Source organism: Ischnura elegans, chromosome 9 (genome assembly GCF_921293095.1).
Source record: "Ischnura elegans chromosome 9, ioIscEleg1.1, whole genome shotgun sequence".
NCBI lineage: Eukaryota > Metazoa > Arthropoda > Insecta > Odonata > Coenagrionidae > Ischnura > Ischnura elegans.
Genome location: NC_060254.1, coordinates 53,568,951 through 53,690,846, shown reverse-complemented (window position 1 = coordinate 53,690,846; position 121,896 = coordinate 53,568,951). Strand labels below are relative to the sequence as shown.

Here is a 121,896-nt window from a genome sequence, read left to right as displayed (position 1 = left end):
GATCCCATCTAACAGACAAAGATCTTTATCGAAAGCACCCTCACCTTAGAGACTTAAGTGATTTGAGAAATCTAGGTCCCTGCCACGATTTGAATCATGGACCACTGGTTAGGAATCTTACTCTTTAGCCATCAAACCAACTCAATCCCCTGCAATTTTGGTTTTAAAGCATTAAATGCTAACTTCTACAATTTTGAGTTAAGTAAATCTTATGAAGTCGATAATTTGTTCACATAATTCAGTAACATGTTTAACCCGGAATATTTTTTGCATGCCTACCTGAAAAACACGCTTCATGAGGTTTTCTGCCGTAGGGACTTAGTCTCACCCCCAACTAAAATTTGTGCTTCCTCTGTGCCTTGGTGAGGTTGAGCAATGCACACTAAGAAGTACCCTTAACAGTCTCTGAAAATTCTTTGCAGCCCTCTCAAAGCCAGATCCACAGGAGAGGCCAATGCTCTCCCATCTCCCAAGAAACTTTTACCCTAAAAGCCCTGAAGAGGATCAATGGTCCCATCAAAATTCTTAACCCATTCCTTCCTCAAATCAATCAAACTCCCGCTAAAGACCTTCTGCCTTTTCACATTGCACACATCTCCAAATACCATTAACTTAACCGTTAGGCAGAACAGAACTTCATTTCTAAGATAATAATGTTCACAAACAGCAATCACATCATTTAACTAGGTTCAAGGTCTAAGACCTGCTGAGCTGCACCCTAACTTGAAAGATAAAAATACCTCAATAAAAAGGGATCCATTTCAAAATAAAACACTGATCCTTATGAATAAAATTCTCTATAAAAATCCAAAGCTAAAATGGGTTCTCTTGGATAAGGAAATTCAAAAGGAATTGTAAAAAAAATTCAGTTTAAATAAAAAGGTTTTAATGTTTGACTTTAATTAAGTGAACCTTGTACAGTTACACATTATTTTTGAAAAACAATTTTATTCAAATCATGTCAACTTGAGTACACAACTTTAATGGAGTTCTTCACTTCAGTTACTTAGACAAATCTGAATGAAGGTACATTAATTTTGAAATATCACAAGACAAATGAAAAACGAAGACAAGTTTTACAATGCATCTTAACAAAAAAAAAACATTTTAATTTAGACATTGCAATCTAAACATCAACATTAACATGATTAAAAACTTTTACACTCCAAATATGATGCATTCAAATACATAATAAAGTTCATTTGAAAATAAAGTAATACAAGTGACGTTGCTCAGCAACTAAAGTTACAACAGGCAGTTAAGAGACCGATTTACAATAACAGTAGCTGCAGAAAACATTGTGAAGTCTAAAATTGCTCCATGATAGATTTTTCAAACTTGGAAAAGTTTGTTAATTTAAATACTAATCAGGTCCTGATGACGGACTCAGGCTCACAAAAATATGATCACAGTCAAATATAGCTGACAATACTTAACTGACATGGCTCACTTTTTATGTAGAAATCAAGTCCTATTAATATGAAAACTTGCACAATGGGTCAAAATTTTGAGGACCGATGTTGTCTAACATAAAAAATGAAACTTCTAACTCATAATATCTTTGAGATATCACTGAAATTACATAATGTAAGCTACATTGATTCAATCTTGTTATCTGACTTTAATAGTTCCGAATGATTAGAAGCTATCTGTCCCTCCCCGATCAGGTTACATTGTGCATAGCAACAGTTTACATTAACTCAAGTTTACAAGAAAGGAAGTCAACATTTCATTCACTAAGATTTATATTTTATGTTCCAATCGTTTTCCTAAAGCAATGCACAAAGACATCCCATTACCTCTGCCTATTTCTTTTTTTATCAACCTTTTAAAAATCAGAATGTAATCCTGCATAGTGAAAAAAATTATTAGTTTCACATTATCAGCAGCAGGCATTCTACCGAATGGAGGAGGCAATCAGAGTCAACAGATTCACATCAATGAGCATAGGAGAGTTATCAAAGCAATGGGATAGACATTTCAATTTTTAAACCACATCCAAACCAAATTAGGAAATTCACTAATCTTTATTCATGCATTTACATGAGAAATGCATTTACATCAGAAAAGATGACAATCAACAAATACGACCATGTATATATCTTTTCCTTTGATTTTTTTTATTATTTACATATACACATGCTTTTGCTCTGGTAACAGAAATGAAAAAATAAATTAACTTCAATTTCAGAAATTGTTTTGAACATGGTATAAACAAGCATTTCAGCTAGGTTTACTTTCCTTTTCCAGTTACTGATGTTACTGCTATCAGAAATGCACAACACTGTCATGGTAACTACAACAAGGAATAAATTCTTTAGTTCAAATTACTTGAAGATTAACAAGACTTTTCTTCATTATCCAGAAAGATGGAAACAGTTGCAATATCAGTTATTATTATCCTTAGCTCTCCTTCTCTGGGATATGAGGATCCACTTATTTTTTCATTGCTAGACACAGTGCGTCCAACACATTTAACATAAAAATGTCATCGTTGCTTCAGCAGAAATTATGCACACTGCTAGAAATGTGATACAAGCCAAATGGCTAAACACAATTAAAGAAGACTAGGAATGAATTCACATATGTATGAAAGAATCCATATTCTTAATACACTTCAAGTTGTGCTGCGTAAACACACTAATTAGAAAATATTGAAGACGGGTGAGAAATCAAGGCTTTCGCAGACTTTTAACTGAAGAAGACTGTTGGCTCACTTCTATGGTTATGTATTTGTTATAATTATTTTTTTCTCTTTCTTCCACTGACCCATTACTGAATCATGTCAAACTTGGGGTGAACCTTTCATTTCTTCAAATTCAAAATCCTTCGATCATCAACAATATTACTCAATGAATTTAACTTCCAGCATTCAAAATTACACCAACAAAAGACTTTTAGATTGACAGAGACTATTTTCTTTTAAGATTAAATGCCACCAAAATGTAACCCTGCAAATAGCATCTTGAAATTTGAAATTGATACGGAATAACTTAAATACTGTAAGAGATTCTATTATTCATTCAACAAACTTGTGCTCCCATGATCCAACCCTAAGCAGAGGAGACAGCAGAACCAGAGGAGTCATCCCCTTTCTGAGGAGACACTGAAAGTTCCCTACAAACCAACTCAATCTCACAACCATTCATAAAAAAAACTTGCTAATTAAAAAGAGATTATTTCCCTCATTCTGCTCACTTGTATTCCGTCAAAAACCGTGTCTATCATTCAACTCAAGCATTCACAAAAAAAAAATTACATTCATGCACACAAGCACTCCTCAAAGCAAAAACAAATCGGGTTACATTCAGCAACGACGCCCCGTCACCAATGGACATACCACAACCTTCAGCATGCTCATCTCCCGTCATTAAAAGATATAACACCGATCTAATTTATGCCCTCCATTTTGTGGAGATTTGCTCAACCTCTCTCGATTACTATTCCGAACCAACCACACTCCTCTGCCCCTCCCTTTGCAACCCTTTGCCAACTCCATTCTCACCAATATTAGATCTTTTGTTTGGTCTACCAGAAAGTGTATCCACCTTCAGAGCCACCCGTGAGAAAGGAACCTTTCTTCTGAGAGATGGCTACATTGTGACCTGCCATGGCCGCAAGTTGGGCAGCGTTAGCTGCCACACCGGGGGGTGGTGGGGGCATTACTGGCTGTGCAATCCCATCAAAGCGAGCACCAGCATCAAATCCATTCTGTGCCAAGAGTAGGGACGAAGAAAAGGAATGTGAAAAGTACAGTACATAGAGGAGAAAATACACAATTCATCACTAACTTTTATAGCCCTTTTCAAATATGTTAAGGCTGAGAGGCAGGCCCTTTTGCTTACAGAAGATGCATCACCACAGCTCAATTGATTGCACTTTTATGTTTTTTGTGTGATATATTACTTGTTAAAACTTTTGCTATTCTGATAAAAATTTTTAAGCCCATTAAGTAGACCCTTGTCAGCACATACTGTAATCTTGAACATCAAAACTTTAACCCCAACAAAATGCTGGGGAAATTTTTCATATTTAAAGACAAAGGTAGATGCTGACATGGGTATAGAAAATAGACTCTTCAAAATTTATTTCATGACAATAGCATACATTTTGATACAATTAATATACCACAAAAAAGGACTGGTCAAGTGTTAGTGATGCATTATCTTGGCCAGTAATGGCTAACAACAAGACCTTGGCCACACCATCCCAATTGGTTCCACAATAGTCCAATTCACTATCTATGAGTGAACCATGACTTTCCCATCACCAGCAAAAATTTCAGGCCTGCATCCCAAACATATTTGATAAAAATGAAACAACTTTCATTTTTATAGAAAGCTGTTATTCCTCCCATATCTGTGCCCGAACAAATGAATGCCCAAAAAATTGAGGCAAGCACCTCATTTACTAATGAAAAAATTAATGTAAATACACCCTTAACTTAGGACACCAAGCAGAAGGGTTGAGCATGATAAACCCTCATTTTAAAAGAATGCATTCATTTAGAGGGGCACATTACCACATGTGTAGGAGTTAAGTAATGAGAGGCATGAACCTATCTTTAATTTAAGGAAAAAGAGCCAGTCACATCTTGGACTTTACCATGCATTTTAATAATTTTGTCAGTTACACATAATTATATATTTACAAACAGCCCACGAATATTTGTTTTAGAATAACAATATACTTATACAATTTAACCTTGAAATTACTTCAAGAGTGAATTATTTCATAGAAATCAACTCTCCAAAACTCAAATCATAACTTAGCAATTCACACTGAAAATAGTCTTCTAAGAACCTATTGATTTTATTAAGTACATCACGGCACTTAAAAAATTCACTCCAACTCTAATGGCCACAGTGGAGTTAACTATAAAGTTCATGTATAAATCTCACTAAACCATTGTACAATTCATATTTAATAGGAGTTTTATACTTTAAAGTGAATTAAATTCAACAACAGGATAACTACCATCTTTTTTTTTTGTAGAGGTGGAATGCTCTGAACCTAAATGCAAAGACCACCCCTAGGCTCTTATCTTTCATTCAAATTTTTATCTTTAAGATATTTGGGAACATTGTTATACGAAGTTAATTCGTAGAATAATATAGCTAAAATCAAAAGATAATAACAGCTAAAGAGAATATTTAATACAGAACCTAAAGTGGGCGGGCAACCTTTTTGCCTAAGCATGCCAAAATCAGCCAAAACTCAACAATTTCTTTTCCATGCCACATAACCTTTCCCGAAATGCTGGAGATCAAATCTATCACAGTTACACTCACTCAGCTTCAACTTACTTCGGATGGATGAGGTAGAGCTCAGTCCAGATTTAACCACGATAGGGTGATTTTTTCGCTCATACAGCAGAAACACTTCCTTTTCCCTGGGTCACCTCACACTGTAAGGCTTTTTGCATTGTGCAGAGATTAAAGGCTTTACATGGACTTTTGGACTCTAAATCAATAGCTCAAGGACCTATCCCACAATACCTTCAGTATCAAACTAAGCCCTTCATTTCAAGTGATATTTTACAGGATTGAACTGAACAACAAAGCAGGAAAGGATATGATGGATGTGCTTGGGAATAAACAACATTAAATGTTGGCTTCACACAAACGTCATTCGAGTAATCATAGTTTAACATCACACTTGGTACCCTGGGTTAACTCGTTGGGAACTACCGTAAACAGGCTGCTCTCTATTATTTAGTGTTCAGGTACAATATTGAGTATGTACTTAAATAGTCGTGAAGCATTTCTTAAGTTTGGCATATCATAGCAATGAAGACAATCTAATTCAGTACTTGGTTGTTGATCTCATAAATATCTTACTTTGATAAAAATTGTATAAATATTGGTAATTAACTACATAAGTAAAAGTCAAATATTTAATTCAAAAGTATAAGGTTGAGGAGCTTAATATATTAATAATGCCTGACATCAACATAGCCTTTGAGTATGTATGTCCATTAGTGCTGAGTTAGAAATAGTGATGATCCTAAATGCTACCAGCTTGTACCTGAGGTTATTTTCATGCTAGCTAACATACATGATTGGCTGTTCACAAGACAGTAATGGAGTTGAAATCAACTAGCTAATGTTTCGCTCCTCAAAAGATGATTGCATGAAGCCACTATTAAAAGCACCATGTGCATGGTAGTATAACGACTTGGCATATGATGTTTATTTCTCATAAAGCCATATATTCACTGACTGGCACTCACGCAAGGGTATGCCCACCCCTAATCCAGGATCATTAATAGTATCCACACTATTAATAAAATCTAATGCCATACACAAAACAGCGTTTTTCACCGCCCTGCCACAAACTGAAGAATGTTGGACTGATAAAAATTACAGTATTATTCTATTAATTCATTGAGGCCTGTTTTCATAGACCGGCTTTCTTTTAACAGCAATTTTCAAAAGAATGGGCATTACACTAATGGATAATGCACCAGAGAACTACATGAGCCTATTTTAATTTGTATTCTTCCACTGACATTTAGTTAAAAAATGGAGAGCTAACAACCCAATTCAGCATATATACTCCTCAATAGACAGCCTTAGTTGTAAACCTCAGGTAACTAACTTCTAAATTAATTACAGTCAGGAGAAAGTCAAAATATGATGTCAATTTTAAGCTTTAATGAGAAGGGAACAAAGACATTTCCTTGTAATGTGAGAAAACATGATAAATGCTTGGGGATGAAGTATCTATGATGGTAGGCAATGCTATCAGAGCCTCAATATTCCTTATAAAATCTAAATGTAATTCACTTTAAAGACAAGCTACGATCACAGAAAATAAGTTTAAGTGCAAGGAGAATCATTTATGATTATCAAGTGAAATAAAATGTAAAAATGAGGGAGTCCCAAATATAGTTAATAATTTTGAGTGGACACCACTAATGTTATGAGGTCATCCCCCTAAGAAACAATTCAAGGCAGAGGGCTTCTTGTGATAACAATTAACACATTTCCAAATGAGACTTCAGTTAGCAGGGAAATGTACGAATGACTTCCAATTTATGATTACACATTCACTTCTCAAATAAAACATTAGGCATGAAGTTGCAGCTCTAGCGAAAAAACATACACAGCATTTAGTAGATGATAACAACTTGAGAACAATTTTTCACTATGGTTAATGATATGAAGCTAAATTTTGATATATGATAACTGATAAGTAACTCTATTCCGGCCTATGAGAAAATGAGCCAAAATGAATCACATACTCACCTTCTATTAGTTACAACACATATCACACGCTTTCTGTGAACAAACTCTTTAAATTGAGATTTGTATTCCCAATATTAGCTGAAAGAATGAATTTCCCAGTACAAAGCATAGGAATAGCCTGATAAACAACACATTAAAATACACAAAAATTTTGATGTCATGACCTCTTAGATACCAATGAAGCCAATACTTTTTCCTATATTTGGCACTACTGCAAAATTGATGGCTTGAATGTTGCAACTGGCACTTTCCAAGAGCATTTTATCCACAACAGTTTATGAAAGTATTGAGAAATATCCACTCAATGATGCTAAATTAAGGATTAAGAGCTGAATAATTGAGGAGAATTAAGAGTTGGCTTGCCATTTCACGAAAAAGCAGTTTAAAAATGATAAATAGTACACAGATTCAATAGTGAGCAATCGAATTAGTTGCATTAATGAATTGAGTTTCAAAATGTTAAAAAGTTACATTTTCAAATGGTTCCTTTATGTGTATTTGAATCCCTTAAATTTTCTCACATTCCAATCATGGCTAATTCCACATTTGCACGAATTAATTTCTAAATTGAGAATATAACCTTTAAGAAGTAACTGGAGAATTTTTTAGCTTTCATACAGTAAATACGACTACATTGAGTACATTTACCCTCCTCAGTAAGTTACCATTGATAAGAAATGAAGCTAGTAGGATATGAGATAGTTCGATCTGATTATAAATACGCATAAGCTTTTCTCCAGATTCCTACTGAATTGGTACAAAAAGTGCCAACTTTTCTCGGGCCAATTCAACCATTATCTTCATGGTGATGAGTACCAATTTTTAGTCAGCCATAGAAAACTTAGCGCCTCAAGTACCAGCACAGTGCAAATCCTGGAGATAATTAACTAAGCATAAAAAATAAGATTTCCAATTCTGGAAATTGGAAAAAAATTGTTTAAAATACAATAACAGTGCCAATCATCCCACCGTTTACAGATGTTCTCTGCCTGACCAACAGCGGGCACACACTAATAATGTCTCGTATGTCCCAACCCAGGATCTGATATATTTCTTTGGAGCCAGAAACTATGGTATGGTTGACAGAAAACTGACGAAATTAAATTATTTACAGTTCTTGCATCGCTGAAGGCATAAGCTGAGCAAGAGAAAGTTCTTTCTCGGCCTTATTAATTTTGTCCATCTTTAAATTTCCTAACAGTCCTTTCCAAGATGATTAATCAAATATGAGTCTTTGGGAGATATGAAATACATGCTGTGGGACTTTTCTGAGAAATTTTATTTCATTGGTAATCATGGAGGAAGAGGGGCTTTTATCTATATTTACATAAACATTTTATTATTCGCTTAAAAAAACATCCCCCGTTATATATACAACAGCATATTTTTACTGTATAAATCCAGTTACTAAATCAAAATACAAAAATTCCTGGAGAATATTACTGAGATAATTTTGTTGGCACATTAAATGTTTTGGCATAAAAATATTGGGCAAAGGGAGAACTTAGAGGAGAGTAGTTACATCATTATCAGGAATGCTGAACAATAATGATAAAGATGTACTATAGTTTTTTAAAGACAAAGTTTTAAAATGATATTCTCTCTGACCAATAAATAAGACGCAATGATTGACAAGGAAAATAACCATGAATCGATTATATCGTGAAAGATGGGAACGACATAAGATTATGTTGTCACCTAAGCAAATTCGAGCGAAAGGATTAGTGCTTAAATGAAGCTACTGAAGAGGTTAAGACTAAATGACCCCAACCCATACTGCTAGCAGTATAAAAGATATTTTAATTATTGAAGTGATCAGTCTAAGATCCATTGTGGCTGACGACACAATAATAAGTTTGGAAAAATGGAAAGTTAAAGCAGAAAATATAGGTATTTAAAATAGTATTTATTCCATTAAAATTGTTATGAGTGACTTAAAAGTTATGGATCACTGGCACCCCATGTATTTTAAACAATGACATTTACAGCTTCAAAGGTCATTAACGTCAGTGGCAATTGATAATCCACAGTATATAGTTGGCACTAAGAAATGGGAATACCAAAACACAGAAAAATATTTTTAAGACTCATTGCAGAAATAAGATTCCCAATAACTAATGAAATTACCTCATCAACCAACACTTTTTCAGGGTAGCTTTTCTCTCAATCTCAAGCACTGTTTCAGGGGAATCACAAAGTTGCATCCTAAATGTATTAAGGAAGCAATGATGACACTATGGCAAAATTATCTTATTTTTATACTTGGCCATGAATAATGACATTCTCTGCAATCAAACGGGTTACCAACATTAGATACTAATTACCTCAATAATTGACGTGAAAATTAATTAGATATGATAAGCAAAAATACATAGATCTCTAAAACATACAGCAAAACATTCATATATGATGCATTTCTTAATAAACTTATAGTGTGACATTGCAGAAAGTAAAAGTTAACTTTTTCTACGTGTACTGATTTTTCAAATGACAAATAATGAAAATCAAGCTCATACACTTAAAAGCTTTAAAAAAGAAAGCCTTGGCAAAAAATGACAAAAAAATTCATACCAAAACAGCAAATAACAAAACATAGAATTGGCAAATAGTAAAAATTGATGAGCAAAGCACTATATTGTGATGACAATGAAAAAAATAAAGCCTACAGTGGCAACAGTTATGCAAAAGCAGTGTTCTTAGGTGGAGCTGAAAATGTCCACAAAATGTAGGTCAAGCCTAAGGTCTAACCAAAAGGCATAGAACTATCAATATTTCCCGAAAAATACCCACAGTGAAACATTTAAATTGACAGTAAATGATTGATACAAATGACAAAGAATTCGAAGAAGTTGTGAATAATAGGATCATGCACCAAATTCAAAAAGGCAGCAGCCATAAGTTAAAAAAAGCACAAGTTACAGCATGCAACAAACAGCGTAAAATAATTCATATTGCCTACCATTCAACTTAAATCACAATTACCTTTAGCACTCGTATTCATAAAAAGGTCAGCCTCTCATTCTTAAACTATAAAAACAGAAAACACTGGGAGGAGAAAACATCACCAAGCACATCAGAATAAGTATAATGCAATAAGCTCTTATCACAAATACCTTGTGATAAAAGCTAATGTTGACCATTATTTTCCTTACAAAGAAGTCTTCCACCATTAAAAAGCTACATCAAATGTACCACAAATTTTTTTTTAGTGATGCATTTTCAAATTTTCCAAAAAGCTTAACTGCTTTTCCAAAGATTAGTCGTTCACTTTACAGACAAAGTCACCCTACATGAGTGAAGTTGATTGTCTATATTCTTGTCAGTGAGAGCATACTATATTTGCACTGGTCTATGATGATGGCGGATGGTGCACAACCTCATAATTAACAGCCACTGGGCCCATATTCTATTGGATAAGCTCAATTAAGGCCACTCACAAACACTCAACATGCATCTCCCATTTTCCTTGACACCTCTGGACATCTGAATGATATAATTAAGTGAGAACATACTTGCCCAAATTTAGTGGAACTAACTTGCAACAAACACAAGCATTCTCAGGTGTGCATGGAAAATGCAATCCAAAGGGCTACTGAACTTGAGACAACCTCCACTCAGTGCTGATTAATTTGATAATTAATAAAAGACCCCTTACTTCTTTATCTCCAGGTGAAAGAACACACCATCATCTTAGAGCTGAGCAAATACAGCATTACTTATGGGGATTTCCAGACGTGGATAGGATTTCTCAACAACAACATTAGCAGCAGCGTGTTCATACCGGGATCATAACAGTGGAGCGCAGGGGAGCAGGCTGCATGCCAGGATACGAGTACGTGAGCGATGGATAATATGCCTGCATGGGTGAGTAAACTGGGTAACCAAGGGGGTACCCCTGAGCAGCTGCAGCTGCGGCCGCAGCAGCGGCCTGGTAGTTTTGGGCTGCATAAACAGATGCACCAGTAGTTGGTGGGTACACCTGCGGCAAGTAAGTTGGCAACAAAAACATTTACTCCTACTGCTTTCTTTAGAACTGTGCCAGGTGTTGTATTAGACACCCTTACAAAAAAATTGTACATAAATATTGAGAATATCCCATCAGCATGAAATCTCCACACCATACCAACAGCTCCTGTAATAAAAACTCTTTAATGCAAGTCCACAGAAACTACACATTAATAATGCACTCTTCCCAAATAATAAAAAGTTATTAATAAAAAAACATTCAGCAGCTTGTCCAAACAATACATTTAAGCAAACTTATTCCATGCACTATTCAACAAGTAAGAAATATTTTCCTTTTCTAATCTTGAACAGTTAAAACACTTTATAAACATCAGGGTCATGATGCAGTAATGCATGTTAATTTTAATATTTAAAAAAATTACATCCAATGTTAATGTTCACATGCATACATGCACTTAATCTTTAGTACAAATTCATTACTTTCTCTCTTTAAGTAATTCCCCTGTAATAATTTACATTACAAAATTGTAAAAATACAGCATCAGCAAAGCAATTAAACCAATGAATTTATTCAAAAAAGTGTATAGCAAAGCTTACACATATTGACTACTGGGTTAAGAGGTTAAGGAAAATGATATACAAAAATGAACAACAGTAAAGAGAAGGATATAGGAAAAAGCTTCTTATCGATAAATTATCTAATAAGCTAATTTATTTAAAATGTGCTCTTCAAAGTAATGTTACCAAATTAATTTAGTAGTGGCAAACATCACAAATTGGAAAAGTGAGAAGTCTAGTTGCAGATATTTACATTTTTATTAAATAGATGATGATTCAATAAATTAAACACAACATTGTTAAAGACAATTAATTTTTCTCTCTTAGAATTATAAGGTTATCCAAGGTGCCTCAAATCAATAATGAATTTAAATAAAAAGAAATCTCAATTGATGGCAAGTTTTTCAGGATATCACCCTTATTTAAAGTACTGATTTATTTTCTCTGAAATTTTTGACTTGAGCACTAGAGAGACAGTACTGCTGTGATTTCCCACCCCACCTGTTGTCCCACTACCTGGTGTGTCAGTGACTGGTCATAAGTTGGAGGGGGTCCCTGCGCAGCGGCTGCTGCGTACAACTGCGCCTGGGCGGGGAACACTCCATACGGACTTGCTCCTGGAACTGTGGAACAAACTTTCAGCCAGACACCCAAAATGTCATCACCACACAGTCCCTACGAGGCTGGACACTCATTTAAACCCTCAATTATTCTATTAAATCTTTACCCACTCATGCAAACCCATAATTACAAGGTTTTCCCTATATGTCATTATAGGAAAAAGTCAGCAGAAGTTGAAATAGCAGATTCAGCATTTCTAAACTGTAAAGCATCTGAATTCAAAAGTTGTCAAGTTTCAACATTGCAAACTTATAATGAAAATGAATTCATACTTGATATTTTGTATTTGATACAGAATTCTAGAAAAAATAGGCATCCAATAGACCTTAAAATGATGGCTTCACATCTTTGTTTTGACACTTTTATATTTCTGCAGGCCTTATCATTAGTAGGGCGTGCAATAATAATGAACAAGTGGCACTAGACAAGAAGTCCAGTCATTAACAACAACTTCTGGTCAATAAACATGTCAATCACCACCTCCGATACAATCCCCTAAATGATCAATTTAATCATTTGTTCTAGGCCAAGTATTTCATTAGCCCATAGGAATGAAGTATCCCACTGTTATCAAAAGAATCAATTTAATACTCTATGAGGAGATGAATAATGTTGAAAGTACATGTTATGTATCTCCCAGAACAAATACATTCTGTTCATTCACAGTATAATGACCCTTTAAAAAAAAAATCCATTTAAAGTGAGTAAACTTGATTTAACATGAACCCGGATGGAATAGCTGCCTTCTAGCGACTGGTTCTCTGGTTACATGTATCTAAGAAATGTAAGGACAATAATAATATATATCACCTAACTTTCACCAAAATTTCAGTTCAACCTCCTCAAGGACATAGCATACAAATTAACACCAAATGCCAAGATATATAATGCATCTGATCTGCAACTATAATCCACTAACTGAGTTTTCATGTCGCCAAGAGTTCCCAAACTTTAATAGCACTTTTTCTCTTCAGTATGATGGACTGAGACTCATTTATTTGTTTCCCTATTTCACTCTTTCCATAACAATAATATGTAAATAGGTAGTTTTTTGGCCAATAAGACCATACAAGTATTAAGATAATATACCTATTTTAAATACCAATTACTTGGAAAAATTAATTATTTTGCTTTAAATACAAATACCAAGTATTACTTAAATTGTGTCATTATATCATGATATGATTAATTAACATAGAAGCTGCAAGTGAGATTAATAATAGCTGCATTTGATCCAGCTGAGCAGTATTAAATAAAACAAGTTCATAATGTATTTGAAGGTGTTGCAGAAAAGTATCATCAACACAGAGAAAATGAAATAGCTTATACATTGGAACAATAGGAAAGCATTTGGAGGGGAAGTTTATGATTTACAGTTTTTTAATGGAGAGTAAAATGAAAATAATAATACACATTATGTCAGCATATAATATCGATATAACTTGAATCATTATTTGGGAATTTTTCCTGAAAAAACGATGGTGGCGAAATAATCAATGATTTTCCTGTCCAAGAGCAGTTCTTGTGGTTTTGGCTACAACAATTCTTAATATAAATCATAGATCTGTTAAATACAGTTAAGTTTTTCTTGAAAAATATACAATAACTTTGATCAAATTATCAGATAAAAAAGGCGTCAAAATGCTACTTAACAACGTTCCCCAGGAAAAAAGGTCCGATTATAATTCTTCAATACAAATAATGAGTTCAAATTAAAAATGAGGTAATGTATCAATGTAACTATTTTGACCGCGAAGCAAAATAATTACTCACTACGGAAATGTTTAAATACATAATCTGTATAGTTAAAAACGGTTGATTAATGACAACGATGACGTCGATATGACGCCCGAGGGTTTTATATAATCTACGGCCGTCACCGATGTGACGGTTCCGTCATTCGAACAACGGCTTGGACAGCAACATAATCGACCCGCAGCTAAGGACTCCCGTTCCCACCCCCTCCCCCCCAACCGAACCCTTCAGCTACGACGATCGCAGGGGAAGCAGTAGCAAGTGCCTGGGACAATCTAGTTTTCTTCCAACTTAATAGATGATACGGAAGCACATTTCACCAGGTTATTGCGATTCCGAATTTCATCGCCCACGGAATATTTCGCGAACGCTTCAACTGTTAAAATAAGTAACATCTGCAGTCCTGCACGGGAAACCTCGCATGAGAGAAAAAGTCTGCCCTGATGCGCTACATTCGCCCTTGACCCATTTTCGCAGTGGATAACTCGGGCGTGACGTCGATCGAAATATCCTGAGCAGAAGTATGATGTTTAACCACGATGCAGATACCCATAGACTCAAAAACAATTTTTTTTACAGCGAATAGCACAATTATCGACCGGGAACCATAACGCATGCTTCTAAACGGCGAATACGCGAACCCGGGAGGCTGGTCCAAATCAATCGTCGAGCAAAGACTTGGTATACCACAATAGTGACTTCATCGAAGATTATTTTCTCCGTGGGAGAAAAATGACCTTGAATGCGGAATTTAATTCATCCATATATGAGCTGATAGTTATAGAATGAGTCGTATACGGACGTTCCATACCTTACCCAATCAATCGCCATTACGATTTATTGATTTTACGGGAACTACATATACTTTACTTAGATGAAGCCAACTGCAAGAAATAATTTTTAAGCAAATCGAATTCCTTAAAATTGCCATAGTGGGCTTAATCTACAACGATAAATACAAAATAACTCCACATATTTGGTATCCAAATGCTTACTGGGCGATGAGTTTTACCAGTCCGCGGCTGATCCCATTGCATTACATTATTCGGGTCCCACCAATGAAAATTACGATGCAATTCCAAGAAAATTTTACCAGTGACTGACTGGCACAGCAAGATAGCGTGCCATTAAAGTGACATCATAAAAATCTTAACGCACTTAAAGTACACCAAATTCGTAGGATCACCGGACGCAATACCGTAGACGAAACGGTATTCCATTGTATCCTAATAGTTTGTAACTACTTAGTATTCGGAAATTACCCTTAGTATGTACTCACCACCATATCCAGAAGGTGGAGCGGTAGGTACAAATCCTGCCTGTGCCTGGCCTGGGTAAGCTGGAATAAAGAAATCTGCCATTGACATGTTGGGCATAACTAATCACTTCTAGGAGGTGGAAAGGTAGTGAAAGGATAGGAGTTAGGATGGAAAAGACAAGGGTGGAAATAAGGGAAATTCCTCAACACGAGAGCAAAGTTACGACTAGTGAAGAGAAGTCAACTTTCCTCTCAGGTAAGCCAAACCTATCTGTCCAAAAGACAAACTTCGGTGCGAGATCTGACTTCAGGAAGGGTTTTATTGGTTAATTGGAAGGATAAATGGATGGATCAAGAGGTTTTACATTAAATATTGTGGAAAAAGTGAGGTAGAGTGAGGGCAAACTGATTCTATGCATATTTAATGCAAACTAAAACGTAAAAGACAAGCACATGCCCGTTCACATGAAAGGAAGTAGTCTAAAGCAGGTATGTTCAGACCAAAGACTTTAACTAACAATGAATATATCTATAAATATAATAGGCCAGTGTGGCAATTCTGCAACATTGAGGAAGCCATCAAATATTTATTGTAAACAAATGATCTAAAACAGACGTTTTCAAGACTTCTCTGGTATCATGATCTAATTAAGTCATCCTCAGTGAATTATGCAAGTAATCATGATGGGACAGTAATGAATTATACTTGAAACTAATAAAACAAATCTTTCCTGGTTTCCTTCCCATATACCCCCACAAACTCTCAACATTATAACCTTTCCATTCTTTCTAAACTAAAGAATATACAAAACAAAAATAAAGCAGACTGAAGCCTTGCAAAAGCAATTTACACCCAAATGGTAAAGGCCAAATAATAAGAAAAATTATTACTACCATCTAAGATCTGCAGTCCAATTACTAACATCAGCCCAAGATAAATAAAGGAATGCAAAAAGCCCAATAAATCACATAAGTGCTACAGAAAAATCACAATTTTTGTTTATGCAAACATAGGAAGATATTTGTGAAAGAAAAACTGCAAGAAAATAGAATTTGAAAGAGAAATGTAAATGCGATTTTTCTGCTATGGCTACAGAACACACAATACAGTGAGGAGCTCAAACTACGAGTGCTTTGATAGCTACGTGCAAAACACTACAAGCGAATTCAGAGAAGATGACAATAAAATGCGATAGTTAAGTGCCAAGTACAAGACAATTGAAATCTAAAAAAAATCAGGTAAACAGGCCATGCATTAATGTGTTATTCAACAAGCCCAATAAATCATAAGAGGAAACGTGAAATAGTAGCACCAAATTGCCATAGATACAGTCAGTCATTGCTCTTTTCAGGCAGAAGAACCAGAATAGCTTTTGCAATTGTTCATCCTTCTCATACAGTCTACGTAACTAACTTTGTGCATATTTCTAAGGCACAATTACCAAAACTGTACTTGCATATACTGAATGAGTGGACAAAAAAAATGAATGCATGCACTTCAAAATAATAAATGAAAAAATAACAGCGCTTAATCGCTCAAAAAAGACAAATCAACCCTATCTCCTGAAAATATACGAACATTTCTAACCACATATAATTCTGATTTTTCTGCCAAGGTCAGTATTAGTGCCAATTAACACTGGTGACACTTCAAAAAACCCATCAAAAACTACAGCATATTAAAAACTGAAAGTTGGGAATTAATTCACCTTCACAGAGGGTTCAGGTAGTCATGTAATCAATAAGAGATTTAAGTCGTTTACCATCTCAGAGAACATTACAAAATAGAACAATAATGATACTGAGCTCTGTGAATGTATTTCAATTCCTTTCTTCCATTCATGCAATATTATCACATTATGTAACAAGAAAATAACATATATTGCACTCAATTACTACACTAGGTCTAGTGAAGGAGATTAGGCAGGCAGCCGGTACACGTAGAAGAAGAATACGTTTAATATGATGTCACTTTCTAGAACAGCCAACGATATCCTTCCAAGAAAGATCCACAACAGGAAAGCTGAAAGGAATAATTATCATGTTTACCCTGGACATAGATATTTAACGCATAATTTCTCTCAAGTTGAGCCAGCGGTCAATAAGCCTTATTTGACGTGGTGTTTGCCTACTATGATGCACTTGAGAGCTGTCCTCTGAAATAAAAAATAACAGCAGCACTGAAAGTTGTTGAGATTTGCTTTAGCTAATCTTAGATAAATTCATTCCCCAGTGACATCTCGGGTAGGCAAGGAGATAAAGTTAATCCCTTTTACTGAGAAAATCCATTATTGATCGACTTCTAATTTTACCTTTTCGACATGAAATATTATGAAATAATTCTTTAGCCCAAGCTAATTCAGTTTTCCAAAGATAAAATAATGGCGGCCATAACGTCAGCCTCCGAAAACTCAATATACACCTATCCATTAGCGCTTCGAAATGTCACACTTGAAACCAACTCGTTAACAGAAAAATCGTATGCATTGCATTTGCCTTCTTTAATTACAAAACTTATTCACTTTAATCGAGAAAGTCTATGAATGGACGAACATTGAAAATCACAAGAGGAGTACTTGGAATATACTTATTTCCACCGTTAGCGAAATCTTTTAAACGAGAAATAAAATAAAATATTTGTACATTATTCCACTTAAACCATCATACCGTACCTTTTTTGTCAGACATAACTAAGAAATATGATTCGAGCGGTGAACAAATGTTAAATTGAAGATTTCAATCACGGGACCTCCAAATGGCTGCTCTACAACACTCGTCGTCTACGTCTCGAAACCGGAAGCTGCTCGACAGTCTCGTTGGATGCGAGACTCGTCGAGAACGTGAATGCAAGGAAAACTATTGCCGTCATTACGATAGTTTTTGGATTTTCGTGTATAAGGATCACCTTACAAAATAAAATTGTTTTTTGTTCCAAATCATTGGTGATATGGTTTTCGTGCAATAGTGAACTATTGAAATAGGCTGGAATGCTTAGTGTTCAAGACCACCGCTGAAAAAATCTCATAGGAAGAACGGGACTTGCTAGGGTGAGACGTAAGTCGATTATTTGTTTCATTTATTAGTTTTGTTTACTTTTAAGGCTTGAGTTTTGTATAATGTAATATAGTGTGTCTGACAATTAAATACCTCAGTCTATTCTTTTATCCTGCTTCAATAAGTTCCAATGGAGATATCATTTCCGTGTTAATTGGACGAATGCGAACTTTCTAATTCTTGACAAATCTCTTCTATGTTGGTCATTTTTCATGATGGAAAGTTAATTTTGTAAAGCCAGTGGTCGGTACAATTTCTTAGATTGATTTTATTGGCAAAGTATTTGTTTATATTCCTTTATACGAAAATCTCATAACTTGATTATATTGCCAACCTTGAAAACTCTGAAAACTTAATATGACCATTACTAGTTTTCTTGTGAATCAGAGTTTTATGGAATTCACCTTCATTTCAGGTCTCTAGAAGAGTTCCTTGAAATGTCCGGCCAGAAAAACGCCAATCCTCCTGGCCTGAAGCAAATTGATTTGGATCAGATATGGGGAGACTTAAAGGAAGGCATAGAAAGGGTATACAACCGCCAATTTATCCAGAGATGTCGATACATGCAGCTGTACACGTATCCTTTTGTAGAAATATATTTGTGTTTTGGGTTGAAAAGTCTGTCCTTCAGACGCCCATCTGTGAGACCTTCACATCCCCTTCCGAGGTCGATAATTCGTTAAATACTTGTTGTTAGGTATAATATTGTTTTATTTTAGATACTCGACAATGTTTACCTTTTCCCATCTTTGGTCCAAAAATGGCTTAATTTGAAGTTAGAGGAACTTATTCAAAACGACATCTCCTTGGTGTGAATATCAAGGTTATGATATATTTTCTCTCATTTGTAGATTGTACATGCGTAAACTCATATAGAGGTCCTGGGTAAGTCTTATCCACGAAACCAAAAATTGAATAAAGTGTACACATATTAGGGCCTTATCTCTTTCCAAAATTCAAGAAGTGGGATATCAGTAAGTGCGTCATGACTTAACATTCCTATAGACTTAATTAAATTCGTCATTGACGATTCTAGTCTGATATGTAGCCTGCTTTTCCAAGCAAATGGGTGCAGTGTGATGTAATTATTTTTAAACTTGTGGGTCTGGTTGCTTGAGTTAGAGAATCGTATCATATGCATACACGACGAGGATTAAAAGTGTTTTGATTGTTTACTACCTCACTGAAGAAGAATTGCACTAAAATTTGAGAATTAGTACAGGTTTCAATCTCAGTACTAACATATGTCTCTTTCAAGGTTGTAATAATGTGTGACGCAACTCATTAGCAACTTTGTGGGATGATTGAGAGGAAATGGTTGATATAAAAATAGGATGGTATTTACCGTATTTATCTGAATATAGACCCCCCTTTTTCCATAAAGGACCGTGGTAAAAGTAAAGGGGAGACTATATTCAAGCATTTTTTTTATTTCCTGAGACTGAGGCCTCAAAATTAGGGGGGGGACTATATTTGGAGAAATACGGTATTTGCATGGTTCTTATGTGGTTAGTATTAGCAATGTTGTGTGTAAGGATCCTTTGCTGGGTTTATTAAATATCTCCTGTTTGCTTGTCTGTGGGGTTAATATTTGTTGGCAGACTTTGATGTAACATTCTATGTTTGATGTAATAGGATGTGTAATAGCCCATGTGTGATACAAATTTAGAAAATTCACACACTCTCAGTGATTCAACATTAAGGTTGGTTTGGATATATCAAGGTAGAGCTCACCCAAACTAAGCCAAAAGAGTTAGTTTCACACCTTATGGGTAGGGGAGGCCAGTTTCTTTTCCATCCCCCATCCCACTTCAAAGATAATTGCTATGGAACATCCAGAGGCTTTTTTCCCTAACCAGGATTTGAATGCTTGAGCATTTGAAGTGCTGTACCCACAAGCTTTCCCCATTTGAATAATCTGATGCCTTAGAACATAATGCATTGGATGATTCTGCGATGATAAACTTTCTGCGAGTACAGGCATTGTATTTATAATAGTTCAATATCCATTTTAAGACTTAATTTTTGTTTTCTGATCGTTATTCTGCTCTCTAGTCTCTAGTCCTATGATATTTTTATAGGTGATTGTGTTTGAAAAAAGAATAACCACATTTTGCATATGTATTTTGTATTACCGTCTGAACTCTTAGCAGTGTAATAGGAATGCACTGCCTATGGCTTTATTCACGGATAAGGGCATAGAATACTGTTTCTGGTCATTTTCATGGAATCACTGTGGACTCTTGTGGGATTTCTGTCCTTCAGTCTATCTCTGAGGTCACTGATGGCATAGGAAGCTTTTCATGTGGATGGCTTCTTTCCCAAAAATGTGTTTAATTTAGAAGGCAGGGGTTGATAGTAGAAGGACATAATTTTTTTATTATGTGACTTTCAGCTCATTGGTACTATCCAGTCACATTGCAAGTTTGAATTTGCATAAATGTCTTCTTTGAAAGACTCGTACATTGGTTTGTAATATATATGTGCATAATTCCTATGATTGTTGATCTTCAGTGGTGGATCAATGGGGGTCTAAGGGAGCCATTAGGTCAAAACACACACTAGGTAAAATATGAATATTTTGGAGGTTGCCATTTCATACAAAAGTATTTAGCTTTATTTTCTGATATATCTACCTACTTTAACAAATTGAAATACAAGTTAGCTCTAAACTTAGGGCCTATTTTACTCTTTTTTGATATGTTACAATCAAGTGGCAGATCCAGAGATGGGCTGGGGGGGCTATAGCTCCTCCCTTTGGTATTCAATTTACACTAGATAAAATGGTAATTTTTTTGGACTGCCACTACTACAGGAAGGTTACCCTCCTAGCCTTAGCGCCCTTATACTTATGTTGGATCTGCCACTGTAGATCTTGATGGGTGCATCTAAAATTCAAATTTCAGCCACCAGATTGGGAAAAGAAGACACATGATGGAGAGTATGTGCTAAAACTTTCAATTTTGCTGGTTTTTTACCAATAAGATAAGTACAATTATGTGAATTGATCTGGATACCTGGGAAAGAGTTAGGAAGTTGGGTCAGGGCAATTTTCAGTTGTTCGTAGGGAGTTGAGTGAGGGTCATTAGATCTCCTATGATAGTCCACAAGAGCTTCATTTGTCATTAAAATGACAAATTATAAGGTTGTCAATAATTATGGATTTTAAAACAATGCATATTATACAAGTTGCTATTGAATCTTAAATTGCTCTTAGTAATTTGTGTGTGTGTTAATGAAGTTTCTCCAGGCTTCACACCAGGTCGAAAGGTGTCTTGATGCCAACATATCTATGGCTAAGTTCATCATCATCTTCAGGAAAAAATCTGGCATTTTTTAATTCAATTAGAAAACTGATGGGTCAATTGGTCATTGCCTTTTTCCCTTCGTGCGTTGAAACATAACCCATGTGGTAGGGATTTATATTCTGGCAGAGAGGTCAGTTGACTTCTACAGGTTCAGAACTTCTACTTATTGGGTTTGGTTTGTGAGGGAAGAGGCTGAAAGATGTACATACAACCCCACAAGCTGCTTCATCAGGCGTGCATCAGGATTTGTAGATCGGACCATCGGGACCATCTGTTAACCTTAAAAATAACATCCGTAAGGTGATAGAGTTTACTGTCTGAGTTTGATTAAGCATTTATTTAAGTATTTTATTGCTATGTATTTAAATAAATAAAAGATTGTAGCACTTTTCCACAACAATTTTTACTGCGTACAATGCGTTTCAGCTCACTGAACCATCATCTGGTACAAGGCACTGCAAAACATTTTAAAATCACCTTTATACCCTTGAGAAAGAGGGTTGGGGAGGATTTGACATCTTTGAAGAATGGGTGGGAACAGGCGTACAGAGTAGAGACAGTGGGAAAAGATACAACTATGGGATGTGGGGAACCCACGTTGGAAGGACTCTAGTCATAACTGTAAAATAATGACATGTGGGAAGAACTACGAAAGAATGACCACATTTTGCATATGTATTTTGTATTACATTCTGAACAGGAGGGAGGCCTTGCTTAGAGTTTTACTTCTTCCCTCTTTCTCATTACTCTCTAGATCTCTTATCATTTTAATCATCTGCTAGTTATGTTAGTGCCTGATTCAAATTTAATGAATTAAAGACAAAAATTGATATTAATGTTCCCTCGCTTACATCCTTCTCATTGCCTTTTTCCCTTCGTGAGTTGAAACATCACATGCAGTCATAACTGTGACTAGGTGTCGATCTGATGGTGCAGAATCGGAGTTAAACTGTGGATTAGAAAAGTACCTATTTTTAAATCTTTCCATTACAAATGTTACATGAATTGCTGGTGGTATATAAAATCTATTAGTCTTTCAAAATCTCAAGGCTCTCAGTGCATGTTTTGTTTTTGCCAAGCAGTTAGTCTTTATGGTCATAGTAGATAACTGCTGCAAATTATAGCCTTTGCTAGCCCATCCTAGCTTTGTTAGAAATTAAAGCCTATGCCAATCAGTAAGTTTGCATAACTTTCTGACTAATGTCACACATCTAGGCAGCTGGGTTATGTCTATGTTTTTTTTTGCATCTAATCCCTCCAAACCCCAAGTTTTTTCCAATGTGCCTTCAAAAGCGAATGGAGATGATTAATTAGAAATCATGAGTCGCCATTCCCTATTTCAAAGTCAAGGTCAAACCAACTTAAAAGCGAGACGTAATACCATGGAAACACTCTGGCAACAGATTCAGGGAACTCACCAACTTCATATTTTTGCTGTGAGTACTACGATTCTCTAGATGGTTTTTCCCCTGTTTGGTAGTATCCAAGTGCCTTGGATTCTCAATTAGAGATAGTTGATAGAATGCTCTACCTTGTCAAATTTAATTATCATTTGTCTTGTATTTTTTGAGAAGTGTGGCAGCCTGGTAAGTACAGTGCATAGAATTGTTTGAAAGGGCCCAGTTTCAAATCCCAGGAGAAGCCTTAGGAGAACCCAAATAAAATGCAGGAAGTGCAATATGGCCCACGGAAATAAAATGTCCTCCCCCTGTGTATTTTACATTCGCATGCCTGTCACCAAGGCTGGGGTGTGGCCCACCCTCACCTATCCAAATCAACCCTCTGTTAGAATCATTGAGTGACTGTCATTCTTGTATTTTGTGGCATTAAATTTATTTAATTCTAGAAAATGTTTCCCGGTTGAGGCACAGTTGAGGAACCTAATTTTTTTACCGCTAGGGAGGAGAAAATTGATTTTCTGAAGGTCAAGTCCACTTCTTTGAATGTTGGCTTCTTTTCGATTGTCATGTGATATGAAATATGTATATCCTAATAAAGTTGGTACTTCTTAATGGATAAATACTATTTTTTTAAATAATCACTGTGGCTTACAAGCCAATGGCTAGGGGTACCTCTGTATTTCGCATTTTTAGTTACGGAATTTAATTCATGCCGATTATTGTCATGCCACTTCCTAAGTGAATTGACAAAGCTGCTCCTCCAATCCTCCACATCTTATGCAACGAATATGTTTGCATGAGAAAAAAGAGATTTCAAAATTGGCGAGAAGATAAGATGAAGCCAATTTAGGGTATTCTGAAGATTTCGGGTTGTATTAAAAAAAGCTTTATTAATTATTCCTCTGGTACAAAGTTATTTCTCCAATGCAGTGCAGCAACCAAAGGTACTTTTTAATATTATTGAACTGTAAATAATTTACCAAATGAAGAAGTAAGTTAAAGAATTAAAGACTACACATCTTCATAATTTCTGTCGCTCTGGGTTAATGTTTTTCGTGTAGTCCTGCTTGAAGTGGTTGGTATTTCAGAAAGGAAATATAAATTATAGGACATAATGATTTGTTGTGTTTCCCATGTTTTAAGTCATTTCTTTTTTTATAAACATAATGAAACTGTGAAATGCCCACTTTGTTGTGATATGCTTGCAACCAAATATAAAGAAGTGTGTGTGGTAGGTATTTAATTATTCCAACATAAATGTCATAAAAATCTATGAAAATTTATTTTCATTGTCAAAGTCTAAATTTTTTGAGAAATAAGATATGAATATTTTCATGGAAGGTGCCTCGGATACAGCCTTTTGAGTTAGATTATCATCCTCAGTTAAGTTACTTTGTTGAGTTATGTCTTTAGTTCAAATGTCTGATCTGATCAATTTCTAAGATATTGTTTTATATTCTCGATTTATTTTGTTATTCTGTATAATTTTGGAGTTCCTGATGCATTCTAATGTAATCTGTATGGTGTAAGCTTCCTTTTTTTGTATTCTTGGTTGTTATGTGCCTTAACTGATGCCTTTAGACATGTATACGACTACTGCACGAGTGTTCATCAGCAAGTATCCCGTAATCCATCATCCAAGACAAAGAAAGGAGCTGCCACTGGTGGGGCTCAGCTTGTCGGATTAGAGCTGTATAAAAGACTGAGGGAATTCTTGCGGTCTTACCTCATTGGTCTTCTCTCGGTACTGGTCCTGCTCTTAATTTGCCTTTGCTTCATTTTCATTTGTGCCTTGTAGTGATCTTAGAAATTGAATTTCGTTGAAATATTCCTTAAGATGATTCTACTTAGAAACAAAGACAATAATGTTTTCAAGGAAATTCTAGAACTGTAAAACATTCATCTTATAATGGTAATAGTCTTAATCATTTTTATTGAACATTTGTCAAATTTAATTTGCAACAGTCTTCATCATATAATTCATCAAAATACATCAGTGAAAATATGTATGCAATGATTATTTTGAGACTAACCATGTCCCCTGTCTTCAAGTACCTGGAGACTAGCTTTGTCTTGGGATCATTGTTTCTGTGACTTTATATTAATCTATTTTTTTGCCTATCAAGAGCTTGAATGTATGTTTCAGCAAATAGGCTAGATAATTATTTATGCATTGGACTTGGTTTAATATAATGGACTATCTTGCAGGATGGGAAAGATCGTATGGATGAAGAGGTTTTAAAGTTCTACACCAGAGAATGGGAGGAGTACCAATTCAGCTCAAAAGTTTTAAACGGTGTATGCGCTTATTTAAACAGGTGAGGTCATAATATCATGAGTATGAGAATTTCAGTTGTTTTTTTGTTAATTTCTCTAATGTCCACTTAGTCTTTTTACTGATGGTACTTGTTCTAAACAGATCAAAATTTACATAGGAAAGTTAGGGACTACATATAGAAAACTAACTTTAAATTTGCATCGTGAATTTTCTATCAGGCATAACTTAATTGCTGAAATTATTGGAAATGTATTTTATGTGGCCCATTCATGTAAAAGCTGATGATTTTGCTTCTTTTAGTGAAAGGCTATTTAGCTATTTTTAGTAAAAGTCACTAAGGACAAAATTTGTAAAAATCACTTACTTAACTGCAAAATTATAGATAGAAAAATGTCAACCTTTTCTGGAAAGCAACTATGAAAAGGTTACTTTTTTATGATTAGTCAGCCTCTTTATACTTAATCTACAGACTTATGGTTTTAAGCTACGATGTTGACACAATGTCTGGAGGAGTGCTGGAGCATACAGGTGTTACCGGTCAACAAATTTCAATGAAGTGCTGGTGTTGCAGTGTATCCCTCTTAGGCCCAGTTTCATCAACACGGATAATATTCTCTATTATCTCAGTTTTCAAAAACTCGGTTAAAATCATTATCTCAGAAATGTGAGGGCCGTGTTTCACCAACGACGTTTTATCCTAGTTTTCAAAAACCGAGATAATCAGAATAAATGATTTGGCTTGTACGTTTTTCATAACTCTGACGTGGGAAAAACAAATGACGGTAAGCAACCGTATGACATGGAATCAGCTTTAATAAGCCGGTAAGTGTACAATCAAGTACAGAGTGATAAAATGAACAGCAACAGTATTAATATAGACAATGAGAGTTCGAAAAGCTCAAATGTTAAGTTTTCGTGTAAGGATTTATTAATTTGCCTTACGAAATACCACGCACGGGTAGTAAAAAATAAATAAAAAACAAATAGGGGAACCGCGTTTAGCAAGAGCAAGGAATGCGAGAATATTGCGGTAAAAAAACTTGTAAGCACCTTTGTTTAATGCATCGTTATTTAAAAATGAAAATTTTTAATTTACCGAGACTCCCACATTTAAACAAACACAGTTCTTGGTTATTTTGTGCTACAATAATTAATTACATCTCACATTGGTAAAATTGCGATTTCGAAGATAACGATGCTGTTACATAGGTATTATCCAGGAAGAGGAAAGAGATAAAAGGTTTTTGTACATATATGTAAGAAAATTCAAAGAAAGGCTTATGACATTTATGAATGCGAACATATTTTGGCAAGAGTTGTCGGAAATATTGGCTCAAGAGGAGCATAGGCATGGGAAAGCTCAAGTTTAAGAGAAAGAAACGTGAAATTTCTTTGACAAGGGGAGATCACGTACCCCATTATGATGATAAAAAATTTTCCTCATGTCTATGCTTGCTACAATTAAAATTATTCATATACTTGTCGCCGTATGATCAAAACGATGACGAAAAAAAAAAGCTATGCAAAAGTTGCCACGGCGAAGGCTCGAACCCTGGTCCCCTGGGTGAGAGTCGACGACGGTACCACTACACCAACTACCCGAGATATGAGATACCGCGCTATTTTAGCATTATAAACCATTATTGAATAAGGCTTGTTAAAAGTACCGCATGAAAATTAATTAATTACAGCCAAACTAAGGCTCATTCATTAGAACCACTACCAGTTTATAGATGTATTCGCCATTCCGAATGCTATAAAATATACGGCATTGGAAACCTCCACTTCCCCTTGTTAGTAAAATTCGTCTTCTTCAATGAGAGCGAGAACTGCCTTTGCAGTTTCATATGCCATTTTGGGATGAGTAAATAAATGTACTTCACCATATATATTAAAATAATCTGCACGCTCATTTGTCCATAATGAACGTGGTCTCCGAATAGAATGTCGATATTCTTCATCGCTGTCATTCGTATTTTCCGAGAGCTGATGAAGCTGCATGCGCGCCATGCCATCTGCCCTCAGATTAACTCGGATAATAAGCTTTGAACTGCGGAATATCGTCAGTAAAAGTATAAACCGAGATAACAGCCCAAAACCGAGTTAATGCATCTGGTGAAACACGATTGTTGTAATATCTCCGTTTTTGAGAATATTATCCGAGTTAATTCAATTATCCTCGTTGGTGAAACTGGCCCTTAGAATGGGAAACACCGCTCTGCTTGGGCAGCATTGAGGAAAATGGCAGGAACTCCTTACTGAAATACTCTCTCTTGATATTTGAAATGAGTGTCTGTTTTTCAATTAGGATTCTAAATTTTGCTGTCTTCATAATACAGTGCAACCTCGATATAACGACACCCCACGGTGCACTAATAAACACTCGCTATAGCGAATTGTCGCTTTACCGGAGGTGGAGCAAATAATAGCCAATATACCTGTTGCGAACAGATATACAGGAACAGGAGTGGTGCGGCGACAGATAAACATCTATCCGATAAACGTAAGCATAAATCCAGACGAAAGGCGATGTTTTTTTGCATCACTAAATTTCCTTACTCAAATAACGACTAACTATTCAAACAATTTATAAGCGCCACACTGAATAAAAATCATGCAAAGCATTGTTTCGTCAATCATTATATTTATCGAACGACAGTTTACCACATAGATTTGAGACTGAGCACTCCATTAACTTCATTTCTAACAGATCGCTAGCAATCACAGAGGTTAAGGAGTCTTGATGAAAGTCTTCCGGTGGTGAAACCCTCGCTATGGTGAGAGCCAACGCCGAAAGGGTCTCGTAAAAACGAATTTTTTAGCACGCATATTATAGGGTCAATTGACGGTGCATCGGCTTTCTCTCGTAATAGCGGGGGTGTCGCTATAGCCCGTACTCGCTTTAACGAGGTTCCACTGTATAGCACAATTGTTAACTCAACAGTTATTTTTATGTGAATCGACCCAAATTCGGGTGGCTCCATGCCATTTTCTTGGCCTAGAAAATGGCACTGAGCTGCCAAAACCTGGAATGGTTATCATGAAACCGTGTGGAATTTGCAATTGTAATTTATTAGGACGATTAACTAATTCCACAAAGTGTAGCCTTAGGCAATTTCTCACATTAGGTATGCTAATGTGTGAGTATGAATTTTTGAAAGTGTTATAATGGCTTTCTTACTAGTATTTAGATTTTAAAATTTCCTGTTCAACTTCGTTACACCCTCGTAATCACTTTTTGTATGTATTGTGAAGCTTTAAAATTAGAGTCTTTCATAAATTATTGGCTGAAAATGTTCTGTTGTGGATTTTAAAATGTCAAGCATCAATGCTGGAGGCTATTTCTTATTGCAAATGCTAATCATGGTGTTCAAGTAGTAATTACAATAGCTCCTATTTGCTCAGTCTTGTATAATATCATGAAAGATTACTGCCAGTGCTTTTTGTCCTATGGCATTCACTCATTTCCACAGTGATTCTCAGAATAGCATCTTATGTATTTGACCCTTTGAATGCCACAGAATCTGTCAACGTTGCTAAGCCCTTAGCCTGGGCTGCTCTAATGTTCGAGGGCATTCTGGGTAACTAAAATTTTGGTCTTTTGAACATATGAACACTGGTTGGAACCCAAGCAATGCACAATCAGTTGCAGACCTCTACAGAATGCACACTAGGGTGGGGCATTTTTTTAGTTTTCTCAGATTTTTTATTTATTTATTTCCATTACCCCATTAACCCTTTCGCACCGAATTCCGCACCTGTGCGGCGAGGATTTTTTTCCCTCAACTACGAATGCCACACCTGTGCGTCGTGAATTTTCCTACCATAACCAACGAATGCCGCGCCTGTGCGGCACAGGTCGAAAAAAGTGACCGTGGCGGACACAATAGACCCACGGACGCGGTCGCCCCTTGTGATCCGCCTTAGCGCGAGCACAGCCCCTTCTTCGGCCGCTCAGGTCGACCCTTTCCTATCCTCTCCACGTGGTCAACTACTGTTATTTGCAGTGTGTTTTCCAAAAAAATATTTGTTGCTTACTTTTGAAATCCAATGCTAGAAATGAATTCATCTTTTTTTGCTGACCACATGGAAATTTCAAACGAAATTCTATCGTTAATATCAACAGAGTTATAGAACAACTAGTAAATATACTAAATCCGTCTATATAAACGTTAGAACTTCGTTTAAAACTTCTGCACGTTCAGAAAAAAACGCGAAATTCATTTTGAATTTTAAAAAATCGATACGAACAACAAGTATTTGCATATATTCTGCGTTAATATTTTAGCTAGTTGACTGCGGAATCGTGCTAGGAAGGGGCTTTTAATCCCTCTAGGGTCTGGGACAGAGGGCGAGGAAAAGGATCGGCGCCCCACCGAGTTGGGTCCAAAAATGTTTCGGGAGGGACCCACTGCCTTTAGTCGACGCGGAAAGGCTTCGTACAGAGGAGTAAAGACAACTTTCAAGAGACTCGTATTGAGGAAGAATTTCCTTCAATGAAGATCCGGCGCGAAAGGGTTAACAGCACAATTATGGGCTGGCGATGGCATCTTACGATAGCGACAAGTAGCATGTACATGGCCTAAATGTGCTCTCATTGCCAAATAGAATCGAATGCATCTAAATAAATATATTTTGTGTTCCATTTAAAGATTGCTGTTGTTTTAGTGTGCCAGAAGGAGTGAATAAAAGTATGAATATTTCATGAAATATTGTCTGTGCTAATCTGTCCTCAGGCACTGGGTGAGGCGGGAATGTGAAGAGGGTCGTAAGGGAATCTATGAAATTTACCAGTTGGCTCTGGTCACATGGAGGGACCACTTGTTCAAACATCTTAACAAACAAGTGACAAATGCTGTTTTGAACTTAATTGAAAGAGAGAGGAATGGGGAGACCATTAACACAAGACTCGTCAGTGGGGTCATCAACTGTTATGTTGAATTAGGTAAGTACTTTCCCTAAATACTGTGCGTGGTGTTTTTTGTTATATGTATCCTATACACGCTCATTTTACATTTCTTTTTTTCCGCATAATTGCTGATGTTAGTGATCAGGGTTTAGTCTGCATTTTTTACCCTGTTTGTGGGGTTCTTTGATTTTGTAATTTTAGGAATAACCTCTGTTTTTACGCAGTTTTTATGGTTTTGATGAGTATGCTAGAACTGGGTTTTATATATTTGATAGAAGGTAAATTCTGCAATCCTTGGATTTGTTATTGTTGTCTTCTGCCCGAGGCACCTGGCCAAAGCTCTTAACTTCTAAGGTGAGAAAGATTCCCAAGGCACTGGACCGTCCTCACAGATTTTGCTTCTTTCTTTACCATGTGGCTTTCTGTTATTAACGTAAGGCTTTCTCAAATATTCATGATCATTACGAGGTTGACCATTATCTTTTTAAGATTTTAGAAAATTTAAGTACAAAAAGGGAAAGATGTTAGCCAAGTGGGTTGAGTGATTACTTGCTGTCAAAATGGTGCCAATTTCAAATCTCAGGTGAAGTGGTAGGGCACCGCAAATCGATATTCAGAAAGGACAGGTGGTGGCCCAGGGAGAGAAACTGCCCCCAACCCCAAATTTGTGGTATTCATTTGCCTCTGGCCCTATCTAGCAGAGGTCTAACCTTACTAATTCATACCAGCCTTCATTGTATGAGTGATTTTTTTCCTGATCTCCATGTATTCACTGATTGTGAGTAAAATTTGGTTGGCAAACTCGAATGGCCTCAAGTAATCAGGGGACTCGGAATTGAGTTTTTTTTTTTTTTTGACTGAAAAATTACCATTTCTATGGGAAACATGGAATAAATGACCTTGGGGACAGAATTTTCTGTTTTTCTGATCTATGTCTTTATTTTGGTGACATATCGTCAACCACAATCAGATATACTCCAAGATATGTCACACTTGTGTTACTCCACTTTTACAGATTTCTCTTCTGCCATTTGAAGTGTACTTGGGTATTTTGCACATGAAAAAGGTTTTATTTTATGATTTTATTTGCCTTTATTTTAATTGCATCTGATTTTATGCCTTGTTTTACCGCTTTGAGAAGATTTTATTATTACCACAATCTAGGTGCCCTATGTGCATGTAATGTTTTTTTATTGATTGGTATGGTCAAAGGGAGTTCCAATTAGCAATTATTGGGGGAAAACCATGACTAGTCATGAGGATAAAGGTTGTTTTTGAATTAAATTTTGATTAAGTCAGGAAATTGCTGGAAAATATTCTTATTTTGGGAAAAACTTATTGGTGGTTATTTCACAATCTGCATTAGAATTTTTTGAGCATTTTTGAGTCATGCTGTCAAATCTTTTTCTATAACTGTTTAATAACCTTGTTGGAATTAGATTATGCTAATCATCTCATCTCCTTTCTAAACAGAAGTATTAAAGTTGATTCTGATGAAATGGAAATCAAATCACTGACCGACTATGAAGTTCTCAGAGTGTTTATATCTGTATTCCACTCTTCAAGACATCCGTGTAACGATAAACCTTATGAATAAATTTTTTATATCTGCATATGCTTGTGTGTTCTGTTTCTGGATGTATTTACTTTTTGCCTTTCCCTGACTATTAGTGATTTGTGTTTATTATTTTACAGGTTTAAATGAAGAAGACCCTGGGGCTAAGGGTCAAAACCTTTCTGTTTATAAAGAGTCGTTTGAAAATGTTTTCCTTGAGGAAACGGAAAGGTTCTACACACGAGAAAGTACAGAGTTCTTGCAACAGAATCCGGTGACGGAATATATGAAAAAGGTATGTTTTACTCTTTTTTCATGTATTTGAGGTTAAGGTTCTTCTTCTTCAGACAACTACCATTGGCATGTCAAATAGAGTTTATATTATGTTGTTAGGTTTTTGTTGGACTACCCCTCCAACGAAACTTGGTGTACCGTATTTGCATAACAGTAGGGATAAAAATTAATTTTGAAAAATAATTAGCTTGTATCTCTGATTATAATTTTTGCTCTAAATCTCCAGAAGATAAGAAATAGAGGTGCCTCTATTATAGCCTCATTTTTTCCTGCAGTACTTAGGCTTAGCATTGGAGTGCAAGTACTTGACTAATTAGGCAAAGATGCGCATCACCATCGAGGCATGAATTACGGCATGGTGGAAGTAATTATTTGAAACTTTTTGTTTTCTCAGTGTTTAAGATTTCATTATTGTTTATTGGAAAATTCCTGTTATGCTCAATTGGTAATCCACCGATTTCGAAGGAAAGTTTGCAGCTCTGGTGATTCTTCTGTTTCAGTAAATAAGAAATGCAATAGAAAATTTTGAAACCTCTCCTTCTTACCCAAATTGTGAAATTTATGCTGATAGTGGTGTTCAAACTGTCATGTCCTTTTAGGGATGCTTAATCCTTGGATCTGCCATATTTCTCAGCATGTGTCACTGCTGTAATTTGAAATTCATGCAGTAATAATTTTTTGTTTTAATAAGTTTTTGGATTCCGTAAGCTATAACTTATTTTGAAACTTTGGATTACGTCTGACGTGATGTTTTTTCCGGAGAAAAGGTTCACATTTCTGGCTTAGTAGATCAGCTGCTGTTCAAAATTCAATCTGCAATGTCAGCTTTTTCAGGTGTCATAATTTTTTGAAAGCAGGATTACCAAGGGTAGTTGTGAACTCACATTAATACTGATGCTGACTGAAAATCAATATGTAACACCTTATTGTTTATGCGTGTTTCTAGAATCAAAAACACCATGAGCATCAAGAACACAACTTGCTCTCTTCTGGAATCTTAAATTTGTTGCTGAGAAAAGTTAATAGCCGGCTAATATCGCACTCATGATTAATCAAAGTTATGGAATTAAGGCTTCGAAATTTATGAAATCACATATGGCCACATGAGGGTGTGTGTGGAGAGTATTGATAAACGGGTGCTTTTCTAAGACAAAACCAGAGTAAAGGAGGCATACTCGCAGATGGCATTGCACCTGGTGACTGAGCGGCGCTAGCCAATCTTTGCCTTTTAACAAGGCATAGAAGATATGTTTTGCTTTCATATGTGAAACAAGTAAGCTTAATTTTGGTAAAGCTAATTTTAATGTAGGTTTTTCATTGTAAATCTATCAGGCAAAAAATACGGGTATCTAAATTTAGACTATGTGATCCGAAACAGAAGTCTAGAATTAGACTATGCCGCCCGCAGTTGAAGTTGAGAGTTTTGCGTCTAATTGTCAGGTGAAGATCATCATCACCCTCTTTTCTGCAGATGTTGGGCGGGGGAAAAACCGTGTCTTATATTCATGCACGTTAATTAAAATTTTTCATCTAGTTTATGAGTCTGTGTTTGTGTTTCACTTCAGGGAGAGCAACGACTTTTAGAAGAGCAGAAGAGAGTCCAAGTGTACCTTCATGAGACAACCCTGGACCGTCTGAACAAGACTTGTGAAAGAGTGCTCATTGAGAAGCATCTTGAAATATTTCAGTCTGAATTTCAATCATTGTTGGACGATGATAAGGATGAAGATCTAGGTAGAATGTACCAGTTAGCCGCACGTATACCCGATGGCCTAGGGGAACTGAGAAACCTTCTGGAGACCCATATTTGTGGACAAGGACTTGCTGCAGTGGAGAAATGTGGCGAATCGGCAATAAATGTAAGTGGTTTTTATTAATTTTTTGTCTTCTGCTAACAGAGAAATAGAATAAGATAATGAAGTGGAGGCTTGATGCAGTGAGGGTTCTTTGGAACGGAAAAATTCTCTTAATATAAATGTTGTGTTAGTGAAGATTATTCATGTATCACTCCACAGAAGCTCAGTGGGTAATAATATTGATTGTTAAAATTATTAGCGATTAGTGATTATTGAAATTTTATCTCCTGTACCCATATGCATAAACTCTTCCAATGATATCTTCATTTCCATTTAAAAATTAACCTTTAATTGCAAGATGTATCATTTAAATTTCCCAGTATATGCACTGCTGCAGGTGACATTAGAAATGCACAAAGTTGTAATTTTTGGTTACCTTTCAATTTTAAACCCAAATTAATGAAGACTTAATTTTTAAGCCGCAGTATTTATGTAGAGAATACCTACATTAGGTTGATGGTGTAGTGGATCAGCTGCTGCTTAGCTTGTTTATCTTCCATGTTTGCTTTTTAAAATGCCATATTTTGTTAAATAGCTGAATAACCAAGGGAAATAGCTGAGTAACCAAGGAAAATACAACGAAAAATAGGTACTTTTCTCGTCTTGCATGAAAATTAAACCCTTGAAATGTAGGAAAAATAGAAAAATTTCTGTCAAAATAGACTATTACCTAGCTAAGTGATAGCTTGAAGTTGGTGAAAAAAATCCACTTTTTATCCTTTTTTCAAAATTTACCATGTAAAAGAAGGATAAAATTATTATTTCACATTCTCAGCACAAGATCAAATGCAGAGAATTAATGTCAAATTATTATGATGAATAATAATGCAGTTTTAAACATCAGTTAACAGGTTAGGCACTTTTGTTGTTAATCTAGCAATAAATTTATTCAGTTTTACACCATGAGGCTAAATGCACACACATTGAACACCTAAGCTTCTATGTTTTGCTATGCACTAGAGCAGCGGTTCCCAAACTGGGGGTCGCGGGCCGTTCGAAAAGGGGTCGCGAGATGTATACGAATAATAAAGTGAACTATGTACTTAAACTTAGACAACCATTTTTAGGGGGTCGCGGCTAAAACGTATGGGCTAAAATGGGTCGCAGAAAGAAAAAGTTTGGGAACCGCTGCACTAGAGAATTGTTTTCCTTTAACCTTCATGAAAAAAATTAAGGCCTGGACCATTTTCAGAGAGATGCAATCATGATGGCCCTCAGGAAGTTCTCATAATTCCTCTTTTTTTCAGGACCCCAAGGTTTATGTGAATACAATCCTGGAGGTGCACCGAAAGTACAATGCTCTTGTGCTCACTGCCTTTAGTAATGACTCAGGTTTTGTGGCCGCTCTAGATAAGGCATGTGGGAGGTTTATAAATAGTAATGCCGTCACCAAAGTGGCCAATTCATCATCCAAATCCCCTGAACTCCTAGCCAAATACTGTGATTTGCTTCTCAAGAAGAGCAGTAAGAACCCAGAAGAAGCAGAACTGGAGGATACTCTTAATCAAGTTGTAAGTTACCCAACAAAACTTCCAGCATGAAGTTGAGATGTTTTCTTTGATATAGGTTATGTAGATTATATTTATTCTTGGAAATTATATTATACAGTATTTATTCCTGGGATTATACTGATGTACTGAGGCACCAGAAGTCAGTCAAGATTTACTTTGGCATTGCTAACACATGTAAATGTATATTGATCACATAATGTCATAATACAGAGTTCCTCAGAGAGCAGTTTACAATGTTTCTTTGTTGGCGATAATTGAAACACCACACACTTTTACAGCAGTATTATTTTTTCACACTGGAAAATGGATTCTGATTGTGTTGCTAACAGGGTTGTCATGGTGCCGGAACACTGTTCGGGCACTTGTTAACAAAAGGCATAATATTCAAATAACACTTCTTTCAATTTTGCTGCCTCAAAAATTCTAATAAATGCATTTGTAACCAAAACAATAAATTTTGTAATAAAATGTAACTAATTACTTGTAATAAAAAACAGTAATATTTCACTTCTAAAAAAAGTTAAGAAAGGTCTGCTCTGGCACTGCTAATTTTGCCATGATGTCACAGGTTGCTAACCAATCTTAAATCAACCGTCCTGTATGAAAATCAATCAGAATAGTTTCTATCAGTGTCAAATATTCATTCCCTTTTGTGTAAACTAGATATTGCCCTCTCTTCTTTCTTCTCTAAAATAGATAACACTTTCAATGGAAGCATGAGAGTAATTTATTAAAAAATAAAGAGCTGGGAAGATTATTAAGGGAACCTTGTTAACTGCTTTTTAAGGAGCTAGTCATTGTGAAATGACCCTTTCAGTATGTATTGAAATGCACAATCAATTAAATAAGAAAATCTTTACAGCTTTAAAAATGGTGCCTATGTCCACCAGGAATGCAAATAATTTTATGTGGCCTAACTGTAGGCTGTCAGCTATAACTAAATCATTTATTGACTGTTAAATTGTTCAATCTTTTGCCTCCAGAGGCCAGAGATAGTGGTATTACCAAGGTTGAAATTAGCACTCCACTCTTGGCTTTTAGGGAAAGTATTATTTTCTCTGAATGAATTTTTGGAATTTAAAACAGTCAATGATATCTTTTGTAATATTTCCTATGTGATTTAGACTGTCATACACTGCTCTGTTTAATTTAAAATAAAAATATTATATAAATATACATATCGTATTATATTTTAAAGTAAATTTCCTCTCACCAGTGAATCAAACTTCTCTATTTCATGTTTCCAGATGGTGGTGTTCAAGTATATTGAAGATAAGGATGTCTTTCAAAAGTTTTATAGTAAAATGCTTGCCAAACGTCTTGTGCAACACATGTCTGCCAGTGATGATGCTGAGGCATCCATGATCTCAAAACTTAAGCAGGCCTGTGGATTTGAATACACATCAAAATTACAAAGGATGTTCCAGGTACTTTTGTTCTTTCTCATTTCCTCATTGTTTATTATCCATGTGTAAGCTTTGTGTTGCTAAATTTCATTATGTTGTTCCTAAGAATGGGCAGGTTTGACATTTTTGTCCATTCTTGTGCCAATTCTGTTCCTGCCATTGGTTATTGGTTCTGGATCTCTTTCATTACTTATTTCTCAAAAAGCTATTAATGATTTTTATTAGGTTAGTACTAAAACTACCTGTGACTATGCATCAAAGCTAATCTGGTTGTTTTATGTGAATTATTCATAGTTTAATTTATAATTTCATATTTAAATCCTAAGACTTCCCGCCTGAAAATATTTAATTCAATGAAATGTATTTTAAATTTCAGGATATTGGTGTGTCTAAAGATTTGAACGAACAGTTTAGGAAACATTTAGTTAACTCAAGAGAGCAGCTAGACATAGATTTCAGTATTCAAGTATTGTCATCAGGCTCTTGGCCTTTCCAACAGTCTTTTACATTTCCTTTGCCTGCTGAGGTGAGTATTTTTTCTTATTTGTTTTATATGTGTAATTTTTAATGATTTTATGCGAGTAGCATTAAATTTTAGTGAAATTCTGAAATTGCATCATTTACCTTAAGTAGTCTTTTGCTGAAAGCTTAGGCTCTGAAGATATGATCATAGAAGTGGTGAATTGTGCATGTGGTGCATTTTTAAAAATAAGTATCATTTTAGTTTCCATGGGTGATAATATTTCAGAATTAAAATTTTTTATGCTTGGCTATTGTTGAGTCATTTTTATCATTATGGTATCCAACATTTTCAGCTGGAACGGAGTGTTCATAGATTTACAACATTCTACAGTGGACAGCACAGTGGTAGGAAGTTGAATTGGCTGTACAATATGTCCAAAGGAGAACTGGTGACCAATTGTTTTAAGAATAGGTAAGATAACATCTCTAAATACACGCAAGTTTTCCTATGTGTAGGATATTATAATTCTCTTTTTTCATCCGTTTTAAACTCTTGGGTGGTAATCTGAGATGAGCTAATTGACCAAATTGGTTAATGCTCCCCTTTATCTCTGTTCAAAAACTCAGGAGACCTTTTCTGGTTTAGATGTGGTAAGAGATTTACTCATCCTCATTAACACTCATCAGTCCAAAGATTGATTAATGCAGCTCTCCACTAACTTCTGCTATTGGCTAATATCTTAACACCTACATAATTCTTTGCATTCTTTATCACCTGCTGTATTTATTTCATCCATTGCCTACCTCTGCCGATCCTCCTTCCACCTATCCTTTAATGATAATTTGTCTGTCATGACAGGGCTAATTAAATTTTTCCATCCTCTACCCAAGGTTCTCAATTGACTTCACTGATCCAGTTTTTTCTAACGGTTCCCACTCAACCGTGAATAAGCTGCGAATTTAGTCTTACCGTGAAAAAACCTGGAAAAAGCAGTGAATTTCGTCATATAACCTTATAAATATCTTAAACTTGATTTTAGAACTACGATTGAAAGAGCAAAAGAAAAATTGATGTATTGATCATGCTTCAAAGTCAGTCATGCGCAGACACTGTTCACGCATTTATCTGCACACGTATATTCTAACTGCTATTATTGGTCCGTGTGCCATGACGACACATTGACCTTAAGCCTGTACCAAAGCCATAAGACTGGTAACCAAAGTGTTCATTAACCCTGGTGAAAATTCAGACAGTTCTTAATTTCCCTGGCACCCTGGTCCCTCCATTTTCCCGCTCACAAACTCTAACAAACACAAAGCCGGAGCTGAATTTTGTCAGCGACGTCAAGAGAGATAGCATTTTCATTGCTGCGTTCCCATTTACGGCGTCTGTCGCATTTGTTAAATTTTTAGTTAACCTGCGGCCGATGATCGTTACGCGATCAATATTTCTTACTAAAATGGTTTTTCTATAGACCGTGAATTTGACGACATCTAGACAGTGAAAACCTGGAAAAAACCATGAATTTTATATTTCAGTTTGGGTGGGAACCATGTCTAAAGGCTATGAATAAATGCTCTTTTTTGCATCAACCTCTTCAATGTAGGATTATTTATCAGACGATCAAGGAATGTGTTTCTTTTGAACCTAGCATTGAAAGCATCATGCTTATATAGGGAGACATGACACAGCAGACTCCTGATTAATTGGTTGTGGTTTACCCGGGTTTCGGATTAGCCATGCATGATTTTCACTCGCATTCAATTTTTCCAGCGATCTTTATAAAAAAAATATAATTGGAGACATAATCATCGGAATTACTGTATTAATGCTGGGATACACTGAGCTTATTTTTTCCATTAGAATCCCTTTCATAAAACGGAAGTGATCATGCGCTATCTGCATTCATGGGAGCACCGTGTTCCTGTTTTCCAAGCCTCACAGTGCGTGACCACACTCTGTGATGACGGATACGCGTACCACAGCAGTTGCAATGCAAGCAGCTTGTGCGAGATGTGGCTATGTGGTGTGGTGCTTGACATTGTAGTTTCTGATGTGTAGCAGTGTTTTTGAAGCATTCGTGCAAACCAATTTTCTGTATCCGTGATCACACGGCCACTGATGTGTGGCTTTCGAAACCAGGCCTTACATGGAGCATTAATAATACAAGTACAACCATGTTATTGCCACTAAAAAGATGGCGAACTAGCAAAGAAAACTCTCATCGAGTCCGAGAAGCACTCTAAAATCGCAAAATAACTGCAGAAATAATAATGTATTGTTTGTGTTAGGTAAATTATGAACATTACAAGACATTAAAGTGAAAGTTTGGGTTATCCGTGTTTTCAGATTATTCGTGCCGTATCTCCCCATCATTAGCCCGGATAATCAGGAGTGTACTGTACTTATGACTACAATATAATATTTATTTAAAATATTTATTATTGGCTCAAGTATCTGTCAATCAGTCCTCGCCAAGGCTCCTTTCTAACTCTCCTAGTTGCTCTTTTCAATCCTGTTGCTGGTTTTCCTTTCCCATCTTTTCCTATTTTTCCTAACCGTCACTTTTTTGTTTTCTTATATTTATGGCGGACATGTTTTGGCCTGAAAATTGCTTCATTTTGTCCTCATCCAAGTTTTCCTGCTATAAAGAATCAAGTTCCTAGCATGATAGCACTTTTGAATAGTCATCTCCATGATTGCTCACTATTTTCCAGTTCCAGGAAATGATATCCTCAATGGTTTGCAACCTAACTTTGTGCAATTTCAAATTCTTGGCTAAATATATAGTCGGATCCGGATTTAAGGTCTTCGCATTTAACGTTTTTCCACATTTAGCGTTTATTTTTTTGGGTCCCGATTCATTCCCTATTAGGACAATGTAAAAATTATCCGTATTTAGTGTTTCCGCATTTTGCATTTTTCCGCATTTATGGTCGTAAAAATTTGTCCCTCTCAAGATATTTTTGCCCGATTTTACGTTTTTTCATGCCGGTTCATCCAAATCTTCGAATTTATGCTCATCAACAAGAAGAGTCTCATGAAAGTTAACCTAGAGTCGATAGAATCTACCGGGGAACGCTTCTTCAACTCCTTTCTTCCGCGAGCGCAGCGCTGCGACCTTCAACTCGCAAGTTGGGTGATTTGTCTTCTCGTAACGTTTCACTCCCCTTCTGATCCAAACACCAGGCACTTTTTGTATCAGATCCGATCTAATGGAGCAAAGTCATCCCTTAATAACCTCGAACTACCTTATCCTTCACTTCTTGAACTTGACTTCGATGATACGTGACGACTGATGACACGAGTTATCCTCCGAGGGCCGCTACAACAATGGTTTTCTCGTTTTCAATTGATGGCTTATGCCCCTTTCAACTCTTCTCCCTACGGGCAGTCGATTATTAGCCCAATATTTTTTCAGTCGGCTACTTTCTCTGTTAAAAAGAGGAGGCCCAATATCAATTGCGCAGTTCACTAGAAGATTCTTTCTATAATCCATTCCAAGGTCAGTTTCCACGGAGGAACAGCGAAAGAACAGAGGAAGTGTTTCCCCTGTCATGACCGTGAGTGAGAGCATTCTTTCCCTACGGAACAACATTATTTTACATCGTAATTTAGATATCCCGGAGCCAATTTATCGACGTGCGGCTGGTTGATATCGCTGTCGATTAAAAAATATTTATTCTGGTGCTAATTAAAGTCAAAAGAGAATGACAATCGGAGTTTTGACGAACTATCACGGTCCATGACTCTAAATAAATCGCTCATGCTGGAAAAAAAATCACCGCATACTCACGGTAGAATAGATGAGCACGGAAAAATACGAAAATCCGGCAGGTATCCCTTGGTGGTTGACTTCGACATCATAACCCTGACGAAATTGCCAAACTCCAGAGGCACTGACAATTTTTCGGATGAAATCCAGTTCTGTTGAAGATTAAACTTTTTCACTCAACAGAGTTTAGCTAATCGTTATTCAAGGTCCAACCAAACTTTATTAAAAGCTGCCGAGAAACAAGGCGAGTCGGAGTCAAGGTGTTCAGCGCGCCGCGTAAGCAACTTCTCCCGGCTCCATTCGACCTGCATAAGGCCGCGGATATATGACAACGGATCTGGTGTTATCATCGAGTTGAATCACCATCGACTAGTATGCATACTAGAAATAAGATTCTATTTTTTTGGATGACCTCGAAATCCAAAATGTGCGCATAGGAGGCTTTTAAAGGCTCATAAATCCCTTGTTTCGCCGAGGCAACAGAAATCGTTAAGTTGGCAACATTCCAGAAAACCTCCCTTTTGCTGGATATTCGGTAGTTTAGAATTCGGGATTAGCGAACTTACGCTGTCTCTTTATTTCACTCATATTTATTGATGCAATGACGATTTTTGAGCACCTACTTACACCTTTCCTAATTATATTAGAAATGCTATAGTCACCACATGTCACTTTTCCAGAAATTTTTTAAAAATTTCATCGAGACCACTGAAATATGCGTAAAAATGGAATCACTAATGTCCATAATAATATTCCGTGTGGGAATGCTTTTAAGTCGATGTATATTATAATTTTCTGAAAATATTTCATTAAAACAATTGTCATCCTCTCATTACTTATTTTTACTACCCATTTTTTTAGCTGATTCCTGAAAAGTACTATCCAACCTTCATTGGGAAGAGAACATTTAATCAATGAATTTTTTACTGCATGCAGTACCTTTTAGTTACTTAAAATAATATTTTTTATTCGTAAAAAGCCATTCCAATCATTAAAGACCCTAAATCTTGAAAAAAAATGGCAGGTCCTCATTTAGTGTTTTTCCGCATTTAGTGTTTTAAATTTTGTCCCCCCTGAAAAACCTTAAATCAGGATTCTACTGTAGATTGAAACTTATTTAATTCCTCACAACTTTTTATTATGTGAGACCCAGCGAGTTTCAGCGTTCACATATCATTCTCGAGAGAAATACAACTTATTTCTCTTTGCAAGTGCGTTAATATACCTAAGGGAGGTCAAATCAGAGTTGTGAGTCTACAACCCTCATCTCTTTACTCCTCCTCATGAGATGTAGGTATATTAATGCTCTTGCTATGAAGAACAAATTGTATTTCTGCTAAAGGAGTTCCTATTGCTTCTGTCTCCACCCACTTGTCTACATCCTTCAAAAAAGTCAGCATCCATAGGTCTTCAATCAAAATCCAAATCTATTCTCTTGACCCATTCATTACTCTTTAGTACATGTTAAAATTAATCTTTATATTGCCACAACGACAGAACTCCTTTCTGCTTGTGTAGCTTGATATCTTCATTTATTTTGAGATGAAAGTTGGTGTTAACGCACAGTAAAAATTTTCTGCAAATTTCTCCCGAACCCATCCCTTGCCGCTTCATTCATAATGGTTGAAAGGAAGCTCTTCACCTCATGCCGCCTTGGCCATTACGACAGAAAAATGAATGATTACTTTTGCTGCTTGCGCCATGCTGTCAGTCACCACTGCAACATTGCTGTGTATAAGTTAAGGATTGACTGATACAGCATTTGCAGCCATGTTATAACTAATCTCAAATTAAATACGTACTAATGAAAAATGGTAAGGAATGAGAAAAATATTTGACCAAGTCGTCTAAATTTTCATGAAGTTGGCAGGGACTATGTTAATGTATGTCTACATATTTGTTTTATTTTACTGGAACATGGCTCTATTGAAAATTGTCTCCCTCAGTGATCATGAAAATGGAGAAATCATTTGCATTAGGTGGTGGCCACTCTTCTGTTAAGGTGAAGAATGTTGTGCCTCAAAGGTGATGTAATGTCAGAGAAAGTTACAACTGAATAACTCGTAATTGTGGTAAAATTAAAATGTGGGCATTTTCTCATTCGTATACAAATAATTACATCTTCAATATTTGAGTAACCCACGGATTGGTGATATGTACCCATTTCAGTACTTCCATGTTGTCAAACTATCTTTAACGTAGAAATATTCCAGCTTCAAGTTTCACTCAATGAAACTGATGTTTCTTCTTATGGTTGTGATCTTTTCTGAGTATGAATTGAATATTTGCATGCAAATATCTTTTATTCTGATGACGATTTTAAGCTGTTGTGATTCATTTTATTTTGTATGTACGTATTATATATCAAATTTAAATTGGAGGCCCTTCATTATATCTTTTTACATCTTACTGCCATTTTTGTAATGTCTAGTTTAGTTAGGGTTAAAAAGAACAAGATGCAGCCAAAATTTTAAAGGCGGAGTATTTGAAAATTACAGTGTTGCAAAGTATTGAAGTAAAAGGTAGTCACACTTTTCCACAATTATTAAATGCACACATTGCATTTTGGCTCACAGAGCTATCATCTGGTACAAGACCAGATGATGGCTCTGTGAGCTGAAACATGATGAACATTCGCATTAAATGATTGTGGAAAAGTGCAACTATCTATTATTTCAATATGTTGAACATCCACTTTATCACACCTGAATTGGTTTAACTTTTAGCAAAGTAGTTAAGAGTACTTCCTGGATGAATTCATTGCCTTTAGTAGAAGAAGCCATTGACTCGAACTTTAATGCTCAGAAAAATTTTCACCGGGTGTTAAGAAAACTGGCACTTTGAGATTTAAATATTCCATGAAATATTCATATGGAAAAGCTACATTTGAATCCCAAATATTTTTCTCTTCAGCCTGGGTTTCAATTCATTTGTACCACCCTCTAGACCCAGATGATATGTTTTGGTATACCAAGTAAAAATTTTTGTGGAATTTATAGTTTTAATCCATTTTTTTAGCCATTAATTCAGGGTTCCTCATGGCTAGTTCACAAATGAATGAAGAAATACATACATGGAATATGAGCTTCTTATTTGAGTAGCCTCCCTGCTAGTGAAAAAATATTTCTCATGATATATGTTTTTGGAGATGTGGAAGTTTTCACCGAAGTATCTTTGTCTACAAAGGTATACGCTACAAGCTTCTACGCTTCAAATGGCCGTGCTGCTGCAGTACAACACGAGCGAAAGCTGGACCCTTCAGCAGCTGCACGAGTCAACGCAGATCAAGATGGAGATTCTGGTGCAGGTGCTGCTTATCCTGCTCAAGGCCAAACTGCTGCAGGCCACTGTGGCTTCATCCCCGTCCTCCCCACCGTCTTCACCCGCCGTTGCTGCTTCCTCATCCCACTCTGCCGGTACCTCTGCAATTGGAGCCGAGGATGATGATGACGAAGGCGATGAAAGTATGCTGAATCCCAACACCCTTGTCTGCCTTTATACAGGCTACAAAAAGTAAGTGTCATCAAAATTAATGGTTCTCCTTGTACGCAATCGTTCATGAAAACAAATATGAAAGTCAAGCTACTGAATCACCTCTTAACCCTTAGACTGCAGAAACATTTTAAACGCTTGACCATTGCTCGACTACCTACAGCAGTTACCCAAAATATTTATTGCTACCAGGATATCTTGCATTTGGACCCTTCCCCTCACGTAACGATAGCTACGGGGCTTAACTCTCCCAGGCCAACCCTCACAGCAGAGTGTGCTTCCTAGAATTTCTTATCATTTTGCCCATTTTGTATTGTTTCCAACCCACTCAACGCTGTTAATGTGCCTTCGACAAGCACCAGAATGTAGGCCCATCCCTTGGTAAGAAAGAAGGAAGGGTTGCCCCTGATTTTAAGGGTCTCTCTGGGAGACACTCTGCCAGGCTAGAGGGGAAAAATATTTCTTCCTTCTCTCCTGGACAAACTGGCAGCTAAAATTGTGAAGTCACGCACCCCGAGGGTTAAATCTGGGGTTACATTCCCGTGGAGTAAAATATGCATTGTTTAAACTTATTCCCTATTTACCTGACTTTGGTGAGTAACTACCGTATATCTCCGAATATAGTCCCCCCTTTTTTTTCCAAAAATGGCCGCGGAAAAGTAAGGGGGGAACTACAATCGAGTGTAATCCAGTTTAGCATACTAAAGGTGACCATAAAGTTATAAATAACGGCATAATGGCTAATGTTCTCGTTGTCTTTCTATTTGAGTATATTTATGAGGATTATAATCGGAAATATTAGTAAATACTGCCACGTTTTACCGGAAATTAAGACAATTTTTACCACAAATGTTGTAAAGATACGATTCTTCCGATTCAAATAGCATATCGAATATACGTTTTCACGGAATCCATCGCGTAGCCGTTAATTTTTCTTGGAAAAGTATTGTTAGAATAATTCAATCGACACTGATCACTTAATGACGCAAAACAGTAAATAATTAAAATGAAAACTAAACACACACTATCATTACATTAATCGAGCACTAGAATTGAATCAATAATATATGTACCCGTCGCTCATTTAATAGTTACACAATTTAAATAATAGGGTGGTTTCCTATTATTTTTTTATTGCCTATATCGGAAGATTATTACTCCTGGAGTACGTATTTCACGCTTTTAGATTTTTAAATGACGATATCTATTTTTCGCGATTAAATGAAAAGTGAATATTTTCAAGCGCGCGAAAACGCGACGGGTAAGGAAATCTCTCCGTGTGACGTATTTCTGGTTCCCCCTCCCGTCTTGTGAGGTGACCTTGATCGAGGCTCTGAGCGCTGATACGACGCAGGCTGCTAGAGGGTAGCTGAGTGCCTTGCTGGCTGGTAGCGCTTGGCTTAAAAAAGGTTTATTAATACCTTATTAAACGAAGAAAACTTTCCGACCTTAGGCAGTTTTAATAGGTGATTATTAAGACATGTTTCCCTGAGCTCTGCGCCTCATGCATGCATTGGTAATCTCAGACGATGTATAACTCCTATCAACTCGTGTAGAAACTAGGTCCCTGTGACGTCACGTGGAGTGGCATCGCATGGGCGCCAAATTGGCCCTTTTCAAATGAGGATAAAAATGGACCATTGCCATTCGTCTAAACCGGTATTTCTAAAACGAAATAATTTGTATATTATGAATACAGTAATGGTGGGTAACAAATCGCAATCAATGCCTTTCGGTTTCTTTGATGAAGGAAACTACCCTATTGCGAAAAATAAACAGATAAAGTGAACCTTTCGTGACGATTTAGCATTTCATTGCGTCCGTAGCTATGTGCCCGTGCGGTTCGTGTTTACAACCACTGCCTTAACCGCCTTCACAGAACAAGAATGCGCAATAGGTGATGTTCATTTGTTTCTGAAAAGGCGCAATAATCGACGACTTTAAACCAGAAGCACACCAGAAGCGCCGGCATTACTGCATTTGATCGAAATCCAGCGACTCAGCATCTAAAGTGTTATCAATTTATTGAGGAATCTATTCAATTCGCCAGGGTAAGTAGGATCGATTAATTACGTCACATAACGTTTCGCAATTATTTCCGCGATATTTTCTTTATTAAAAATAATTTTACGTTCAAAAGTGAGGTGATGGATCAAGTAGAAAGATGAGGATCAATCCTGCGGCAGATTAGAGGCCATCAAAGACGGAGTTTCGATGCCAATTTCAAAATAGCCGTTGCAGAATACGCCGTAAATCATAGTATTCACAGCGCTTGCAAAGCGCAAATACATCGCGGAAGTCATTTCGGGGGTCTCGATGCGGCAGATTCAAAGAATTAGAGGAAAATATCGTCGAATTTGTGCGCAAATGCAGAGCAGAAGCTCTTTGTGTAACTTATGCAATGATTCGCGACGAGGCATTGAAAATTGATATCATATTTTTTTCAGTTTTAATGTTTGTTGGAAAAAGTTTATTTCTTAATTTTATTACTTTGATATTTGTAAGTTCTGTAGTTTAATTATTTTGCTTAGCAGGCATTTGATGGCAATATTTTTATAATATTTATAATTTATTTAACACAATTTTATTTAGATTTCCTAAATTCTTCAGGTCACTTGGATTTGTGATGACTTGATGGGTGTGTTACACTGGATCTAAGGAAGTTTCAGGGCCAAATGCAATACTGTTTATGGGCTTTAAGTTAAAGCTTATATATTGACAATGTCTGTAGTCATTTGGAAATCAAAAATATTAATAATTTGTGAATGTTTCAAAAATACAATAGCCTTGGATGCTAAAAAAGTTTTCTCATTTCTTCATTACATCTGGTTAAGGAACTATAAATTACTGATACATGCAATGGATCACAACATGTTTTAGGTATACAGTGCAACCTCGATATAACGACACCCCACGGTGCACTAATAAACACTCGCTATAGCAAATTGTTGCTTTACCGGAGGTTGAGCAAATAATAGCCAATATACCTGTTGCGAACAGATATACAGGAACAGGAGTGGTGTGGCGACAGATAACTATCTATCCGATAAACGTAAGCATAAATCCAGACGAAAGGCGATGTTTTTTTGCATCTCTAAATTTCCTTACTCAAATAACAACTAACTATTCAAACAATTTATAAGCGCCGCACTGAATAAAAATCATGCAAAGCATTGTTTCGCCAATCATTATATTTATCGAACGACAGTTTACCACATACATTTGAGACTGAGCACTCCATTAACTTCATTTCTAACAGATCGCTAGCAATTACAGAGGTTAAGGAGTCTTGATGAAAATCTTCCGGCAGTGAAACCCTCGCTATGGCGAGAGCCAACACCGAAAGGGTCTCGTAAAAACGAATTTTTTAACACGCTTATTATAGGGTCAATTGACGGTGTATCGGCTACCTCTCGTTATAGCGGGGGTGTCGCTATAGCCCGTACTCGCTTTAACGAGGTTCCACTGTAGTTATTTTGTTATGATGGAAAATATGTGAACAGATTTGTTCTTCATCTTCACAGAAAATAATAGTTTTTATCGACTCTAGAATCTTAACTTGCTAACCACAGAAAAATTGCCTTCCTTTGCATTTTAAAATTTTTCCCAAAACTGAGGTCTCAAAATTGGGGGGGGGAGACTATATTCAGAGGGGGACTATATTCGGAGATATACGGTATGTGCTCAGGCCTAAACTATTGTGTTAGCTCTTGTCTAATGCAAGCAATAATTCTGGGGTAAGGATGGGTGTTTGCCTGGTGATTTTAACTCCCTCTTTTGCAGAAGGCAACTGGTAAATTCATGGACTTCATTAAACAGAAATTAAATCACTCCTTGGGACTGGATGTGTACTTTATACAGCAATTGTATGGAGGTTTTGGGAATTGGAGTTTCTCTTGAATAGTTTTGCATTTAGGTGATATGGGGACTGGAAGAAAAGTTTATAAATTCATATCTACTCATAGAGATTTGTGTGTGAGAGGCTCTGTTGTTGTTTGTGGTATCCATAGAGAATGCTATAAGAAAAGAACCTCTACAGTTGCCTGCAGTAGTATATGGTGTATGCCTATGTACAACAAGGTAATTATTTGATGTTTTGAAAGGTTTTTACATCTTGTATGTTTTAGAATTTTATTCTAAATTTCCCAATCATGTATGTGCATGTTTTTAAAACCAGAAAAGTATTCTGATTAGCAAAAATTAAGGATGGGTCATTCCACCTTATTGTTGGTTCTGACTCCAGTTATGTTCTTGCCACCTGTTCTTGGTCCTGGTTTTGGTTCTTAATCAAGCTTTTCCTTTCGGTTGCTTAATTTTAGTTAGCTTTTTATGATTTTCATTGAGGCATTAAGAAAGCTGCCTAAAATAATGCATAAAGTTATCTTGCTTGGGATTTGTTCCAAAGCATCGCTCAATTTAAATAATTTTATGTAAATTATGCTGAAGAAAGTTTTCAAGTTGGGTTTTGTTCCAATTATTTCCATATTGATTATTTTTGTCTTTGGAACTGAAGTCAAGAAGTGATTGATCCAGGCATTAAGAAACAGAATGGACCCATCCCCTGTGAAAAGGACTTTCATTAACTTGAAAATCTGTATGATGCTGGCCTTAAGCTCTTTCAAGATCCTTGTTTGCATTTATTCATGAGTAGATTCTTCTTTATTAAAGTATTTTAAAATATTCTAATGAGCTATCATGAAAAAAATACTAAAAACTTGAATCAGTCTTTAAGAAATTTTTTCTTTGTTTGAAATTTTTGGTGCAAGCATTCATGCATTCTTACGAGAAATTTTCAAATTTTGATATGCTTTGAATAATATTCTGTGATGGTGGATGAAGCCAAAAAATAAATCTTTATTTTTCTTGAATTAGCGTATTTGACAGCTGTGAAATCTGAGCAATTGTATATGCATAGTTTTTCATAAGCCATAATTCATAAGTGCAAACATTTAAGTCATTCAGCTGCCCTGGTTACATTGCCCCATCTCTAGGCTTCATCCCTGTACTGTTATCTATATAAGTCCACATTCTAAATCATTGGTCATAAAATTCTAGACCACCAGAGAAGTTTTATATGCTTGTTTTCTTCATGTCTTGAGCATTTTTTGCTCTATACTTTTGTTTTAGGTCTGTTCTGTACTATTCTGGTCCTATGAATTAATCATAATTTTTTATTCTTTTTTAGCAAAAAACTCCGTGTTAATATAAATATACCCATGCGGACAGAACTTAAAGTTGAACAGGAGACAACTCACAAGCACATAGAAGAGGACCGAAAATTACTTATTCAGGCTGCCATTGTTCGAATAATGAAGATGAGGAAAGTCCTAAAACATCAACAACTAGTAGCAGAAGTTCTGAACCAACTATCATCACGCTTCAAACCTCGCGTCCATGTTATCAAGGTAATTCCATTTTTATGTGATCCAATAAACCAATAACATTTTTGAATGATTTTGAATCATTCTTAAATTTCATCAGTTCTATACTTGTGGAGAATTGCTTCATGATAAATAATTCAGTGAATTGAGAAATTCCATAGCATTCCGGGGTAATCTTAATTAAAGATAAACGAGTTAAGAATGCATGCTGAAAATGAAATTTAATGGCACTTTTCCTCAGCATTAGCTGTTCGTTAGATAACTGTTTGTTCATTATCAGGTGCATATGATGTGAGGTTTTGTGAGCTGAAAATGTACCTTCTGGAGTAGGTATGCAGAAGGAGTAATGGGTCTGGTCAAACTTAATCGCGATTCAACAAAAGAATTTGGTAGATGAAAAGGAAACATTAGTTATGATGAAAAAAATTACCTTATTCAGGCATTCTTTCCTATGTTAATATTTCCTATGTTTATGTAAGAAAAGAAGAAAGTTGCTCTCTCCTTTAATTTTTTTTTCGTAGTAGTTGTTGATGTCATTAAAGTACTGGTTCAGTCATGTATTCATTCAGGGAGAACCTTTCATTGATGGAAGGAGTTCCTCACAATAGTATAATCAACCACACAACACCAAGGAGTAGCAGAGAAGTGGTAACTCAGTTTAAATGAGTTCCTGACATCACCAACTCATATGGGAAAGGCCTTTAATTTTTTTCAGAAATTGCATAAGGAATATGTGGCAAATCTAAAAATAGAATAATACAAGTTTCTTTATTTACCAAACTATTGCAATTTTCAATTTAAAATAAATGTGTAGAAGCCCATTAGAATAGAATAGAAAAAATATTATTGTAAAGAATGCATGGGACATTGTAGAAGTGAACTTATAGGAAAGTGCCACCTTGTTTCATTGCCAATTTAAATTTTGTTAGTGGGAGGTGTTACTGTCACTACCAAAATTGTAGAATGTTGAATTTAAAGAATTAGTGTGAAATTCCTCAGAAGTTCCACATAGCCACGTAGTATGTTATAAATTATCTGTGTTGTGGCTATGCAATACTCAAGCCCATTACATGATGTGGTCATTCTCCTACGAATTTCATCATTGCCAACTTCATAAAACTGTAGTTTGCATTGTGTTGGGGCAATACTTTTCCTTGTGGTTTAAGGTGGAAGGAAAATATAAAAATTTTCACCTATAAAAAGTTATGCCATAATTTTTCAATTATGCATGCACAACGTCTATACTTCATACACGTGCTTACTTCACTACGCCTCCAAAGTCAAAATTTGGGTTTCTGCAGTTGTAAAAAGTAAAAACTTAATATTGAGTTAATTTCCAGTTTCCAAAAACATTTGATGTAATGGGGTCTCAGTTATGTTTTTCTTCTGAAAAAATACAGTGGTTTGCAATATGTATTTTGACTAAGTGGAGCATAAGGTGAATGGTGTTGCCTATTTGTTGTTTGCTTGTTTTTCTGTACTTGTTCAACTGAAGAAGATCTATGTTTATATTAAAACAGTTTTCAATAAATGAATTTTTTAATCACATAAACAAGGAGTGAATGACATGTCATACAGTTCTATGGAGCTCTGGTGAAATATCACTCTAATGCTTTAAGATTTGCATCCTCCCTATTTAGTGGTGATGGAAGGTGTATAGTCCGGTCTACTCATTTTTACTTCAGTTTTCTTCCTACCACTTTGTTTCATTTTATCCCACTAAGCTCATACCCACGTCTTTACATCTACGTTTTCTTTTCAGAAATGCATCGACATCCTCATTGAGAAAGAGTATTTAGAAAGGACTGAAGGACAGAAGGACACGTACAGTTACTTGGCATGATTACTCTATAGTTCCAGGTATTGGGAAGGAACATCAAGTCTGTGAAGGGGCTTGATTTTTGTTGCAATGTGAAAACTGTGATGGAGTGACGTTTACAAAAAAAAAATGAGTGGGTTAAGTGTTTCTTGGAGAGTGCATTGGTTATTGAATGTGAAGATCATTAAGCTCAATTGCTCTCTCAGTGAAAGACTAGTGTTGTGTGTTCGGCCCCACCATTTACCTCAAGAGCAGGGAATGGTGCTTAGGTGCAGTTTATCAGTCTGCAAATCTCATTGGATTTATCAGAAAAAAAAGTTGTTATTGCCTGAGGTGTGAGAGTAATACTGTCATTCCTTTTTTATATATTCTAACGGATTTTATTTGAAATAAAGGCTCTGAAACAGCTGGCAAATGCCGAGTGAACTTGTTGTGAAGAGAAGGAAACCTTCACTACCATATTGAGCTTCCTTGCCACTAAAATTGCTGAGCAAAGTTTTGGTGTGCATTTCCATGTAAAAAAGAAACCGTAATAGATTTTCACCATTGAGTATGATTGGGAAAAGGTAAAGCGGAGATCTGTAACTGAGGATAAATAGTTTGATGTGGAGCCTTGATTGCTTAAATGGCTGTAGATTTGGAAACCTGAAATTCTACTTGGGCAATTTTAGTTCTGGCTTGCTGATTTATTTTCCTGTGTGATTTGTCATATTTTTCATGACATAATAACTCTTTCATACTCCCGATTCGCTTCTGATTGTTGTGCTTAATTTATGTGACTACAATTTCTTTATCCTCTCAAATTTTCATGGGGTCATTCCTGAATTCTGATGTTTTCTTCCATACAGCAGTTAATTTTTGTGATGGAAGGATGTAAATAAAACTTGTGTTATGATAACACAATACTAAAATAATTATTTTTGTCATGTTTGATTTCATAGGTTATTTCATAAGTGCACATAACTCGACAAGTGCCACTTCCCTGATGTTTATGATAGTGGGTCTTGGTGCAAGAGTCGGATGATACATTCGTCTGCATGCAAGCTTTATTGTAACATACCTAAGATGTGCACCAAGGCCTAGTGCTCTATTTTAAGCCTGTTGTTCGAAATTTAATCTGAAGCTGCACTCATGATTGGATATTTTGTGTATTTGATTTTCCCCCAAATTAAAATATTTACTGTTAAAATTTTTGGCATTTTCACTTATGAGTACGTACTCCACTACAATTACAATCATCATTTTTCTTCGTTTCTTTCCATACTTCAGTTCCCTCTTACCATTTTCTATCTCATGTCTTTTAAGAATGGGTCATGAATAAGCTGGTCATTTTGCTGTTAGCCTGCTTCCCCTTGTCTCTTACCGTCCAGAATATTGTGATGGATATTTCTGACCTGCCACCTGCGCATGAACAGTCAGGTTTGCAATAATTGCCATGAAGTATGAAAAAATACTGGTTTGTGAATTGAACGATTGACCTTCTGCTTTCAAAGGCCCTGTTAAAACCACCACCTTATTCAGTTCCCTTGATTCCCATGACAATTTACTGAGATGCATGATACGTAGTGTAAAGGATCCTATACACGGTGAATGATCATGCAAATGAAGTCATTCGCCGTGTATAATGAAAAAATTTGCAAAAGAACCTTCATAGGTGCATGATCATTCAATGAAAATTAGAACATGTTGTATTTTTGCTCTCATGATCCTGTGAATGATGGCATGATGCCATTCGAATGATCATTCACCGTGTATAGCGATCAGCCTTTAGACCCGTGTGGTCCATCAAGGATGGCAATGCATGAGAGAATTGGCATGAAAAAAGCCCCTGCCAAAGTTGAACCCCATACCAGGGCTACAGCTGTATCAATCGATCATTCATTTGACCCAAAGGTTTTTATGGATAGCTCAGAGCAGAGCTTACCCCAAACTTAGCCACTGGCATTCCAATATCATGCATTAAGGGTAGGATGACCATTTTCTTTTCCTGAGCCACCTTATTTCAAGGGCTTCATTTTCGGGTGCTCTAGTGCTTCACCCAGGATATGAACCTTGGACCTTTCAATCGGCATTCAAGCACTCTACTAACTAAGCTATCATGCTCTCTCCAAAATCTGCATATATGTATGTATTTGTAAATGTGATATATATGTCTAACTTGCAGTATGATGAGAAGTGACATTCATAATGCCTAATGGGAAAAAATTCCCATAAACTGGGAATTGAACTTTGGCTTTCTGGGCCACTGTGCAGACCACTTCACCATATTATCTAGGTTCCTTGGTACCCTAGCATTCTAACTCCAAGCACCATAAACTTTGGTGCATTGGTTAGTCCTGGAGGTACTTTTTTAATTCCCTTGGCGAGCATGATTCTTTTTTTGTGTCCTGCAGTTTGTGATAAGATGGTATTGAACATGCATAACCCTTGAACATTGTAAATGCAGCTTTGTTTTTCAACTCTGCAAAAATGCACAGTGAGTCGCTTTTTATATCAGGTGTCATGACTTTCTGCCATTTAGGGAAAATTAGACATTTATTCTTACCATAGGAAGGAGGTACTTCAAAAACAATCAGAAATTTTTCTGTCATTATTGATGCCCTGACTTTATGGAGCAAATGGTGCTGTTGGTATTGGAGGCTTTTGGGTAAAGTTGTGAGTAGCACTTTATCACGCGAGCTTTTGCCCCAAGCTATGTCATCCATCGCCTGATGATGCAACCTGAAATGGCTGCAAAGGTCACTTGACGAATCGCAGTATGCAGGTGCTCCGGAAAGCCTCCAATACCAATGAATCTCGCTACAAAAGCCTACGTTTCAAATAGTGCTGTTTTTTTTACATTTACAGTCACCACAGAAGATTCCTAATTTATCTTACCACTTTTGATAAATTCTCAAATCAAGTGATGAAAATGTAAATACCTATGTTTGTATGTTTTGATGTAATCAATTAATGAAATGAAGGTTGGGGTATGCAGGAAAATGTATTTGACGTGGAGTTATCAATAATGGTCACTATGAGGAGAGATTAAGAGGTTTGATACTGCTGGGATAATTATTTATGACTCAGCAAAATGTGATTAGCAGATCATTTACAGTTTAAAATGTGTTACAATCATAGGCATATTGATAATGGTGGAAATATTGGTATTTTCAGGGTTCACTAAAGGTACTGTCGCAGAGGATGGGGATTCTCAAGAATCAGAACAGCACTTCTCTGAGGGACTATTCATTTGATAGGTATATACCAATTCCCAGCATAAAGCTTCAGAGATGTCACATGCGAATACCTTACACCTCCTCACCTCTCAATTAGCAATGTCTCTCCTGCTGATAGCTGCTTGCTCTCCCACAATGGGATTAGGTTGATGAAGAGAATGGCTGTAAAATATTGCACAAGCAACATGGTTGGGTGTCGTGATGGGAAGATTCCACCATACTGACAGGAGTAAATATTACTAAATGTAATCAGATGTTTTAGGGTGACCTAATATTGAAACATTCACCCATGTAAGCCATTCCCTCTACATACGGCACAGAGACATTTTTGGACTGGCTCAAGAATGAAAAATACATAATATTTTTATCTAAGTTTAATTTTTGCCCATAACTCTGTAGTGCCGCATACCAAACAATATATTGTATGCTTTAGTTTATCACCCAAAAAGTACCACAAGCCGAAGTATTGGGAAAGATTATTCTAATAAATAATTATGCAGCAAATAAACTTTTGAATAAAAAATCATTAAATAAGCAGTTAAAAATTTATACCATAAAAGTAAATTTAAAAAATATGTTGATAAATCAAAAATTGTCATCATAGAATTTTTTGTGATCGATGCTGTTAGGGGTAGGCTTGGCATCAGCATTTTGACTCAAAGAAATGTCAATTCAGGTAGGCTTGGCATTTCTCGCTAGTACCACTCAAAGTAGGGGGGCACCAAGAGGTTTAAATTAGAACTATCATATTAGAAGTAATTTCATTGAGATACAGCCAGAGTAATGTGAAAAGTATACTTATAAAAGTATAAATATATTTAGTTCGAGCGCCTGGCACAAATTTCTTTAAGTAATGAGTTTCTCTCTGTTTAAGTTTGGCTCTGTAAATGCAATGCCAATGATTCCATAAAAGGATTCCAATGGCTGGTTTGTGTATTTTCTCAAAAAATCCTTCATCTTCCCTTGGCTGGCACTGGCGTATCTATAATTTTCCCCGGAATGCATCCCAAATAATGAATTGATGGAAGGCAGTAGCATATATGAGGGGGCCCTATTGCTCCTACAAAATTAGGAAAATTTAGAAATAAATGGATTTTTTGAAAGAAATAACTACATATCGCTATCTGAATTACAATGCCAGCCATGCCCTCATGTTTGGGCCATTCAGCTATGTAGATATACAGTGATTCTATGTCATTTATATTGCAATTAGTGTATGTTTATATAAAAAAATCATGTTGTGTCCTTCATGAAAATGAGTTAAGCAATCCTTCAATTGATATTATAATGGGAATCACCTCAAATTATTCATCCATCATTACAGTCATTGCTTAGCAGAGTAATTATTAGAGATAGAGGGCTGATATATCAGCTTTAATGAAAATTCCTGAAGCATCCTGACAGACTCGATCACCTTTCATCATCGAGGTAACACTTTACATTGGAGCACATCTAATGCTTAGAGAAACTTACAATAGTCCCGTGCCTACCTCTATCTCATGGCTACTTTTGCTGGTGCCATTTGTGCAGTGCACTTGCAGTGCAGTGCAGTGTCTTGTACCTGGTTGCAGGACTCTACCATCTGTTATGTGGGCCAAATGGATGCATCTGGCATTGCTTGCCTAAGGAATAGGCTTTGAACCAGTCACCAAACATCATTGACTTGGATGAAGAATGATATTCATTGGATTTTAACAAGCTTATTTGTAATTGTAAAATGTTCCAGAATGCATATACACACATTGTAGCTATATATGCAGAAAAAGAATTTATGGCATCTTTCATTGGGATTCAGAAAAAAATCTAGCATTTTTAATCACGAGAGGGAACTCATGCTTACTGTACAACCTTTTAATGCGAAGGTTAGACTTAAGAATTAATCGCGTACAAGTGAAAAAAACGTATGATTTGACAGGGTATGGACGAAAATATGCATTCTTTGTCCGCGGGGAAAGTAGGTAATAAGAGTATGTATGCATAAATCATTTGCTTTTTCACAGTAAAATGCATATTGAATACATTTTAATCTTGTATTCCTTTCAATTTCATCAATTCCATGTTCTAATCGGTCGTAATATTCAGGGTTGAAGAATATTATAATATATTATCCTGGAGGATAGGCTACGCAGAAAACCATTCACGACTTTGTGCCTTCTTCACTCATGTTGCGTCATGCGCTCCCAAATCTTTCGCTGTTCCAGAAAAAAAACGTGCCGGTAGGATTTAGGGGATAAAAGCGGAACGTGTGTGGTGAATTGTGAGTGGCATGAGCTGCAAATTTGGTTAATGCTTGCGCTTGAGTCACATGTAATATATTGTGCTGATTTTTCGAGTCTAGGCTCTTGAGTAAGTCGAGAAAAATGCAGGAAGAGAAGAAATCACTTGTGGAATCTGGATTGAAGAAGCTGGTATCTGATGTCGACAAATCCTTTTTGAGGAAAATGGAGGTAATTCATTAAAAAATGGAGCGAACTGCAAGTATTATTGTCATAATCAAAGATATTGACATTTGGTAGGCATGCACATAACATGTAATTACACAACTCTTAATTTACATGTTTATTGCAGGAGAAAATGTATCTCTGCTCTGCTAAATGTTGCGAAAGCCGTGACTCGTCTTATGAAGAAGTTCGTAGCTGTGTAGATAGATGTTCTGCTCCCGTAATGAATGCTCAAAATACAGTGAGGGGTGAACTGGAGTATTTTCAAGTAAGTTACAAATGGGTGAGAAATGTTCACAAATACTTGAATTGCAATACCCTTGCACTCATATGTGTACGAGTATCAATTTTTAATTTGCCCTCCTATAAGTAAATTAGTGTTTGCACAATTTGGTAGAAGGATCACAAAGTTGAGTTAAGGCTGTTTGTCCTTCAATGCTTAAAAGAACTTGTTTTCATTTTCTTTAGCCTGGATTTTGAATGTGATGAAAAGCTTTAAGCTCACTTGATCCTGGAATGATGGGTTTTGAGTTCTCTTTGTTCTAGCAAGTGGCTGAGATGAAACTAGTTGATTTTTGTCTTGAAATCTGAAATCACCTGTACAGAAAATAGAGTGAATTGCTTGGATCCTAAATTGTTTAAACTGTCTTCACCTTCTATTACTCTCACTTGTGAGAAATATGTATGTGTGCGTTTTGTCATATGTTGCTCAAGTTTCACCTGAGAAACAGAATCCCAATTCAAACTTGGTGCACATATTAAAAGATAGTTTTAATCGCTGCCATTTCAAGTAAAATTGAATTTAACTATCTATTTTGCACACGCACTTTTATATTTATCAAGTCAAACGATTTTTAGAATATACTCTTCCAGTTTTGACTCTCTTCTGACTATCCTTTTTTGCTGATGTAAGTCATAGTCTGGAAGTTTGCTAACAATTTCACCTGTTTCCAGCAGTCAATGTACTCCAAAACCAGAACAGAAAGTGGCATACTAAGAGGACAGGGCAATAATGAGGCCTCCATATCATATATTATATCATTATCATATAGTCATTACCTACTTAAATACATACGCTTGCCAAATTTTTTCATCTTATCATCAGTCATTGCAAAAAAATGAGACATACTGCTTTAGGGCTTAAGTGTATGTAATTTTTGTAATATTGCCATGTTTTCAGTTGATGTACAGTAATCCTACTGTTATATATTGTTTACCTTAGGTTGACTGTGACTGATAATGTTTTCTTCTCTTTAATTTGCGAACAAGTGTTGTAAGCAAAAATAATAATATTATGTCATACTTGCATAATAATGGTGCCGCTCACACCAATATGACTTTCACTCAATGACGAAGTGTCACCGTTTCAACTCATATAGCTGCCTACCACTGTATCCATTGTGTACAGCCACAAGCAAAGCTTCTTGTGGATGGTCAGCTTGTGGCGTGTCTGGGGGGATGAAACTTTCTATATCCGCTGTGGTAAAACTTGTAGTTGTCGACCTTATAGTTGTCTCTGCAATAATTATCAGCTAAATGGCACCATGGACAATCACCATAATAATGCATTGCATGCATACTGACTTCAACAGAAAAAAATGAGTCTTTTTCAAATTTATTTTTATTTTCACGGGCAAAACGAATATCGCATACTTATGTATGCTGTGCCTCGTTTCTCTAGTAGTTTCAATGATGACTTCCTTACCCAAATTATTTTACACCTTCCGTCACCCAGGTGGACATTTTGAATGTCTCAATGAATTTTCGAAGTTCACACTCTGGAGAGATGAATTATGACCAACCTATTGTAATTACTTATAAATATAACAATTACACTAATAACTGTGATTGATCAATAATCATGCTATTGGTGAACATAACTGAAAATTACTGCAACATTTTTGCATTTATTTGAACATAAACCTAAACTACTTAAAACTTGTTCGTTAAATTGTCCATTACTGTAAATCCTCTCAAAATAGGGGAGCACTGCTACATGCAGGGAGGGCTTTGAGAAGTATAAGTTAAAGGAGTTCACCTATTAGGCTCATATGTTCACAGCACAAAATCTCAAAATAGACAAGTTTAAGGTGGTAACTGTGGAATCCATGTGAGAGCCAAAAACTTTCAGGAGATGCTGACTTTTTTTTGGGACTAGTGACCTGTCTAAATTTCTACCTAGACTTTCTGACCTTAGTGCGGCCTTAAAGCAACAAATGCACTCAAAGTCTTCATCGGGTGACCAGAACAGGATAAAGCTCTTAAAACAGTGAAGTCGTTAATCACTTCAAGCCGTGTTTTAAAATATTTTGATCCCCTGAAAAGTGTATCAATTCAAAGTGACGCAAGTTCTGTTTGGATAGCAGATTGTCTTTTCTAAGATCATCAACCGATTGATTTGAGCCTCAAGTTATAACCCCAACAGAAAGAACTATGCACAAATTAAGAAAGAATTTTTGGCAGTTTTGCTTACTTGTGAAAGATTTGATGAATACTGATATGGTAAAGCCAGCAGGGACAGATACCAAACCTCTTGAAACCATTTTTAAGAAGTATCTCAGTTGAGTGCTCCAGGATGACCTCTGCGCATGTTACTTTGGCTGCAAAAATTCATTACAAGGTATATTTGTACAAGGAAAGAGAATGCATCTGTCTTATGAGTTTTCGAGAGCTTGTTAATTTTTACACCCTTCATTCCAAGCCCATAGAGACTTCTTACATGCACTGTACCTAGAACTGGAATCTATCAACATTTGGAAGTGTTTACAGGTGTCTTTTGAAACCCTTCAATTAGTAAAGAGAGGCAATGTCCCGCCTGCAGTCAATGTGGCTGAGACTCCATTACTGTTACAAATACACGAATACACGATCACGAAATCCCAGATCTTCCTCGGCAGCAAGTCACCATGGATGTCTTAAAAATCAATGACTGTGAGCCTCATAATTGTGGTCTACTTTTCTGACTATTCGGAAGTGGACAATAGGCCGGCCCTTATTTTTCAGAATTGAGAAAAGTTATGTTTTCCTAGTCTCAAAATGGTCAAAATGAGGTTCATATTCACGTGTTAAAATTTGGTTACTTTAAAATAACGGCAACCCGTGCCCCAAGGGCCCTTAGTACTGAGGACCCTCAATTGAGATATTTTGGGCCGAAAAAGTGCTATTTCTATGTAAAACGTAAAAGTAAAATCCTTTAGGGCCGATTTTCTGTTTGTTTTGACCTATCTCTAAGCGTTTACGAGATATCGTCCGTCGTAATGCAATCCACCCCCCAGGGCGCTACCCCGCACCGCGGCGCCGCTGAGGTACGGCCCGCACCACTTACTAGAGACTTCCCCTCCACCCCCTCCCCTCCATCGGCAAAGACCTTCCTCCTGATGGCAAGATGTAGTCTTTGAAGAAATGTGCTGACGTTAGAAAGAGTTTAATTGCCATGACAATACTACCAATCAAAGTGGTCAATTTACTCGTAATTTCAGTACATATTAACCAAAGCAAAATACATTTTCATATTTCTAATCTTTCACTGACACCCCATATTTGGCATTTAAAGTGTATTTGCGGACGTTAGGGGTTGTGCTACGATGAAAATTCACACTTATTGTTAGTAATTACTTTTTGAAAGCTCTCTTCCCTCTACATGGTTGACTTAACATCTTGAATTGTTTTCACACCTCTCTCTGCACAATCATCTACTGCTTAAAGACCCCGAATAATTTGCAAATCATTCTTGTGATCAGGATGTTTATACCATTCTTGCGTGGGCACATCAAAGAATGCAGTTCATATTTCCAATGTATTAAATAGCTTTCTCGAATTAGTAGTGACAAAATTTGATATAGATACCGTGGTCAGGTCTCTACGTTTATAGAATGCCATCTTTGGTGGATCATATTTTCCCTCACGTGTCCTCATATGGCGTATCACGTTTTCCTATTCACACCCAGAAAAGGAATCGTCAAAGAATGAAAAACCTACCAACTCCTTATTCAGGTACCACAAGTGGTTTGAAAAGCTCTTTTGTATTCCTTTCGCTATGTCCAGGTTAACACTTTCTTAATTTTAGGATCTGAAAGTCACTGTTGGGAGCAGATGCAGCACAAGGAGCGGTGATCCACAACTTTTTCTTTCTTCTTGAGCATATTGAAATATATTCCACCAATAACTGTATTTCGTGCTCCTATTCGATTGCATAAGAATTTTACTTCTTCATTCTACGCATATTTATCCGAGAGATTAACTGCGTGCGTCAAAGATTCAATGGCACCGCCCCTTGCAATGTCAAACAATTCATCAAGTTTTGTTGTGAAAGATTCTCTTCCTTAAATCCCCACGGCAGATTCCATTCTCTCTTTATGACGTCGCAAGTTTATCCCTTCGTTGTGTAATTTTTTAACTTTTCAATCGCCTTATTTTCCGTAATAGTAACAGGAATTCCGTAATAATAACAGGAATTCTCGTTTTGGTCCATGGATGAAACGCATTTCTTACTGTTTTTCTCGCAACAAGTTTATATATTTCAAACCCATTAGGCTATAGAAAAACACACAGTACTTCTCTCACTGTAAGTTACTTTAAGTCAAGTATTTCTTCACTTTCCTTTCCACTGCCTGAATTTAGTCTTGATTTCATACTTTTCCTTGTTAGCCTATACAGAAAATGAACGTCACGTGTATTCATAATAAACTAGTTTTTTCACCACTTTCCTCCTTCAATTCTAAAATACTTAGCACTTCCTATCCTTTGAGCACTGTACATAAGAAATAACTATCTCTCCACATTGATCTACAAATGTGAACTGACTGCCACGTTTCTTATTCCTTGAATATTTATATCAACTGTTATGGCCCTGGAAGCCCTGGTCATTACTTTCATTCCTTCATACAAACACAATTGTACGAAATACTTATAACATTTTGCACATAAAGAGCAGTTTTGAACAAATCATGCGGTAATGGTGCGCGGTCGTATGGTGGCAACAAACTAAGATTTAAGGAGTCGGCGCACAGTACATAGGACGGCGTTGAAGGGTTAAGATTGACATTGTAGGCGTAAAAAACATTAATCATGACACAAGAGGAACAACCTTTTCAATTCTTCAATACCACTAGCATGTAAATCTTGCCAGCAGGAGCAAGTCCTTTGCCGATGGAGGGGAGGGGGTGGAGGGGAAGTCTCTAGTAAGTGGTGCGGGCCGTACCTCAGCAGCGCCGCAGTGCGGGGTAGCGCCCTGGGGGGTGGATTGCATTACGACGGACGATATCTCGTAAACGCTTAGAGATAGGTCAAAACAAACAGAAAATCGGTCCTAAAGGGTTTTACTTTTACGTTTTACATAGAAATAGCACTTTTTCGGCCCAAAATATCTCAATTGAGGGTCCTAAGTACTAAGGGCCCTTGGGGCACGGGTTGCCGTTATTTTAAAGTAACCAAATTTTAACACGTGAATATGAACCTCATTTGGACCATTTTGAGACTAGGAAAACATGACTTTTCTCAAATCTGAAAAATAAGGGCCGGCCTAGTGGACAAGCTCATAAATTTGTCTGCTCAGGAAATAATTGAAATGGATGTAAGAGCTTTTGTGTGCTTAGAATTCCAATGGTTGTATGTAGTTACTGGTAATGCTGGATTTTAAAATTAGCATAACCAAAGAAAAATAATGTTCTGTATGTAAATGATTTTTCATCCTACCAGGTAACTCATGCCTTTTGCCTATTTGTGTTGCGTTTCTTTGGTTAATTATGTGCAGTGGAACCTCGTTAAAGCGAGTACGGGCTATAGCGAGACCCCCGCTATTACGAGAGATAGCCGATGCACCGTCAATTGATCCTATTATAAGCATGTAAAAAATTTCGTTTTTACGAGGCCCTGTTGGTGTTGGCTCTCGCCATAGCGAGGGTTTCACCGCCGGAAAAACTTACACCAAGACTCCTTAATCTCTGTAATTGCTAGCGATCTGTTAGAAATGAAGTTAATGGAGTGCTCAGTCTCAAATTAATGTGGTAAACTGTCGTTCGATAAATAAGTAGTTAATTTTGGTGAAAATATTGTGGCATTAGCATTTGCGAATGCTTGATCTTCTTTTGTTCCTCGGGCGGCAGAAAGCAGATGGCAGCATACCCGCACGCCCGTGAGTTGCGTGAATAGAAAGCATTTGATGGAACACACCATGGCCAAAAAAACACCAAACACGTCTAAGCGATAAAATAAAAATAAAGGAGTAATATGAGGTATATTGGCTATTATTTGCACCACCTCCGGTAAAGCGACAATTCGCTATAGCAAGTGTTTATTGGTGCACTGTGGGGTGTCGTTTTATCGAGGTTGCACTGTATACAACTGGTTTTTTAGCCTTATTATGAAGTTTATAATAAAAAAAATGTGTCGAGTTGAATTACCTTGATTGAGTAATTGAAATGGAATAATAAAAAAAATTTAAGTGAAATTAATGGGTAAATAGTATAATTTGAGGTTGAGATTGTAATTTTTGTCAGAAGCCAGTGATTGAACGTATAAAATGATACCTCATTTATCACTGTAGGTGCAATGTTAACGGGGCATATACTGAATGACAGAAAAAGACCTTTCTGTAATAATATGCATAAAATATATACATGATACAATAGTGATGCCATTAATTTTGCCCCACATTGAATGTCAATAAGAAACTTAGCTGTGTAGTTCGTGAAGGGGTGAGACATAGCTATGAAGTTAAATATGTAATGAGGACTGGACAGTTGGGGAAATTTCTGTCTACTTGTTATCACCCCTGCAGTGATCGTCTGCTAGATGGCACCACAGACATGCACCCTGGTGAATCATAGGGAATTTCCCCATTGCAATCGTAGGAAACTCAAAGGGGAAACTATTTTTCCAATTTCACTGTTGAGTACGACCCCGTGATGAGTGCCGCTAACAATTAAATATGATTCAGATTCTTGCCCTTGGCATCAGAATGGTGAGAATAACAGACTTACAACTTCGAGTTGATGGAAAATGTTTATTCACAGTAAAAGGGGAGTATGCTTGTGAAGGGAGTGACAATAGGTACCAGTTACGGGGTTAATACACTAAAGACTAAAGGGCGAAAAGGTCTTACCGGTAAGCTGAACCGACCTCAAATGACCGACCTCCAATGACCAACAATATAATATATATGAAAATATATGTGCTAGGAAAGTCCTGGAGACGCAATTTATTCTTGTCCAACGGGAAACGGCTGAGGGCTATGTGGAAGAGGTCGAAAGTGAAATTATATTCACTTCCTCTGTGAAAAATAGACAAATGGTGAAAAAAATGGAAATAACAAAAATGGAGAAATCTTCGAACACCTAAGTGATCGAAAACAATCCCAGTGAACCTAAATAATCCCGGTCACAACATCATGGCAAAACTATTATGTACTTTGCACTTCTTTGTGCTTTGCCTTGTTACTGTAGCAGCTTCTATGACTTCCATACCTACATTATATTACATCGTTGTTACCCTGATGGACATTTCGAACACCCTAATGCATTTTTCGAAGCTCGTAAACTCGAGAAATGAATTATTACCAAACTATTATTATTTCTTCATACTAGCAAGTATAATTGATCACTTATCATTTAATTGGTGAGCATTACTAAATTTGACTGCAGCATTTACTTGAATGCACAGCTGAACTATTCAATCGGGCTGCACAGATAAAAACATGGAAATTGAAGAAGCTAGCATGAAATTCAAATTTTGTATTTGCAATCATATTTCCCTTCCTTGCAGATTCGTTTGCAGCGCTGTGTTAATCAGTGTCACGATGATATCCAGCACAAAATGTCTGCAACTCCTGATGCGGAAGAGGTATGGTATCTCAAATTCAATATGTATTTCTTCAATTTCATTTGAATGGCCTCCTGACATATTATTTCTTGTTCTTAGGTGGAGCGAGCAACAAAATTATTCGACTCCTGTGCTGCCAAATGCTTTGATGACCATGTCAGTTTGTTGCCTGGACTATTGCAGAAAATTTCCCAGAAGGTTCAAGGGAAAGTCACTTAATTTTGTGGTTTTTTAGGGCCAATTTATAAGTTTGTAAATACATAGTAGTTGATCCACTGCAGTATGTTATGGAAGTAAGAGTCTAGCAGAACAAGGTGTATGCCGAATGAAAGGTCAGGGAAGTCAGTACAAATAAAAGTAAGCATGGTGTTACTGTTATTTGTTTTTTATTGTAAAAGCATCTTATAACCATATTGCCATTATATAAATACATACTACCGGAGGGAACTATTATCATAAACAGTGGCATAGCCAGGGGGGAGGTCTGGGGGGTCCAGACCCCCCAAAATATAAAACAACAATTATTTTCCTTTGTGAAAGAAAACAAAAAACTGAAAAATCATGAATGTACAAAATGCTTTTTTAACTAATGAAGTTTTTCGGTTATGAAAAGTTTTAAAATTATGTAGTTAAAACCCATTACTTAGTACCCTGTTTTTCAAAAATGTCCCCCCCTGGTTTTAGCCCCCCCCCCTCCTGAACGAAATTCCTGGCTACGCCACTGATCATAAATGTTTCTATTATGAAAAATCTATGTACTTTGACCAGAAGATGCCTCCAGGTTAGGAGGGGAATTATTGTCCAGATCAACGACTACGTATACAGGGTACTGGAATGAAAAAACAGAATTCGTGATTGAAGTTTGGAGCTGCAAGTTTTGTATTTCTCTACTGGGGTTGGCAATAAGGAGGGGTTTTTAAAGTTACTTCATTCCTTTTCTTTAGCCACTGCCTCACAGGCTCAGCCCACTGTCATTTCAATTCTATTCACATTGAAATAATGGCCCTAGTTGACCGATATTTTAATTTCTGATAGAGATAGATTTTGAAAAATGAAGAGACCCTTGTTTTACCTTTTTCTCAAACTGTTGCCAGCTTCACAAAGTATTTGCGGTGAAACAATGATGGTCTTATACCTTTCCACATAAGTTGATGACTTCATGAGTGTGTCACCACTTCCCAGTTACACCACGGCCATGCTCATCAGCCTTTGTAATTTGTTTTCAGCCTCATAAGCTAAACCTTCCCTCCATGATTTGTTCCTTCTGAATAAGTTAATGAATCTGACCTCTAATTGCATCACTAACTATGAAAAGTATGTGATATTGTATGCACATATTGAAGAGTGCTGGTGATAGGTTAGTTCCTTCTGGGAATCCTTCATTAACCCTTCCGTGACTGTGCCTAGAAAACTTCCTCGAACGACTGTGTGGGATAACTCAGGTACCCCATTTATAATTCATAACTTATATGTTGTATTTCCTTTAATTCAAGACATGGCTCTTTTTAATGATATAATATCTTGCTTTGTATAATTTATACATAAAGTGTAGGCTATATTTAGGTTTTTATATTGATTTAGTGCGAAATGGCAGGAATCTCATATATTGCTATTGTAACTGTTCATTGACTTACTTGCTATGAAAAAACAAGTACAAAAGGTGCCATCAGGTGCCAGGTGTAGAATATTGGCGTAATTGAAGTTATAATGTAATAAAATTAATTGCATTCAACTTTTATCCCTGCCCTCATGTAACAAATAAGATTTTTTTCTTTCCCGCCAACAGCTGTGCAGGGTTTCTAGGTTACCCCACGAATAAAAATTGAAGTTTTCAAAAAAAATTTAACTGTAAAAAAAACATTTGTCACCTAAGTAATGACAAAGTGGTTGAGCTCAAATACAAAAAATATCAAAGGGACAAAGTGAAAATTTAAAAAAATCATGCAATATTAACATAATTTGGGTAACTGAGTCACTCGGCACAGTTAGGGAAGGGTTAATTTTTACTTCTACATTTCTTTCTCCTTGCAAGTGTGTTTTGGCTGCCTGGTCCCTGTTTAAGTCCTTTTTATGTCCACAAAGACGCAATGACCTGCTCATGCTCTCAATGAGTTGTCTCAAGTACATATAGGAGTTGTCAGGTATTCTCGTGGTGTTGCCTTCCTTGTCTTTCTTTCTAAATCCAAACTAGTTTTCTGACTATGTACATACTTGTCTTTCAGCCGTCCTATTATGTATCTAAGTGAGGATTTTTGAAGTATGAGACACCAGGCTTAGGGTCTGGTGCTCTTTGCATTTCCCAGCTCTAGCCTTTTTCGGTAATGCCACAATAGGGTGGTTTCCTTTTTTATTTTAATGACCCAAATTGAAAGATTATTGCTCCTGGAGTACGTATTTCATGCTTTTAGCTTTTTAAATGACAATATCTATTTTTCGCAATGTAATGAAAAGTGAAAATTTTCTAGTGTGCGAAAATGAGATGGCTAACTATGAATGCTGGGAAAAGCCCGTTTGATGTCTGGTTGCTGCTGTGTGAGGCCACGTAGGTGCGAGGCTATGAACGCTGCTACAATGCAGGCTGCTTGCTAAATGCTAAACTGCTTGCTAAATGCTAAACTGCTACTTGCAGGCAGGGTAGAGTACCCTGCCTGCAGGTAGCGCTTGGCTTAAGGATTATTAATACCCTTATTAATATATTATTATATTAATGCCCTTATATAAATTATCAAACGAAGGAAACTTTCTGGCCGTAGGCAATTTTAATAGGTGATTATTAAGAGATGTTTCCTTGAGCTCTGTGCCTTATGCATGCATTGGTAATCTCAGATGATGTAAAACTCCTACCTACTCGTATAGCATCTAGGTCCCTATGACGTCATGTGGAGTGGCATCACATGGGCGCCAATCTGGCCTTTTTCAGGTGAGGTTAAAATTGACCATTAAAATTCATCTAAACCGGGATTTCTAAAACCAAATTATTTGTATATTATGAATATGTACACTAATGGTGGGTAACGAATTGCAATCAATGCCTTTCGTTTTCTTTGATGAGGGAAACTACCCTATTGTGCTCCTGTTAAAGTCTTCTCACAGCTTTTCAGATATGTAGTAGTCTTGAATTATTATATGTAGTGCATCTTGTGATTTCTCTCCTTGTGCTTCGATTATTTATCCACTAATTTTATCGTCTCCATGATGCAAGTCTCTAATTTCTCTCTCAAATTCTATTCTCTGTATCCCATGACCGCAGTAGTATTTCTTCTCTTTTTCATCAGGCACTGCTTCTCTGAGGAGTTCCATGTCTCGGTGTAGTTCTTATAAGTACTGTTTTCATTTATTGCCGTATTCTCTATCTTCCATCTGAGGTTCCTAATGGAACGTCTTATGTTGTTGCACATTTGTTTTTCTGTCACCAAAGTGTCTCTTGATTAGTCGGTATGCCATTTCTGAGTTCCCCTTCATGTTTTCTATAAAGTCCTCGGAGAAGCTTTTGATCCATTGCTCTTGGGCCATTTTTGACTTGGATGACTTGATTCCTCACACTGCATTTGAGTCTCTATTCAGTTTCATTCATTGGGTTCTTGTTCTTATTCCTTTCCTCCATCAGATTAGTAATCCGTTTCATTAATTTTGACCGGCCCACTCACAAGGTGTCCCTCTGCTACCTCTGCGATGGTATTCATGAGGCTATTCTATCTCTTTTCCTCACTTGGGCTGGTCTCAATGTTTTCAGAAGACTTTTTTTTCTTTTCTCCCATTCTTCATTAATCACTCTGTCCATGAATTTCATTATTCTCTACTGCATTGTTATAGCCATAGTTAATGCATAGGGATCCGATAATGTTGTAAACAGGGGCGATCTGGCCAGGTGGGTGGTCTGCAGCCTAGGGCCCCGAGCTTAGGGAGGCTTACATCTATTGTGAAGCGTACATGAAAGTTGTAATGAAGAAAGGCTCGGATTACTTTAACTATAGCTTTTTGCTGTAATTTAAATGTTTTCATTAGTTGCTTTATTAGTACATATATCAGAAATAGAGTTGAGGGTGAGAGTGCGTCGACGGCTGGGTCATTCTGCACCACTACTCAATTATTTGATTCAAATCGTGCAATTTATTTACATGAAATAGATAGGAACTTTAAAATGTAACTGAGCAGACCTATTTCCTTGAGAAAAAAAAGTACTACATATTTAAATTGGTAGGGTGGTCTCCTAGAAGGGATTCAAGGTCTCCCCCTGTATTGAACTGCATCCGTGTGTCACAGTATCTACACTCATCACACTGAGGGGCTTGCTTATCTTCAGTACAGAGAAAGGCATGACTCAAAGAGCAATGCCCTATTCTCAACCGTGTGAATGCTACTTCTTCCCTTTGATTGTTCGTGGCTGAGGAGGGCCAAGCTGACGTTATCACCTTGATGCTTCGGAGTTTATAATCATTCTGAGTCCTTCACCACTCCCTCCACTTTATTTACTACATACTCAGCTTAAAAGAACATGTTTTAAAAAAAAAATAAAATAAAGGTCTCAGAAGAATAAAGGGAGTCTGATGCTTTTCTGAAAGGGGTACATATTTGAAACGGTTATTTAAGAGGCTTTTTAGATTTCAGTTCAGTTCCAAGGAACAAATTCACTAAATATGTAATAGACCTGAAATGCATTATCAAATTGTATAATCTATGAACTTCTCACTTTTCACAGTATTTTTTTCTTGCGAAATCGTTTCTTTTTATTTACTTATATCGAGTTTTAAGAGTCATTGTAGTGTTATAAGTCCCTTTCCGGGTATACAATTTCCTATACATTTCTGGGGAGGATCCCCAAATCCCCCGGTAAGGGGGGCTCTGGCGGTTGAATGTTGATGTTTGCTGGGTTCCATAGGCTACGATGAGCAACTAAATAACTCTAGTACTAGCCTATACCATTGACCAGTGGCATAGCCAGCATTTAAATGAAGGGGGCTTACCGGAGATTTTGGGGCCCTTCAGAGGTGTATGGAAAACACCCAAAAGCAAAGGGGTTTGGGGTTTATTTGGATTTTTGATGTTGAAGTAATGATTTTTCATTTCCTAAGTTTTCAGTGGGAGGGCCCCCAAAATTGCGCATTGTCTACATGGACATACAACTCCGCAAGCCGCCTCAATAGGAGTGTGGTCCGGGGTGCTAGGATATTTGCCGTTAGCAAAAAGCTAAGAATGGAAAAGGAGATGCATGTTGGATATATGTGACTGCTGGGTCCCTCTTAGAATCTACTTTATCATTCATTTTCTTTTGGGGAAAGAGGGATTCCATTCAATCCGTTCAAAATAATATCTACTTTTTCATACTGTTTGCTTATTCCCTTACAAATAATAATCTTACCTGCACATTTAAAGTGCGTCGAGACGAGTGCAAAGTAGCACTTACTTCTCATTTTTCATCTAAAAATTTTCCATAACACACATGACAAATCCTTGCTTCTTTAGTGCTCTGATTCAAATATTATATGTTCCCCACTACAGTGGCGTAGCCAGGGGGGAAGTCTGGGGGATCCGGACCTCCCCCGAAATATCAAAGCACAATCATTTTCCTTCATAAAATAAAACAAAATATTGAAAAATCATGAATTTAAAAAATATTCCTTTAACAAATGAAGTTTTTTCGATTGTGAAAAGTGTTAATATTAGTTTAAAACCCATTACTTTGTACCCTGTTCTTCAAAAATTCCCCCCCCCCCTGGTTTTGGACCCGCCCCTTGCGAAATTCCTGGCTACGCCACTGCCCCACTTTAAGTTTGAAGTTAATCGTACCTCCCTTTTTTCACTTCATCTGATGCCTTTATGTGAATACCATCCACAGCATAAAATGGGTTTAGTTGGATGTATTACTCAAGAAAAGTACCAATGCTTTCATCGAATGATATAAGGGTTTACATAAATCAGGAAAATATTGTTGAATTTGTACTTTAAACAGGAATTGTGGAACCTTTAAAGTGTGTTTTTATTCAAATATGACCCTCGGTAGAGCGATTTTTAATTCCAAAGAGCGAGTGAAGAATGTACAGAAAAGTGGTGTCTACCTTCTTAGATGTAACAAACTCTATGGATGTAAGACTTCTGGATGTGACTGTTTGTATGTTGGCCAGACTGGCCGCCAAATAAAGACAAGGGCCCGTGAACATTTTCATTTTTTTAAACCGATTTTAAACCGTGACAACAAATCTTTTTGCTAAACGTCTATGTGACTTGTTACACGAGGCTAATTTTGATCCTTATATTTTATACACAGGTCTATGACAAGGGAAAAAAACTGGAATTTTTAGAAAGTTTCGAAATTGTGTCACATTCAAAACTATGTGGTAATAAATTGCTCAATGACATTGTGCCTACCCACTTGTCACCCCTCCTCAGAGTTAACATCCCCCCCTATCAAAACCTCCCAATTCCACACCTGGATCCCAATAGTATGTGACCTTCATCATTCAAACCACCAGCCTTCACCCGACCCCCTTCCCACATTACCTACTTCCCCCCTTCCCCACTAGATGGCAGTCTAGCTTGAAAATGGCATAGAACACGTCGAAAACGGTCGCAAAATATTAAAATTGAGTGGAAAGTACAAATTGATTTTATTTTATCGATATTTATGGTGAAACAAAACCCAGTACTATTCCATAGACTTTTATTTTAACTGTGAACTAGTTTCGACGTTTATACCGTAGTCTTGATAATCAGGGGCGCAGCTAGGAATCAAGGCTGGGGGGGGGGGGGGTGCAACTAATACCGCGGTGTGTGGGGGTATGGAATACCCACCAGGATAATCGGAAGGTGCGAGATAAATATATTGCGCAATTTTAAGATAAATGGTTCGAAATGGTGAGTTTTACGGCTTTCGGACGGATATTTTATTAATCCTTATACTATGCTATTAGTAATATCAATCAAATTAAGTAAAATGGATGAAACTTAAAAATTTCTCTGAGCTCTGGGGGGGGAGGGTTTATCCCCCAAAACCCCCCTCGCTGCGCCACTGTTGATAATGACGGAATAAACGTCGAAACTAGTTGACAGTTAAAATAAAAGTTTGAGGAATAGTATCTACTGGTTTTTTTTTTCACCATGAACATTTCATCGTTCCACCAAGTAACGCCCAAATCAGTTTATTTTATTTTATCGAGATTGTCTTTTGTTATCTTTTCGCCGTAAATATTTAAAACAGACCACCATCATCATCTTTCCGCGCCAATAATTAATCTGCTCACTAAGACAAATGGCGGAATGCCAAGTAACGGGAGTGTACGGGAGGAGGTGATTACGAACTTTCCCACTCGCTACTCCTTTAGATATGCTCAAATCCTTCTCATCTACTATCCCATGAGGCACCGCGCCTCCTTCCCCCATCCCTTGTAACTACCCTATCGTGCACTGATACCTACATACTCCATCTTCTTCAACTACGTAGTCGAAAATCTTAATGCGCCGTGGAGCCAAGGAACTTTGGTTTGGTTGATTCGAGTTCGCAAACAAGGGTCTCCGTGGTTTTTGTGTGTTTGGGGTCGTTTTATTTGGTTTCATTCGCCGTCATTAGTCCGCGTTAACTGCTCGCGAAACGGAAAGATTAATGAGGAGAAGGGAATGATAAGAAATTGCGATTTCTGGCGTGGAATCCGCGGCATATTGCGGGCTGAATAGCGGATCGTTTTCTAACTCATCCCATGCCTAATGCGTAAACGGAATTACTAATTGGAATCGTGGTAAAAGAAACTTCGTGGCTTTAGTTAATTTTCGAAGAAACGAAATAGATTTCTAGCTGGCAAATTTATCATGAATATCCTTGCATTAATCAAGTCAGTTGAATTGAATTTACATGCATGCATAGGTGGATTTAGGGGGACACCTGCCCCCCAGACGATTAAAAAATAGACAAGATTTTTTATACGGGTATCCTTACGTTCATTTTTGTGTGTAATATGGAGCCGCAATAATTTAATTTCATATTAATAACAGTCTTAATAAAATAAAGAGAATTTTATCGTACAATAATTGTTTTATGTAGTTTTTAATCTGAAAAATATAAGGAGACCGTTTGCCTATCAGAACCCCCCCCCCCCCCCAGAAATATCCTGGATACGCCCTCGCGTGTGTGTATGTACACTGGCTCGTATGTGACTATGGTGTCGAAATCTAGGTCGAGTGATTTGATATCATATACTGTGTGTGGTATTAATGAAAACCACTTCTTCCAACTTAAATTGTGATTTTGAACTTTGATAATTATTTAGCATAGTTATTAGCAATTCTTATGGAAATGCATTCATTCCCAAATAATTATGAACTGTATCATTTTTTAATTATTTTATTTTAAAGAACTTATAAAACAAACCAATATCCTTTGCTTATCCCAGTATCCCTCGTTCTGGCAGAGATCCACATGAAAGGTTCAATACATATAAAAAAATATCTTTGTCATTTCGGTTGACGAGGTTTTCAACCGTTGTTACTATGATGAGCACTCTAAAATTAATCTAATTATTTATCCTCTCCTTGGTTTATAATATCCGTCACCCATGGATCGGCTATAATGCAGCCTGAATTCAATCACAAAAAATGCGGTGCCCAATTTAATTGGACACGAAAACCAAACCTGGCTATCCACATCTCCAATTTAAGGATGAATCGCTATTTAGCAATCTAAAAATGTGATTTAATTTCAGTGTGTGAATCGAAATGATTGGTAGATACTTATTCCGTGTGTATAAGAAATAATTCATTGAAGCAAAAGAAGTATGATGTGCGCTACGGCAATGTTACAATACGAGTATGATAATGCATGAGTTTTATTTAAGCTCAAATTAACCAACCTTTCTTATCGTGTAAGTTCAATGCACTGATGGGCAGTATTCATTCAATCCCTCAGCTCATAAAGGAATTGTTGCGTGTTCTCATTTCTCCCAATCAGTGCGGTCAAGTGGCGCATGACGTAGATTGTGGTACTAAACGTACACTACTGCCTTTCTTCCGTTGATCCGACCGCTTCAACGGGTCTCCTACTGCTCACTTAGAGAATAAAGAGCTTGCGGCGAACTATTCGGATTGCAATGGTTCTGAGAGTGCATAAATCGTTTAGATTTCCAGTCGGTATGTCAAAAACCCCTTAGTGCACGCTTCACCGATTCTCCCCGCCCTCCCAACCTAAAGACGTTCGGGGCTTTTTGAAGTCGCAGTGTGCAGCGCTCAGAGGTTTATTTTTTTAGTCGGACCCGCTTGCCAGTTAAACTTCCCGTATTCCTTCAATGCTGCGCTCCCATGGCATATAACCTTTCAAGTTTCCATCCCTTCTCCTCTTCCGGTCTTAGTACATCTCCGAATCAGGCTACGTGTTACGCAGAAGACTCACGTCCCATAGCAAATTTGGGAAGAGAAAATAAAATAGGTCAGCGGCCCGCGACTTTCGCGTTTAACCCGGGCACCCTACTTACCTACACACACTCAGCAAATCTATGGCTAACGTTGAATCATATAATCCGTATTAGCCGATTATTACGGCCGTTTTGCCCGCCCAAATGGGAACAGGCCCAACTCGCAGATAATTTAGCGGTGGGATTCTATTCCGCGTTTCTCTGAGCTGCAAAGGTTAGCCAAAATCGACCTCGAGGCCAAAAATACGACTTCTGAGGATGTCGTAAGGTTTATCAATTTCATTCTCAAATTCGTGTGTGGTGAGTCCATGAAATAAAGTACGATACTCTACATTCAGGTGACAATTCTTCCTTGCCTTACTTATTTCGTATTTTTCCAGAAAACCCATGTTTTAGCTTTGTATTGTATATGTTACATTTCCACATCAATATTGCGTGTGTATTAATAACCTTAGATTTTCAGGAAAAAAGTGGACTTTGTTACCTATCGATTTCATGGTCTTGTTCTCGTTACTTTCTACAATGTACCGTAATTGGTAGATTATTGTAAACTTGCCTCCTTATAAAAGAGATTAATACAAAGGCAACTCACTCCTAAGGCTATTCCAATTTTACCCGGCGGTCTGATGTAACATAATATGCCCTGTGTTGCTACATGCTTGTAGCGCTAAGTTATGGGAAAGGTTCCGTGCATGCTTTGCTGATGCTAGGTGAGTTGGTCGTGCTCTTAATTCAGATATAATCCCGGCTCATCAGGCTTCCATAGGCATACCGCGAGCATATTTCGTGCGAGTCTAACTCGGGAGAAGTGGGCTAAATCCTTTATTTTATCGTCGCCCTGCCTCTGTGCCGCTTTAGCAAATCCTAATTTAACATTGGTTTGAGCCGTAATTTCCTGTGTGTGTTTACACCACGACGACGGTCCTTGATTAAGCATTGCACCCATGTGTGTAACATAAGCCAGGCTCTACAATTTACTATGCAGATGCTGTATGAAAGATGAACGATGGTAAAATACGTACATTTCCTTAAATTTCAGTACCAAACATTCCTCCCTTATTATATAATTCTCTTTCAATTTAGAAAAAGGAAGTGAACTCTGCTACTAGTATCCTCCAAGTAAAATATTATCTATTCTGAGTGTAATCTTTGAATAATCTTCTTGATGAAAATCATTTCCCCTCAATGTCATAAAATGACGTTCAAAATATAAAATTGCTGATTTGAATTCCAAATTTAATTCATGGGTGCCTACCTGCCCTTGTTAGAGTATTTCACAAAACGTGACTGAAATCACCAAAAACAGATTATTCAATCTCACACCTCCCGAAATGTTAACGTTATTTTGGCTGTACTTTTAGTACGCCATAGCATACATTTTATTTCTACAATATTCTAAAAATAAAGTTACATGAGCAGCCCCGAAAATGCAAATGGCGCCCTGAACATCATTAACCTACTTTGGGTCCGCTGGTCAAATCATGTGGTCCGCTGTAAGTTTCATGAAATTGAAATTTAATGAAAAGAATAACTGACGAGGTTCATTCATTATAGGCAATTTTATCCGGGAAATTTAAAAAAAATGACATGCCTTTAAATACATTTTAAATCACTTTGGCACTAAAAATTTAACTTTATGCAGATTCAATTATTATAAGTCCAAAATATACTACGGTTTAAATTTTTTAAAATTTCTCTTGAGGCTTTGGGGGGGGATCTATCCCCTCATCCCCCATGGTTACGCCACTGACATCAGTAGTACCCTCTCTGGTAGTACGTACTCTTTGAGTTTCAATAGTAAAAGATCGAGGAAAATGAGATCAAGCCATGATATTCAAGTTTCGATCCAAACTCGATTTCGATATTGACCATTTCGTATGATCTCAGAAGCGTCACTTCCGGCCTATGATATCGTCATCCGTCCCATGTGAAAGAATTTTGTCTAAGGCCTGTAAAATTGGAATGGCACGCCCTGGATCATCAAGAAAACATCCCAATCAGTTGATCTTTCTAAAAATTTAAGTGATTCCGAATCAGGCACGCCGACTTACAAAAAATATTGGGGGGGCCCAAACCGGGGATCTTTTCCCGGGAAATTTTATAAGTAGTGAATTGTAAGTCTTTTATGCATTTTATAAGAGTCATATGATCAAAGTTAGAACCCTCATAACTCTAATCTCGATATCTGGACACTCCGGGTTAAATCGACAAGCCTGACACTTTTTTCCTCACACCCATAACGAATTATTGGGGGGGCTCAGGCCCCCTCAAGCCCCATGGAGTCGGCGCCACTGTTCCGAATGATTACTAGCGATGATCCCAAAACTTGTGCGTGCACAAAAGTACGTGTATTTTTAAATTTTTACTACTCATAATTGAAGCATGCATTTAAAGTAGGTATTTTTCTACTACTCATGTGTATTTTCAGTGTTTTGAGAATAAATAATAAAAATATTTTTGTACAAACTGTTTGTTCGAAAACGAACCGTCGATATTTTCGATTAATCTATTTTTCGGCTCAAATTTCGATTTTTGTTGTTAAGTCGAGCTTTTAATTCCGATTAAAAGAAAGTTGCTCAGAAAAATCGAGTACTCGCAAAATCGATTGCTCGAAATTAGATCGACCAAAAAATCGATTTCGACTGACTTTACTCCACTACACGAGAAGCGGGCGAACAATCAAGAAACCGAAAAATGAGGATATTTAGCCGGCGGCGGAGGGGTAAAATCATGTCGGTGGCCGAAGGTCGTGAGTTTGAGTCCCGTCTGGGTGGCTTGCTCCAAGAACCTTGGCTTGCTCCTATCCAGGAAATGGATGTTTGTGATTGTCTATTATTATTTTTTGTGGCCTCCCAATGTTAAGGCCTAGCAGCGCTGCTTTCGGGGTGTCGAATATAAATTAATAAATACCTTTATTTTTCAAACACTATCACGATCGATAGTAAAAAAAATGACGACCCCATTTGTCGAAGTTACCGACATCCTTTCAGTCAAACTCCTCCAGGTCCTCCTTCACATTTATTTCCATTACACTTTTCAGCACACGCCATCACTTCCCCTGGTATCCCTCAAAGCCGTACTCATAAGTTGCCTGCCGTCAAACCCGATCTCCGAAATGAGTCGAGGCAGTGACGAATTTCGATCAGCCTCCCTGGGATTTTCCTTCAACACTCCCTTTTAGACTTTTACTTTTCGCGCAAATGAGCCAGCTTAAGTTAGGTCATCCATCAGGGTCTTCCTTGCGTCAGCACTCGCGATGGCACTCGAATGATAAAGAGGTCGCATCGCTCCTGCTCGAACGGTACGATTTCATGGCGCATTCCTTTCCCGACACTATGGCCGTGTTTACGTGATGCATTTGCCCGTGCAAGCAGGGTCGGATTTACCGCAAGGCAAAATAGGCACGCGCCTAGGGGTGTCGCAGTCCAAGTTAGAGATGGGCGAAATTCCGCCGTCATCGATTAATCGTATCAAATGATCATCGGTTCCCAAGCATCGATTCAGTGTAAAAATCGGGATGGCATAATCGATTATTTTGAAAATCGGTAGAATCATATGATTTTTTAGTAGGCATCGCATCATATAATTCTACCGATTATGTGCAGGCAACGAATCATGATTTTTAGCAGGCATCGAAACATGGTCGAATCGTAAATAAGCATCGAATCATAAAATTTAGTAGGCATATGATACTACCGATTATTTGAAGGCAATGAATTATATGATTTTTTAGTCGGCATCGAATCATATGATTCTACCGATTATGTGCAGAGATCAAATCATACGATTATACCGATTCTATGTAGAGATCAAATCATACGATTATACCGATTCTGTGTTGGATAATCGCGAGGATATCATACGATTTTTCGACACGAATTTTCCCTTTCAATAGCATTCAAATATACTGCGATATAATGCTGTATAAAAATGTAGCCAACGGTACTTGATAATCACGCGATTAGAGATATATTAAAACAACAACTAGTGCCGCCGATTTTTTAAAGGTGAAGATCGAGCTTAAATAATAGATTCAACGATTAAATCGACACCCCGTAATCGATTACATAATCGGAACACATTAATCGATTATCATCGAAAATCGATTATTTTCACCTATCACTAGTCCAAGGGGCGCCTTCAAGGGCGGCAGTTTATTCAGTTACAGCACGACGTAATATTTTTATTTTTGAAGTTACCTACTCTTCTTTTTTGTTGCATGAATTAAGGCTACACATTACATTTGTAATAATCCTGATGCCCTGAATAATTTCCTTTACAGCCTTCACCGTTCCCTCCTCCAGAGAGGCTACACAGAGTCCCTCCTGAATAAAAAATTCTCCAACACAGATGCCCCCCAGAACCTTGCAATAGAAACAAACCACGTGACCTTTCCCTTTGCACCACTTACTTTCCTGGAATACAATCCCTGCAATCTATCCTTAAAGACCTTTTCCCTATTCTAAAAAAATTATAAGTCGACATCCAATCTTTTTGCCAAAACCCCTACTAACGCCTTCAGACGACCAGCAAACCTTGCAGATTTATTCCGCTCGACAAACCCCTCACATAAGTCACCCACTATCCCAATAGTATATATATTCGCCCTGCGGTCGTCCTAGATCAGTGGCGCCGACTCCATGGGGCCTGAGGGGGCCCGAGCCCCCTCAAAGATTCGTTTGGGGGGGCGGAGCCCCCTCAATAATTCAAGAAAATAATTAAGTTATATTATGCTTTGTGAAATCACAAAAATATATTCGCAATTTTTATTTCCCATGCTTGACGATAGTTACCTTTTAAAATAAATTCAACAATGAGTGTTGAAACAAATAATTATAAGGTTAAGCAGGTTAACTGAATGAAGTGGTGTGAATCATGGTAGTGTTTCGGTGCTGCGACACACTTTGAATTTAACCTCTTCCCGGGGCAAGACCTCCGATATGAGCCCCCCCAATATTTTTTATAAGTCGGCGCCCCTGTCCTAGATGTAAGACCTGCCCAATTTTTACCCCTCCTTCTATCCCCAGTCATCTCGTCTCCTGTCTACCACCCCCCCTGTGGTCTCCTGTACTTCCAAGAATGTAGTTTATCTTATTCAATGTCAACACACTCCCTCCTTTTATGCAGGTAAATCCTCAACTCCCCTTAACCTAAGGATCAACAACCACAGGGAATCATGCACTTACTCTCACTTTGCGTCCCTCCCAGTGGCAAAACATGCGGCCACTCATCAGCGTCAATTCAATGATTGTTACAATGTTTCAGTTTTGGCTTCCCTTCCCCCCACAGACCATCCACACAAACTTAATTCCATCGAATTAACCTACATATGGCTGTTTAGAGCATTTCTTCCTCTCGGCATAAACATTAACAGATAATCCCTTAATTGCCTCAGCACACTCTTTCTCCCCCTTTGGAACCTACCTCCCCACTATTTCCCTTTCCCCCTCCCTCAGCTCTCTTTCATCCTTTACCTACAGTCCAAAGATTATATCTACAGTCTCCTACCCAACTCTGAGGAAGGTGGATGTATACCACCGAAAATTTTGTTCATTGAGTGTTTTTTTTTATCTTTTTATGTCCTGTGTTTCTGCCCAACCTGGGATATTTTTATGTTATTTATCTCGTCGAGGAACATTTCGAAGTATTTATTTTTGGAAAGGGTATTCATAAAGTGTTTTAGTTGCATACAAGTTAAACTGTTTCATGTAGTTTTACTTCAAGCTTTTTTTCTTTAATTGAATTGTCTATGTTTTCCCTGCGTAAAAATTCAAGCATAAACTTATGCTGTCGTCAGCCATATATCTGTTTATTCCTTTTTCCTAACCTTACCTCATGCGAGTGCATATGCCTTATCATGAAAATCGGGGAGGGGGTGGGGCTCAAGTGAGGAGGGGCGCTCAATGGAGAGGTGCCTATAGCGAAACTTTGAGTAAATCCGGGTCTGCGTGCAAGTATCTAGCTAGAAAACTAACTTTTGGATGCTCGAAATTAGGAAGGGGGCTATTTCCTGGGTATGCAGTTGCGCATTTTGGCAATGTTGGGTGTTTACTCGGGGCAATTTTGGTGGTTATTGCGTGCTTGAATAAATTAATGGATTACTGCCTGGCTTATCTTTGATACAAATGAATATTGACATGAAAATAGAATATTTACTATAATTCAATTTCTATTACCACTATTCGATTACTATTCAGTCTCCTACCTAACTCTGACGAAGGTGGATGTATACCACCGAAAGTTTAGTTCAGTAAGCGTTTTTTATCTTTTTGTGTCCTGTGTTTCTGCCAAACCTGGGATATTTTTATAGTATTTACTATAATTGTATGCATCAAAACAGTTAAATAAGAAGAAAACTGCAAGACAGTAATAATTCAAACGGCTTCGGTAATTTTCCGCACTTTTTTTTTATCGACCGGTTTCAATGCTTACAGCTCTTGAAAATAATATGCTTCCATCCATGAACTTCCACAAAGTTAACTCGTCGACAATCAAACTGCAAGACAGACTGACATAGACAGCGATTCAATCAAAAGATTTGACCTTTGGATTTTACTTATTTATAGTAAAATCTTCCAAAACCGTGGGAAAAATTCTTCCCCATTCAGTCATTATCTCGCAAGTTAAAAAACGTGCAACCTTTTATCAGTTGGTGACGTCATTAGTTTCCGATCATTAACTTGGTTAGAGTGAAGCGCTCATTGAAGGAATGAATCGCTTTCACGAGTGCAAACAACAACGAATCACTCGAGGCCCATGTAAAATGTTGAGGATTAGTGGAGAAGCAGTAACCGGGTTGGATTGCGTTCGCGACGTCATCAAATAATTTGGGATGGGTTTAAGATTGTTGATTTTTCACCGTGCATAGCACGAGCAGCAAGCGAAGACTATAAAAAAACGGAATAGTAAGGGTCTAGTTTGCAAAATTATCACAATCGTCATTCAACAAATAGTGAACAAGCCCATTTCATAATAAAAGCATAAACTTATAAAAAGTAATGCCTACGTCGTGAAAAAATCAGCCTTGATTGATGCACCCTCTTCACTTTTCAACAAAAAACAATTAAGATTGATGATTAATTTCAGGTAGTTCTTGTTCTCAAGTTTTTTAGCGTACGTGAAAATTTTTTGGATGCGGTAATATGCAAGTTTATGTATCTGCGATTTAGTGCGAATGTGAGGAGGGACATATATTTGGACTTTAATTTACCTCTCGGGGACTCTGATTTCGAAATGGCAGCATTTGGGGAAATGTATGACGGGCATTATGAGATGAAGGCGGTGCGAATGTCGTCGCCGTGGTAACCCTCACCGGACTACACTAAACGCCGGAGACCGCCTCGTTAACTTTGATCGCGCCACCACCGATGACTCCGAAGGGACGGAATTCTTCGATCTGTTCGGAGGACAAAAAAAAAAAGAATTAACTCCCGCGCTGTCGTGGTTGTTAAGCGCCGTTGTCCAATCCAGCGGGAGGTACGAAGATCCCAGAGGGTCAATTTCGGATCCATGGAAGTGCTCACACAAACAAGTTCCATTTAACGGCCGCCAAAGATCGCGTTTAGTCGCGTGGTGGTAGAGTTCTCTCACGGCGGTTTTGTTGACCGAGGTGGCGTTAAACGGCTTCGAATCTCGCGGTGGCTATTCATGGAATGGTCTTGAGGCTTTTTATGACTCTATCACACTTGTATTCTACTTCCGTTTGGAAATAATCCCAAGATTCGTTTTTGACTCTTTTGAGTTTGTTTTTTTTTAAAATTCCTATTCTATATTCCAAGCAGTGGCGGACTGGGGCGCAGCTAGGAATTAAGGCTAGGGGGTGTTTAGGTGCAACTAATACCGGTGTGTGTGGGAGTATAGTATACCCACCAGGATAAGCGGTAAGTGCGAGATTAATAAATTGCGTAATTTTAAAGATAAATGGTTCAAAATGGTGAGTTTTACGGCTTTCTGAGGGATATTTTATTCATCCTTACACTATTCTATTAGTACTATCAATTAAATTAAGTAAAATGGATTAAACTTAAAAATTTCTCTGAGCCCTGGGGGGGGGGGGGTTTATCCCCCAATACACCCCCATCGCTGCACCATTGGTGGCGGATACAAAAAAAACCCAAGGAGCGCTTAAAAGATATCTTGAGCTACCTTTACTTTTATAGTAGGAAAAAAATAATCAAATCACATGCATATTTTACGAAAGTTTTATTTAAACAAATTATGTACATATAGAAGACAGTGCCATCTTATGACATAAATAGGTAAGTTAAATTGGTGGTTCCGCAATGTACGGCAATGAGGGCGCCCCCGAAAAGGGGGTGTGCCCCCCGTACGAATCCGCTACTGATTCCAAGTTAAGTATTTAATCTGATATTAAAGTTCTGCCAGTTAAAAAGTGAAATTAAAGTTCTGATTATGGACTCCAGAGGTCCAGGGGTCAAAGTGATTTTTCGATCAAATTAGATGCATAAAAATATGTTAAAAATGTCATTTTAATCAGTGGTAAGGAGACCCAAGCGTTTATCTGGATATGTGCTGTCATTTATTAATGTGCACTCACACAAATTAGGCAAAGTATTTCATGGCTTAGAGCTTAAACTTCAATTTGTACCCCTTTTCTTCTGTGGTCGACAATTTTAATTGCATTGAAACGCTTTTAATATGTTTTTTTAACGAAATTCTACGCTCGACTAATACGGTTGATACGTATTTTTGAAATAGAAGACAATAAGGAACATGCATGAAATGTGTTCATCATGCTAGTTAGTCTCACTGAATAGACATTTTCTCACGAGTCCAAATATGTAAGCCAAAAATCTCCTAGTGTTCCACAAACGTCATTAAATGCTGATTCAAAGTGCTCGAATATCGCTTGAATTCACGTGACCTGAAACGCCTTCTGACGTCATCGGACGATAAACAATTCACTTCGCTAAGAGAGTAGAACGGTAGAGCCATGCATGCAAGATATCGATGTAAAAATAGCAATTATTTTGGCCAAATTTGCGTTTAAACCCCTGCATAGACCGATTTTCTCTCAACTTCCTCAAGTCTGTCATCATTGGATACCGTACCGTGGCGTCACCCTCCGATGACGTGGTGTTTTCAAGCAGCCGATGAAGATTAATTTTTAAAGACTCATTCATAACTTAGCTGAAAAACATTATTCATATTTAACCAGCCACATTTTCGGCGAGTACATTTGAGATAGGGACCTTCTTATTATAGTTCTTAAAGAAATTGTGCATGTTCCCCGTTGATACATCTGGATCCAAATGCAGGGGAACTTAACGTGGAGAAAAACTTACAAAATAATTGAGTGAAGAATGGAAAAACCAACTTCACCCTATGAAATGCTTTTCTAATGAGGGTGAAAAAGTTTACAGTAAAGGAATGAAAACTACCCCAAAAATAATATGCATAGCACAAGTAATGTGTACTGAAAATGACATGGCTCTCTATCTTCCGTAGGATGATAGTTGATGGGTGAATGAATCAGTTAGGACACGTTACCTTTTATATCCTATAGCCCGGTCAAAATAGACATTGACCCTTGCATAAATTGCCAACAAGCTGAAAATTTCCAGGAGCGTTAGGAATACCACTCTAATGAATTCCTGAAAAGTCCCCATCGATCCCTTTTTTTACAAAATTTTATTCAAGGTCAAAGGTCACAAAAATGGGTTTTTTGGATTTTTCGGCCACACGGTTGGTTTTACGATAAAAATTGCTCAGTTCAAAATTGTAGAGCAGTTAATTTTCTACAAAATTGTCATCATACTTTTTTCTCTAAGATTTATCATTTCTGAGATAGAGCCATTCGAGCGATACGCGTGTTACGTGTCCAATAATGTTCAGAGAGCGCAATAATATAGTTATGCATATTACTGAGAATACAGTAACGGGTAATTTCTGCATACAAATAAATACATCATATCATATCTATCATCATACGGGTAATTTCCACCTACAAAGAACTTAACTCAGATCCTACGGCAAAAATCCAGAGGAACATCAAGGACCTCATGAAGCATTCGTCAATACCCCAAGAGGAGAGACGATCACTGATCCAGTCGGCTCCTAAACCTCCACGACTTTATGGCCTGCCTAAGATTCACAAGGATGGGATACCACTCCGGCCTATCGTAAGTGCTATTGATTCACCGACACATAAGCTTGCAAAGTATCTTGCCCATAGCCTTCGGCCATTCTCGGGCCTAACTGCAACCTATGTGAAGAACTCCTTCCATTTCATCAATATTATAAAGGAATATAAGATTACGGAAGAGGATCTCCTTGTTAGTTTTGACGTGGTGTCTTTGTTCACCAAAATACCTATTGAAGATGCCATCGAAGTCATTAAGACTCTGACAGAAAAAGGCCTTCCGAAAGACATTCCGAAAATGGTGGAGTTTTGCCTTCGTAATTGCTATTTCTCTTGGGAAGGGAAATTATATGAACAAACGGAAGGGGCATCCATGGGTTCTCCTTTATCACCTGTCGTCGCAGATCTTTATATGGAAGAATTTGAACGAAAAGCCCTGGATTCTTTCCCTATGAAGCCGAAACTCTTCGTGAGATATGCTGACGACACCTTCGTCATATGGCCTCATGGGACAGATAAACTGAAAAGATTCCTTGAACATCTTAATAGCCAAAATAATTCCATCCAGTTCACTATGGAAATGGAAGAAAATAACCAACTTCCCTTTTTGGACGTTCTCGTCAAGAAGAAATCAGATGGCACATTGGGACATTCAGTCTATCGTAAGGAAACGCATACTGATCGCTATTTGAATGCCATATCACACCATCATCCCAGGCAAAAAGCATCAGTTATTAAAACTCTATATCATAGGGCATATTCCATATCGGATACAGATTCGCTCGCTAGAGAGAAACAACACCTCCTTACCACGCTCCAAGAAAATGGCTACGATCGGGTACTGATTCAAAAAATCGCGCGTAGGGAAGAAGAGAAAAGAGATGTGGCCTTGGACATTGCAAAGGAAGACCAGCAAAAGGCAAAGGCACATGCTCTCTTGCCATACGTGGCTGGAACGTCGGAAAGAATTGCTAGAGTTCTCGCCAAACATGACGTTCTGACGCGATTTGTAAGTTTGAAGAAGACCTCTGACCTCCTCCGGAGTGAAAAAGATCGTCATCCACCAGATATCTATGAAGGAGTGTATGAAGTAACGTGTTCCTGTGGTTTATCATACATCGGGCAAACATCTAGATCCCTCAAATGCAGAATAAATGAACATCTTAAGGCAACCGAAAAGAAAAATTTTCGTCTTTCTGCGGTTGCAGAGCATGCATGGTCGGAACCTGGGCACGTCATACTTTTCAAGGAATCGAAAATCATCGCCAGGGAAAATAAATATTTCTCTAGGCTGATAAGGGAGGCGATTGAAATAGCGAGTCACCCAAAGAACTTCAATAGGGAAGATGGCTATCCTTTATCCTCATCTTTCAAACGGCTTTTCCAACAATGGAATTAAAAATCAACATCCGTCTGACTAGCTGTAAATAAATAAGGATCACAGATCTGCAAATCATTTGGACCCGAAGACGGGAGCTGGAACGCGCCCGAAACTGTCGTCCGCAAAACATGTATCAACGCGGTGTAAACCCGGAAAACCATCACCAACTTCCCCATTTCTTGGAATTGCCTTGGGAATTAACTTCAACTGACAACACCGCAATGATGCGTTGAATATTTTGGAGGGTAGATTTCAGAGAAGTGTTGAAGTTTACGACTTATCAATTTCCAAGGTTCATCCTCGATCAATACAGGAAAAGAATCTCTTAATTGAAACATCGATTTTTCGAAAAATGTCTTTGAAGTTTCTATATGCCTGTAATGAAATTTTAGGCTTTTCAAGAATATTAAGAATCCGTTCCTCAACAGGATTCATGTCTACTGATAAAATTTCAAACCGTCCAAGAACATTGTGGGATTGAGTGGAAACAATGTTTTCATGGAACCAATATTGATAAAATAGAAAGAGATGATAAAATATGTGCCATTTTACCTAAAATACACCCAATCGACCTCTGCAGGGAACGTAAAAATGAACTTTAAATGATCATAAAAATGTTGATGTTCACCTGGCATATTGAGATGGTAATGTCAGTATGAATCGCAATTGATGTATCAACATATGACCAATCTAGCTCAAAAAATTACTATTTTTTTAGGTGTAAGAGTATTCAAAATGTGGATACACAAATTAAAACAGAAGTTATGAAACGCTCTAGAAAAAAGCATATCTGTAATACCTTGATGGTTTGACGGAAATATCCCAGGAATCAAAACTCAATGTAATAGACAAAGCGAATAGCCTCAGAAGGATCATGAAGTATGTTATTTCTCGCCTTAATGATGACCTTGACCGTGTGCGACTCGTAAGTAATGCGAAATATATTGGAATTGATTTTTTTAGCTCGAAGGAACTAAAAAAAAAGACTTCTGGGTATGAACATAGAGTAAGTATATACTTACTCCATGGTCATATTCAGAGTCATATGGTCATACTCTATAACTTAGGTGGTTCATTTGCATGTGATGCAATTAATGATGATTTGTGTGCCATTACAAACGACTTTAATGCAGTGGAACTTGAGAGTTTTCGAATTTCCCCGGTCAAGTCATTTCAGTCTGTAATGTGCTTCGGAAAGAATGAATTCTAGTTCGTTATTCTATTTTATCGGCATGGCATGGTGAGCACGACTCGGAGAATTGTTCCGAAAGTACGGGATCGCTTCGACAGATTGAAGTCTTACACGAAAGATAAAAAAAACACAGACCTTCGGAGCGTATAACCGAAATAGCGATACTCATTATGATGTCGTTGAAATGGTCCTCATTGCCGGCGATTCACTCCGATTCCCATTCCAATTACTTAAAATTCTGCGCTAGCTCTGATTAAAGCCTTGACTTCACTATGGCTGAAAGTATAATACTGGGAAAAACAATTAGACTTTACTGGCGTATAGCTTTCAAAGCGATATTTGAATGACTCGGGAATGTCGTCAATGAGCTGAGATGATTAAAACTCATTTCAGCCATACCCAGCTTTGGTTTCTAAGCGACCATTGTCAGAATTAAACAGAACAGGTTATCTCAGAGTTTGATGTAATCTAAACTTTCATTTTATACGGCCTAGGTCGCGTGACACTAGTTTTTTTTGCTGGCCTTTGAAGGAGGATTTAGAATCAAAAGATTTGAAGGGATAAACAATGAAAAGAGACTGTTTTATCTAATTTAATTGAGTTAACACCGTATATTTTTACCCTCATTAAATTTTTGAATATACTTATAAAGGGGAGAAGGGCCTACGGAACAGTACATTTTTGGTGTTGTTCGTAGCATTTCTTTTTACTGTGTACTTCTATGCAAAACTGAGTCTCTAATTTAGTCGAGCATATGGTGAAATTTTATCAGAACAATTATGTAGATAATTACTCCATCGTATGTATGGAAGTGTAATATTTTGTGTAAGGAGAGTATATTGTATCAACTGATTGGCCTCCATTGCACAGACAGAATTTTTAAAAATATTATCCTCGTAATATATTTACAGTGGAACCTTGATCTATCGTTTTTCAGGGATATGGACGAAAAAAAAACGTTTAATGTGGGAAAACAATCAATGCGGGAATGTTTTTCTAGGTTGCCTATGTCCCGGGAAAGACAGGATTTTGGCGAGTAACTATGATATTCATTAAAGAATTTAAAAAATATTTTAGTTGATTACAGGAATATTAGGACTTTATCGGAACACTTAGATCGTATTGTTGATTCGACTGATATATATCTTCCCAATATCCTAAAGGAACACGCCACCTCGCTAAAAAATGTTTGCAATCCACTCGGCATTTGTACTGCTATTATGGATTTCTGTCTGATGTAGAAATTCTCATCCATCAAACGCCGTTTCAAGTACACGTATTTACGAGAACAATGTGCATTAGGCCGGCCCTTATTTTTCAGAATTGAGAAAAGTTATGTTTTCCTAGTCTCAAAATGGTCCAAATGAGGTTCATATTCACGTGTTAAAATTTGGTTACTTTAAAATAACGGCAACCCGTGCCCCAAGGGCCCTAAGTACTGAGGACCCTCAATTGAGATTTTTGGGGCCGAAAAAGTGCCATTTCTTTGTAAAACGTAAAAGTAAAGTCCTTGAGGGCCGATTCTCTGTTTGTTTTGACCTATCTCTAAGCGTTTACGAGATATCGTCCGTCGTAATGCAATCCACCCCCACTAGAGACTTCCCCTCCACCCTCTCCCCTCCCTCGGCAAAGACCTTGCTCCTGATGGCAAGATGTAGTCTTAGAAGAAATGTGCTGACGTTTGAAAGAGTGTAATTGCCATGACAATGCTTCCAATCAAAGTGATCGATTTACTCGTAATTTCACATGTCTATGAATTTCAGTACATATTAACCAAAACAAAATACATTATCATATTTCTAATCTGTCACTGACACCCCATATTTGGCATTTAAAGTGTATTTGCGGACGTTAGGGGTTGTGCTACGATGAAAATTCACACTTATTGTTAGTAATTAATTTTGAAAGCTCTCACCTCTACTTGGTTGACTTAAAATCTTGAATTGTTTTCACACCTCTCTCTGCACAATCATCTGCTGCTTGAAGACCCCGAATAATTTGCAAATCGTTCTTGTAATCAGGATGCTTATACCATTCTTGCGTGGGCACATCAAAGAATGCAGTTCATATTTCCAATGCACTAAATAGCTTTCTCGAATTAGTAGTGACAAAATTTGATATAGATACCGTGGTCAGGACTCTACGTTTATAGAATGCCATCTTTGGTGGATCATATTTTCCCTCACGTGTCCTCATATGGCGTATCACGATTTCCTATTCACACTCAGAAAAGGAATCTTACCAACTCCTCATTCAGGTACCACAATTGGTTTGTAAACCTCTTTTGTACTCCGTTCGCTATGTCCAGGTTAACACTTGGTAATTTTAGGATCTGAAAGTCACTGTTGGGAGCAGATGCAGCACAAGGAGCGGAGAACCACAACTTTTTCTTTCTCCTTGAGCATATTGAAATATATTCCACCAATAACTGCATTTCGTGCTCCTATTCGATTGCATAAGAATTTTACTTCTTCATCCCACGCACATTTATCCGAGAGATTAACTACGTGCGTCAAAAATTCAATGGCACCGCCCAATGCAATGTCAAACAATTCATCAAGCTTTGTTGTGAAAGATTATCTCCCTTAAATCTCCACGGTAGATTCCATTCTCTCTTTATGTCGTCGCAAGTTTATCCCTTTGTTGTGTATTTTTTTAACTTTTCAATCGCCTTATTTTCCGTAATAACAGGAACTCTCGTTTTGGTTCATGGATGAAACGCATTTCTTACTGTTTTTCTCGCACTAAGTTTATACATTTCAAACCCATTAGGTTATAGAAAAACACACAGTACTTCTCTCACTGTAAGTAACTTTAAGTCAAGTATTTCTTCACTTTCCTTTCCAACCAGTTCACTGCCTGAATTTAGTCTTGATTTCATACTTTTTCTTGTTAGCCTATTCATACAATGAACTTCACGTGTATTCATGATAAACTAGTTTTTTCACCACTATCCTCCTTAAATCCTAAAAAAATTTAGCACTTCCTATCCTTTGCGCACTGTACATAAGAAATAACTATCTCTCCACATCGATCTACAAATGTGAACTGACTGCCTCGTTTCTTATTCCTTGAATATTTCTATCAACTTTAATGGCCCTGGTGGCCTGCTCATTATTTTCATTCCTTCATACAAACACAATTGTATGAAATACTTATAACATTTTGCACATAAAGAGCAGTTTTGAACAAATCATGCGGTAATGGTGTCTTTTCAATTCTTCAATACCACTAGCATGTAAATTTTGCCAGCAGGAGCAAATTCTTTGCCGATGGAGGGGAGGGGGTGGAGGGGAAGTCTCTAGTAAGTGGTGCGGGCCGTGCCTCAGCGGCGCCGCGGTGCGGGGTAGCGCCCTGGGGGGTGGATTGCATTACGACGGACGATATCTCCTAAACGCTTAGAGATAGGTCAAAACAAACAGAAAATCGATCCTAAAGGACTTTACTCTTACGTTTTACATAGAAATAGCGCTTTTTCGGCCCCAAAAATCTCAATTGAGGGTCCTCAGTACTTAGGGCCCTTGGGGCACGGGTTGCCGTTATTTTAAAGTAACCAAATTTTAACACGTGAATATGAACCTCATTTGGACCATTTTGAGACTAGGAAAACATAACTTTTCTCAATTCTGAAAAATAAGGGCCGGCCTAATGTGCATGCTATGCCTAAAACAACCGCTTTCGCCGGCGCGGTGATTGGTTGTGAGATGGATCACAAAGGCCAAAAATAGTCTATTATTTGAAATGTTCCTTTCTAATAAATATTTAAAAAAATATAATTGAGGCAATAAGTAAAGCGTGAACAATGTTTCGTTAACCATCAGCGGTACGCCCACCTGATCCTCGGCATTATCTCACTTCTTGCTTTCATAAGGTAGCTCGCTCTACCCCTACCAAAGTGATAGGGTACACCTGTCTCATAAAATTGATTATATAATTAAATGTGTTGGGAGCTAGAAATCTAACTAATATAAAATGAACCAAATAAATAAGTAGGATAGAACTGCCACTATTGCTTAATTTTTATTGTACAAAATATTTTTCTGAAATTAAATATAATGTGAACTGATGAATACAATCATTATCAACGGCGCAAGTCCCTCCGATAACCTCCGCTTATACAAATTGGCCCTCGAGCCCAAAAAATTGCCCACCCCTGCCACACAGTACTTCAAGGGGGAAAATCAAAAACCCAAGAAAAATAAAAAACAAGCTACACTCTACTGCAGGAACATTGTGGACCGTTTTTCTGCTCCTGAAATCCGTAGAACAGAATGAGGTACGGATTGTAACGTATGGCCATTGATATTATAAGCTCTTATTCATGTGTTGAAAATTAACTCCTACTTTGCATAGCTATTTGGACAGTTTACAGTTGCTTTGAATTTTATTACCTTTTCCGCGTCGTCCTCCCCCGCTTCAATACCCCGAACTGAGTGAAAGCAGTCTATGTAGCCACCTAAACCCTTGGTTATCTTCATGGACGTACTCAGCGGGGACAGGAGGGGGCAGCTGCCCCCCCAGACGCAAAAAAGTCTTTATAAAAATCATGACTGGATTGACACAAACGTTTTCAACAAACTCTCCTTAAACCCACGAAAAATGGCAAGACTATTAGACATATAACTAAATTTAAAATATTTTAGCAAATAATTTTACAAACAAATGAGGCGCTGTTATAATTTTCTAAAAATATTGGTTTCACTCACCTTTTCCTCGCTAAAATGTTACAGCTTGAACGATCATGGCTTGACCCCCCCCTATTTTTGATCCTGGGTACGCCCTTGGTTATCTTTCTTCAAATTTTTGGAATCCCTGTATGTATTTCACCGTCAAGTTGGGCAAATGATTAAGCGATCAGAATTTAATGTTCGTACTTAAATTTTCCGACAAAAAATTACGACGCTTACAAATTCATTGTTGAACTTTCGTTGTCAAATTCACAAGCAGCGATGTCAAAAAATTTCTAAAGGCCGCTTTACACGGTGAATTTTCATTCGAAAGATCTGTAGAATGATCTTGCGAATGATCATCATTCACCGTGTATAACGGAAATTTCCTAAATTTGAATGAAATTTCAGGCATTTTCTTTGTCCACTGAATGTTATCGTAATAATGGATATTGTCTATCCATATGCCTCTTGTATCCAAGAAAATTAAACTTCCTCCAATTTTCCAATTATGTTTTCGCTCGCGTCTTACCTAGTGGGGGCTACTTTGGTTTCGATTGGTTACCATGTCGTAATTTTCAGTATTCTGGATCACTGTGCGACATTCAGACAATGATTTTCACCCTGTAATACCTACACTATTTTGATGTAGATGACAAAAAGACGAAGTTCCCCGATTATATGACCGTACTCGTGGATGGCTGGCCGAGACGCAGATATTTCTCCTAGGATTGTGGAAGATAGGAGTGTAGCACGGGTTGCCTGTTTCCACATTTCCCATCCCTTCAGCAGTGCTGTCTTCCGTCTGTTCCCCGTTCATCTCCTCCATCTAACATCCAAACATTCTTCCACTGCGCGTCGCCCTTCTTCTGTCTTCAACGCTGCCGTCTCGCTAGATGGGGCGGCGATCGTCGCGTTGATTACCTCGTGATTTCCTGCTCTCTCTTCCTTCCGTCTGTCTGCTCTATAAATCTGCTTTGCCTACGACCCGAGGGACTCGCTACTTGGAAATTGGGATGCTGCTGTCGAAACAGGGGCAGGAGAATGGAAGATATAGTGGAAGAGAGCTTGATTCTTCCCACTTCGAGTACGTGACAAGGCTGTGGAATCCGAGAGAGAAATATTTAATCCGTGGACTAAGTTAATTACAAATTATGAAACGAAGTCGCTTTGTCATTTGTTAACTTCAACTTCCACAAAGATGAGCCGGAAACCATTGAATGTAAGTTAATTTCACCGGAATGATCATTATGTGTGTCCGTACGTGAGCAAACCAAAATCGTCATGTGAATGCTTACCCCAGCAGAAAGGTTCATGGGTGTACCCAGCGGGTGTACCCCTCCCCTAGAAGCAAAAGTAAATTTAGTTCAAAAAGAAATTTTTGAAAATTTTTTCTTGAAATTCCAGGGAAGTGACATTAGTATAAGATATGTAATATAAAGTGCTGTTGTAATTTTCTTGAAATTTTGGTTTCTTAACATTTTCTGTATTATAACTTGAGCGACCACGGCTGGCCCCCATGTAGGTTTGATCCTGGGTACGCCCTTGAAAAGGTTTGCACCAAGAGGATTTATAATCAAGTGTAGAATCCTTTTAGTTACGTTTTACCTTTGAATGTGCCAAGAGGCTTGCCTACCCGTCAGGATGTCCAACCAAAGAAGTTGTATGATGTGACGTAACAAACGGTAATGAGAAAAAGACTCAAAGGACGCGTCGGACACAACCATATGAAGCAGTACGGGCTTTATGAGCATGAGATGCACCTACATGCAAACTTTGGTTGAAATCCGTGCTGCCTTATGGAAATGCATAATGGACAAACAAACAGACATCCTCTTTTATGTAAATAGATAGGTTTATTTGCCGTCGCTAGGTTTCTCTCCACCCTACCCTCACTATGCAAATGACCTAAACTGTCGGTTGCCACCTTCAGGTTACATTTGGCTAATGGATACTGGAATCTTTCTCTAGGACTCTACCTACGGATAATAGGGTGGTTTCCTATTTTTTTATTGCCTAAATCGAAAGATTATTGCTCCTGGAGTACGTATTTCACACTTATAGATTTTAAAATGACGATATCAATTTTTCGCGATTAAATGAAAAGTGAAAAATCCATGCGCGCGAAAACGCGACGGCTAGGTATGAATGCTACGAAAATCCCGTGTGACGTCAATCTGGTTCCGGCTGCCACCGTGTGCGGTCACCTTGGTGCGAGGCTATGTGCGCCGCTACAATGCAGGCTGCTAGCAGGTTGCGCTTGGCTTAAATAAGGATTATTAATACCCTATCAAACGAAGGAAACTTTCCGACCTTAGGCAGCTTTAATAGGTGATTATTAAGAAATGTTTCCCTGAGATCTGTGTCTCATGCATGCATTAGTAATCTCAGACGATGTAAAACTCCTGACTACTCGTATAGCATCTTGGTCCCAGTGACGTCACGTGTAGTGGCATCGTATGGGCGCCAATCTGGCCTTTTTCAAATGAGGTTAAAATTGACCATCAACATTCGTCTAAACTGGGATTTCTAAAACCAAATAATTATTATATTATGAATACACTAATGATTGGTAACGAATCGCAATCAATGCCTTTCGTATTCTTTGATGAAGGAATCTACCCTATCAATAATACGAATATTGCTATTCTTTATATACAATCGACCCTAAGTTTTAAACCAGTGATACCCGACGAAAAAATACCGTTCGAACGCGAGTGATGCGTCATCTTAACACTCCTCCCTTCGTCCCACATCAGCCGACATTTTCCGAGGGGATAAGGATGAAGAGGAAATGGGGAATGATGATGACTTCTCGCCGTCTCGGCAGACGCTTCTCAGCGCAACCACCCTCGCCTAAGCCATCAACCTCCATCCCCGCCTTCCGCACTCCCAGTTTCCACTGCTCGTGTGGGTTGGAACGTTTGTTGGGCTTTATTTATCATCCGGCGGAGAGGGATTGGGGGAATGTTTCGGAATGCGGCTCGAAGAGGGTGTGCTCCCCTTTTGTCTGTTGTTTTGTATCTGAGTGGATTGAGGGGGTGCATGGAATGACGGGAATCTCTGCTACCTTACACTGAGATGGGTGATTGAGTAGTACTTGATTGACATTTCCTTTCCTTACTTATTCATGTTTCAATCTCTTCCAAGTGCAGGTTATTCCAGCTGGAGTATAAATACTCATTAGATCGAAAAATGGTAAAATATGGATCATAACGTACCACTCGAGGTAGAAGTAATACTTATAAACCTCTCTTAGCTTCACTCTTACTTAAAAGTATTATTTTGAAGGCTATTGCCAACAACTTTTTATCTCAGAGGTCGGTCGGAATTTTTTTCAATTAGGTGTCATGTATTTTTTTCCAACATTTTTAATCACCTTTTTTAAAATAATTGTCAGTAATCCAGAAAATGTTTTTTCTTCATTGAATGCAATCAGCCAATATGTATATTTTTGATAATAGCGTGTTTCTGAAATGATGCACTAAGAAGGACACGATAATACCAGTTGAGTGCGGATGACGCGTTCTCTTTAAGTCTAACATCTATGTTGCGTTCAGTAAATGATCGGGTGTGTAGTGCGTGTTATTTTAAAGAATGTAATCCTCTTTTATACCTAAGAGTTAATTTTTGTGGGATATATGATGTTTTGATGGACGAGTGGTGTACATCCTTGACCTCCATTTTTAACGTTCCGATCTCCTACCAGATAACTTGTTTAAAACCTTAGCTCACACCTTGAACATTTCAGCGAAATCGTGTCGAGTTAAAATATTTTATTAGCGTATATAAGAATATGATATTCTCAAAGATAATATAACTTAATAAATAATTATATCCGTATTACGATGGGTTTCGGCTCATTCGATATATTCGTCATTTCACCATAGCTGATATCGCGCGCGCTTCTAAAAATGTCAAATTTCCCTGATTTTTTTTCATTCATGCAATATGCCATCAATTATATTATTGTATACCTAATTTTGTACGAATCAATTTTTCTAACTGAACAAAACTTACATGCGCTCATGATCTTTAAATTATTATTAGTCCGAAAAATATGCCGATTCTGTAAACCATGGATTTGGCTTTACGATCGGTCCTGCGGAACGGATTAAGATCTTAAAGCGAGGTTCTTCACCAGGAGTTTGTATCCGTGAATGAAAACGTAGGTATGAAATTTGGCGAATTACAGCTGACGTCATTTTCACAATGAGGAACGAGTAGGGAAGGAAGGAGGGAGAGAAACCCGGTGTCAGCGTTATCCTACTCTTAGGGAAAGGAACCCAGGATTATACGCCTAAACGACCAATCTTACGAAAAGATTGCTGAGAGTCAGTGGCGTAGCCAGGGGGGAAGGTCCGGGGGTCTGGACCCTACCCTCGAAAAATAAAAAAACGCAATTACTTTGCTTTAAAAAATATGAAACAGCATTGAAAAATCACGAATACGAAATATTTCTTAGAAAAATGAACTTTTTTCGATTGGTATTTAGTTAAAATAAATTTATAACGTAATTAACTTTATTTTTTTAACATTTAAACTTTAACGTAATTTAACGTTAAAATTTGTTTTTAACCCTCTACTAAGTACCCTGTTTTAATGGCGTAACTATGAGGGGGTGTATCACCCCCCAATGCCTCAGAGAAATCAAAAAATTATTTGAAACATGATAACTGCATCTGCTAAAACTTAAATTTTAAATGCCAAAATGATGTAAATTGCATTTTCAGGCATGTTATTTTTCAAAAAAATTTTCCTGAAATCCCCGTTTACCGGGGGGGGGGGGGGGTAGCCCCCCACTAATCCCCTAATCCCCCCAAAGCATATTCCTAGTTACGCCACTGCCCTGCCTTTCAAAAATTCCCCTCCGGAACAAAATTCCTGGCTACCCCACTGCCGAGAGTGCTTAAGAGAGAATCAGGCATTCTGTGAAAAATATCCGCCACCATCGGGATTTGAACCCGGATGTACTGGGTGGGAAACCTACACTCTTGCCACCACACCCCCTCGATACCAAGGAGTGATAAGGTTGTGGTTGGAAACGGTGGGGCTGGATCATTTGTTTGTGTGGGATGAGGGGTGGGGAAGGTGATGATGTTAAGGTTGGGGGAGTATCTGGTCGGACTGGGTAGGTGGTTAGAGTTGACCGGTGTTGAGACGATCCATTACGGGTGTGATTAGTGGGCGGGTGTAGCTCTAAGGGGTGATGGAAGCGAGGGTGGTGGAGGAATAAGGGTGGAAGAAGAGGGGAGGGGTCACTCTGACGTGAATTGATGACGGCCTAAACCCCTGGCCCGACTGAGCGCTTAATTATCCAGCTCTTGTCCCTCTCCTCGTTTTTGAGATGGCTCTCGAGTCGTCCAGTCCGTACACGAATAATCCCCGAATAAAAGGAATGTCCACCTCTTCCTCTTCTCCCCACACTCCGGTGATCCCTTTCATTTTTAAATGCCTTCCGAGTATTTGATTCTCGTCTTTCTCCTCTTCATTAAACTGCCTAAACTTAAGGAATTTCACTCCTTTTAGAGCCCACAATATTCAAATAGAGTAGTTTCCTTCATCAAAGAAAACGCAAGGCATTGATTGCAAATCGTTACCCACCATTAGTGTATTCATAATATAAAAATTATTTGGTTTTTAGAAATCTCTGTTTATACGAATGTTAATGGTCAAATTTAACCTCATTTGAAAAATGCCAGATTGGCGCCCACGCGATGCGACTCCACGTGACGTCACAGGAACCCAGATGCTATACGAGTAGTCAGGACTTTTACATCGTCTGAGATTACCAATGCATGCATGATGACCAGAGCTCAGGAAAACATCTCTTAATAGTCACCTTTTAAAGTTACCCAATTCGGAAAGTTTCCTTCATTTGATAGGGTATTCATAACCTTTATTTAAGCCAAGCGCTATTCTGATACATGCTAGCAGCCTGCATCGTAGCGGCGCTCATAGCCTCGCTCCAAGATGGCCTCACACGGCGGCACCTGGAACCAGAATGACGGCACACGGGATTTTCGCAGCATTCATACTTAGCCGTCGCGTTTTCGCGCGCTTGAAAATTTCTACTTTTCATTTAATCGCGAAAAATAGATATCGTCATTTAAAAATCTTTAAGCGTGAAATATGTACTCCGGGAGTAATAATCTTTCGATTTACGCAGTAAAAAAATAATAGGAAACCACCCTATTACAGTTCAGAAGCTGAAATAGCAAAAGGAGTGAGACAAAGGTGTGCAGCGTGCTTTGTTACCAGTAATTTTTAACCCCTTGCGCTGAAAAGACCAGTCGAGCTCGTGATAAACATCCAATGATCATTCGCGCAAAGACTCGTGTGGCTTGTCATGAGATTCTCATAATTTAAGTGCAATTATAGTATTTATAAATATTTATAATGCTTAATAAGATCAAAACATCCATAAAGTACATAAAGAATTCATATTTCATGAAATATGATACATTATGAGTAATAAAATGATTTTATACGAGTAGCGATGGCTGTGTTCTCAAATCATTTAACTAGATACGTTAAAATTTGAAATAATAAAATTTTTTAATCTCACTGATCCACGTTGATTACAAACGACAAAATAGCATTTCATTACCTAACATTCTATTTAAAAAGAACCACACAAGAAATAAGTAAATGATGGTGGCACGGTATTCAGTAAAGGAAGTGAATTGAAAGGGGTTGATATTTATATCGAGAAAACCAGTGACGTAACTGTGGGGGGGATGAGGGGATGTATCACCCCTCCCCAAAGCCTAAGAGAAATGAAAAAAATTATTTTAAAATCTGGATTATACATGTAATGACTGCATCTGCTTAAAGTTAAATTTTAAGTCCCAAAATGGTTTTAAATTCTTATTCAGGCATGTTATTTTTCAAAACTTTTCCTGAACTCTCCGTTCCCAGGGTTGTAGCCCTCACTAGCCCCTCTCATCCCCCCAAAGCATATTTCTAGTTAGGACACTGGAGAAAACTATCTATGAAATCAAAGAGAAGGCTTTGGGTGTCAATATTCGCGGAGAAAAAATTAGAACGATGTGAGGGATAAAAAAGAAAGAAGGACGCAAATATGAGAATGGTAGCTAGATGGGAGAGTTGCGTCAAACCAATAGTAGGATTGTTGGGTCATTATGATGAAAATGTCACTAAAACCATTCCAGGAGATGTGCGTCCTGTTAAGAACAGCGAGGGGCTTGAACTAAGGTAACTTTCGCTGCATTTCACTGCGAATTTCCATTTGCCACTATGTCCCTGAGGATCGGGAGTCACTCTGTCATCTATAGAATCCCGAGTCGACTCACTGCGTGGTGATGTCCTCGAACTTGCCCCGTATAAACGCACCCCACGAAACTGCTGACCTCATTAGACGTGGATTTTGATGTGTCTGAACACTTTTCTCGGGTACGCAACACCCCTGAATCGTGGAAGGGAAGGCGGGGTGAGCACCTTGAAAAATATCCATGTATAAGCTAGCTTAGCGAGGGATGAGAATCTGCAATTCAAATTTCCACCGGGCGTGGTTGTTTGGCCTGGAGACGAGTTTTTGTTAATTATGTCTCGAAAAATAGAGAAACTATTATCTTCCAGTATGCATTGAACAGGCACTATTCATTACCATTTTTGAATTTTATAACTCATGTAAGTGGTTTTAGTTAATTTTTTCCTGAACTGTGTTCCATACATACCAGTATGTTCTTTATGGGAGGAAGTTAGGTTCTCTGTAAATATAATTGTGTTCTGGCAGAAGCTCATTTATCGCCTGTTATTAAAAAACAAAATCGTGGATTAATGTATTATGTAATGTCATGTATTCGAGCAAATTATATTAATAGTCACCTGTATATAACTGCAAATATTATGTACTAAGCACTTTTTTGTAAAAATAATTTGTGCATGTATTCGTTAATAATGAGACTGTTGATATTTTTCAATTTATGTCACCGTAAAAAATTTCCAATGGACACCTTTTATTAGAACTTAAATAATCTAGTATATTCAATACGGGGGCGGAGTATCCTCTTCTCCAAATAAAATGTTATCCGCCGTTGAAAAAACAGAGCCGAATCGCTTGAGATGAAGGCGCAAATAACTTTTAAATTTGGGAAGTATCCTTTAGAAAGTGTACCAGAACCTCTTATTTTTTAGGGGGTCAATACCCCTCCTCCTGCCATTGCTGTGCCTCTGACCAGTGGCGCAGCGAGGGGGGAGGGTTTTGGGGATAAATCCCCCTTCCGGAGCTCCGAGAAAATTTTAAGTATGATCTATTTTACTTAATTGAATTAATGTTGCCTTTAGACTAGTTTAAGGATTAATAAAATATTCCTCAGTAAGCCGTAAAACTCACCATTTTGAACTATTTATCTTAATTTTTTTCTGGGGGAAGGGCCCCCGCACCTCTCGCTTACCCTGGCGGGTGTACCATACCCCATAGCCCCCAGTATTAATAGCGCCTAAAACCCCTCCTAGCCTTAATTCCTAGCTGCGCCCCTACCTCTGACTTTCCCTGCTCCTCACAACTAAGAGACACATCCCACGAATCCGTCAAAAGGAAGCGAAACACGGTGCGCGAATGGATCCTCAAGTGACTTGTGTAGATATGCTGTCTCCTGGAAATTTGTTACGCGTCAATTAGCTGCGCCATCTAACTTTCGCTAACGTCAAGCTGCACGAGAGACGAATACCAGGGGAATACCATTCACTGCTTTAGTCGTCTACGCGAGTCGAGCCGTTCGTTCCTTCTCCTGTATCCCTGTTTATCTCACTTATGTTTGAATTCCGTCGTGGCTATTAGCAGGGGCGGTCTTGGGTGATTGGGGCCCTCGGCTAAGGCTCACGATGGGGCCCTTCTTACCATGGGGGATTCACCCCGATAATTTTAGTAAATTGCGTGCCCAGAAATGGGTTTTTACGCTATTCTGGTTCATAAAAAACTATTTGAAAGTTAAGGAAAAATAGCAACTTCGGAAAAAAATACTGTGAAAAGTGAGAATTTAACAGCTTATAAAATTTAATAATGTATTATAGTTCTTTCATTAATTGCTTGAATTGGTTCCTTGAAACTTTGCTGAAATCTAAAAAAAACTCTAAAATAACCTTTTGGAATAACGTCGTTCAAAATAGCATTAAGTTCTTTTTATTCTTCGGACGGTTTTTAATTTTTTTAATATTATCCTTTTAAAATGGGTATATTATAAATAAAGTGAATAAAGACTATTGAAAACGCATAATTATATAATTACAAAAAAAACTTTGGTTCAAGTAATCTGAGTATTTTCTTATTACGCCTTTCATATACGCTTCACGATAGAGGCGAGCGTTGTAGAGGTCCTCGGCGATTGCCGACCAGCCGACCCGGTCAGACCGCCCCTGGCTAGTAGGCGGATACTCAGACTCGACTAGCAAGTCCCTTAAACGGTTTGAAAAGTTATTTGGTTCACGGATTGCCTCTTTCTGTGCTTAAAAATTCAGATGAAAATGTAACCATTTAAGCAAGGAAGGAACTTATTAGGACTTACCTACATTTGGAGCAAGTTTGTTTGTAATAGCAAGGCATGGACGATGGTAACAGAGGAGAAATTAAGGGTGGAAGCGAATTATTTTTTCCGTAAGGAGCGGTTTAAAATTGCACGGTGAGCCATGAGCGTACCCAGCGAGGGGCAGCAGGGGGCCGCTGCCCCCCTTGAAGTATAGGTAAATTTGTTTCAAAGCGAAAATGTATTTTATATCTAAGGAAAGTGATATCAGTATATATCATAAAATTATAATAATAATATTTTTTCGAGCAAATAATTTTATAAGATAATAAAGCGCTGTAATATTTTTCTTGAAATTTTGGTTTTCTTAACCATTTCTGTCTTACAACTTGAACGACCACGGCTTGCCCCCCACTAGTTTTGATACTGGGTACGCCCTTGTGGTTAGCAGTGGCGTAGCGAGGGGGAGGTCCATGGGGTCCGGACGCCCCCCCGAAATATAAAAATACAGTCACTTAGCTTAATAAAAGGAAACAAAATATCGAAAAATCATGAATTTACAAAAGATTTCTTCGACAAATGAATTTTTTAGATTATAAAAAGTGTTAAAATTAGTTTAAAACCTCCTACTTAGTACTCCAAAGTTTTCCAAGTTTTTTTCCAGAAGTTTTTCCAAAATTTTCCCCTCTGGTTTTGGACCTCCCCCCGAACAAAATTCGTGGCTTTGATGGTGAGCCAAAGGGCTCACAGTCGAGCTATTGAGGTTGCGTATGCAAGCGACAACAGTTTTGAGTGACTAAATCGAGACTAACTAATGCGAAATTGAAGGAGACGATGATACTGTTGCAGATCATGTGGAGACTTTGGTTTAAGTGGAGACTCTTGGGACCAAAAGTCAGTTTCCGTGGATTGGTTTTCAATGAGCATTTCGTACAAATGGATTCGGTTTCTATTTCAGTACTTCCCTGATCGATTGACTTTTGCCTAAAATGATGATAATTAAGCAAATCCTACTTTTATAAATTCAACGGGAATTAATCACATATCTAAGAATCTACGAAGTCACATTGAACCCTGTTAGAAAAAAAATCACGTAACTAGAAGGGAGTAATTCTTCCACTCAGACAAAGTATGGTCATTATTCGTTCAGAATCATACAAATGTATCTCTCGTCTATCCCATTTCAGTATTTAAGTAATGTAGGTTTCATCGTTTGTATACAACCAGAGAGTTTAGGGTTTAGGAGGATAGTATGTAGCTATTACAAAATTGTTACGTTTATAAATATTCACGTGTCTGTAATTTGTTCAAGAATCATAGAAGAATATTATGTTAATGCTGAATTAATTATCAACGGCAGTTGTAATGCCAGTGGGTACGATGCTTAATTTCTTTAAAATTTCAAACCGATGTCTTGCATTTTTCGGCTTCAAAATCATGGTTAAATTATATTCAATATGATCATAATCATCATTTATCTTCCTATGCTGCCACCTGCCGGGATATGGTGCATACTATCCTGCCAAACCTGACCAGAAATGGTTTTTTCCTTTCTATATAGAGAAAAAAAGTCAAAATGTAACTGTTATGTATTTTTAATCTAACTTAAAAGCAACTTCGCACGATTAAGTTGCCTTTATATGATCTCTTCAAAATTGCAATGATTTTGTCCTCTTCCAACTTTCCCAGAACCCAGCAGTGAGAAACTTGATACAGACTATACTGATGTGAGAGTCAACAGCTATAGTAACATCATCGAGTGACATTCTCTGCTGTCAGTGGGGTAGCCAGGAATTTCGTTCGAGGGATTAAACCCACCTCCCCCTTAACCCCCCCGGAAGCTCGGGAAATCCAAAACCAGGGTGGAAAAATTTTGAAAAACAGAGTACTAAGTAGAGGGTTTTGAACCAATTTAAACACTTTTCTTAATCAAAAAAACTTCATTTTTCAAAGAAATCTTTTTTACCTAAATTCATGATTTTCAATATTCTGTTTTCTTTTATGAAAGAAACAAATTGTGTTTTTACATTTCGGGGGGAAGGAGGAGGGTCCGGACCCCCCGGACCTCCCTCCTCGCTACGCTAGTTACTGCTGTATTAAGTTCCTAACCTCAAAGGCATAAAAAAACGTTCAAATTAGCCGTTATTGTAACACAGTCTGAGGAGGTGAACAGGCTCGCTTGCCAGCAATATTGCTACCACTTCGCACACAGTCTCGTCGCATATTTGCTGTGGAGCTAGTCTCACCCGAGGTGTTAGCGCGATTCGCGTCTCGGCGAACAGCAGTCGGACGTTAGGGGAGGGAACGCCGAGTTTTTACGTGGTGTCCGCGGGAGTCGAACGTTTTCGTCAGTTGTTTTTTTGTGTGAAATAGAAGAGTTTCAGTTTGATTTGCGGTTACCCTCACGAGTGCTCAGTGATTGGCATTTCTTTCGTGCGAGTTGACCGTGTTGTCGTAAGTTTTTCTTGTATCACTGAAAAAGAAGAATGTCAAAACCGAGTGTGAAAATATTTCGTTTTGGTTGGCAGTTACCCCGACGAGAGCTCAGTGATAGCTACTATGTATTTCTTGCTATGCGCATATGAATTGATATCGGAATTCCATCAATTTGGTTCATGAGTGCTCGATTCGAACTTGTACCTGACGGCGTATCGTAACTTAGCATTGTGATTTCACTATTCATCTTATTCTATTGTGACTGAGAATCTATCATGTCTGTGAGAGTGATTTGCAAAAATAAATGAGGTCGCGGCACGAAGTATTTGTGACCAATTCTTTTTACCCACCTTTCCAAGTCCGCAGTCAGAAAAAAATGGGGTGGGATCAGTTTGATGGGGTCGTTTTGAGTTCTTGTCTCCCATCGTTCGCTACGGCCTTGACTACTTCTGCCAACCTCTTGTGCTCAAGGTGAAGTAGAATACTTGCTTCTCAGAGATTATCTTGCGCCTGCATTGTTTGGTTCTTCAGCGATGCGGTAAAACTTACTGGTTCCACATTGACGGATCTTCGTTACAAAAATCACAGCATTTGCTGAGACCCCGTGGTGCCCACAGCATGGTGTCTGGGCCAGTCCGTTGTCTCATCAGCACGTTAGTGAAAGGTAAGTGACTTCTATAAATGAAAGGAGTATACCCATGTCATTTTAAATGAAGATAAATTGTATTTTAGAGCCTATTTTTGGTTGTCTTCGATACACCCCTTAAATGGGCGTTCCCAGCGAGGGGCAGGAGGAGGCAGCTGCCCCCCCCCCCCTTAGAAGCAAAAATCACAATTATATTTAAGGAAAATAATATTTTTTCAAGCAAATAATTTTATAAACTAACTAAGAGCTATTACAGTTTCCTTAAAATGTTGATTTCATTCACCTTTTCCATGCTAAAATCTTAACCTACATCTTGAAAAACCATGGCTTGCCCCCCCCCCCAGTTTTGATCCTGGGTACGCCCTTGACCCCTTAAAAAGAACATCTTTAATCGTCGTATTTTGACCCGTTGAGGCAGTGCTTTAACTCACGTGGGGGCCATTAGACATGGCAAGCAACCTACCCTCAACCGAAGCTATGTCACCAGTCCTGGACGAAATACTTTTTGGTGAAGTAGGTATTTTTAAAAGGAGTAGTGTTATGTTAGTACATGCTATTACCCATACCATTCCATATCATGCTAATACACTTGTAATGCACTGTTCAATCCTTTTTCAAAACTTTTGCGTTTCAAAGGTCAAGTCAGTTGCGGTGTTTACAAGATTATTGAGTTCATACTAAATTTAGGCGCTTCGTGCTATCTGCGACATGACTCACTGTGGGTGCATATTTACCTTTAATTCTCATAGTACGGAATCAAATCAGTTGTTAATTAGGGATAGATTCCAGTGAGGGCGCTCCGTCGGAAAACTGTTTTCCACCGACTCATTTCTTTTTCGTGGTATTCCCTTGTCTTCTCTTTTTGTATGGTCCCGTTTATCTGTATCTAAGTTAATTTTATTGATGTAGTTGTGATTGATATCTATCAGAACCCTACGAAGTCTTTTAATGAGACCTAGTTTTCTATGTTTTTTTTTAACCTCATGTCCGTGGTTATGTTGACTATCAAACATCTGCTTACCTCTCTCCGTGTTCATTTATTTCCTTTTTTATGCTGTTTGTTTCCACATTTCCATGTAAAGCCTTAAGATTTCTCTGAATCCCTGTCGTCGTAGATATCCTTAATCTACGCGTAAATTGTCCCTTTTATGTCCCGAAGATACTTATTTACCTAGTTGCTTGGTCCTAATTGTAATCAAAGGTTTTCCATTTGGTTTTCTGTGAGATTTAGTTTGTTTTTGCCTGCTACTAAACACGTTGATGCCCAATTATTTGCCAACCCCATTGACCCATGTTCTTCACATTGTCCGTATTGCGACTTAATCTTCTGAAGAATCATTTTATATTTCTATTCTGAAACTCGAGCTCTACTCAGAATGATTAAAAACGTCTCAAGTAAAGTACGTGATCTTAGTTGATCATGAAATGGGTCCTGAATAAGTGAGGTACTGCCTCCACGAATGCTATCGGTGTTGCTAAGTGAACGAATTTGGACTAAAAGAGTATTTTATTAGAAGTGGTTGCCGTGTGAGGATGAGTAGGTCAGGTGGAATCGCATTGGCGAATTAACTCGAGTTATTATTTGCATTTGCATTTTTATTTACGAATTTACATTTTACTCGAATTTGTTCACATAGCTTGCTTTCCCCTAGAGTAATTTTCCCCGGCCATATGAATGGTGGCGCTTTGATAATAATCCTTCAATAATGTCTTGGATGTGACCTATTTTGTTATTCTTATGTTTTTTTCGATGTGAAATTTCTTTTTCTAAGAAATTACCTTTCAAATTCGTGTTGCTTTATTGTCGAAACGGACAGTATGCTTTAAGCTAATAGATTGCTTCCTCGTCGCCTATGACTCTCGTTTTTGCTCTTGTTAGAGAAGATTTGTCCCATTGCCTTTATGGCTGCATACCTCCTTCGAAATTCCCTTTCTCACAGTCGCCTCACCTCGAGAAGCTCGACCACACAAGTGGCTGCTTTTATCAAACCCCCTTACTTTGGGACTAATCGTACTCGAAAGTCTCTAGAAGATGAGGAGCATTCCTTGAAGGGCCGCCCGCCCACTTGTGCACATGTGGGAAATGTGTCGCAAGATACGCCATGGAATATTTTTGTATATGGGGGGGAGGATATACAGACTGTCCCAAGGGTCGTGTGCATAGGCGCCGACTCCATGGGGCCTGAGGGGGCTCGAGCCCCCTCAATAATTCGTTTGGGGGGGCGGAGCCCCCCCAATAATTCAAGAAATTAATTAAGTTATGCTATGCTTTGTAAAATCACAAAAATATGTTGGTATTTTTTATTTTCCTTGTTTGACGATAGTTACCTTTTAAAATAAATTCAGTGATGATATAAAACAAATAATTATTACAGTATTAAACAGGTTAACTGAAAAAAGTGCTGTGAATCGTAATAGTGTTTCGGGGCTGCGACACACTTGGAACTTTTCCCGGTGCGTGAACCTTCGGGTACAAACTGGCGGGCCAAGAGGGATGTAAGCTGCCTCCCGGTTGATTTAAATGGAAGAATGACTAATTTTATAAGAATGGAAGAATGACATAAAAAATGTGTCAGGCTTGTAGAGTTTCCCGAAGTGTCGAGTTATAGAGAGTCGAGTTTTCGGGGTTCTAATATTGATCATATGGCCCCTCGAAAAGGCTTTAAAAAAACTTTAAAACTCACTATTTTTCATCTAAAATTTAGAAAATTTCCCGAGGCAAGACCCGCGGTATGGGCCCCCCCAATATTTTTTATAAGTCGGCGCCCCTGGTCGTGTGTCACTTTTGACCTGTAATGTTAGTAACTTTGCATGGAGCAATATTCATAAAAATTGGCATACTTATGGGGAAAGGTCCTAAGTTTTGTTGAATGTAAGCAAAATTTTACAATTTTGACCATTTGACCTCACAATGTGTGTCCAAACCAAAATTTCGAATTTGCCTTATGGGGTTTCAATGTTAAAAAAATCGAGATAGAAAAAAGTCTGAATTTCAATGACCAAGATGTCAATTCTTAGGTTTTCGGGCACGAGGGAACCGAAAATAACTCTTTCATTTACAAAAATTCAACCGTTGACCCAGTAAGGTCACCATCAAGGTCATTAGGGTGGCAAAAGGAATGGCATACCAACAAAGGTGTCGATCCATGGGTTTTATATATTTTGTAAGTAACCAATTTCCATGAATATTGCTCCATGCAAAGTTACTAAAATTACAGGTCAAAAATGACACGTGACCCTTGGGACAGTCTGTATATATATTTTTTTTTGGGATTTCAAAAATACATGCTATATATCGGCGGGTGGGGGAGGGGGCTGCTTCCAGACGGTAATGCGTCATCTGCATTTGGGGCGATGGGCACCCCTACCTCCTTTGTAACTAGAGGAATCTGCTCTTATGACAGACACTTGTTCAATCACGCAGCAATACTTACCTTCTTCTGACTTCCACGTTTTCTTAACAAAATGAAAAAATAGTCATCATTAGTGAATAATCTTTTAATTTCTTTTAACGCTGTTTTCCCATCATTCATTATCTACTGAAATATCAGTAAATACTTTTCCCGATTGAAATATTAGTCTATTTTTATTTTTTTCCTTCGTCATATATATACGAATACCTACGTAACCTCCACAAATATCCCCACACTTACAATTAGTCCCTGACAGACGAAAAAAAAACTTCCTTCAGTGGTCCCCAATAGCCCAGTCACACAGTAACAGCAACGTCCTTGACACTTGTACGTTAGCTTAGAAGCATTAAAAAAATAGCCACAGTAAGGTGTTTGCTAGAGTGAAAATATCCTTTGTACACTCCTTGCTTTCTATTCATGGTAATATGCTAAAATTTCCGTGGACACCTTTTACAATTTATTAATATTTCCCTCTTTGTATTGTTTTAAAATCGTGTACGTCAACCCCAAGCAATATTATATGCATCAAAAATGTAAAGAATGTTTTAATATATGAATTATTTGAATAATAAGTACGTATATTTGAAAAGTAATGTATTATATTTTTTATTTCATATACATGTATATTATATTTGATGCCTACTTTTGTGACTATTTCTCACATTAATTTTTAAATGTTATCTGCTAAACTAAGTGTTTTTATGAATGACTAAATTTTGACTTACCTTTCTTTGCACAAACACGCATATAGGGTCAGTAAGTCTAATTATTTTTAAGTTTTCTATCAAAATCCGGATTTCGAATTATCAAGGATCTTTTCAGCGTCGTTAGCCTCCAAAGTTCGTCTCGACAACTCCACTCCGATTATCTCAAAAGGCATCGTGGTGGTGCATCAGTGTTCGAGGTCAATAAATTGCCTCCTGCACTTCTCCAACGAGAGTGGAATTGTGCTATCACCTCCGCGTCTGCATTCTTCTTTCTCTACCTTCAGCTCCCACTTTGAGAAATCTGGGCCTCACGCACAGCTTTCATTAAACTGGCGCCATGATCAACTGCCTTTGAGATAAAAATCTTCCTTCCTTCCTAGAGGAAGGGATTATCTTTGGGGTGCATCTCTCTATAACGAGGCTGGGAGTTCTCCTTAACAGTAATAGAAGCCTTTCTTTTACTAAATTCCCATTGGCCTAAATTAGAGACGCAACAATGGTTGGGGGCCCAGCGCACTGAACTCAAACAATGAATGCACAGCGCTTGGGAGCAAATGAAATCAGACGGAAGAATGTCACCGGCCAATTTTGAGGCGAAAGTACTTCGTATGGGACCCAAGGAATTTATTTTATTAGCCAAATGTTAAGAGTAAAATTTCATGGTTGCGTGATTAGCTTATATTTGTAAACATATTTTTTTATACATACTACGGTTACGGTTGCTATTAATGAATTGTAGTTGCTGATGAATTTGTTATATTGGGTTGGGTTGATACTATTGGAATAGAGAGTTTCTGATAAAAGAAGAATAATGTTTGTGTAAATGAAGAAAAGGTTCCCACATAATTTGTTGGTTTCATCATGATTTCCTATAGATATGTTTAAATGGAGTGATTATCAAGAGGTCATTCGCAAGATGGCTTGACGCGCAATTATTGGCTTCTTTTTAGAGAAATACGTCAGCATTTAATTATTTAGAGCTCAGCCTATCACAATTATACTACTTGGACTGAAGAGCTGCTTTCAGCACTTGCCATTGCTGTATTTAAGCCGGCTGGAACGTTTTCTTGATGATGCGCAGATTTGTGGGAAACTTGTTTAATTAGTGATATCACATTATGTAAGCGGATTTAATTAAGCCTCACCGAGATAGTTTTACAGACATTCAATGCAGTTTTTGCAACCAGTCTGGAGGTGGATGGCCAATACTCTAGCCACCTCTTCAACCCGATTCCCGCTTTGCTGCTTCTATTTACAACTTTAGCACTCGTTGTAAAGCCAGCCCATCGGAAATTTTAATTACTTTTCGATGGGTTGACTGACGCGCTAATCAGTGGGATTTTAGGACTCGATTGACGTGAAGATCCCTCTTGATTGAAATGACTCGCGCTAAGTCTTCTAAAATGGTAGCTGTTTTAGGTTATAAACTAATGAATCAATTAAAAGTGGTATTATCGTCGAGAAACATCATCATGTTACCTCCAGCACCTGGACATCGGCGTCCTGCCTTTTTATATTCCTTTATCGGTGTTTTACGTCAATGGATGTTATTTATCTTACTAAAACTGTATTTTTACGGAACATACGAATAGGTACTCTAATAGTTCGAGTCGCTTAGTTACGGGGTAATCGCCTGAACGAATAATTATGTATTTATTCAAAGAGCTAGGTATAAGAGCCTGAGGCTCCTTGTGAATTATACAAGAATTGCCATGAGAAGAAATTCTCCTGGATCGGGGATCGAACCACGGACTTTTGGCTTTCCGGGCCACTGCGCGGACCACTACGCTATCCAGGTTCTTTAATTCCCATGGCAATTATACCGAGGCTCATGGCACTAATTAAATTAAAGAACCTGGATAGTGTAGTGGTCTGCGCAGTGGCCCGGAAAGCCAAAGGTCCGTGGTTCGATTCCAGGTCCAGGGGAATTTTTTCTCATAGCAATTCTTGTATATTTCACCACCGTTCACGCGGCAGGGCATAAATATTAGAAATCCTTGTGATTGCTTTCTCGAGCTGAAGTTATTACGGATGAGTTTCTAAATTGATGAAAAAGTTATTATCTGAGCTCTTGTCTAAGTTAAGGACATTAGGGGGCGCAAGACTAATCAGTATGGCTCCTAGATTTTCGCGAATGCAAATTGTCACGATCTTATCATTGTTTGCAATTTTTAAATGTGGTGGTAAGGTCCTAAAAAAATTTAAACCGGTAGAGGAAATAGTAAATAGCACCACGAATACTAAATATCGTGTGAAAAATATGAAGCGGCGAACATTTCTTAATCGCCAAAATCATGGAGTCCTACCAATCAATCACCTCTCCGGTACTGCGGCTCCAGAGAGCCAGGTGAGGCGTTCATAGGGAATTGCGTAGGATTTGACGTAAAAAAATAGTGAAATTAAACTCTCGATTTTACAGCAAGAAATACTGTACTTTTGTTGATTTGCGAAAATTCAATTGATATTTCTTATAAGCCCTCTGAGCGACCAAAAAGGTTTTGCAATCGACCTTTTATTTTTTAAGGCAATCTATTCTACTCCTCATTGATTTTTGAAAACTTATATCAGATATTTAGTGGTTCAAATCGAATATCCAAGAAAAATTTAAAGAGCGCTAACCCCTAAGAAAGGGCTATATTTGCAAAATTTTCTGTATTTATGAAGCCATCCATGTGCTCAAAATAAATTGTATATAAACCGAAGAAATATGTGCCATGTAAGTTACGAGGAAAATAATGAAATTAAAAAAAATGAAATTTACAACAAAAGTAATTCTTATTTTGGTAATTCGATTAGTTTCGTGCCAGGCCAGGATAGGCCAGGGTATTTCTTATCGACCAAAAGCCAAGAGACAAATAACGTGGATAGATACAACATTCCAACACTCAGCGGACGAAGAAACCATTTCTATTTACGATAAAGTATTTTTACTATTTTATTAAAAAATTTATTATTAGCCATCCATGTGCTCAAAATAAATTGTATACCGATGAAATATATGCGATGTAAGTTACGAGGAAAATAATGAAAATTTTATGAAAATGAAATTTACAACGAAAATAATACTTATTTTGGCGATTCAATTAGTGTCGTATATTAATACCCGAAACTGAAAATAATTTATCTCCCTTGTTTGCAAGTGTTTCAATTTTAACTATATCGTCGTGCGTATGAAGACACATCTTGTACGTAGTCCACTTGTACACTAGGATCGTTAAATATTTTATCGTAAAAAGAAATGGTTTCTTCGTCTGCTGGGTGTTGGAATGTTGTATCTATCCAAGTTATTGGTCTCTTGGCTTTAGGTTGATAATAAATACCCTGACCTGTCAATGACTTACGGCAGTATTAATTTTACTCGTTATTAATATACTTAGAAGTAAATAGCTTAATAAGGCGTTGACAGTAAGACAAGATAAAATATATGCTGACGAAAGTTTCCTACGAGTTTGATAGACACGATCGCACAAAAATTAGAAGTACTGCACCTATAAAAACGTATGTTTATAATATTTTCAAGTGGCTTTCTTTATCATACTCTGCAAAACTCCTAATGCCTCGAAGGTTTGATTTTTTTTCAAGTTAGTTCACGCTTATTGCCAGATGAAATTCACCTTTATTTCCCAGATCATTGTATTCAGATGTATTCTGATATGTATTGAGCGTGGATAGTTCTATTCCCATCTCACTAAAACGCAATGTGTTCTGGCTAATGTTGTGAAGTCCAGATACAATGTTGTCTTATGAGTTTAATACCTGTATTATCTCATGTAATAATGGTGCTAAGTTAATGTCTTATTGAAAATTCTCTATGGAAAGTTTTTCTTTGTTAGTGTTTGAGCTCCTATATTATGGTACTAAGTCATCGATTTAAACGCGAAATCTATTGATACGAAGGTTGAAATGCTGGGGAATATGATGTGTAATTATTATACCCCGAAAAGCAATTCATTCGCAAATGGAAATAGGCAGATGGCGTTTTCCACAAAGTATGTTCCTTCTAATTTAACTAGACGTGAGTGTAACCTCGATAGGCGTAAAAATAAAAAATATTGTGCAGGTCAGATTTAGTTTTTAATTCCTCCGCAAAAGCCATTTTTCCGCTGCTAGCCAGAGAGTCATTTGGTAATGAAGTAATCTCACGGTAGAATCACCTTAAATGGCTTTAGGATTCTGGAAAAGATTCCGCAGTAGGCCATCGTGGAATTTTATTTTCCGCGAATAAACGGATTCGCCGTCACCTGAAATTAAATGTAAACACCACTGATTTTGTCTCTTTCCCAAGTCCATTACGTGGAACAGCTGGCAGCATTTTGAATTTTGTTTTATGTGAAATAGAGGTGGATCTAAATTCTAAATTTTGATGCCGGAGACTTCCTTGAAGCCTCAGAGATTTTATAAGCTACTGGGTAATAAAAAATATAACATTGCATAAGTGATTATATTTATGGATGTGGGTAGTATAATTCCCAAATTATATTATTGTTTTTCCCTCTCTGCTCGTGTTTACCTCAAGGTTATAATGCTACCATTTTGTGGGCGAAATAACGAAATTAGCGGATTAAATAAATAAGGAATAACTGAAGAGCAGCTAGTTTCTATAACTGTAATCGGTGAAAGAAGTTTCCTATATCGTTAACGGAAGTTAAATGCCTAATTGGATATTAAAATTTTGGCGAAAAAGCTGATAATCTAGAAAATTAAGTATTAAAAATTCGAGCAAATACCTTTATTCATAATTCGTGGAAGGTAATTAAGTATGAGAAATGTCAGAAGCTGATTGCAGAGTTTTTCCTTTTGGCACCAGTAAAATTTGCTTAAGAGGATTTCTTTTTCGCTAAGTTAGACATCTACGTCCTCCAGTTCACTCCTGGTGTTGTTTCAATGGAGATAATGCATTAAAGCATGCGGCAAATTCGAGCACTAGGGATCCAGTCCACAGAGTACAGATCCAGGTACCTTTCCTGAATGAATTGTATGCATTCAATTAAACGTGCCAATCGTCAATAGGGTCGTTTCCTTCATCAAAGAAAACGAAAGGCATTGATTGCGATTCATTACCCACCATTAGTGTATTCATAATATACTAATTATTTGGTTCTAGATATATCCCAGTTCAGAAGAATGTTAATGGTCAATTTTAACTTCATTTGAAAAAGGTCAGATTGGCGGCCATACGATACCACTACACGTGACGTCACAGGGACCTAGATTCTATACGAGTAGGTAGGAGTTTTACATCGTCTAAGATTACCAGTGCATGCATGTGGCACAGAGCTCAGGGAAACATCTCTTAATAGTCACCTATTAAAACTGCCTAAGGTCGAAAAGTTTCCTTCGTTTGATATGGTATTAATAATCCTTATTTAAGCCGAGGGCTACCTGCTAGCAGCCTGCATCGTAGCGGCGCTCATGGCCTCGCCCCAAGGTCACCTCACACGGCGGCAGCGCGAACCAGAATGACGTCACACGGGCTTTTCCCAGCGTTAGCACCAGCAGCCGTCGCGTTTTCGTGCGCTTGAAAAATTTCACTTTTCATTTCATCGCGAAAAATAGATATACCGTAATTTTAAAATCTAAAAGCTTGAAATACGTACTCCAGGAGTAATAATCTTTCGATTTAGGCAATAAAAAATATAGGAAACCACCTTATTGCTCATTAAAAGTGATTTTTAAGTTTAATTTTGTCAGCATAGAACGTGAAACAACTAGTTTTTAAAAAACCGCCGCATTTGTGGCTTACTATGTTGAAAATTTGTCAATTAGGCGGTTTATAAGTATTTCTCTTCATTTCGTCCATCAATGCTGCTCTCTTCTTCCCCCTTGTTTGCTTATTTAGCGTCTTCCCCTCTATGAATCACGATTTTCAGCCACCTCTTCGTATACTCTCTAATTTCAAAGCTTTTGTATCTTCTTTATTTCCCAACAGCGATTTTTTCTCCTCTGCGGCGTAAATCGAATAGTAACCAGTTACAGATACATGCAAAGTTACAGTACCTTTTTTCAAAATATGACACTTGACCAAAATTCAGTGAGATTTGTTAAACTATAATGTATAATTAGCCTTAATGAGTAATGTTTATAGTCCTAACTTAGTATTAATAAATAATGCGTATTAACTGTAGTCTACAGCTGAAGCAGATGCTTTCAAAAGTAACCTTAAGGAGACCCCAATGAGTTATTTGTCCACTTTTTTTAGAATTCACCGTCCGACAGGTTGTGTCGGTACCTTAATTATCGCTACAAATACTCTCATATCGAGCCAAAAGTAGAACCTTATTGACTTTAACTTACTTCAAAAGCGGTCTGTACAAAATAGTAATAGGTACGGGGCAAATCTTATCATTGGCGTGGGAACTTACGTTGCATCATCAAGGTTCGTCATTCGCTTTCTCCTTCCGTAGTTAAGTTTATTATGTGGCAAATAGTGGCATGAAAATACGTTTTCTATGGTTGAACGTAAACGAAGTATTGGTTTCCCAAAAGTATACCAAGTGCCAAACGTGAAAAATATTATTATATATTCGTTGAAGCAAGGTACATGTATAAGTACCGCTATATTGTTCTTATTAGTTCAGTCAATTTTATAATTTATTGAAGTTGGTGGCTACAATGTGGTAGTATTATCACCTTTCTGCTGTGTTTCTGTACATTTTAAAATAGTTCGTGTGAGCTCGTCCCGCTTAATAAGCATTACAACATAGATTCATCAATCGAAGTGATCGGCAGACGATATTTGGCCGCCATTTTTTTGTAGGGTGCAGGGCTGGTTCGGGTACCTTACATCAAGTAGTGCCCGTTTAGTTCCAAAAACGGCCATATGTAGGGCGAGATCGGTTTTCTGTAGGGGCTGATGACGTATCCAGGGTCGACTAAGAATACGGGCCTTACTTCGGCCGTTCAAGTATTACGTCTCTCGTAATATTTGAGCTTGACTATTTGCGCATGCGATGCGAGAGTCAAGATCAAACTCTTCATGACTCCTGAAAAAGTTTTGATATTGGAACGAAAATTTTGCCTCAGTATCGCATCTATTTACATGTTCGAAGATTGGTATGTCACGAGCGCGATTAGTTTAGGCTGCTGTCGATAGATGACACGTGGGCCCGTAATCTTTCGTTGCCTGTACTATGTCTGGTAAGGCTGTTTTACACGGTACACGGAATTGCGCAATCTGACGTCCGTGCGAAGGCGCAATCAAAATTGCGTCGTGTAAAGCGGTGAATTGCTAGAACACATGGGAGAATGCGTGGTTGCGAGACGGCAAAATAACCCCTGTTCTAATTTCGTTCATGCATTCGCGCAATTCCACGCCATTTTAGAAATGAATGCAGCTCTAACCTGCGCAATTCCGTGCCCCGTGTAAAACGGCCTGTATTTTGCCCGCAGCAAAGGTGGTTGATTTCTTTTCTGCACGTTCTACTCCCCATTAGAGCGTAGAAAAAAATCGCTTTACGTAGGAGGTATGTTTGCTACTGCACACGAATCAAAACAAACACTTTTTTCGAATGTCATCAAAATAAGTTGTGCCGCATCTAAAGAAGGCCAAAATAATTGCTCAGAAAATGTGGATAAATCAATCCTTATTTTTAGAAGTTGGCACTTTTTCCATTTTATTGTGCTGCCTCAACTCAGTTTTCTTACTGCTGACGTGATTTCACTTCATTTAATGCCGTGCAAGTAATCTTTTTTGTGTTGGATGAAAGGTATCATTATAACAGTTTCTATGAAAAGAAACGTTATATCTAACTTTTGTACCTTAATTCGTGTCACAAGTGAACTACCGTTGAAATGTTCATTGTGCTCATTCATCATTATATGCTTATTTGTAATTATTATAGATTTTGCCTAGTTAAAAAAACATTGTTTTTACGTTTTACGTAGCTCGTCATCATCTGGTACATTATGGATGCAGAAGACACCACCATGCCACGTTGGAGGTGAAACGCTATTAAACTAATGTGACAGAGTTTATTACATTTCATTATGTGAAGTCTAAGGACTAATAGCTGAAATCAATCGAGTACAGCGCAGGGCGGCCACATTTGTGATGAGTTGTTACGACAAAAAGTGCAGCGTTTCAAGTATTTTACACGAGTTAGGATGGGAATCTTTATAGGAGCGTAGATCGAAGTATAGGCTTAACTTACTTAGGAAATTCGAAGAAGATATTTTCTCAGACGACGTGAATCATATCCTTCGTTTACCATCGGACTATAGTAGACGCGATCATGAGAATAAAATAAAAGAAATAGACTGCAAAACAGAGAGATTTAAAATGTCATTCTTTCATCGTACTATTAAGGATAGCAACATTGTCTCAATTGATAGGATTAATGGCGTCGCTCGCTAGATTCACTCACTGCATGTTTTTTCATAGTTCTAACCTTGGATGTATTTTCTCTAGGAATTACTAACCATTACCAATTTTTTAATGAATAAACTTGTATATTTTGCTAGTGTGCGTAATATTTCTATGACCGTGCGGTGTGCATATGGCGGTCCTCTTGCATGCTGCATGTTGGTGATTTGTCACCCCCTGCCAAACACTCTAGAGGTGGCTCGCAGGATATTATGTAGATGTAGATGTAAGTCGATTCCATGAAGTCACGCCCGAGACAACGAATTATAACCTTTAGGAGTCTCCAATGAGGTATTTTTCCACTTTTTCTCAATTAAGCTGAAAGTAAGAACAAGGCCACTGAGCTAACACCTTCCGGGGAAGACGGAGATGGAGAGATGTGGCAGAATTTCCCCAGCCTCCGCCGAGACGTCAATATAAACGAAGTTGATCCCAGGGGAGCGGGGCGAAAGCTGCGAAGGTGTTGACTTTGGGGCAAGTTGCCCTTCGTTCGTGTTTCAGGGCGAAATCTCTCTCTCTCCCCACACCCTCAAACATCGACGCATTTTGCTTGCCAAACTCAGTGCATATTTCGGTAGGTTTGCTCAAAATGGACGATGACCGTTAGAAAGCCCGTCAATCATGCCACAAAAGTGCTCTAAAAATCCATTTGACTTGCTCAGATAATTACACAGGCCAACAAAAAAATTTTGTTTGAAAACTTTTTTATTTTAATAGCTCATCTTTATAGATTTTGATGTGCCGAATCCAAACCTGGCCTTAGTTTTTTTATATCACCCATAGTTTCCAAGCAATATGTATTTAATATTTAGTCTAATACCCCTATACGTTATACGGGGAAATCAATTAAACACTGTGTCACATCATAAAATTGTTTGTATTTACTACAGCGTGATAATACAGGGTTCAGTTGTCAACTGGAATTGGTCTACATTTTCTTTCCCTTTTTTCCTTGAAGCTTCTTGTGTAGCTTTTTCTGCGATGAATCGCTTGCTGAACTTCTCGGTGAAGTACAAACAGTAATCCCCATTATCTTCGTTCATTAGACCTACTTTTGAAAATGAAAAAGCAGGAGCAATTTCCACAATTTTACATTTATTGATACGACCGGTTTCGCTTTTCAGCATCATCAGCTTTTTCATTTTCATTATGTCACGTTTCCACTCCATCTCGCCTGAAACCTCAGACTATAGACCTACTTTTACAATTTTATTATAACTATAAAAAAGCTGTTAAATTCTAAATATAATGCATGATTTCATAAATTTAACTGTAAAATGTGAATAAATGGTAGGTGATACAACTTTAAAACCATCTTATTTGGATTCAGCAACTTTAAAAACATAAGAATAAGATATTTTCAGTAAAAAAGTTTTTTCATTGTTGGCCTGTGTTACTCATAAACGATAAAATAATGATTATTAGAAAACTTATGTTCAACTTAACGGTGGATGGCGATATTGGTGGAACTGTGGAAATGTGGATCAAGGATTATTTCTGGGGAGGGCACCAGGGTCTTACAGGCAACAGGCTTCTCATGTTTGAGATTAAAACTACATGCAAAAATTACCTTATGAAATATGCTCTTAATTTTAATATAAAAGTAATAAGTATGTAAATATTTACAACTTTTATATTAAAGTCAAAAGCATATCTCATAGAGTAATTTTAAAAATGAATAATGAAAAAATAGTGTGGTTCCCTATTATATTTTTATTGCTTAAATCGAAAGATTATTACTCCTGGAATACGTATTCCACGATATAACTGAGAACCCGGGTTGCGTAACGTAGTTACGTCTTCAGGTGATGATGTAACTACGTTACGAAACCCGCGTCGTGCCCATATTAATATGATAGTGAACTTGACAAAGTTTTATGTATTTCACGCTTTTAGATTTTTTTATCACGATATCTATTTTTCACGATCAAATTAAAAGTGAAAATTTTCAAGCTTGGCTTAAATAAGGAATATTAATACCCTATCAAACGAAGGAAACTTTCCGACCTTAGGCAATTTTAATAGGTGATTATTAATAGATGTTTCCCTGAGCTCTATGCCTCATGCATGCATTGGTAATTTCAGAAGATGTAAAACTCCTGACTGCTCGTGTAGTATGTAGGCCCCTGTGACGTCTCGTGGCGTGGCATCGCATGGCCGCTAATCTGGCCTTTTTCAAATGAGGTTAAAATTAACCATTAACATTCGTATAAACTGGCATTTCTAAAACCAAAAAAATTGTATATTATAAATACACTAATGGTAGGTAACGAATCGCAATCAATGCCTTCCGTTTTCTTTGATGAAGGAAACTACCCTATTGAGAGGAATATCATAGAAAAAATATGGATTTGATAAAGTGCACCATCATGTTTTTAAAGTTCGGTTAACACCCCTAATTACACCTTGAGTTACGTTTTCGTTACAACCATCGTTAATATTGAAATTCAATCCTTGAATGGCAAAAATATCTTAAAGAACGCGGAATCCGGCAAGAAAAATAATGTTGCGATTAGTTTTTTCGCTATCTCTTTCCGCTATGTGGCTATTTGTGTCCGAACCTGAGTGCTCAGACTTTCTGTGCCGATGGTAGTCGTATCCATTTCAATGTGAAAACCCCCTCTACCATCTTGTGGCGTGTATGACGTCACCTACGAATCATCAAGTACATATAAATCGCATAAATATTAACCTAAAGGCTTTGTTTACTGCGGTTTACCAGAAGTTCTCTGCGCCATCCTTTTCTTTCGCGGGAGAAATTGCCTCTGTGAGTCAAAGAATTCTCTTCCGCTCCCTCGTCTTTCCATGTTAATGTCCTGGATAATGCATGCACGTTTTCGCAGCAAGGATGGTTCATATATCCTTCTATAATTACGAAATGTGTTTCCTTTCACTTGCGGTCTTGGAAGATTTATCGCCGCTATCCTGCATTCGAAATAATTCCATAAACAAGTGAATATTCAAATTACACGATTAAGGAATGCGAGCATTATATTATTCATGGTCAGCAGCATGGGTACTGAAGAGAGGACATCTACATCTACGTAATGCCCTCCGATCCACCTCTGGGGTGTTTGGCAGGGGGTAATCAATCACCAGGATGCAGTATGCAATTGTACTCCCACATGCACACCACACGGTCCAAAAAACGTCACGCACACTAAAAAGTTATACTACCGCATGCTGTTAGAAATGCTGTGAAAACAAATCTTCAGAAACATGCATTAAGTTATACATAAGTTAGTTGGCTACACTACAAGTCATCTAATCTATTTGCGAGTTCTAACGGTGCCGTTATAATCTCTTATTGATCATGGAAAAAAAGAAATTCTGAATCTGTCTGTTCTACAGTCTATCTCTCTTATTTTATTTATATGATCTGATCTTCCGTAGTATACGATATAATATTTCCTGGAGTTTAGGTTAATTCCGTAGTATATTGGCGCTCGAAAGATATGGCTATGTTCGTTACAAAAGAATCACAGCTAACTTCGTTTAGTAAAACTGCTCTTGAACTTATCTAAAAGCTAAATGTTTTTCAATATACGGTCTGACAGAGATTCCCATCCGAGTTTACGTAAGAGGTCAGTTACACTAACAAGACTATCGTAAAGACTTCTCACTCTCACGTACCTCGCAGTTCTTCTTTGCACGCATTCTAGCTGTTATTTAGCATTTTTTTATGAGGGTCCCAAATGCTAGCAGCGTATTCTTGATGGGTTCTGACGAGGGAGAAGTAGCTTAGTAGGACGCGCAATTCCATCCCATGGAAGGCTGATTTCTGTTGCCACTTCGATCGCATTTTAATCGGTTTTTAAAAATGCCCGCGACGCGGGGACGAGTGCAATGCGATCCAATTTTTTCAGTATATTGCAGTTAAATGTTTGCAATTGCGAGGAAAAGCATTCAAAATTTATGACTTTAATAAATCACATTATCATGTGTATGAGTTTCGGTTAACACGCCTAATTATACCTTATTTCCCAGTGAAACTCGGATCACTTCGTCGGTCAGCGACACGAGTGGCGACTTTTGTAAACCCATTTAAATGCGCGGTGGGTGATTAAACAATTCATTCACCGACTTGAGGATTCTCTATTGTAATATTCGTGGTCAGCAGTCATAAGAGTTGTTTGACGCAGCCTTCCACTCTATTATCTAGTGAGCTAATTTTTCAAATCTGATGTTCTCTTCTCTTTCGAATCATTTTTTTACCTGTTTGATAGATTTTATTGTTGCCTTCCACTTGTGCCTCGACGATTATTTAAATCAGACCATTATGCCTCATAATATAGCCCGTTAAGTTGTTCCGCCGTCTTAAGATATCATAAGGCTCCCCTTGATTGATTGATCAATGTTTGCCGATTTTTTTCATGGACAGCTGAAAGTGTAGAAGATGAATCTGAATATTTGTCTATGTATTTTTCTCCTCTATCACCGACAGTAAGGCAAAATTGGTGAAATCGCTACTTAAGACAACTCCTAAATATATGAAAGTATTTGCTTCCCTAAGAATTTTTCCCAATATACAGTAATCGTTTAATACTTAACTATATTTCTACCTTTCTTGCATCTAAATAAGCCATGGTATATCTGGTTACTATTCACTAACACAAGTCAAAGTGGTGATACCTTAAAATCATGTGAAATAAAGCAATCCCATATCGGTCGCGGGGATGACTGTTTGCTTTCGAAGTGCAAATCTGTGACATATCATGGAG

General features: G+C 37.5%; 3 protein-coding genes across 6 annotated transcripts; 2 read left to right on the top strand and 1 right to left on the bottom strand.

Annotated features, from left to right (window-relative positions):
* Nucleotides 1-869: 869 nt before the first annotated feature.
* Nucleotides 870-18,187, bottom strand: LOC124166115 (DAZ-associated protein 2-like). Of its 3 annotated transcripts, none has more exons than XM_046543772.1 (5): nucleotides 18,081-18,187; nucleotides 15,430-15,489; nucleotides 12,276-12,397; nucleotides 11,032-11,229; nucleotides 870-3,711 (listed from the first exon to the last, which is right to left on the bottom strand). In XM_046543772.1, exons 1-5 carry the CDS (start codon nucleotides 18,094-18,096, stop codon nucleotides 3,529-3,531), a joined length of 579 nt encoding a protein of 192 aa, XP_046399728.1. In that variant the 5' UTR covers nucleotides 18,097-18,187; the 3' UTR covers nucleotides 870-3,528. The 3 variants fall into 3 exon arrangements, with proteins under 3 accessions (XP_046399728.1, XP_046399727.1, XP_046399730.1); XM_046543771.1 differs by having other exon boundaries at nucleotides 15,430-15,504; nucleotides 18,081-18,186; XM_046543774.1 differs by having other exon boundaries at nucleotides 12,291-12,397; nucleotides 15,430-15,504; nucleotides 18,081-18,186.
* Nucleotides 18,188-18,243: 56 nt separating this feature from the next.
* On the top strand, nucleotides 18,244-53,098 carry LOC124166114 (cullin-1). 2 transcript variants are annotated; one of them, XM_046543770.1, is made up of 14 exons: nucleotides 18,244-18,455; nucleotides 18,878-19,039; nucleotides 24,752-24,914; nucleotides 25,379-25,488; nucleotides 30,185-30,393; nucleotides 32,053-32,207; nucleotides 33,772-34,065; nucleotides 35,310-35,573; nucleotides 36,821-37,000; nucleotides 37,356-37,505; nucleotides 37,795-37,913; nucleotides 44,404-44,730; nucleotides 49,895-50,114; nucleotides 51,853-53,098. In XM_046543770.1, exons 2-14 carry the CDS (start codon nucleotides 18,900-18,902, stop codon nucleotides 51,931-51,933), a joined length of 2,412 nt encoding a protein of 803 aa, XP_046399726.1. In that variant the 5' UTR covers nucleotides 18,244-18,455; nucleotides 18,878-18,899; the 3' UTR covers nucleotides 51,934-53,098. The 2 variants fall into 2 exon arrangements, with proteins under 2 accessions (XP_046399726.1, XP_046399725.1); XM_046543769.1 differs by having other exon boundaries at nucleotides 18,245-18,462.
* A 4,175-nt stretch (nucleotides 53,099-57,273) lies between these two features.
* Nucleotides 57,274-65,764, top strand: LOC124165789 (protein FAM136A-like). Its single transcript, XM_046543291.1, has 5 exons — nucleotides 57,274-57,384; nucleotides 57,466-57,574; nucleotides 57,696-57,836; nucleotides 65,330-65,407; nucleotides 65,486-65,764. Exons 2-5 carry the CDS (start codon nucleotides 57,488-57,490, stop codon nucleotides 65,603-65,605), a joined length of 426 nt encoding a protein of 141 aa, XP_046399247.1. The 5' UTR covers nucleotides 57,274-57,384; nucleotides 57,466-57,487; the 3' UTR covers nucleotides 65,606-65,764.
* Nucleotides 65,765-121,896: the final 56,132 nt, after the last annotated feature.

What these genes read in the sequence shown, in the direction of transcription:
- LOC124165789 (XM_046543291.1), top strand. Translation starts at nt 57,488, where the DNA reads ATGCAGGAAGAGAAGAAATCACTTGTGGAATCTGGATTGAAGAAGCTG. An exon ending in CCTTTTTGAGGAAAATGGAG is followed by an intron (nt 57,575 to 57,695) that starts GTAATTCATTAA and finishes TGTTTATTGCAG; the next exon opens with GAGAAAATGTATCTCTGCTC. An exon ending in GTGAACTGGAGTATTTTCAA is followed by an intron (nt 57,837 to 65,329) that starts GTAAGTTACAAA and finishes CCTTCCTTGCAG; the next exon opens with ATTCGTTTGCAGCGCTGTGT.
- LOC124166115 (XM_046543771.1), bottom strand. An exon ending in TCCACCTTCTGGATATGGTG is followed by an intron (nt 12,398 to 15,429) that starts GTGAGTACATAC and finishes TTTGTTCCACAG; the next exon opens with TTCCAGGAGCAAGTCCGTAT. An exon ending in ACCAGGTAGTGGGACAACAG is followed by an intron (nt 11,230 to 12,275) that starts GTGGGGTGGGAA and finishes TACTTGCCGCAG; the next exon opens with GTGTACCCACCAACTACTGG.
- LOC124166114 (XM_046543770.1), top strand. Translation starts at nt 18,900, where the DNA reads ATGTCCGGCCAGAAAAACGCCAATCCTCCTGGCCTGAAGCAAATTGAT. An exon ending in CATTTCCTTTGCCTGCTGAG is followed by an intron (nt 37,506 to 37,794) that starts GTGAGTATTTTT and finishes CAACATTTTCAG; the next exon opens with CTGGAACGGAGTGTTCATAG. An exon ending in ACCAATTGTTTTAAGAATAG is followed by an intron (nt 37,914 to 44,403) that starts GTAAGATAACAT and finishes TTGTCTACAAAG; the next exon opens with GTATACGCTACAAGCTTCTA.